Below are 117,415 nucleotides of genomic sequence, written 5' to 3'. Positions count from 1 at the left end.
GTCAAAACATAACAAGTCATGATCCTTAATCACCTATTACAATAAAATTATACAAATTTAAAATATCCCAACAAAATATATGTGATTCCTAACATCATCATGTGACCATAAAATTAAATCTAACTATCGTTGCTGGGTCGAATGATGTACCTGCAAATCTCCCGTGGGGGGAAAAATATAATAAAAACGAAGTGAGTATAAAACTTAGTGAGCTTAGTGAGTGGATAATAATTTTTGAAAAAATAAATTTACTTAAAAATAATTTAATCCTTCTCTAAACAATCTCATCAAAATATCATAAGACTTTAAATAATCTTATTTAATTTAAATCATGCACTGGAATAACAATATTACATAAATCTGCATAAAATCAATGAAATCATAATACTTATAATATCAAATACTGAATACCAAAAACTATCACCAAACAAGTACCCAAGGGAATAATCTCATCATATCCGGACCTCGACGGACAAGCAATTAGGGAACCATTATGCCCCGGAGCTACAACGGATAAACGGGAAAATGCCATCTCATATCTCATATATTTCACCATATCTGTGCATGCAAAATCTTGTCCCCAAAGGACAAGGCGCCCAAGCACACGGCCCAAATCCTCTGTGTGTACTCAGACGAGCCCCAAAGGCTTATATCTCATCTGTATTATCATATCTCATCTGTATCATCTGTATCTCAATATCTGTATCTCTGTAATCATCATACGCATGTATATGCCCCCCAAAGGCAAAAGTGCCCAAACACACGTCCCAAAGCCTCTATGTGTGTTCAAACGGGCCCAAAGTCCTCTCATCTCATATCATTTGTTTCACTGTATCTGGAGGGGAAGGGTACTGTCCAATGACTTTTGTAAACAACCTTTTATACACATGTACATAAACATATAATCACATCTGAAATCTCATTTTCTTTTCACTTAACATATCTCAAATCCACTCAATTCTATTATCATGCATTTACTCAAAAACGATAACAAAATCATTAATCAAGCTCATTCTTAATAATTAATAATAAATATCAGCACGTAAATAAAAATTCATTTTCTAGAAAATCATTAAATAGAAGCATCAAATACTTATTATCAAAACATGTTGTACTGTATTGTAAAATCATAATATACTATGAAAATAGGTTTGTATATTCCACTCATAGTGATGACGTTTGAACTCGGTATCGTCAACGTCTGCGGGTTGATTCTCGTTTGTGGATCCTCCTAATTCAAGGAAACAACATAATCATTCTCCGTAAATGTGAAATACAACTAATTTTATGCAATAAAGCTCGAAACGAATATCTATCCACAATAAACTATTCTCGTATGCATAAAATTACCAAAATACTCTTGCATGCCGACATTACCAAAATGCCCCGACGTTAATTTTTACTAAATTATCCATAAAATCTTAAATTACCAAGCTGCCCTCAATTCAGATCATAAAGATAACCACAATGTCAGAAATTATGAAATTACCCTCGGAGTGTAAAATTACCAAAATGCCCTTAACAATATAAATTACTGTATTACCCCCAAAATCTCAAATTACCTAACTGCCTAAGTCCAAAATTACTAAATTATCCACCGATTCTAAAAGTTACAAATTTATCCCTAAAGTTTGTGAAATTATCGAGTTGCGCCTGTCAACGGTGATCGGAGTTCAATTAACAGTGAAGGGAAGCTCAGGTCTGATAGTTCTGATCTCGGTGAGTCCAATGATGCTAGCATTGACCTTCCACGCACGGCGACGAAAGGGGATCGACCTTCCCAAGTCGCGAGCTTTCCAGTGGTCGTTCACGGCCAAAACGGCGTCCCTGGTAATTGTGGCTGGTCGGAAAATGATGAGGGTGGACTGAGGATCAAGATTTAGGTGGTGGTGCGGCCTAACTCCGGTGGAATCGACAGTGACAAAAAATGGTGGAGCCGCGATTCTTTCGAGCTAAATCACCGGCGTTCTAGCCGTTTTCTGGCGTCGAGGATGGCTGGAGTATAATGGCCGGCTTCGAAGCTTCAATTCGGTAGCCTGCTCAACCGGTGTGGTGGCCGGAATCACGAGATCCGACCGGGTCACGTTCGCGGGTCGGGTTGGGTTTACGGGTCAAAACCAGGTCAACTCTCTCTCTCTCTTTCTCTCTTGCACACCCCCTCTCTTTTGCTTTTTGGAAACTAGCTCCCCCTTTTCCATTTATAGAAACTAGCCTTTTTTTTCAAGCTTACTAGCAATTAAGCTAATTTCGGACCCGTGTTAAAATCAAATCCGACTACAGCCATTGAATCGTGTTCGAATTGTTTCAATTTTATGTCGTGACAAATTTAAATTTATTCAAAACACGATCCATTTATTAACTCGACCCAAATCCATTAATTCATATAAGAAATCGAGTCGCATCAAGTTTGCCCATAATAATTTATAACCAATCTAACGACTTTAAAATTAATACCGAAACAAAAAAACACATAATACACTTAATTAGAAAAAAAATTAAGGTGTATATGTTACAATGGGTCAACAGATTTCAAGATGATTTAAAACAGTCATGTAAATAACTAAAATTGAAACTATAATAGAGCTTTAAGCGGTCACATAAACAACAAAAATTGAAACCTATCACAAAGGTTCAAGTAGTCACATAAATCATTAATTTGAAATTTTTTAACTAGTTCTAGCAATTTCAAATTTAAAATATCTAACATACTTACTTTTTTTTTAATTAAAACAAAAATTCAATGCTTTCAATTAAAATAAAAAATTCAATGCAAAATTATATGAAAACAGCATCGTTCGTTACAAACAAATTCAATTTTACAACACTGAGTCCTCTAAACAAATGTAACAGTCATAAGTCTATTCATTAGTTAATACAAAACAAAATTTGATGCATATATAACGAAATCTATCTCTCTGGAACCCAATGCCTACTCCCTTCAAAAAGTTATAGCAAGTTTAAAGAGAACCCAATGCCTGCTCTTGCTCAAGAATCTACAGAATACATTAAGTTAAAAAAACATTTGTAAATGCAACCAATTTCCATGAATAACATCAATGATTTTGTATAGGATTAAGAATAAATCTTTAGAGCTTAGACTATGTATCCATGTAGTTCAGTACAATGATTTTGTTCTCTTATTTAACTTGATCCATACAGTTTATATTATCTAAAATTAAAAGCAACATTTTATTGTTGGAATTTTTAATCTAGTATTGTTGGATCCTTAATCCAATGTTGGGCTTATATGTGAATAATTATGTGTTGTAGACTATCATGTAAGGTTAAGCCCAATTAAAAGTGATCTATTAAGATTTTCGGTATTATGGGCTTTAATGTATCTAATAGGGTGTGAGCCTTTAATATGTAGAGACTTAATTGTATTCTAATTCTATGATAGGAAAAATTAGGAATACCTAAAGACAACAAGAAAAAGTTGTCTATATAAGTGGTTATGGTCCACAAGTCACACGTATCTTTCTATTCTTTCTGACATCCCATTATTAGAGAGAAAGTGTAGAAAAATTAAAGGATTCTCTAGGAGAACATGTTGATCTCGAAGGACAACCATACAACCCTAGAGATCAATTAGTGTTATGGATTTAAGTAAGTTTCTGCATAATTTGTTATTGATTCTTAATGATACAACAAAGATGTTCCTGGGTTATAAATAATGGTTTTCACCAAAGTATTCTTTAAGAAAACGTGTTGATTTGGATTCAGGTACGTTTCTGCATAATTTGTTATTGATTCTTGGTGATACTTTGGTGATGGTTTTCACCAAAGAATTCTTATTCTAACAAGTAGTATCAAAGCCTCTTCAAGTTGAATCATTAAGAATCAAATTTTCATTTTGACTAATGATTAAATCCTTTGTGTTCTCGAATTTAATAATACCAAAATTATTAAAATTATTGAGTTTGAGAACAAATTGAGGATTAAATATTTTTTATGCTCTTGAATTTAATAATTCTAAACTAAATTTAAGGCTGACTTATAGTTTTAAGAAAAATAAATTCTAAATTTAATTTTTTTAAATTGGTTAACAAAAAACAAAAGAGGGCTCGGTTTATTTAGGAATTAAGCGTCTGAATAACAAAAAAATAAAAAAGAGGGCTCGATTTATTCAGGAATTAAGCGTCAAAGGCAGGTGCTGCCACCACCGACAACATCGCCAGGCCGGCAATAGTAAGGTAGAGTTGCAGCCTTCAACCGCAGTAGAAAGTAAAAGTGATGGCCTAGGTCGCCGCATCAAGAAATTTTTGAAAAAAAAAAGGGACGGTGGTCATTCGTCAGTTGGAAAGGCACCAACTAAGCCGCGCCCTAAGCAAGAAATAGCAGCCATGGGTTTTCAAAATAGTGATGGTGAAAAATACATCTATGTGGGTGATGGCAAGAAGATTGAAGTTGAAGTAATTGGAAAATTTAAATTATTATTAACAATTGGATTTTATTTAGATCTTGATGAAACATTTGTCATTCAAAAGACGGAATTTGATTTCCATTTCCACTTTAGACAAATATGGTTATTCTTGTTCATTTAGAAATGAAAAATTCAGTTTGTTTCATGATTTAAAATTGGCTGGTTCCAGTTCTTTGTCAGGCGATGATCTTCTTTAAATGCTTGATATGAGAATTTTATTTAATGAATCCCCACAATTAAGTACACCAGGTTTAAAGAGAAAATTAACTAATGAGAATTTGGGTCATATTTTTAGACGGAGAATAGAGAGACTTGTGTCAGACGAAATTCTCGACTCCTTAGATTTCACAAATCTCAATATTTGTATTAACTGTATCAACCAGAAACAAACTAGTAAAAGGAGATTTGAAGGCAATAGGACTTTGGATGCCTTAGAACTCATACATACGAACATTTGTGGGCTATTTCTTGCAGCTGCTTGGAAAAACCAACAATACTTTATGACATTCATAAACAATTTTTCTAGATATAGCTATAAATATCTCCTCCATGAAAAGTCACAATCCTTGGATATGTTAAAAAATGTTAAGGCTAAAGTTGAGAACTAACTCGACAAAAGAATCAAAACCATCAGATCTGACTGTAGTGATGAATACTATGGTAGATTATGGCGGTTCAGGTGAACAACGTCTAAGTTCATTTTCTAAATTCCTAGAGGAATGTAGTATCATCCCGTAGTATATTATATGGAGTTCACCTACTATGAATGGTGTTGCTGAATGATTAAAAAGGATTCTTAAGAACATAGTGAAGAGTATAGTTTATAATTCTACCATACCAGAATCACTCTAGGGAGAAGTACCTAAGATTGTAGCATATGTCCTTAATATAGTTCCAACAAAGCGACTGTAAAAATCTCTTACGAGCTTTGGACGAAGAAGAAGTATAATCTAAAGTACTTGCATGTTTGGGGATGTCCAATTGCTGAAAGACTAAAAAGGATTCTTAAGAACATGGACAGGACTATGATTTATCATTCTACCTTACCAAAATCACTCTAGAGAGAAGTACCTACGACTGTAGCATATATCCTTAGTAAAGTTCCAATAAAACGACTGTCAAAATCCCTTACGAGCTTTGGACGGAGAAGAAGCCTAATTTAAAGCACTTACATGTTTGGGGATGTCCAGTTGAGGCAAGGCCTTATAGGTCTAATGAGAATAAACTGAATTCAAGGATAATGAGTTGATATTTTATTGGATACTCAAAACAATCCAGGGGATATAAGTTTTATGATCCCACGATTAAGTCGATTTTTGAGTCAGGAAATGCTTAATTATTTGAGAATGTCAAGTTTGAGATATGGCTAGGGACTCTATCTTTGAAGAGAAATATATTGATATTTCCATAGGTGTTATTGGCATTAATCAAGGTCTCATTCCTAACTTTGTTCAAGACATAATAGATCAAGACAATATTGGATAACCCTTCATACAAGAAGTTGTTCTAGAAGAACAAACTCTACCACCTAAAGAACCTCTGCTATTAAGGAGATCCACTAGAGAAAGGAAAAGTGCAGCGCCAGATGACTATATTGTATTTCTCCAAGAACAAGAGGTAGACATCGGTGTGATGGAAGATGATCCGATCAATTTTCATCAAATCATAGAATGTTCAAACTCTCAAAAGTAGATAAATGCCATGAATGAGGAGATAAAGTCCATGAAGGACAATGACGTATATGATCTTATTCTATTGCCAGAAGGTGGGAAATATATTGTTGCAAATGGATATTTAAAACCAAAAGGGATTTGAAAGGCAATGAAGAGAGGTAAAAGGCACCTCTTGTCACAAAAGACTTTACGCAGAAAAAAAGCATCGACTATAAAGTGACTTTCTCTCTAGTTTTTTCAAAAGACTCTTTCAAGATCAAAATGGTATTAATGGCACATTTTAATCTTGAGTTACATCTGATGGATGTTAAGACAACATTTTTCAATGGTGACATTGATGACACGATTTATAAAATGTAGCCAGAAAACTATGTCCGAGGACCTAAAGAATATAGTTTGCAAACTTAAAAAATCTATTTATGGGCTCAATGAAGCATCTCAACAAGGGTATTTCAAGTTTCATAAAATGATCATCTTATTCGATTTCAAGATGAATTTGATCGATGATTGTATATACCATAGGTTGTGTATGAGTAAGTACATTTTTCTGGTATTATATGTCAATGACATTTTACTTGCTAACAACTTTAAAAGCTTATTACACGACACTAAGAGATTTCTACCTAAGAATTTTGAGATGAAAGATCTAAGTGATGTCTCTTTTGTATTAGACATATAGAAACACCAAGATCGCTCCCGGAGTATTCTTGGATTATCAAAAAGAGTTAAGTCGAAACATTTCTCAAGAGATATGGCATGCAAGATTGCAAACCAGGTGATACCCTTGTAGCTAAGGGAGACAGGTTTAGTCTCAATCAATGCCCAAAAAATAACTTTGAGGTGAAAGAAATGCAGAAAATTCTTTATACGTCAGTAATTGGAAGTCTGATGTATGTTCGGGTTTGTATGCGTCCAGATATTACATACGTTACAGTGATGTTTGGTAGATATTTAAGTAATCCAAGAGTAAACCATTGGAAAGCAGCCAAACGAGTCTTACAGTACTTATAAAGGACAAAAGACTACATGCTCATATATCAGAGGTTAGATCAACTTGAGATCATTGGGTAAACTGACTTCGATTTCGTTGGATGCCAAGATAGTATGAAATCCACTTCATATTACATTTACCAACTAGCTTATGGTGATGTATCTTGAAGAGTGCTAAACAATCTCTTATAGCTTCTTCTACGATAGCAGTAGAGTTCATAACATGTTATGAGGCATCCAATCGCAGAATATAACTATAGAATTTTATCATAGGCTGCGTATAGTAGTTGGTGTTGATAGATCACTCAAATTATTCTGTGACAATAATTAAACAATACTGTATTCTAATAACAATAAGAGCTCTACGAAGTCCAAGTATATAGACATCAAGTTCCTAGTTGTTAACGAAAGAATTCAAAGTGCACACTTGTCTATTGACCACATCCGCACAAACTTTATGATTGCAGATCCGCTGACTAAAGGATTGCCACCCAAAATGTTTCATGCACATGTTACTCGTATAAGTGTCATGTCATTAAAAAATATCCAGTTTTAGTGATAGTTTATAATTTTAGATGCTCTTGTAATATAGACATTTTTCTGTTCTTTCAGTTTATGGATATTTGAGGTTATTTTCTGCAAAAATAAACTTTTGGTTAGGGGTGGGCAGTATATGGTACAATTTAGTTCTGGTCCGGAACCAAACCAAATTAAAACCAAATGGTTCTTAAGAAATATAATCAAATCCAAACCAAATTTTAAACTGAAATGAACCAAACTATTTTGTTTCGGTTCGATTCGATTTTAAAATTTAGTTCGATTTGGTTTGGTTTGGTTGTTTTTTCTCCCTTTAACTTAAATATCAATGAAAAATCCAAAAAAAAAAGATGAAACAAAAGTAAAAACATCACAAGAATGCAACGGGAAAGAAATTAAATGAACGAGAATAATCAAACCTCTATTAAACAAAGAATAATAGGCTTATTGGAAACCCCATTTTGGGGTTCAAAGAACCAATAGAACAAAGCTTTTTGATGAATTACTCTGTTTCTAGAAGCCATGACAAAAACTAGTTTTACAAAGCATGAAAGAAAGCAGGCAGTTGCCTTCATTTCCCATTAAAGTTATTGCACCTCAAATTCAATCTCACAACTCAAAAAACTTTTCTTTTAATTTACTAGAGTTTCTGCGTATAAAGACTAAGTGCTTGAATTTTACAGTCTTCCCAATTAACAACTACTGAATTTGTAGTTTTGCCAATCAAATATCAATTACAAATTACACAAATCAAAACTAACCAGTGCATGTTTAAATCAAACCAAACACATCATAACTTAATAAAAATCAAATCAAACCCGTATGCCTCAAATTAGCAACCAAATAAATCAAATCATTTTTTATTTAAAAAACAAAAATTAATCAAAGAATAAATGAGGTGAAATTGAATTGAATTAAATTAAAATAAAATTGAACTAGTTGCTGCTAACGATGAGTCAGTGAGTGAAATTGAACTCAACTCAATGTTGCTCACCTTTATTGGTATGACAGCAACAACGGAGAGAACCTGTAATGGGTTGTGAGATGAGCGGTGGCTAACGGTGAGAGTGAGACCATGAGTGATGAGTCTGTGACTGTGAAAGGTTGCGAGAAAGGGAGATTATTGTAAAGCTTGAGAGAGATGGCTTTTGCTGCCGTGCTAATCTAGGGTTAGATTTAGGAATTGAAACTAATTTTTCCTTTTATATTTTAAATTAAATAATTTTTTAATTGAAGCAAACCAATCGATTTGTTGGTTCGATTCCGTTTTGAGCCGAACTGAATGCAAACTAATCAGTTTGCTTATTTTCAAGCTATTTGGTTTTTGCCTTCTAAACCAAACCGAATTGAATCCAATGTACCAGTTCAATTCAATTAGGTTAAGCAAAAATCGAATCATATGCCCACCCCTAGTTTTGGTTTATTCATACTTTGATTTTGGTATAGTTTGATCTCACTAAAACTTAAGGTGGATTAGTTGGAAATAGGCATGTTAATATCATATTACATGAAATTTTCATGCTACACATCCACATCATGATCCATGCCATCCAGTTGTATCGGCATAGTGACTATTAATGGGTCACGATAGTTGTAACGAAGGCTGCTTTGATCATATATTGATATGATTGATGGACCAGATTGGTTATGGATACATTTAAGTAATGACAATAAGGTTGAGCTCATACGGTTATTTTTACAAAATATAATTATAAGGTTACACATATAGCCCAAGTGGGAGATTGTTGGATGTTTCAATCTAGCATTGTTGGATCCTTAATATAATGTTGGGCTTACATGTGAATAATTATGTGTTGCGGACTGTCATGTAAGATTAAGCCCAATTAAAAGTGATCTATTAAGATTTTTGGTATCATGAGCTTTAATGTATTTAATAAGATGTGGGCTTTTAATGTATAGAGATCTAATTGTATTCTAATTCTATTATGGGCCGAATTAGGAATACCAAATGACAAAAAAAATTATCTATATAAGTGGTTATGGTCCCCAAGTTGCACGTAACTTTCTATTTTTTTTTTATCCAATCATCAGAGAGAGAGCGTAGAGAAAACTAAAAGATTCTTTAAGAGAATGTGTTGATCTGGAAGGGTAACCACACAACCTTAGAAAATAATTCAATGTTATAGATTCAGGTACGCTTCCGCATAATTTGTTATTGATTCTTGTGATACAACATGAATGTTCCTGAGTTATAGGTTTTCACCAAAGTATTCTTGTTCTAACATTTAACACAACAAAATGTAATCATTAAATTCATAATAAGATTCACTTCATGTTCTAGTTTGCATACCATTATGTTTATTTGACAAATGTCTAGCAAACAAGTAGTTGAGAGCACACATATCAAGAAATCAACCACCAAAATATTCAAAATTAGACAAAACATAAAAGAAGAAATAATAAAAGTACAAACTTACATATAAGTTCAAAATTAGACAAAGCATTAAAGAAGAAATAATAAAAGTACAAACTTACATATAAGTTTAGGTCGTAATCAGCACTAGTAAATGTATTATGATAATGCATATTCGATGTGTTTGGAACCTATTAACATAGGACATATATTAAATAAATTGAAATGTAAACTTTTAGCTTAAAGATTACGTTAGTTAAAATACTTATACCTTGATCACTCACGGATGTACTCATCTCATCATCAAAATAGTCGAAACGGTGTTGTAAAAATGAATATGGTCCATCATTCTTGGCTTGCATATCACCTTCGAACTGGTCATAAATAGATTGAAACCCAACATATTTAGATTACAAGTTACCATATTTGGATTGAAAGTCATTTAATTTGGAGTTTAACTCGTCATGATTGGATTATAGAAGACTTAACTCACGTTGTAACATTTGATAACCGTGAATCCCATTTCAATGTGAGACAGACGAAGGTGATGGCCATCGATTGAGCATATCCATGGCCATCGATTCCCATCACTTGAGTTAATACTTGCTCTCTCAAAACTTCTCTTTGTTGCTCAACAGGTATTTTGGACATATGTTTATTAAATTGACCTAGCAAATTGATAATCTTAATACTTGCTCTCTTAAATTGTTTATTATGATTAGGGATGACAATTTAACCCGAACCCGGATCGGACCCGGATGAACCCGAAAAATCCTGTCCGGGTTCAACCCGTACCGGAACAAATTAAATCCGGAATCCGGATTGAATTTTACCAACCCGAACGTATCCGGGTCCGGTTCCGAGTTTGGGTGAACCCGTAAATCCGAAACCCGGACCCGGACATCTTTATTTAATATAAATTGAAAAAAAAAATTAGCCTTGCCCTAATTCACTGCCGCTGCCGCTGCCAAACATTTCCACTCTCTCCCTTCTCTTTCATCAAATCATCATCAAGCCAAACCATTTTCTCTTTGTTCAGCCCTTCTCTTCATCAAATCATCGTCGCCATTCACCATTGCTTCGCTACTTTGTTGTGTTCATGTTCATCATCATCAGAGGCGAAGAAGATCTATGAAGAAAGAATAAAAAATTAATTAAAGAATACAAAATAAAAAAACAAACAGCAAAGGAAGAAGAAAAAGAGATTAGAAGTGCAGCCGCAGCAAAGGAAGAAGAAAGCAAGGGTGGAGATGAGAACAATAGTTTGAACAGCATACATGATTTTAAAGACCAAAGCTCATTTCTCCCCTTTTCGGCTTTTCTTGGCTTAACCCCACAAAGCCCACTTTGTCATCATCATCGCCAAATTTGTTATCATTATGTTTGAAAATTGAATTTTGTATATGCTCTATTGCGGTATTGCCTTTGAATTTATTTTTAGTTATTTGATTTTGCATTATTTTCCATTGTTGTTGGTAATAGGTTAAAGATGTAAGGAGGAATTCATAGCAGAGGAGAGAGAAAATCGTTTCTCTTTAACAAGCATGCGGGTTCTAAACCCGGAATCCGGGAACCTGGATTTTTCCGGGTTGAACCCGGACCGGACCCGGAGTATAAATATCCGGGTTTATATCCGGGTCCAATATTTTTAAATTACCATCCGGGTCCGGAACCGGAAAGGCTAAACCCGGACCCGGACCCGGATTTTGCCATCCCTAATTATGATATGGACTCTTGCCATTTCCCTTTGAACGAGATACACTAGTAGAAAAATAACCTTCCCTAATACTATTTTGGTATTAGCAACTTGTTTTACTGACACCGAATTTAGTGTCATTGATCACCGTGCAACAAATTTACTGACAAATTTTTTGTGTCAACAATTCTACGTTACCTTAGAATTAAAGAAATATTGATTCCATAGCATCAAGTAATTGTAATTCCAAACAATTATGTAGATAGTGATTTTATGGTATGAAACAAGTTTTGATGCTCTAGTATCATTTATGTTCTGATTTAAGAATATTGGTATTTACCGATGCTATATTGATGTCAACAATTTTAAAAGTATTTAAAAAATAATAATAAAGTGGTCATTATTACAATTGTCAATAGGCTGGAATCAAAACCTAATAATAAGGAATTTTGAACAATGATTATGAAACACATGTTGGTATCAAAATCAAATCAACTCCATTTAACAATTGCCAATAGGCTCCATTCAATATTCAATATTTAACATTCAATATTGAATAACCAAATTGGTTCTATCCAATATTCAGTAACCATATTCATCAACCATAATTTCAATAGCAAAACAATACTAAAAACCACAGCTAGTTTCTAATTTAAGAAAACTACAACTTATTTGTCATTACAACAACCTAAGTAGCGGTGCCAAACAATAAAGGCAAATGGAATTGGCGTGCCACCACTATCATTCTCTATTATCTTTAATGGCTTGAATAGTAGTTGCAACAACAAGCAGCGCCAATACTCAATTCCAACAAAATCCATCCAACAAAGGTACATCCTGAAAGTAATAAAGGAACAACAAATGCATCACATCATCATTCCAAACAAAACCATATAGTCGCTTAAATATTAATTATAAAACAAGAACAAACAAGTGATATTTACCTATTTTAAATTCTTAAACTAGTGATCAAATTAGCCACATACGCAACTCACTCATCACGAACCTTTCAAATTTCTGCCTCTTACAGCCAATTTAAAAAAATCACTAAAAATTCAATAGAAGGGCTATTCATATAATACCAATTGCAAAAGAAAGGTTGATAAGTATATAATATAAATTGGAAAGAAACAATGCAAAGATCTCAGCCAATAGATACAGTTTTAATAATACATCCAGGATGATCAAGAAGATCGACTAAATTTCTGCATACCATAGCCAAATTCAAAAAATCATTAAAAACTCAATACCAAGGCTATTCATATGATACCAATTGCAAATGAAAGGTTGACAAGTATATAATGTGAATTGGAAAAACAATATGAAAAAAGCATTGTCAATAGATACAATTTTAGAAATATATCTAGCATGGTTAGAAAAGTAAATTAAATTCAACATCTTAAAACCAACTTCAAAAAATTATTAAAAGTTCACTACAAATGCTATAGATATGATACCAGTTGCAAAAGAAAGCTTAACCAATTTATAATTTGAAATAAAAATAAATTATAACAATTATTAATCTCTCATACATTTTGTCAAATACCTTATGGGCACAATTTTGTATCATCCTGTTTTGACAAATCTTGTTTCAAATTCTGCCCACACAATTACAATACCCAACAAAAGAAAAACAAGTAAATGTGAAATTTAATTGATTAATAATTACCTCCAAGTAACCACTAGGCATAACTTGCACTACACAGCGGCCAGACACAAGCTTCTCACAATTAACAATTGTTCGAGCACTATAAGTTTATCAGATAATGTCAATATAAATATCAATGACAACCCATACACTTTCTGCATGTTGATTCCAAAAATAAAAAAAATTTTAAATCTAAATGAATCATCACTTCTTCGGTCTCAATATTTCACAATGCTTCACATATGAAGGAATGAAGAAAGAAACGACAAATGGCCAATAAAATCATGATAACCTATTAAAAATTGCTGAAAATACCAACTAGAGTTTGAATATCAAAGCATTGGAGGCTTCCACATGATTCCCACTCATTTGCTTCAAACAGATTAGCAACCAACCAAACTAGACAGGTAAAAGAACACTGGATGAGTAACCAAAGCCAAAACTTCATTCAAAATGCTAAAGGGTGTGATAAGTGAATAATTAAAGAACAAAAAGCAAAATTCAATCAATTTAATATTGTCCATAATAGCAATTTTACCCATTAAAAACTGATCTTCAATCAAGTTTGTATTCACAAAAATTAAATCCAAACAATTAAAAAAAAAATTTCTAAAGTCTATTTCATATTTCATAAAATTACAAAAAAGGATTACATATGACTTTGAGAGGCAATTCCAATTGATTCACAGTTTTAGCATATAAGAATATAGATCACAAATTAAAATCCGAGACTACATGCATACAATTTTTTTTTCTTTTTCTTATTTAAAAAAACCAAACTCGCTAGCCAAAAGTGTAATATATGTGAATTTAAAATGAAAATGAGGCGGTTAAGGATTTTATAAGTAAAAGAATAAGCTGGAAACAGGTAAAAACATGCACGTGTGAGAGAGAGAGAGTGAAGGGAAGCTGCCAAACCGACGCAACTACAGACCCGGAAACCCGACCCAAACCGCGAACGTGACCTGGCCGTTTCTTCCGATTCCGGCCACCCCACCGATGAAGGTTGGTACCAATCTGAAGCTTAGAAGCCGTCCGTCGTTCCCCTACCATCCTCGCCGCCGAAAACCAACCAGAACGCCGGCGATCAAAGCTTGAAACCTGCGACTGTTTCACTTTGCTCCGCCAGGATTTTCGCCGGTTTTGGATGACACCGCCGGTTGGATTTTGTTCCTCACGACTCCCTCTTCCATTTCTGACCATCCATAGGCACTGAGAGTCACTGTTTTGTCGTCGGTCGATTGTTGGAATTCACGGCTACCGAGCTAGATTCCGGCATCGTTGCCGCGCGTTGGAGCTCACCACCGGTACCATTGAACTCAGCGTCATTGGAACTTTCAGATTTGAGCTTCCTAGCCAGCATTGACCAAACTCCGATGACCGTTGACCGGTAAGGCCATTTTGGTAATTTCACACTATGAGGGCAATTTTGTAATTTCTGATATTTTAGTAATTCCTAGAACTGAGGATTGGGTGTAATTACGATTCCGAAAGTAATTCGGTGATTTACGATTTCAGAATATTTTAATGATTTACGAATTCAAGGGCATTTTAGTAATTTTATGGACACGGGAGTTGTAAATTATGGATAGATATTCGTTTCGAGTTTAGTGCATAAAATTTAGTCATAATTCCGATTTACGGAAAATAATTATGTCGTTTCCTTGATTTAGGTGGATCCACGAGCGAGAACCGGTCCACGGACGTGAACGATAACCGAGCGTGAACACCGTCACAGTGAGTGGAATATACAAAACATATTTTCATAGTATATTCTGATTTTACCATACAGTACAACATGTTTTGATAATAAGTATTTAATGCTTCGATTTAATGATTTTCTAGAAAATTGATTTTTATCTACGTGTTAATATTTATTGTTATTAAGAATGAGTTTGATTAATGATTTTATTATCGTTTTTGAGTAAATGCATGATATTAGAATTGAGTGGATTTGAGATACGTTGAATAAAAAGAAAATGAGATTTCAGATGTGATTATATGTTTATGTACATGTGTATAAAATGTTGTTTGGAAAATCATTGGACATTATCCTTCTCCTCCAGATACAGAGATATAGATAATACGAGATGAATACAGAGATATAGATGAGATGAGATAAAGGCATTTGGGGCCCGTCTGAGTACACACAGAGGCTTTGGGCCGTGTGCTTGGGCGCTTTTGTCCTTTGGGAACTAGATTATGCATGCACAGATATGATGAGATATGAGATGGTATTTCCCTGTCTATCTGTGTAGCTCCGGGGCGTGACGGCACCCAGATAGTACGTAATTACCTGTCCGTTGAGGTCCGGATACGACAAGATTATTTCCCTGGGTACTTGTTTGGTGATGATTTTCATATTTGTGTATTCTATTTGATATTGTGATATGATTTCTATGGTTATTGGGCACGATATTATATATGTTTTTTATGGTTAGTAATCTGATTTAAATGCTAAATGATTTATTACTGGTTTCTCGCATATGGTTTGATGAAATCGTATTTGGAAATGATATGATTATTTCTTTTAAAGTAAAAATTAATTTTCAAAACTACAATCCACTCACTGATCTCACTGAGTTTTAAACTCACTCCGTTTTTTTTATATTTTCCCCCCTCACCAGGAGGTTGCAGGTACATCAGACCGACCCAGCGACTGTAAATATATTTTGAGTCTTGGCCACGTGATGGTGTTAGAAGATATAGATTTTTTTTTTGTTAGGACATCTTGGTTATCTCGTTCTTTTGGGATTATATAATTTTGTTATATTATTCTTTTGGGATTAAAAATAAACTGAGATATTAATATTAGTTATAATATTATCTTTTGAGACTCTGGAGATATAAAACTCAGCATTTTCGTTAAGGATGTTGATCACTGGAGTTTGTTGTATATTGAATTGTATTAGGAGTGTTATATTCATATTTGTAAATTGGGAGTATTATATATATAAAGGAGATTCTGCCGAATTTTCGACAGAATCTTTACTAATAGAATTATTATCAAGTCTGTTTTGATGAGACTAGATAGACTCGCCTAATGGGGGGATTCGGGACGGGTCGTTTCAAAAAGGAAAAAAAAGGTTAAAAAACAAAGATAGATAAGTGGATAGATAACGAGAAATGAGTAAATAAATTATTGCTTGGTTAGATCCCTAACAGTCATCATCTCATGGTAACGAATGAAAAGCAAAGATAAGGAGAGATGAACCTCGTATCTCCACCGGTGGGCCAGGGTCTTTGGGACCATCATGCGTGGGAGAGGATTTCACTTGGAGGAAGATGGCGGAGCATTGGTGGAGGTAGAGGCAGTAAAGGCGACAGGAGCCATCAACACCAAGAGCCAAAACCATGGATCTGAGCTGTTGGATAGCACGCCTTAAGCTAGCAAAGTTGTGGGTGCATATCTACTTCCAAAGGCGCTCGTCTTGCGCCATCTTATGCCATAGCTTGTTGAAGTAGATTGTCCGCACCAAGGTCCTGGCGTCCCTGTGTTTCAACACCTCAAACAGGAGGTTCTCGTCTAGATTTGTGAGGCCAATTTCTTTGACCTGCTCTTCCTCTTCTTATTCCTACTTCTCTTCTTGTTTGACTTTCTTCATCTTTTGGTTGTCTCTGGTGGTGACTAAAGAATCAAGATCCATACGCTTCATAAAGTAAAACTAGAGAGAAATAGGAAATGGAAAGTGTTGGTGAGGAGGAGGAGGATTTTATTTTTTTTGGAGACTGAGAGTTTTTGTTTTGTTAAAACTTGAAAGGCTGAGTGATTTGTTTTATTTCAATTTAGGGTATGTTGAAATGAGTGGGAAGGATTTGGAAGAGAGGGAAGATAAAGAGGGAAGAGTTTTGTTTCGTTGAAGGCCAAAACATTTTACCAAGTGTTGAATTTAAGATACCCTAATTTTAAGAATTAAACTATGCCGTTTAGAATAAGAAAAATTAAAATTAAAATTAAAAATATATATCTTAGTATCAATAAAGGTTCATGATACTGTAATATCAATAACCATTGGCACTAATATGTTAAAGGCACTAAAAATTGCTTAGGTGACTGATACTTTTTTATTTAGCATCAACAACTTAGTACAAGTGAAAGTCATTTTTCTGGTAGTGATATCGATTGCGACACTTCTTACAACGACAACAAATTCTTTCGAACAACATTCTTAAATATAAAGTCTAAAAAGCTCTTGACTAGGGATGGCAAAAGTCAGGTCCGGGTCCGAGTTTGGCCTTCCCTGTTCCGGACCCGCATACTAAAATGTTGTTCTGGATCCAGATTTAAATAGATTTATTGCCTACGGGTCCGGTACGGGTTCAATCCGAAAAAATCCAGGTTTCTGGATTGCGGCTTTTAAACTCGGATCACTTAATCAACTAAAAAATTAAAGAAACCAAATACGAATACAAATACAAATCCCAATTCGAGAAAACATTCACAAATACACAAATACAAATCCTAATTCTACTTTCAATGATTCAAAGCAATAAAACATTCACAAACACAAATCCATAACACATATATACAATCTAAACTGACGATTCACAGATTCAATATTTACGAACTTTAAGGATCCACATCTGGCGAAGCAACAAATGAAGGCTGATGATGATGAACACAGCGCCACAGCCGCGATTGCAATCGTGAAGGCGGACAAACGTCGACCAAAACCCATGAAATAGATAGACAAGAGGCAGCTGGTGATGACAAGTGAAGAAAGTGTGAAGATGAAGAAGATTAAGATGAAAGAGAGAGTTGAAGAGAGATGAAAAGAATGGCTTTTGGTTTGGACTTTGGTGGCTGCGGCTGTAGAAGTGGGAATTAGGGCATGGCTAATTTTTCTTTTCTATTTATATTATAAAAATAATTAAAAAATCATATTAAGATAAATATATCCGGGTCCGGGTTTTGAATTTCCGGGTTTACCCAAACCCGGAACCGGACCCGGATACATGCGGGTTGATGAAATCAATTCCGGATACCGGATTTATTTTATTCCGATGTAGGTTGAACCCGGTCCTAATTATCTGGGTTTGTCCGGGTCCGGGTTAAATTGCCATCCCTACTCTTGACACCATCATTATATGACTTGATTGCCTATTTGGCAAATAAATCCCACTCTTGTCCATGACTATCTCCTTTTAATGCACTATAAAATTACTTAAATAAGTTTTATTAGTTCTTTATTTCCATTGAGATATTTTCATGTATGCAGAGACTATGAATTTGTATATGAATTTGTATGTTACTAACAGTTGGCTATTAGCATCAGAGATCTCTATAAGCATAAAACTGGTTGAAATAATAATTGTAGCTAGTTTAAATGTTTAAAAATGGTAAATTCTAAATAACTGACTTAATTAATAAACTGTCCATATATATTAGGGTGCATAGTAACTTTTTAAAGTCTAGTACTCTGGTTTCTACGTGTTCTCTTTTCATACATTAGTAAATTATATATACAATAAATCAGGCCAACCAGTTGAAACATTTTCATTGCCCATTCACATATATATTGTTAACTAATTTATAGTGAGCAAACAAGCAAAAAGAACCAATAAACTAATACTGGAGACAGTATTCCATTCAAACTATACATGACAAGACTAAATAAGCAAAATCACAAGCTCAAAGCTGTGATAACAACTGTTCAGACAAAGCTATAAACAACTGCTGCAAACTTCTAGCATTTTCTTCCATACGTAGACAAAGTTCACAAGAATGCACAAAGAAACACCATATCAAAATCACCACAAAAATACAAATCAACCAATAACATTCATCCAACTCATTTCCTTCACTCTCGCTCAATTTATCCAATCTTCTCTTCGCATTTATAAAAGATAGATGCTCCTAAAAATTCCCATTCAAGAATGCACAAGTTTCTTTAATCTGAAGTGGCTGAAGTTTTCTTGCACGTCTGTGGAAATTTCGACAGCATCTCCCCATAGTTCTCCAAGTACAAGACAGAGATTTATAATTGTTTATGTGTTATGTTAAAATAATACATGACAGTCATTCATCTAGTATGTACCCAGAGAACATGAGTAGTAGCTACTAAAAGATCCTTTTTATATGGAATAAAACTTCTACTACTAGCTACTGTAGAAACCTCTGCATTCCTAGACTGTCTAAATCGAGGCAATTCAAGAATTATTAATAGACATATAATCCTAACTGACTTCCAAAAGATGACACTAATAAAACATATGTCTATTTGTTGAAAAGTCAAATATTTGGCTGCCAATTTCAAAACCAATTTCAAATAACACAAATTTGGTCGGCTTGACAATTTCAAAAGACAAAGTTAGGTTTTGAAAAGCTTGTACATGCAATTTGGTGATGTTGAAAATTGACTAAAGATGGCACCGACCCTTGACAATTTGGAAGGAGCTCAAGACTTTTGCTTTGAAAATGGCAAGCATGAATGGCAAGGCTCAGCTATAAATAGAGGAGTGATCATTCATTCTAAGCATCCCAATTTGAGAGAAGTAGAGAGCAATTGCAAGTGAGTTCTTTGAGAGAATTTGAGAGAGCTTTCACTTGAGTGTTCTAGTGAGGTTCCATTTGGGTATATTGGGGTTGTGGGTTTTGTGAGTTTTTCCCACTTTTGTAAATTCCCATTTGTTAGTAAAATTATCTTCCAGTTTTTGCCCGTGGACGTAGGCATTACGCCGAACCACGTAAATTATTGTGTCATATTTTCTTTGCATTTGTTTATCACTACATTTATATTTCTCCAGAAGTTGCAGTATTAGTAATTGCTCAACCCACGTTTCCGCAACACTATTAATAATTCTTAAAAGGGTTAAAACTTTCAATAGGTACATTGAAATAATAAAATTAAAATATGAAATTTAAACATAAACAATCATAAATCTCTATAATTTATTCCAAACAGCAACTGTAATCGAATGCTACATCATTTATAAATATTTTTTATTCATAAGAACCTACAAGTGAAGTTTAAGTTGTATTTATATATAAAAACACATATCGCAAGCTACCTACAAGTCAAGAGTAAAATGCCCAAGCAACCTCACTTTTTTCTCAGAAACAGAAATTTTCTACATATTCAACAGACAGACCAATTAATTAAATAATTATCAAACATTATAATATACATTCGGTAAGCATATAAGATAAACAGAAACAAGGTAGTTAACTAGCAAATAAAACTAAGACCGAAGCTCAACTAATCATTGCAGATGCTTTAGACATAAAACTAAAGTAAAGTTAGACAAGTAGCTATTAAACATTAAATTGACAGCTAAAATTATTCCGTATGGCAAATTGAACCGTTAAACATTGATCAAGCTTTTCGGAGGAAGTATAACAATATCTAAAACCTTATCAATACTGCATTTAATCAACAAATTAAGAAGTTAAAGAGTAAATTTACTTACAATTAAACAAAAATTGGGGATAAAGGAAATAAAAAAAGAGCTGTGAGGAAACAACTTGTCCTTCAAATCCTATGAATATGAATGGATTGCGAAAAAGCTTTGTCAATTAAATAAGTCATAAAAATAGAAATGAAGATAAAAATTCAAAGGAAGCATAATTAAAACCCTATCCATTTTAGGTCTTCAAATCCCTAATTATTATAATCGATTCGAACTCTTATTTGACATATTCAAATGATTCAAATTAGGACTTAAAGCATATTTAAATAAAAGTGAATATGTAATTACCAGATTCAATTTTGAAGTTGACAAAGATGATGCGAGCTGATAATCGGTGAAACGGTGAATTCGAAAGAAAATGAAATGGTTAATCAAGATAATGAATAATGGAATAAGTCATACCAAAACTAAAATGTTTTAAAAGTTTTTAAATTTTAAATCGCAATAAGCTTTTCAACTTTTGGCTTCCTTGGAAAGGGCTTAGGGTTAAGGCTTCGATGAGTGAGGGGTACCAAACTGAATTTTTATTTAATAGTACTTTTTGTGACTGGTTCTTGACCCGTCTCAAAAGCCACCATATGCTTTTAAGAAAATAACTTTGAGACGCGTAACAGTGACAAAGTTAGTGTCTTTCGTCACCTTCAATTTTGATGTCACACAGACAGTGGCATCCGAGATATTTTCTTGTAGTGAAACCGAGGTTTGCTAGGATATCGGCTACAACATTATTTTGCTGTAAGTGTGAGTAACCCAAAAATTCATTTGGAAATGCAGCAAGTGACAGTTTTACCACTATTGCGAATGGACCAACGGGAATGAAGGAAAGGCTTGACATGGACGGATCAAGATCCTCTTCTAATCTGAACACTCGTGATCTTTTATAGATCTTGTGCCACCTGTGTTTTAGTGTTAGTAGATAATTATGATTTAACTACTTTTTCTTTTTAATTTATTAACAACCAATCATATTAATAGAATTTGCTCAGATGAAGATCAAATTATGAGAGGATCCTGATCCGAGATGGATTGCTAGCACGGAATTTGACTCTAACCAAATATTGAACCCCTTTTAAAAGCATTTTTAATAACTATAATTAAAGCCATTACTTCAGTGAAGTAAGTTGCATTGTGCCATAATGGAGTACCAAAACCGCCAAGATTTTTCCTTGAAGAATCTTTGAAAATAGCCCCACAAGCAGCTACACCTTAGAGAGGCCATTCCAATTAGCTTTGATCCAGCCATGAAGAGGTGGCGTCCAAGTCAAAATAACAAATTTGGGAGCTTTACCAAGTGAACCATCAACTCTAAGTTAACAAAAAGTTCCATATCTCTGCCGAAATTGACAAATTCAAGGCAGAACTTCAAAAAATGTTGTAGCTAGGCTAAGCAATCCCTTTTGCACTTCCAAATTAAATAAAACACATGAACACAACAAACCAACCATAAGTTAAAATGTTGAGGACTGAACGGCTTATTCAAGATTGCACCTCAAAAATTCAAAATTGTGGAATTCGTATGCAAAGAGGTTTCAAACTTTTTGGCAAGCCACTGCCAAATAGAATTTGCAAATGAGCAATTAACAAACACCTGTTTAGCATCCTTAAGGTAAGAAAGACTTTCACTAAGACTGCAACATGAAACCAACGTAATTCTTATCGATTTCAGATTGTCCTTTGTGGGTAATTATTCATGATATGCCGCCACAAAATTAAAGCATGAAATTCTTCCAAAGATGAGAAAACCAAGAAGTCTTAGATTGGTGGGGTCAAAAACAGTTGTGGTAGTCTTGTAAGATAGATTAGCATCCCTACTCTTATGCCAAATCAAATATGGCTTCTATCTGAATTCTTGGAAGAATAGTAGCATCAATAGAGCTCTACAAATTTTAGTTGGTCTAACCACCGTTCAAACTAAAAATTAATTTGAATGCCATCATTAATTATCCAACGAACACCATTGTGAAAGGTTGGAAGGACAGTTTTGAAACCATAAGTTTATTCTTGGTTGATAGTACGACTAGGCAAAATCAAGTTTGGATCAACCCGATTACATTTCGGGTTGATCAGATTGGAAAAAAAATTTGTCCGAACTCAACACGAACATGTAACCCAATCCGATCCGCTCTAAACATATTCGGATCATATCAGATCGGGTCAAAAAAATTGTTAGCCTAAAGGGCTACACATAATGTAATTTTGATGATAACAAACATATGTCTTAAGTAATTTAATAAATATTGTATTTCACATTTTCACTAGTTTTTTAAGGATAATATTTATGCAAGTGAAATCAAGTTCAAGACACTCAATGGACAACGAAAAAATCAAGAATAAAAATTTAGAGCTCAATGGATAAATTATTGCGACAAATTCTTGTAAAGCCGGTATAATTTAATTGATGCATGATTTAGCATTTGAGAAGCTCAAAAGTTTATTTAAATAATTACTTTTCATAAACTAAAAAGTTTTATATTTGTAAGATAAAGTATTTAGTGGATTTGAGTAATTTGGACTAAAATGAAAAGTTTTGCAATCCTTGAATTTAATAAGTTTTATTTTAAATTCTGGAGTTGGACTTATTTACAAATATTTGAAACATTTTGGGCCATATTATAATTTATAAAAGTTTGAGGACCCAAATGTAATCCAAACATTGAAATCCAAAATTGGACAAAGAGTGAGCGGCTAACCGCCTGAGGGCTAGCAGCTAGCCGCTTGAGGAGAATCACATATTTTCAAATTTTAGACTAAATTGAAAGGATTTGAGAACTTTAAAATTTAGGGGTATTATATTAAATTTTAAAAATGACCTCTTTAAAAAATATTATTATACGTTGGGCCATATCATAATTTCAAAAAGCCTTGGCAATGACAAGCATTATTAAGAAATTCTGAAATTCGACTTGTTTGCAAAGTTTTATGACATTTGGGGCCATATTGTAATTACATAAAGTTTTGGGCAAAATATAATTTTGTGAACATTATTACTGTAGTAAATTTCAAATTTAACGGTAATATCACTGTTCTGGGCGACTAACCGGATAAATCAAGCGGCTAACCGCTTGGTTGCGGGAATTTACCTATAACGACTAGTTTTCGAGCTTTAACTATGAAAACTCAACTTCATCTTCAATTTTAAGTATCTAGCAAGCACAAACAAGTTTAAACAACATATTTTGAGCTTCCAATTCGCAAATCATCATGGATTAAATCTTCATATAGCTATTCTTTGTATATTCACTCTTAAAAAGAGTTTCATTGTTGTAATCTTTATTTTTTTCATCAAATTTGTGAGTGTATAAGTGTGAGAAACACTTGAGTGAAGAGATTAAGAGCTAATCTCTTGGTTGTAAAGGTTTATTGACACCTTGGAAGTCAATTGTAAAGAACGTGAAGCCTTGGGAGGTTTGGATAGTGAAATCCTCGAGCTTGGTTGGCTTGGAGGCGTGGACCGAACCACGTAAAAATTATTGTGTTTGCTCTCTCTTCTCTTACTCTTTTATTATTGTGCATTATTAAACTTATTGTTTTTAATTTGATTAGGGCAATATATTAAATTGTTGTGCGAATTGTTTAGTGTAAGTTTTAAAATCTCAATTCACCTCCGCTCTTAAGTTGCATAACTTGCATTTCATTTGGTATCAGAGCGAGGTGCCCTTGTGTAAACTTAACCATCTAGAGTTAAAGATCCATAGCAACCCAAATTAGCTCAACCTTTGTGGAAGGCCAATCCACCACTAGACCTCCATTCTTTGATGGTAATGACCACCCATATTGGAAAATTAGGATGAGAATTTATTTGCAAGCTTTAGATTATGAAATTTGAGAAGTTGTTTGTGATGGTCCATTTATGCCTATAACTAAAAATGAAGCGGGAGATGATATGCCAAAACCCTCAAGTCAATGGAGTGAATTAGAAAAGAAAAAGACGTCTTTAAACTCTAAGGCAATGAATGCTCTATTTTGTTCTTTAGATGAGAAAGAATTTCATAGAGTTTCTGGCTGTGAAAGTGCTTACGAAATTTAGAAGAAACTTGAAGTTGTATATGAGGGAAAAAAATCAAGTAAAGGAGTGTAAAATTAGTATATTCACTAGGCAATATGAGATGTTTCAAATGGAATCATATGAGAGTATTCATGATATGTACACTAGATTTACCGATATTGTGAATTCTCTTGAAACAATAGGAAAGACATTTAGTAATTGTGAAAAAGTAAAGAAAATTATTAGATCATTACCTAAAGAGTGGAGACCAAAGAGAACGACCATAGAAGAAGCAAAAAATCTTAATAGTTTATCTCTTGATGATCTTATTGGTTCACTTATTTCACATGAAGAAGATATAGTTAATGAAAGAATTGATGAAGATAAAAAGAAGAAGAGCTTTGCTTTTAAATCTTTTATAGTTGAAAGTGATGATGAGGGAAGTGACTTTGAAGATGAAGGCATTGAAATGATTGCTAGAAAGTTTAGAAGGATCTTCGAAAAACAAATCAAGAGAAGAAACTTTAAAGATTCATGAGAGAAAATCTTAAGGTGGAGAAAGGGGAAAATGAGGCAATTGTTTGTTTTGAATGCAAAAAGCGTGGCCATATAAGATCGTAGTGTCCACTTCTCAACAAACTCAAGAAGAAAGCCACGGTGGCTACTTGGGACGATAGTGATGAAAAATCGAGTGAAAAAGAAGATTCGCAAGAAGTGTCAAACCTAGCACTTATGGCAATAGGAGCTGATAAACTTGATCAGGTAAATGATATTCCTACTTATGATAAGTTAATTAACGAGAGAGTGTGAATAAACTTCTCAAATTAAGCTGATGGATTATGTTGAGACCTTATTTTTAATCCAATCTTGAAATTAAATTATCCCTTCATAATTAAATTAAGGGTAAAATGGTAATTTTGTTAAAGTACTTAAAAATACAAGATGGAGTGAGAATTACACAAAATGAAGCTCAAATTAGGGGAAAAGTCCCTTATTTATAGATCATAGCCATCGAATGAAAATAATTCAAACGCTCATAATTACGCCACGTGGCAGGCTCTAATTGGATAGTACACATCACCAAGGCTATGATTCGATAAATTGCATGTAATGTAAGCACGTTTTTTAATCCAACAATATGTTGTCACATCATTGGTCAACGTAAAAGTCAACTAGTATTGATTCAGGGTATTACATCATAAGCTCATTTTTCAGCCCAATAGAGTATTGCTACATCATCAGTCAATGCAATAAGATGCTGCCACATCATCAGTCAATGCCATCGAATGAAAATAATTCAAACGCTCATAATTACGCCACGTGGCAGGCTCTGATTGGATAGTACACATCACCAAGGCTATGATTCGATAAATTGCATGTAATGTAAGCACGTTTTTTAATCCAACAATATATTGTCACATCATTGGTCAACGTAAAAGTCAACTAGTATTGATTCAGGGTATTACATCATAAGCTCATTTTTCAGCCCAATAGAGTATTGCTACATCATCAGTCAATGCAATAAGATGCTGCCACATCATCAGTCAATGCCACGTCAGTTGGGACCCATCAAAATCTTACAATTATAATTTTACCTTATATGTCCTTCCTAAGGTCTTTAGTTATTCTAAGCTCAAATATGCTATTTGTTTTGCTGTCCGATTTATGGTTAATCATAAAATGACCAAAACATCCCTAAAATATATAAAATACTCAAATTATAACAGAACAAACAATTAATGTTTGAAGGACTTAAATACATAAAAGTAGAAATGTTAATGAGACTTGGAGTCACACACATAACGGCAACCAGCAGCACTTACCAAACAAGGCATGGGAGATAAAGACGTAGACATGCAGACAACACGGCAGCAAAGGAACCTTGACACGATCTGATGCAACCGCGCATAGAAGCAATATACTACCTATTACCACTTGATCCACCAGCCACCGCAGCCGCTATTGCACCGCAATCTGCTACTTTCCACCTCATGATGATATTTTATTATTTCATTAATACAATGCATGTATTTTTATAAATTTTTTATTTTTTGGGTTTAGGGTTTCTTTGTAACTTATAAATTAGTTGAAAATTTGATGATAGAAATATTATATTATAGGCCATAGTGAGGGGAAAAATTCAGATGAAGAAATGGAGAATGCTACAAGCCAGCAAGCAACATTTTTAAACTTTTATCTCTCAATAGCTGCATTGACTCGAACCTGATTTGACATGATCTTAATCCCAATTATATTTATTCTTAATTTGATCCAATCCGTACTCAACCTAATTTTTAATCCATTCTAATCCAATCTGAATGAGTTTGGGTCGAGTTCGGATGACTTTTTGCCAACCGATCAACCCAAAACCTGATTGGCTTGATCCTAACCCGATTTTCCCAACCTCTCCCCAAACTCTATCAATGAAGAAAACCAAAACCTTGATTCCCAATCACCATCGACGTTGTCTACCACACCAAAGTCAAACTTGCACATTTTTATTAATTACTTCCTTTTAGTTTCATATTTTTATATCTAACTATGATTTACGGTGTCGGTTTCTTGGTTGGATTTGTAATTTTTTATTCAAGTCAAAAACATCTTGAAGGTCTTTATTGAAGACCTGCTTGAACTATCATTTATTTTGTCCTGTGAATTCAATTTTTTTAGCCATCTTTCATAATCAAAACATGTTGATCTACTAATATGATATAGCCGCTTTTTCTTAATTTCATTTTGATAGAGACTATTTGGTTAAATCAAATTAATGTACGTTTATGCTATCCTTGTTAGAATCTTTCAATCAGATGAAGAATTTAACCTCAATTTGGCTCATGTTTATTTAATTTTTTGAAAGAGAAGTTCCTTACAAATACAAGAGAAAAGAGAGTGTAAAACACTTTATTTATTTATTTTTGTGGTATAAGTAGTGATATAGAATAAGAATAAAGAAAAAGAGAAGAATAAAGTTTAGTTTGCTAAGAAACTTGGATGTTGCTAAGTATTTTGTAGTTTTGCGTTGGTCTTTGCTAGCAATTGGCTTCACTTTGGAATATATGTTAACTATTATGTCATGAGTTTGGATTCTATGTTGGGAACTTAGAAGTATTTTAGATATTTTGATGGATATATTATAGGAGTAATAATATAGCCACAAAGTCTTGTACAAACTTATCTTATACAAACTAATGTGGCATGATAAAATTGGTTGAATTAAATATCTCTTTGCCCACATTATTTATTTTTATTATTTTATATTTTCATTCAACCAATGAATTAATGCCACATCAATTTGTACAAAATAAGTTTGTACAAGAGTTTGTAGTTGTATCATCACTCAAACTATAGAGATTTTGATAGATAATTTAGTCCACTAATTTAGTTCATCGGTAATTAATTGGTTGTGGATTTAGTAGTTTATTTTCTAAATTTTATAATTTAAATTTTAAATCCATGATACACACACACACACACACACACACACCCATGATCATTTCTGGAAGATTTATTTTGAGGATGAAAAGGCAATATCGCAACTGGAAGCCTGGAAATAGAATCTGAGAGGAATAACTTCATTCTGAAAAGATAATGGTAATATACATGTACCGCGTACGTCAATTCCTCCTCATGTTAGTTCCTGCTATTAAAATGTTAAAGGCATCAATTACATAGTCAGGTCTAGAAACAAATATTAAAACACTGGAATTAAAAAAATGAACCTTTTATTCCTTAATCAGAATAGGAGCTTCTGTTAAAGCTCTCTCTATTTTGTTTTCTTTGATTGTGGTACATAATCAGCACACTAACTATTGAAGCAAATGTCTCTATTAATAGTAAATAAGCTACAGCTTCTTAGGAGCTTCACTATGCTACGTTTCTATTGTTTTTAGGTGGTCATTTGATGAATCAACACCTATCCTTTATTTGCCACCTCATTTATAATTGACCAGGTGTCTATCATTTAGCCTAGAAATTTTGGCTTAGCATATAATGACTACACTTGCTTTGCTTTTCTGTTTTTAATTGTATGCATCAGATTTTAATAGCTCATATTAGGTTTTTTGCAAAATGACTAAAAATATTATGTTCGCTTAATTCGACTTAAACTTTATTATCTACTTTGGTTTAACATGAATTAACTTAAGCTTTTTAGTCTATTTTAGAAAATGTTGCAATGGCAATTTTGGTCTAGGTATTGGTTGTCCAAAGTTAGTATTTTATCTAGATAGATGGATAGATAGTGTTTGCCGTAGGTATCTAATCTTAGAAGGATAGACCAAATGATTTTGCACATCACAGTGAATTTCCTTTTTTTCCATTTTTCACTAGAACCTTATCTTTTAATACTTAATTTACTATATGGCACTTCTGCTTTTGCTCTTAATACTATAATCAAATTTAAATATTAGCAGGTAGTACAAGTTCAACTTCAATACATCAGTTTTGAAACTCAACATTTCAATTCTGTGATTTTTCCTCTCTGCCTCTCTTCTTTTCGGTTTTCTTTTGTTAGCAAGTAAACTAAACTTAGTTACCTATTTTATGGATTCATCCTATAGATTGTTATTTATTGCTATACTGAAGGCACATTTGATTCTCTTAATTGCGTTCAGATAGCTTTTTCTTCTTTTGAAAGGAAAAGGCAACCTGGAAACTTTCAGTTGCTGTTTTTATTGCTAGTTATGTAGAAACACAGTACCTGGAACTTTCAGGTGCTATTTTTATTGTTGTTCATGCAGAAACTGTTGAGTATGAACTATCAAATTAGTTTTATAATCAAGTGAGACAAGTCGGTTAAAGGCTTGCCAATACTATGACATGTCGGTTGAAGTCCTTAAAAAAGCTATATGACAAGGATATCGTGTCATCTGTGTGTGCGAGGAAGACATGTGATTCGCATATGATTCACTTAAACGAGACGACAGCTTGAGCTGCCATTTCATCACTTAGAATAAACAAGATGAAGACACGTGTCTTGGAGGCTGATCAGAAGTCAGTTAAGGCTGTTAACCAGCGCAGGAAGCTGCTGGTCTTTGTCACTGAACACAGGGGAAGCATGCTAGTGATTTTGAGAGTCCATTTACCTCTCTAGCATTGCTTGTATATATATAGCTTGGTTCCTTGGAGTAACGATGTGGTGTTAGCTGTAATCTTCTCTAAAAAGCTTGTACTCTGTAGACACTCATTCAGTAATACTTGGATTCACCCTTTCACAGTGGACGTAGGCTTCCATAGCCGAACCACTATAAGTTTCCTCTGTGTTGTTCTTTCTGTTCTTTGATTCTTACTTTGATTTGCTTTGGTTGTTTAGATTGTTTAAGCATTCAAAAATTGAGTACAGATCATCTAAAATTTTTAGATACAAGAACCTTTTTTGAGTGGATCTTGGTGAGCCATTATCAGTTCTTTACTGGTATTTGGCACAACAGAAACAAATCACCTGAAATTGTCCAGGTGCTGCTTAGTTGCTGTTATGCAGTAAAAATAAAACCTAGAACTTCTAGGTACTATTTAACTGTTGTTATGCAGCAAAAACAGTGCATGAAAGTTTTCAAGTGCTGTTTTATTGCTGTTTATGTAGAAAAACAGCACCTAACGACTTCCAGTGCGGTTTAGCTGCTATTTATGTAGAAGAACCTGTTGTTGATGTAGAAAAACAGCACTTGTAAGTTTATAGGTGATATTTTACTATTGTTTATGCAGAAAAACAGCACTTGAAAAGTTGCTGGTGCTCTTTAGTGAAAGGTTTTAGAGAATAATATAGATTTGGGAAAAATGGCTTGACCAGAATTCATTGAACAATATAATTACAATTTATACAGTTTACATGTTTGTATAGAAAAGGAAATAAATAACAGAAAGGGAAATAAATAATTCACCTATTGCTAGCTTTCTAGAATATTGTAACTATCCAAGAATAAAATATTTACAACCAAAAATAGATGATATACAATCAAGCAAAGGTTGACTACAATGATTCCTTAATATGCCCCCTCAAGATGGTGTCCCGTGGAAGGACGCCAATCTTGACTCGAAGTGCATCTAGCTGTTGACGAGGAAGTGGCTTAGTAAGTGCATCAGCTAACTGATCTGCAGAGGACACATGAGAGACTCGGATGTCACTATTCTTTACTTTTTCCCTTACGAAGTGAAAATCTATGGCAATATGTTTCATGCGAGAGTGAAAGACCGGGTTTGCACAAAGATACCTAGCCCCAATATTGTCACAATAAATAGTGGGTATGGTGGGCAAGTGAACCCCAAGTTCACTCAACAGAGATTGAAGCCATGTAATTTCAGCAGTGATAGAAGCAACTGAACGATATTCAGCTTCGATGGAGGATCTAGCAACAGAACATTGTTTCTTCAAACTCCAAAAGATGGCATTATGACCAAGAAAGACTGTGTGACCACTTGTGGAGGTTCGATCATCAGTGTTGCCTGCCCAATCTGCATCAGAAAAGCCATGAAGTAGCAAAGGGGAGTTACGATGTAGAAATAATCCATGATGAATAGTACCCCAAAGATATCGAAGTAGTTGTTTGACAGCAACCCAGTGTTGAGTGGTTGGGCAATGCATAAATTGAGATAACTTATTGACAGCAAAGGCAACATCTAGGCGAGTAAGAGATAAATATTGAAGGCCACCAACAATGGAGCGATATGCGTTTGCATCTGATAAGGAGACACCATCATGGAGACTTGGCATATGATTATGAGATATAGATGTATGGACAATGTTGGCATGCAACATGTCAGCCTTTTCCAGTAGATCATGTATATATTTATGCTGCGAGAGGAGAACACCCGATTTGGATGGAATTATTTCGACGTCAAGAAAGTATGTAGGGCACCAAGGTCTTTAATGGAAACTTTGGCAGCAAGTTGTTGTGTGAATTGGCTAAGAAGACGGTCGTCACTACCTGTGAGAATTAAGTCATCCACATACACTAAAAGATACATGGTGAGATGTAGGTGTTTATAAATAAATAAAGAGGGATCTGATAGAGAATTGACAAACCCACATGATAATAAGAATTATTGTAGTTCATGATACCAAGCACGGAGGGCCTGCTTAAGACCATAGAGAGCCTTCTTAAGATGGCACACATGGGTAGGATTGCTCTTATCAACAAAGCCCGGGGGTTGAGCCATATAGACATCTTCAAGTAAGTGTCCATGAAGAAATGCATTATTTTCATCTAGTTGTCTAAGAGACCATCCATTAGAGGGTGCAAGACTAAGAACAAGTCGAACAGTTGTTGGCTTGATAACAGGACTAAATGTCTCATGATAATCTATGTCAAGTCGTTGGTGAAAGCCTTTTGCAACGAGGAGAGCCTTGTAACGTTCTATGGAGCCATCAGAGTTGCGTTTGATACGAAACACCCACTTACAACCCACTAAATTTTGAGATGGGTGAAAATGAACAAGTGTCCAAGTCTCATTACGGAGAAGTGCATTAAACTCATCAGACATAGCTACTCGCCAGGCAGGGTGTTGAAGAGCTTCAGAGACTGAGGTTGGTTCAGTTGAGGAAGCGAATGTGTGGACAGTAGCAAGGCTTAGTTTGGTAAGTGGTTTATGGATATTGTTCTTTGCTCTAGTTTGCATGGGATGATTGTTGTGGATGGTGGTTGATGGTAGATAAGACGAAGGAGATGGTTTATGTAAGATTGGAGGAGTAGAGGCTGAAGGGGTTAAAAGAGGTTCAACAGAAGATGTACCTTGCAAGTTGTACAGGAGATGATGCTCATAAGTGGACACGTCATTGTCAGTCGGTAAAGATTCAGCTTGAGAAGAAGTAGAAAATGACAATTGTGAAGAAGAGTTTAATGAGTGGGGTTGAGAGCAGGGGTGAAGCTAAAGGGTGGCTTACCTGGGCTATAGCCTGGGTAAGATTTTTGGAAATAATATTTTAGTTAATTACATAAATTTCTTAATTTGCATGCTTGATTTGAATTTTTAAGGAAGACCTTGTAATTGAAGAAAGTCTTTCTAAACTGGATGAACTGTTGATTTATCTCAAACATGTTATAAATAGTTGGTAGCGTGCATGCCTGGTATGGATAGTAATTAAAAATATTTTAGCCCGCCCTAAAAAATGGTGTTAGCTTCGCCCCTGGTTAAGAGACTACTGGAGTTTGATTATTTGATTTATATATTGGCAAAAGGGAGATTTGGCAGGTAGTGAAAATTTGGGAGGTGAGAATTTATGGAAATTGGTGGATGTGATGCCGAAGGTTGATTTGCATGAGCAACAGATTCAGAAATTGGCAAATGTGGAGAAGATTGGATCCATTGGTGGAAAGTAATATCTGTTGGGCGTGAAAGGGGAAGAGATTGTTGAGAAAATGGAAAAATGGACTCAACAAATGTGACGGGACGGGAAACATATATTTTTTGTGAGGTTGGATCATAACACTGATATGCACTTTGGGTGGAGGAATAACCAAGAAAGACACAAGGGTGAGATCGAGAAGAAAGTTTGTGAGACCCATATGGTCGTAGCCACGGATAACAAAGGCAACCAAATACTTTTAATTTGGAGTAATTTGGTTGATGGCCAAATAATTTTTCAAAGGAAGTTTTCATAGAGACGGCAACTTTTGGCATACGGTTAATGAGGTATGTAGCAGTAGTAAATGCATGTGGCCAAAATGTGAGAGGCATATGGGCGTGATGAAGCAAAGTGAGTCCAGTTTCGACTATGTGGCGATGACGATGTTTAGAAAGGCCATTATGTTCTGGGGTGTGTGGTGGTGTGGTGAGGTGAGAGATGCCATTAGTAGCAAGAAAGGATTTTAAATAGGTGTATTCTCCTTTATTATCCGCGTAAAGTGTAATAATAGAATGGTTAAAGTACTTTTCTACTAATGCTTTAAAGCGAATAAAAATGTCATGGACATCAGATTTTTGTTTAAGAGTATATAGCTAAATATATCGAGTGAAATGGTCGACAAATATAACATAATATTTATAACCATCATAAGAAATAACCGGAGATGTCCACACATCAAAATATAATAATTCAAGAGGATGAGAGCTTGTAAGTGAGGAAGAAGAAAATGGTAACTTATGAGTTTTATTACAGTGACAAGAATTATAAGGAAAATCAAAGACAGTTGACGATGATGATAACGGTAAAGTTTGACTTGAAACTAAATTACGCAGAATATTAGAGGATGGGTGACCAAGGCGATAATGCCATTGATCAATGGGAACCTTGATGGATAAAAAGGCAAGTAAAGGCTTGGTTGCAGAGGACGGACGTGGCCACTCATAAACACCATTTCTAGTTGTTCCTTGCAGAAGTAGTGCCCTCGTGCGAAGATCCTTCACATAAAAGGAAGTTGGTAAGAATTCAACAGACACGTTATTATGAGAACAGAATTGAGAAACAGAAATTAAATTCTTTTTCATAGATGGAACACATAAAACATTATTTAAAGAAAAAGACTGAGAAGAAGATGGTAGGGTGGTGGAACCACTATGAGTAATAGGTAGACCGGTGCCATCTCCAATGTGCACACTTTCAGAGACCGGGTGTTCATAATGTAGTGACAGGTTATGAAGATCTGTTGTAACATGATGAGATGCACCAGAGTCTAAAATCCATTCGATGGCAGAGGGTGCAGGAGGAGTAGTCATGTAGGTTTGTGGGGCAGCAATATGGGCTTGAGGCTGAGTATTCGAAGACCAAAGAATGTGTCTAAAGGTTGGACAACGTTTTGTAGAGTGACCTTGTTGGCGACAAAGTTGACACTTACCAAGATAGGGACGAGGTTGAGTAGGAGGAAGTGGAGAAGGTGAAGGTGAGTGTGTGTGTGAAAAGAAGGGTGGACGATTATGTGAAAAGAGAGGTGGACGATAAGGTGGATTAAAAGGACGATTTTGGGGCTGGTTTTTAGGTGGATTGTGAAAGGGTTTTTGAGCTGGATTGGCAGAAGCGGGCATGTTGGAGAGATTAGCTTTCTTTCGTGCTTCATACTTTAGATGTGCTTCAAAATTGATGAGTTTCTCATGCAGTTCATCAAACGTAATAGGGTTGTCACGGACACGGATGGCTGAGCAGAGGTCTTTGTAATCTTCATCAAGGCCACCTAAGATTTTTAATATGAGATCCTCATTATCAATGGGAGCATTAAGCATAGCAAGTTCGTCAGCAATGGTTTTGGCATGTTGGAGGTAGTCAGTAATTGTCTGTGTGCCTTTGTGAATGAGACGAAGATCCTCTTTTAATTGTGTGAGACGTCCTCGTGAGGGTTTGGCATAGGTATTGGCTAGAATAGTCCATGCTTCTTGTGATGTTTTTGCAGAGGCAATAAATGGAACAAGATTGGGAGAAATAGACCCGGCAATGGCACTAAGAATTAATTGATCTTGCCGGATCTAAAGCGAATAATTTGGATTAGGCTTGTTGTCAGTTTCGGTAGTGATGGTTGGAGAGGGACAAGGTTTGGACCCATCAATGAATCCCATAAGATCATATCCTATAAGTATAGCATGAAATTGAAATCACCAAGATGTATAATTAGAGAAGGTAAGTTTGATGGATATTTGAGTGGTTGTGTTGATTGAAATAAGAGAGGAATTATTGTCAAGAGGATTGACGATGATTGGAGAGGTTTGGTTGGAAGAGGAAGTTGGCGAACTAGAAGTGTATGGAGTTTTTAAAGGATCGGCCATTGTGAAAGATAAAGAATTGAACTTGTGAATGTTCTATAGAGGCTCTGATACCATGAAAGGTTTTAGAGAATAATATAGATTTGGGAAAAATGGCTTGACCAGAATTCATTGAAAAATATAATTACAATTTATACAATTTACATGTTTGTATAGAAAAGGAAATAAATAATAGAAAGGGAAATAAATAATTCACCTATTGCTAGCTTTCTAGAATATTGTAACTATCCAAGAATAAAATATTTACAACCAAAAATAGATGATATACAATCAAGCAAAGGTTGACTACAATGATTCCTTAATATTTAGCTATTGTTATGCAGCGAGAGCAATTTCTGAAACTTTCCATGGATGTATTACTGCTGTTTTGTAATTAAAACTGCACATGAAAATTTTGGGTGCTGTTTTGTAATTATTACTTTCCATGGATGTAATTTTGCTGCTAAAAGTGCATATGAAAAATTTCAGGTGTTGTTTAGATGCTGTTTTGAATCTTCTTTAGTTCTTTTCTGTTATATTTATACTTGGCTGTTCCTTTTTCCTTTGGTAATAAACAGGCACAACCTTTGCAAGGTTATATCCAAAGATGCTATTAATTCTTTGGTTAAAATATAGGAATCTAAACTTTAGGCCTCAGTTTTTTTATTTTCCAATGTATAATGGATAGATATTGGGTGTCATATGGATGATGCAATTAAACGCTTTTTTATTGTCTCTATTTTAGAAAATATGTTGTCATTTATTACCAAATAGGTATTTTGTATTTTGAAACTACATAATTAATATATTCCTCACTTTATTTTATGGAAAAAGGAGTTACAACGGAGGAGAGATAGGTTTGGTTAGATGCGAGTGAGCTATATGTACATGGGAACTTGCTGTTAGATATGACACATGATAGATAAATTTGAAGTTAGTCTATAAAATTAATAATGATTTGGTATTTCAAATTTTGGAATTTTTTTAGTTTTGTTTATTAATATATATTAGTTTGGGCAATGGAGAATGAAATAATTATTAAAATATTATGTTTGATAAGTTAGAATTTAATACGTTAGAAAGTGATAGAAAATTAGAAGGAAAATGTAACTAATAGAGCCAAATGGTACCTGAAAAAATTTATGGGTGTTATTTTGTAGATAAAACAACACCTGGAATTTTCATGTGTTGTTTCCTATTTTTTTAATTTTTCTTTTCTATTTTTTTGTATTATGTACATACTAGTTCTTTTTTTTTTTTTTTACCTTCGATAATTAACAGATTTTTGCAAGACAACATCTGAGCGCGTTAATTCTTTGGTTACAAAGTAATAAACTTTAGGCTTGAAAATGGTGGAGTTATGGAAATTTTGATGTAGAAGCGAATTTGTATTATGTTGTAGGTTAGTGCATGTTAAAGTTTTTTGTGAAGCTATCTTTTGTATATGTGACATTTAAGTGAATTTAATCGGAAATTGCAATTGAAACAGAGGCTTGAAATGGTTCTTAAATTACAATTTTTTTTTAATCAATGAAAAGATGACCTTTATTGTCCAAAAAATGTCATTAAATTTAACTTATAATGACGGTTTTTACTAGAACTATCATTAAAGGTAGTCAATGAACATTATTGACTGTTATAATATAAAAACTGTGATGAAAATAAATAAATGATGACCGCTTTTACTAGAATTGTCATTAAAAATAATCATACTACTAATAATAAAATAACAGTTAAAACACAAAAACCCATTAAATCTCAACATTTAATAATGATTCTTAAACAAACAAATCATTAAAAATATTTTTTTCTTGAAATTGGATGGAAATTAATGACGGATTATTAAAAGAGCCATCGTTAAAAATTGAAAAAGATGACGGTTCATAATGGTCACAAAAAATAATCTCATTTCATTGTTACTATTTAAGATGTCTAAGATGATGGTTTTAAAACAGTTGTCCCTCTCTTCATTGTTATTCCACACCTAAGATGTGCCATGGAATATCAAACCCCCCTAATAACTTTCCCTCTCTTTTGATTGAGAGTAAACTTTCTCTGAAGCAATGAACATAAAACCACAAGCCTCGGAGTCCCAGATCCCTCATTTCTTGGGCATTAGGATCATATAAGAGTAGTTGTCCGTCACTAGATTCTAAGAATATTTCACCGTTCTTCCAAAGTCCAAGTGGATTGTACGCTTCTATAAAAGGTCCAATAGTAAATTGTTTGATCCAACACCTTTCTTTCAGCACCCACAATTGATAACACTTCTTGATCTCATCTAAAGCTATTAAAGAGAGTGAATTATCGTATAATCCAAGGGGCCCGTGAGTTAATTCAGGAGTGCATGGGCTTTCTATCTCTTGGATCACCTCGTCGCTCAAGTCAAAGGATATAATCACATGGTTTTCGCCTTCTTCTCGTGCTAACCAATAACAAACTCCGTTCCAGTATGTACTATCTATTCTACCACATACATAATCTCTTCCTAGTTTAAAGCCTCTAAAACCTCTCCAAGAATCAGTACTTAAGTTATAAACTGCTATATGTGAAAAATCATAATAAAAATCTATTTTTGTATCCAACAAGGTCAGTATCAAAACCAACTTGTAATCATTGCTCACAATATCTAGTCCGAATCCAGCACTAGAATTATGAATCGTTGTATGGGGCGGAAGAGAAGCTCTGCATTTTGGGAGCCGTCTGAGCTCTTGGGTTGCAAGGTTCCAAAGAGATATATATTTGTTACCGTTCATCAAACAAAATATACCTTCATAGGGGCCAACAAACCCTACAGGCATTATTGGAGGATTGTCAAGACGTTTTGTGGATAAGTCTATCAACTTCTCATCCAGGAAGAATGTAAAATAACTCATTTCCAAATTTCTATCATTCTCATCTTCGAATGTACAGTATACTAAGAGACGGGTGTTGTGATCTTTTCGTTGGTGCTTATGGATGAATCTAGGGCTTTTAGTTAAAATGTACCAAGATTTACAAACACTCCTATATCGTATTAGAGACTTCACCGGCAATCTTAATAACATTTCAATAATTGCATCAGCTGGCAAATCTGCATTGCTTTCCACCATTAATATATCTCTCTCCATTTAAGCTCATAATCAAATCGATGCTTTTCCTGCCATAATTATTTATCATATATTGTAAAACACCAATTTCATTTTGCTATCAATTTAAAGAATTAATTAATTTCAACATTTGACTCTGATGACAACAAAAGACTAAAGACTAAAGACTAATTATCGTATAATATGCGCTCGAAAAAAGTAAATCCGACATTTCTATTGCTTGCTTGCAACAAAATGTCCAACAATAAAATTGGTAATTTTTTGGGCATGAATTACCGTTTGTGCTAAAGATTATGGGATAAAGTTAAAAAAGAACATGACATATCTCCTTAATTGAAAAGGAACATGACATATTTAAGGGAAAAAAATAGTGTCAAAGCAGCAAGAAATAGAAACAACTTTCTACCTTACTCTAGTTGCATGGCTGGCGTCGACGAAAGCAAATTGTACAACGCTATCAACTTTTACAGAAATCAAATTAATACAGATCCTAGTGTGCTGGATCAAGCTTCCACCTCTGGGATGTTGGAGGTCAAGTTCAACAAAATTTTGATCTTGAGAGACCAATGATTATATAGAAGGGGAAATTGCGAAAAGCGCGGACAATCATGGATAGGCAATAACTCCGCAACTATGTTGTAATACCCCACACCCCATTTCTTTGACTTTTTCCCAGCCCTTTATAAAAAGATAAAAAAAAAGCTGACGGGGACAGAGAGGACAAAGAGAACCGGGTCGAACCCGACCTCCGAACGTGACCCGACCGGTTATCCCATTTCCGGCCACCACTCCAGCCAAGCTTAGTACCGATCGGAAGCTCTTGAGCCACTGGTTATCTGCATGTCGTCCTTGCCGCCGGAAAACGTTCGGAAAGCCACCGATCGAAGCCTTAAAGTTTCGCGGAATCGCCGCCTCGATTGGCTGCGATTTTGGCGGTTTTCGGTGACGCCGCCGCTTTGGTTTTGTTCCCCACCATCTCCTCTACTATTTCCGACCATCCACTGCCGTCGAAGATGTTGTTTTGCGCCGATCGGCCACTTGAGTATTCGCGGTTTCCGAGCTGGATTTCGGTGCCGTTGCCGCGCGTGGAAGGTCACCACCGCCACCATTGGACTCAGCGTGGCTTGCACTTTCCGTTCTGAGCTTCCCGTCGCCGTCGGTTGAATTCCGGTGACCGTTGACCGGCAAGCGTATTTCGGTAAATTTACAGTGTAAGGACAATTTTGTAATTTCATATTTTGTGGGTATTTTAGTAATTGTCAAAATTGTGGATAAAGTTGGTAATAGGGATGGCAATAGCGGGTTTGCCATTACCAAACCCAAATCCGCACAAAATTGAAATTATCAAACCCACCCGCAACCCGCAGCGGGTTTTAATTTTTTTAAAAAAATCCACCCGCAGCAGGTTTTAACAATTACCAAACCTGCAATGATATCCGGTGGATTTTTTGTGGATTTTCGTATTTAAAATCACAAATGTTTAATATATAAATTTATAATAATAACCTCAAATTTCATATAACATACTCAATTTTATATTTAAATAATGTAAATGAAAAATTAAAATTTCCACATCAATTCAACATAAATTCTCAAATTTAAGTATAAATTACACAAATCTATTTTAAAAACACAAACTAGTATCTAAAAATAATAATTACATTTCATATTATCATTTAAAACAAGCTCTAAGAGAATATATTCATTTCATTCACCACCATAAGCACCCATCCAACACAATGCCTATAATAATAATTAAAATTAATATTTTCAAATACTAATTCGAAGGGAAATGCCTTTAGTTTTCTTTAGGTTATGACTTTAGAATAGGAGATTGACCACATAAACACATACACAACTTTGAACCTTTGGCTATTTGGTAATTTGATTAATGACATTATTTTTTTTATACATTTATAGATTAAAATTAAATTAAAAATATTTAAAAAAAATATTGCGGGTTTGGTGGATATTCATGCGGGTATCCACCGGATATAAGGTTAATACCAAACCCACCCGCATCCATGTACGGGTTTTAATTTATAATACTAAACCCGCCCGCAACGGATAAAATTACCCACAACGGGCGGGTTTTGGCGGGTGGGTTTGGGCGAGTTTGCGGGTTTGCGAGTACAATTACCATCCCTAGTTGGTAATTTATGATTTTGACGTTAAGTTGGTAAATTATGATTTTAGGGGTGTTTTGGTTATTTTGAATTCAAGGGCATTTTAGTAATTTTAAGATATTTGAGGGTAATTTTATAATTTGAGGAATTAATGTGTATTTTGGTGATTTATGATTTAAATTGAGATTATTTGAGGTTAAGTATGGAATGTGATTATATCGAGGAATTTGAGAATATTGGATTTTATGATTATGATTTAATTTTATCTTATGAGAGTATTTTTATTGATTTTAGGCCGATGATATCTATACGCATTTGGTACTCGAGAATGTCAGAAAGTAAGTAAATTAAATTTTCAAACGAATCACAATAAACAACGTTATATGTTTGACATGTTTGGAAAGTCTATTTTGATATATACGGATATTGATTTATATGTTCTGCCCATGTGTTTACATGATGTGTTGATAGGATGTGTTGTTATGTGTTATGTGTGTATTTATGGACATGGGTATATGTATGTGTAGAATTTCATTGGCATGAGCATGAAAATGCATTATGTTTTCTATAAAACGAGAAAGTGAATTTTAGACAACCGAAATTTGAAGAAAGAAAGATTGTTTTACAATTTTGGCTTGGATGTTTGAATTCATTACTGGCTTAGGGGAGGACACTATGGATGTTATATTATTGTTATGAGATAAGTGGGCGAGGAACGTGTTGGCGAGAAACCCAAAGTGTATGGAAGTTATGAATATTAATAGAGTGTCCTACTAAGCAGTAATTGAATGAAGGTAGTTCAAGTGAGTGATTTGAAAGAGAATTGAAAGTTTGAGAATGATAGAATGAGATTTCAATGAATTGTTTACAATGTTTTCGAATATCATGGCATGTCATCTATTTGCGTTATATGTATGTATGTATGTATGTATTTTGGTATATGAAAAATTGGTTTGTTTATTGAATTTCATACTCATTATAATTTATTATGAGTCAGTTTTCATAAATTAGGATTGATTCATGATGAATGACGAGAAGAACATGAATTAAGGACGGTAGATAATTTGACATAAATTTTAAATTTTTCCGCTGTAATTTGTGTAATATATTTGTATTTTGAGGTTTAAATTTTTATGAATTGTAAAATGATTATTATTATTATTATTAAGTATAGATATTTGAACTCTAGTAAGATTCGCCCTCCACGGAATTCGCCCCGTAGAGGTCGGGGCAGGTGGTTACACATGTTGATTGCTAGAAGAAGCTATTAGCATCAGAATTTCCTTGCTGATAATTCGGTTTTTTTTTAATTAATATTTATTATTCTGATAACTATATTTTGTATTGATTAAATAGCTATTAATAGAGATATAAAAGGTTAACGGAAAGCATAATCTGGAAAAAAATTTACATGGGAGATGTTTATTTTCATTTTTTAAAATGAAGCCTAAACCCAACCTATGGCCCAGCCCGACCTAAAATGAAGTGTCCTAACTTTTATCAAACTAGGATCGGGCTTGGACTTTATCTAAGCCCAGCTATAATCTTTATTATTTATTTTTTTAATTTTTACATACTTTTTTAAAATAGGATCCACTTCTTCATTCTTTAATAATAATAATAATAATAATAATTTTATTATTATTATTATTATTATTATGTTGAATTTGATTGTAAAGAATTTAATAAATTATTTTTTATTTAGCTTTAACAACAATAAAACGTGTAACAATTAATCAAATTAACAAGAAAATGAATAAACTATGAAATACTAATTAATACGAAATAGAGACAAATGTTAGTGGAGACTGGAGAGAGTTGTGACCACGTTTTTTTGTGTGTGCTCTTTAACTTTTAAGTGTTACATTTTTTTTATATTAAAAATTAATTTAAGGGTCAAGCGTCAGTCAAGACTTTTTAACAAGTAAATAAATAAAATATGAAATACTAATTAATACGAAATAGAGACAAATGTTAGTGGAGACTGGAGAGAGTTGTGACCACGTTTTTTTGTGTGTGCTCTTTAACTTTTAAGTGTTACATTTTTTTTATATTAAAAATTAATTTAAGGGTCAAGCGTCAGTCAAGACTTTTTAACAAGTAAATAAATAAAATATGAAATACTAATTAATACGAAATAGAGACAAATGTTAGTGGAGACTGGAGAGAGTTGTGACCAAGGTTTTTTGTGTGTGCCCTGACCTAAATGTAAATTTCTACAGGCTTCAGATTTTCAAGTTCTTAAAAATAACAAATTAGTAACAAACAATAATTAACATAAAAAAAAGTTAGTAAGGCCATTATTTAATATAAATGGGATATTAAAAAAATGCATTTATAATTTTTTTGATCTTTTATTCTTTTGACATCAATGGGAATTATTAAATTACATTTTCATCTAATAAAACTTATAGATTAACTATAGAGAGTCAATTTAGGTTTTTTACAGTAACTTTTCATATATTGTATAGGGGTCCCAATTTTTTATTTTTTTTTCAAATCCTACATTGTCATGGCACCTTTTGGTCTTAATGTTCCTTTGCCCTTGGCCATGGCCATCTTAAACTAGAAAAAAATTTATGAAAAGATAAATGTCTTTGTTGACCTATACAATCATACAGTCTTTTGATTTTGATGATAACAAATCACGTGTCATGGGTAAAATAGAAAAATGCATATATTTCACAATCTTACTAGCTCTTGAAGGGCAAAAATCATTCATGTGAGTTCAAGTTCAAGGCACTCAATGGACAATGGCACAAAGCTCATCAAGTTAAGGACAAGCGTTAAGGGTTCTAACTAAAGTGATTTCTCTTGTTACATTTTTTTGTAAAGCTAGTATGATTAAACGTATACATGATTGAGCATTTAAAAGCTCAAATTACATTTCATGACATTTTAAATAAATCATTATTTTCATACTATAAAGGTTTTATACTTAAATGAAATGATTTTATGAAATTTGTTGTTTTCAATTTTATAGACTAAATTGAAATAGTTTTGAGAACTTTGAAATCAACAAGTATTGTTTGAAATTCTAGAAATGGACCTATTGGAAAAGTTATATAAAGTTTTTAGATTATAGTATAATTTCATAATGTTTTTGGTGTAAAATATAATTTTAAAAAGTTAGTAGTAAACCTTTTCACCGTAGCGACTTACTGTTTATGATTTTCTAGAATTGAAATAATAAAACTGCTAATTTCAAGCGGTAAATTGTTTGCGTAAAATTTTCAAATTTAAATATAGTCAAATAACAAACGGTGAACTATTTCATGGGAAATGGTAAATTGATTGTGCCCATAAAGTTTATAACAACTAGTTTCTCTCTTCAATGGCTAGTTTTCTTATCAAATTATAAAAAGCTAAATCAAATTGATTCCAAGAGAGTTCTTCAATCTCTATCAAGCTCAAGCTTGTTCATACAATTCATCTCGACCTTTCATTTGCTTATTCATAAACACTGATTCATTATTGACTATCATTTGTTCATATACTCTTGTGAGTGGTTTGATCTTTATAATCTTCATTTCAACATCAAAAATTGAGTGATTTAAGTGTTGGAAACACTTGGGAAAGAGAGGTGTGGAATCATCTTGAATTGTAATGGTTTATTGACACCTTAGAAGTCAATTATAAACATCTTGAAGCCTTAGGTTATAAGGCTTGGTTAGTGGAATTCTCAAGCTGGATTTGCTTGGAGCCATAGATGTAAGCGGGTTGCTGAACCACTTAAAAATATCGTGTTGGTTTCTCTATCCTTAATTCTTTAAATTTACTTATTGTTGAAATTATTATTATTATTGATGGTGGTAGTTATTGGTATTGAATTGTGGTGTTGTTTTTGAAGAATTTTCTAAAAACTCAATTACCCTCTTGGGTTGTCCAGCTAGAATTTCAGTCTTCATTTAAATTTAGTCCATTCCAAAGGGAAGTTTACGTTCTAGTCTCCTTAGATTGACAGGGTTTGTATTTTTTATACTTAAGTCTGTCGTTTATTCATTTTGGTCCTCATAAAACAAACATCATGCTTCCCCTGGCAGGAGGCATAAGACATGTAAAAGATCCAAAACACTCAAATTGTTGGAAGTTTATTTTAAACCTTTCTTTTTTTTTTTTTTTTTTTTATGAGAAACAATAATTTATTTGATATAGACAGCAAAATAAGTGTGTTGCATAATAAATGCTTTTAGTCATACTGCATCGGATTAAATCCTCTCCCTGTATATCTGTGGAAAACAACAATCAAAAGACTTGTAGTTAAAAAATAAATTAAATGGCGAATATTTATTTATCTGCTTCTATAAAGTTAGAAAAGTAAAATAGCAAGAACAATGATACACATCCTAAATTATATTTCGGATAGTAGCTCCCGCCAATGAGAACCTAATATTCCCTATCCATCTTCTTCAAGCAAATTTTTTTCCGTTCTTTCCTTCTGAGCTTGATACTTGCCGCAACAATAACAAGAATTTGGCTAAAACATTTGTCTACTTTGTTATTACCGGGTCCTGCTACTTTGCCACCATTGCAGGATATTCCCAAATTTGTCTTTTTGTGATCCAACCATTGGATCCAAAGTAAATTAAGTAGTATTTGCAAAAGTTGTTCAAAGGCAAGGATCTATCCAAAGTAAATTAAGTAATATTTGCAAAAGTTGTTCAAAGGCAAGGATGTATATACTTAGGTTATTAGCATTGCCATTCCTATAGATTCTCAAAAGGTCTGGACAAAACATAATTATTATATATCGAACTCTCTTTGAATCCCCTGTTAATCTTTTTCCTCTCTCTTCCCCCTTGAACCTGTAAGTAATCTTTGGACAGCATTTATTTTTCCTTCTGTCTTCATCGTTTATACCTTTCTAAAAAAAAACATTTTTATTTATTTGCCAAGTTGTTAAATTAGAGACCTGAACTACAAAATAAAGAGGAGTTTGTTATCCTCTGTTTTTATTTCTTTGGCTTCATTGTGACAACAAAATTGAGCTATTTATTGGTAGAACAACTATGCCTTGTCTTTTCATGTATATTTGGTAAAATTTATAGAGACTTATAATGAATTTATTAGTTATTGTCTAAAAATAATATAATCCATGTAAAGATTTCTAATAACTTCATTGATTTGATTTTCATGAACTAAAATGAGAAGAGAATATGTGTCTTCTTTTGCTCAAGAGATAGAAACATATAGAGCAAAGTTCTTCTAATTGGCCAAAACCTAAAAGACTTGTTGGTATTTGGTTAAGCTTCTTTTATATTTGGCCAAAAAATCATGGTTCAAGCTTTTAATGATCATGGTTCAAACTTGAGATGGGTAAGTTCTTTTAGTGCACTTGTTCCATCAACTATAATATAGTTTCAATTTTTCTTTTCAAGTTAATGATTGAAACTTTGAGATTGTAGTTGGGACATGGAAATGATTAGAGAGAATATGGCGAGTGAGAGAAAGAGAGATGAAAGTTGAATCTTAAGCCTCTTTACATAAAAAATAATAATAATAAGTAAATAATTTTTTTTTATAATTACTGACAAAACTTGATCATTAAATTAATTGATTGTGACAAATATTGGCCAAATTAAGCTGAGCATCTCTGAGAGGTCAATAGTGTAGCAAATCCAACTTGAAAACATTAAACCAAATTAACATATCGAGCAACAGATCAAACCCAATTGATTGATTTGGTTTATTGTCTTTGACAATTTAAAAATCTGAAATTATCTATGAAATTTTCTCAAAAAAAGAGAGAGAAGAAGAAAGAAATTGAAAAAAAAAGGTGAAAGAAAAGAAAAACAAACGTGGAGCAAGAGCAGGATTAACAAGAAGAAAAATAAAATAGTCTTAAAATTAGGGTTTGTATCTTAAAATTTTAAAACCTATAGTTTTTATTGTTAAGGTACAACTGTGCAGGATAGTTTTGTCCGTTATTTCTTAGTAATTTTTATCCTTCTAATTAAATTGTTTCTAGTATTATGATATACATCTTTTTGGACCTTAACACAAATTTGTAAATCCAAAATAAGTTTGCTCCGTTAGCAGCTGCTTAATTCTGAAATCATTTGAATAACATTGTTCATCAGATCCAATAAACAAAATCTGACATCCAAAATATGAAAGAGGGAAATGAATCCATAGAGAATTAGAGATATAATTTCAAATTCCACTGTTAGAACTATTAATGAAATCAAAATATTAGCAGAGAAAAAATTAAATCTAGTTGTAAGAGGGAAATCAGTTGCCTTCTTTCACGAGGGATCACGAAAACTAATGATAAGAGCGTATTAGATTAAATTTGGAAGAGTGCGTGTAACAGCAAAACAAAATATTATATCTTGCAATGTTTCTCGAAGTTCGAATATTAGATCTCCTCCAAGAGTTTGATAGAGTTGACTAATCACCGGAGTATTTTGAGAGGTTGAAGGGTGAAAAATCAATTTATACTCTATCTACTATACTTTTAAAAGAAATAATTAAAAAAAAATTCAAACATTTTTACCTCGCTTTGGTCTGTATCCTCGTATCTTCGGTTAATACTCCCACGAGGAATAAAAATTAATTAATTCACAACTCACTCTGTTTGATGTACACCCAAAACATGCCATGGAATGTCAAAGTCGAATACACCATCCCCTCCTTTTAATGGAATTAAACTCTCAGTATAAATATAAACTGAAAACCAACAGCATTCGAGTTCAAAATCCCTTAATTCCCCGGTACCAGGTTCATACAGGAGCAACTGTGAAGAGTTAGATTCAACAAAGAATGCGCCTTTCTTCCAAAACAGGAGTGGTTGGAAAATTCCTATAAAAGGTCCAACAGTTAATTGTTTAATCCAATTCTTCTTTCTCATCACCCATATTTTAAAACAGTGGTCTACATTATCTAAAATTAGTAGAGATAGAGACTGATAGTATATCCCAAGAGTCACATCTAATGATGATTCAAGTATGCAAGGCCCCTGTATCTCCTGGAACTTCTCGTCGGCCATGTTAAATGAAAGGATTACATAACTGTCGTTATCATTTTCCAATTTCAACAACCAGTAAAAAGCTCCATCGAAGTATGTGCGCTCAGATGATAATCGCATAGTGTAATCAATTGGCTTCAAATTTTTCCAGGAATTAGTACGTAGGGTATACACGGCAACAAGGGAGAATGCACATGAGGAATCTCTTTTTTCGTCCCACAAGGTTAATATTAAAACCACTTTGTAGTCCTTAGTTTTTGGATCCAATCCGAATCCAATTTTAGTACCAAAAACCCTCGTATATTGTGGAATGATAGCCCTATATTTCGGAAGAGTAATGGACTCTCGAGTTGCAATATTCCATAGAGTTATGCGATTGTTTAACCCTTCTATAAAAACAATACCACAATAAAGACCCTTAAACGATCCAAGTACGGGTTCTTGAGTTGAAAGATCTTGTAATGATAAATCTTCAAGTGTCTCATCCGGGAATAAACAAAAATACTCTTTCGGATGGCTATGCTCTTCTGTGTCATCCTCTTTCGCATATAGAACAATTAGACGGGTATTGACATCATTTTTAAGATGCATGGAAATAAAATTAGGGTCTTTTATTAAAGCATACCAAGATTTGCAAACGCACCTTAATCGTATAAGAGATTTCACAGGTAGCCTTGATAGAATTTCAATCGTTATGTCTTCAGGTGAATCATCATTGCCCAATAACACCATTTTCTCTTGTTTATATTAGGCTCTAAATCGAAAGAATCCCTTCCCAGCTGCCGCAAAATACTGTAAAACACGAGCGCTTCAATTTGCAATAGAATTGAAAATCAATTTTCACGGTATCTTGATCATGACAAATGAAATGGAAACGAGATTATATATATGGAACACCTTATCCATGAAACACCTACCGATTCACTTATAATGTAATGACAACGATATATATTTGACATTTCATTTGGAAACAATAATTCAATGTTATTTTTTCAGGAAATTTCCAGCAAGAAACAAATCGTTATGGCAATAGTGCACTTTTATAGGGAAAAATATAGTAATCTTCGCTGTGATCAAGCTAGCTCATAGACTTCTTTTTTTTTTTTTAATACCCTTTTGAAACGAGCTAATAGATTTTAGATGAATTGATATTCCAATTTACCTGAGACTCTACGCAATTGGAAAAGGCCTCCTCGTAATTCTAAGGGAGTTTTGATCTTGAAAGTCCATATACATATATGATGGCGTCGAAAAAGTAGCTTGAAGTAGGAAATTAAAAAAAAAAAAATCGTGGATGGGCAATAATGTCGTAACCAAGTTGACTGGTAGAGTGTTATTACGCACTCAAATCATACTGCCAGCTCATACTCCTTCCAGAATCTGTGAAGCTTTGCGTAGTAAGTCTGCTTGTACAGAAGTAACAGGTCACACCTTCGTCATATGCCAAGAATTATTCAAAGTAATGCTAGACTCATATATTTGGGAAATTTACACCAATAACCATAAAAATTTTGACTTTTTCTATCTTAACCCCCAAACAAACTTCTATCAACATTAGCCATAAAAAACCTTTGAGACCAAAATACCCTCTTTCTCATCTTGGGAAAGCGGGAATATACGCAACCAACTATTAGCACAATTACACAATGCTTTTATTTTTCTTTTTTCTTTTTTATTTTGGGTAGCGAGAGAACATTTACAACTTGACGCACATCCTGAATTCAACTAACATGCAGTCATACCTTGCAACACCTTTTCCTGGAGTCCCACCGCACCATGCAACCTCAGCAAAGCCTTTAATAATGTTTCCTTCAACTAGTTCGCCATGCACTTCAAGGTTCACAACCTTCGGGATTCCACTACCTTTGCATAATGAAGGCGCATAAAAAAGAACAATAGAGACTTTTAATAAGCATTCAGTAAACAATGAATTTTAAAAAATAAAATAAAATAATTTACCAATGTCTTCATGCTTTGGCCAATATGAAAGATATGCAATTTAATTCAACAAAAAGTGAAAGACATACCCCGTGAAACTGGAGAAGATATGGCAAAGATAGGAGGGTACTCAGTTTCTCCCAGCATAGGAGTACATTCCACTTTCAGAAATTTACCAATGTCTTCATGCTTTGGCCAATAAACCTGGTCATCATAAGGTGTCATCAACATAAGAGAAGAGAGAGGAAAAGCAATATTTTCCACCCAAAGTCCAAACAGCAAAGAAGATATAGCTAGAATCAGTTACCTCACTGGTGACACCAGAAATAGCAACAAAAATTGATAGTGGTCTCTCTCCTATGAACCACTGATATTTCAAACCTAATTGCAGATCAGTGCTCACAGTGCTATCTTAAACAAAAACAAAGTGACTGTGACAAGCATCTTGTTCGACTGGTTGATCTTTTTCATGATTTTCTGTTATCTGGGCAGGTTGATGGTTCATTTGAAAAGCTTCAAAACTCTAGGGCATTTGAAAGAGATGGAGAAACAAGTGTTTTTGTCCGGACTAGCAAAGCCATTGTGGACACCTTGGCTAAACATTGGACAACAACTAGAGGTGCTGAGATTTTGTCCATGGTGTCCAGTCAGCTCAAGGATAAGCAGCAGGAGCATGAAAAGTTTCTGCAGTTTCTAGCTTGGTGCGACAGGCACCTGTCGCACCAAGTTTCGTGCGACAGGTGCCTGTCGCTCTAAGTTTTGGTGCGACAGGTAGTCTGTCGTCAGATTCACTCATGACTCGCAGTTCTGAAACTCTCGATCAAGTTCAGAAGGGTAATTTGGGGAGAAAAGCGTGTGTTTGGCTAATGTTGATAGAAAAAAGTTGAGAGGATTAATTGTGAAAATAATAAAAGTTTTATGGTTATTTTTGTAAATTTCCCTTTATTTTTGCCCTATGAGGCAAGCTAATTATGCCAAGATTGAATTTATCCCTGATTGGCTCATGTGAGGTGATTCAGCTGTTTTTCCATCAATCAACTTTTTTCTTTATTTTTTTGCCAAGTGTCAACCGGGTATTGGCCCATTAATATCCTTCCAACTTTACCCCAACAATAATTATTTTTTAATCCCACCTAGTACATCCAATTTTTTTTCATTTTTAATTAAATTAGATTGAAGTAATCTTACAGTAGTTAATATAATTTCTCCGCCAATCAGAGGCAACGAAATTAATAAGGTTTATCAACATAAATGCTACTTTCACAAAAACAAAGCTACAAAACTTTGACATAATTGATAACAAGATTAAAACACCCTTTCCTTTAGACAATAATACTATACTTATTTAGTTAGATACAGTAATTATACCACAAGTAAGGAGTCACCAATCATTCTTACCATATGTCAGTGTTCACCTATCACATTACTTCACTTGAGATTTTATCCCAAATATATGGGGAAATTTACAAAAATAACCATAAAACTTTTATTATTTTCACAATTAATCCTCTCAACTTTTTTTCTATCAACATTAGCCAAACACACGCTTTTCTCCCCCAAATTACCCTTCTGAACTTGATCGAGAGTTTCGGAACTGCAAGTCGTGAGTGAATCTGACGACAGACTGCCTGTCGCACGAAGCTTAGTGCGACAGATTACCTGTCGCACCAAAACTTAGAGCGACAGGCACCTGTCGCATGAAACTTAGTGCGACAGGCGCCTGTCGCACGAAGCTTGGTGCGACAGGTGCCTGTCGCCTGTCGTACCAAGCTAGAAACTGCAGAAACTTTTCATGCTCCTGCTGTTTATCCTTGAGCTGACTAGACACCATGGACAAAATCTCAACACCTCTAGTTGTTGTCCAATGTTTAGCCAAGGTGTCCACAATGGCTTTGCTAGTCCGGACAAAAACACTTGTTTCTCCATCTCTTTCAAATGCCATAGAGTTTTGAAGCTTTTCAAATGAACCATCAACCTGCCCAGATAATAGAAAATCATGAAAAAGATCAACCAGTCGAACAAGATGCTTGTCACAGTCACTTTGTTTTTGTTCAAGACAGCACTGTGAGCACTGATCTGCAATTAGGTTTGAAATATCAGTGGTTCATAGGAGAGAGACCGCTTTTAATTTTTGTTGATATTTCTGGTGTCACCAGTGAGGTAACTGATTCTAGCTATATCTTCTTTGTTGTTTGGACTTTGGGTGGAAAATATTGCTTTTCCTCTCTCTTCTCTTATGTTGATGACACCTTATGATGACCAGGTTTATTGGCCAAAGCATGAAGACATCGGTAAATTTCTGAAAGTGGAATGTACTCCTATGCTGGGAGAAACTGAGTACCCTCCTATCTTTGCCATATCTTCTCCAGTTTCACGGGGTATGTCTTTCACTTTTTGTTGAATTAAATTGCATATCTTTCATATTGGCCAAAGCATGAAGACATTGGTAAATTATTTTATTTTATTTTTTAAAATTCATTGTTTACTGAATGCTTATTAAAAGTCTCTATTGTTCTTTTTTATGCGCCTTCATTATGCAAAGGTAGTGGAATCCCGAAGGTTGTGAACCTTGAAGTGCATGGCGAACTAGTTGAAGGAAACATTATTAAAGGCTTTGCTGAGGTTGCATGGTGCGGTGGGACTCCAGGAAAAGGTGTTGCAAGGTATGACTGCATGTTAGTTGAATTCAGGATGTGCGTCAAGTTGTAAATGTTCTCTCGCTACCCAAAATAAAAAAGAAAAAAGAAAAATAAAAGCATTGTGTAATTGTGCTGATAGTTGGTTGCGTATATTCCCGCTTTCTCAAGATGAGAAAGAGGGGTATTTTGGTCTCAAAGGCTTTTTTATGGCTAATGTTGATAGAAGTTTGTTTGGGGGGCTAAGATAGAAAAAGTCAAAATTTTTATGGTTATTGGTGTAAATTTCCCAAAAATAAAAGGAAATCAAGATATGTTGGTGCCATATGTGTTTCCTAAATATCAGCATCAATGAGGAAAAGTTCTTTGTCTTTTAACCTAAAAATAAGGAACTAATAAGAAATCAAACTTAAAAAGGTACCTCGTCAGCAGATGATGCCACAACATCTCTGTAACTACCTTCGTAAGGGCAGTAAGGCTGCCAGTCAACAACCGCTATGTGTACAAGAGTACAAATGATTAAGATCACTTTTTTTTAATATATTACAATCAGAGCGCTATTATTATTTACAATTCAAAATAAATCGGGACTCTCATAAATAATCATATTACAGTACAGTCTAAATATCAACCCTTACTTAAAGTTAGAAGGAGAATTTACCCTCACTATTAATATTAGAGAGAGATCGATTCTATTCCAATGTAGAGAGCCTACTAACCCCCATCATATAAAGTTAGGAAGGAGATTTTACCCTCACTATTAATATTAGAGAGAGATCGATTCTATTCCAATGTAGAGAGCCTACTAACCCCCATCATATAGGGGAGTCAAGTCTCAACGTTGATCATGCACTGAGACTTAAACCCATGCCTTCAAGGTTGTTGAGGGCATGGGTGTGCCAATGGGCTACGGGCCCATTGGCAATAAATATCACTTATAACTTGATTATAACTTGGTTAGCAATCTCATTTTAGTGGATCCAGCAAACAAAGAAGTGCCACATTGTAGAAAAATATGAAAATGCCCTTAAGGCATCGAACTTATATATACTCACCTAAAGGCACATAAGAAGGAGGCCTCTTGGTTTTTTTTCCTAACTCTCGAGACTTTTGAGCCGCTTCATCTTTTTGTTCTACCAATTTTATGGTTTCTTCCTCTATTTTTACACCTCCATGAAAGGTCTTCATCACATCACCTCTCAAAGGAGTTTTTCCCTTATTCTTATTGTGGAGACCTCTCTTATCTCTACTAAACTCATATTCTCCTTTATGTTATTACTCACCGTAAACAACCTTTAGTAGAATTTGTTCATATTGTAAAATGAATTATGTAATACTTTATTTATATAGGGGATTGGTGATGAGATGCTCCAATGGATATAGGCCAAAAGGTTGAACCACGTAAATTCTTTTGTGTTCTTTATTTTTATACTTATCTCTACTTATTAGGATGATTTTGGTGCCCAAATTTTATTTCACATATGGGCTCACTTGAGCTATCCCAGCTATTCTAAGAATCCTTGAGCTCACTTACTTCTTTCTTCTACACTTTCAAAGAAGAGAATTAGTACATGACCTATTCGAAGCTACCACGCTACCCTTTAACTCACTTTAACTCCTCATATCAACTCTCTAAATTAATTTTTATAAGCTTCTCTGAATTCTCTAAATTATCCCTTATATAATCACCAAAGTTCACCACTCAAATTACATCAATTGTACCATCAGCCCCAAGCATTAAAAAAACACACTTAAACCCAAACTCGGCATAAATTTGTCTCAAATATAAATTTATTTCTTTGAATCAGATTTGAGATGGATCTTATAAAAACTTCAAAATTGGTTCAAATTAGATTTTAGTGAAAATCCAATGAAAGTAATTATTTTTTTTATTAGAACCTGAGCTCCAGGTACGGCGAGATTTTTTCTTAAAGTCCAAGCCTTAAAATTTTTTTGCCAACCGCACAGTAACTATTACTTTTGGTTGGACTTGCATTAATTCTTCCTAATCAAAGAGATTATGACATGTACAAATAACAAAAATAAATCGAGGTCATTATGAACCTGACAAGAATAGGAGCCATTGTGACATATATATTTTCTAAGAATTAATTGCATTTTGAATGCACATATGGTAAAAATTAATTGAAATCATTAAATTATATAGGCTTGCAAAATGCAATTTAGCATCAATTAAAGAGGTAGATAATGTGATATTATATTATAAGATCATATGATGTAACATATACACCTTAATTTTTCCTAATTAAGTGTATTATGTGTTTTTCGTTTCGGTATTAATTTTAAAGTCGTCAGGTTGGTTACAAATTATTACGGACAAACTTGACGCGACTTGATTTCTTATCATGAATTAATGGATTTGAGTCGAGTTAATAAATGGATCGTGTTTTGAACAAATTTAAATTTGTCACGACATAAAATTGAGACAATTCGAACATGATTCAATGGCTGTGTAGTCGAATTTTATTTCAACACAGGTCCAGCATTAGCTTAATTGGTAGTAAGCTTTAAAAAAAAAGCTAATTTCTATAAATGGAATGGGGGGAGCTGGTTTCCAAAACGAGAAAGAGACGGGGTGCGTGCGCGAGAGAGAGAGAGAGAGAGAGTTGACCTGGTTTTCACTTGCGAACCTGACCCGACCCGCGAACGTGACCTGGTCGGATCTCATGATTCTGACCACCACACCGGTCGAGCAAGGTACCGAATTGAAGCTTGGAAGTCGGTCGTTATACTCCATCCATCCTCGTCGCTGAAAAACGGCCAGAATGCCGTCGATTTAGCTCGAAAGAACTGCGGGTTACCGGCGATTTAGCCCGAAAAGATTGCGACTCCACCCGTTTTAGTCGCCTTCGATTCCACAGGAGTTGGGCCGCACCACCACCGGGATCTTGTTCCTCAGCTCACCCTCATCATTTTTCGACCAACCCTGTCACCTAAAACGATCGGATTTCTATCGATCGGCCACTTGGAAGCTTCTTGTCGTCGTCGACTGAATCCTGGTCACCGTTGACGGTAGGGGCAATTCGATAATTTCACAAACTTTGGGGATAAGTTTGTAATTTCTGGAATTGATGGATAATTTAGTAATTTTGGACTAAAGCAGTTAGGTAATTTGAGATTTTGAGGGTAATTCGGTAATTTAAGTTATTAAGGTCATTTTAGTAATTTCGCACTTCGAGGGTAATTTCGTAATTTCTGACATTATGGTTATTTTTGTGATTTGAATTGAGGGTAGTTTGGTAATTGAAGATTTTGAGGATAACTTGGTAAAATAATGATGTTGGGGGCATTTTGGTAATTTTGACATGTAGGGGTATTTTGGTAATTTTATGCATACGGGAATAGTTTATTGCTGATAGATATTCGTTTCGAGAATTATTATGTAAAATTAGTTGTATTTCACATTTACGAAAAATGATTATGTCGTTTCCTTGAATTAAGAGGATTCACGAACGAGAATCAACCTGTAGATGTTGACGATACTGAGTTCGAACGTCATCACTATGAGTGGAATATATAAAACATATTTTCATAGTAGATGTTGATTCTACGATAGAGTACAGCATGTTTTGATAAATAAGTATTTGATGCTTCGATTTAATGATTTTCTAGAAATTGATTTTAATCTACGCGTTGATATTTATCATTGTTAAAAATGAGTTTGATTAATGCTTTTATTATCATTTTTTATTAAATGCATGATAGTAGAATTGACTGGATTTGAGATATGTTAAATAAAAAGGAAATGAGATTTCAGATGTGATTTCTGTACATTGTGTAAAAGGTTGTTGCAAAATATTGGACAGTACCCTTTTCTTCCAGATACAGTGATAATAATGATATGAGATGAGAGGTTGTTGGGGCCCGTCTGAACACACATAAAGGCTTTGGCCTTTGGGCCGTGTGTTTGGGCGATTTTGCCTTTTGGGAGCTTATGCATGCAGTATGATGATTACAGAGATACAGATGTTGAGATACAAATAGATATTGAGATTACAGATGAGACATATGATATAGATGAAATATGATGATACAAATGAGATATAGGCCTTTGAGGCCCATCTGAGTACACACAGAGGCTTTGGGTCGTGTGCTTGGGTGCCTTGTCCTTTGGGGACCAGATTATGCATGCACAGACATTGTTGTGCAAATTTTAATGTACTCGCAAGCGCACGAATCTATTGTAGTATAGACTAATGGTGACGAGTGTCGATCCCACGAGGAGGTGGATTTTAATTGTGTAGAATTAATTTTGTAAATGGGTGATTGGATTTATGGTGGAAATGATTTGGGATATGCTAAAACTTAAATTAAAATGGCGAGAATAAATTCTAAAATTGGTATTGAAATGGCGAGAATAAATTGAAGAGAATTATATTGAAATGACATACTTGGGTATCTGGATCCGTATCAACATGCATCATGGGCTAAATATTCCTTATTAATGCCAATTAAATCATGAGGGGGGAATCCACACCTCATGAACCACGCTCTAATCAATATGGTGCTAAGGGCTTATCGTGCCAAATAATAATAACCTTGTACTAGAGGACCGGTGAAACCAAGGCGGTACTAGACAAGATTAGTATTATTTATCGACGAGAAGTCAAAACATCCACAAAAACTAAAGGGGAAGAGAAAATAAATTTACCAAATTAAGCCCATGACACATGTTGAGACTTCACCTTCAACCCAAGCTTGAAAGAAAATTAGCTACTCATAATTGAACTAGGGGCAAAATGGGAATTTATTAAAATACGAAGAAAATACAAGATGGAGAGGGAATTACAGAAAACAGAGTCCAAAAATGGATTCAGAGATATCAAATTAGGGGGGAGAGGCCCCCTTTTTATAGATACACGGAGTAAATCATGGTCATCGGATTAAAAACAGTTTGGACGCTCAGGATTGCGCCACGTCATCAGTCAACAGTCCACGGTTTGACCACGCGGATGAACAGTCACATAGTTTGACCCGAATTTGAACAGTAACGCAGTTTGGTTGAAAATAATCCTGTGTGATGCATGCACCGTATGTGAGATTTTTCGTCCACTGATATGTTGCCACGTCACCATCAACAGTATATAAGAATTTTAGTCCAACAGGATCGTGACACCTCATCAGTCAATGCCACGTCATCGGTCCGTCTATGTGAACAGTGTCGTGAATAGTAACGTATACAGTACCGTACACGTGAATAGTACCGTACATGTGAACAGTGCCATTTTTCCTTTTATGCTCCTCCTAAGGTTTTCGACCGTCCTGAGTTCAAAAGTGATGTCCGTTTTGCCATCTGATTTCTCGTTTATTGTGAAATGACTATGATGCCCCTAAAATACATAAAATACTTAATTAAAATAAAACACATGTAATTAAATCACAAGAAGGTTAAATACATAAAAGTAAGGGTTGTTAGTAAGACTTGAAATGTAAAATGACGGTTTTCTTCTTTATAAATATGCATTTTCTAACACTCAACACACCCCCCAACCAGCTTATTGCTAGTCCCTAGCAAATGAAGCGAAAATAAAATTCAAATTCAAAATGATTTTTTTTAAAAAATTTAGAAACACTTGTGTTTATTCAATCAGATTAATGATAGCAATCAAATAAAAGTATAAGCATTATCTCCAGTCTAAAGTAACATCACACCCACATCAACCATCCACATGAATCAGCCCAGTAGACTTTGTTATAGCTACTTTCAAGAATGACATGTCAAACCCCAAAATCTCACTGGAAGTAGTGACACTCTCACAAAGAAATTAAACCCAATAAAAATAGTCACTCCAATGAATGGTAATTGAGAGAAAATAATGAAGAAGTGATATCACATGCTCTCACCAAGATGAAATAAATATGCCCTCAGCATCAAAATAATACGATCTCAAGTCAAATAAAAACTGTTAGTCAACCCAATTTATTTTTATTTTTTATATGCACCACTACATCTTTTTAGCCCATATAACTAGCTTCTACTTTAGATTATAGTTCCCTAAAATCAGAAAGGACTTTTATTAGGATGTAACGTAGGCTAGGGACATGGTTAACAAAGAAAGGAAATAAGGAAAACAAAGTGTATGTTTGAGAAAAATGCAGAGATTTTTTTTTTTTTCAAGTTGCAAGGTGGATTTCACCTATTATTGTTATTTTTATTCTTTTGAAACAACAACTTTTGTTTTGTTGTTTTTTTTTTTTGCTTTTTTTTTTTGTATAACTTCACTGAACAACATAATTATTTACATTTTCTCAAACATAAATAGGTGATGGAACTTATAAGATATCGGGTAATACTTCAAATCGGAGTGGGTCAAGATGATAAGTTGACAAAGAAAATGTTTTTTTTTTAAGGCTCAAAAGGGTTAACTATGGATATTTAATAAAAGGGATGGCTAGAAAGGCTCAAACGGATCAAAGATAGCCTTTCCATCGTCTTTTAGGGCTCTAAATAACCTTCCATATCTACTAGTTAGATGGGCCTCCAAATGTAGCAACACACTTTTTTTTTTTTATTAAGGGTTAACTCAAAAGAAATCTAGAGATCGTGTATACAATAATAAACTGTTAAGCTGTATAAAGAATGGGCAAAAGGGTTACTCTCCAAGAAAAATGATAGGCTCAAAAACTCACTTGGTACTTATTATGACATGTTTATTCCTTCAAGCAACTCATATATGTCTCCGACATCAACATGTAGAGTGGCAAACATAATGTAACATCACTTAAGACCAAAGGTAATACAAATACTAAAATTTAAAATTAATCATGTCACCCAATGTTAAAACAAATCACACAAATTTTTTTTTTTAAACAACATTCTACCCCCCAACCTATTCTAAACATGAAAGGAAAATATGCATGCAGAAATGTGAAAATGATGCATAAAAATTAATTAGAAAAGTTACACATAAAATGATAGAAAACGAAAATGATTTTTTATTTTTTTTAAAGAAGATGAGTTTCTAGAGGAACTACACTCCATATTCAGTCATCTTCGACTCAAAAGTTGGGAAATGAATATTTATAGAGGAGAAATTAAAAAGAAGAAAAATAAACATAAACACATAATAAAGAAAAAGAAAATGTCTGAATTTTTTTTTTTAATTTTTTTTTAAACGATGAAGATTCGTTTCTAGAGTCACTACACTCCATATTCAGCCATCTTCAACACAAAAAGTTAGCGACAGTTAGTTTCTACAACAAAAAATTAGTAAAAACTTAACCAAAATTCCACAATTGTCGACTATTCCCTCCCCCCAACCAGAACGAAACATTGTCCTCAATGTTTGAAATGAAAGAAGTAGAGTTTAGAAGACATCACCTGGGTGGTGCAACACAGAAGAAAATATTTACAGGCGGAGAGTTAAATCTAATTTGTACTTCTTACTGCTGCTACTGTTACCATCATTATTTGGACGTTCCAACACAAAGGTCCAGGGGTCTGGCTCCGGTCTATAAGCTTGTAACAGATCAAGTAGCTTATTAGCAGTGTGAGCACAAATAAAGAGTTTTTTCACATTAGCGAGAATGAAATAGTTTTTTATTGCATGGTTAAGAAATGCGATAAAGCCATCATAAAAGTTATTGACATTTAACAAACCGATGGGTTTCTGGTGGATGTGCAGATGGGCCCAAGATGCTAGTGTGATAAGTGCCTCTAGTGTTGCAAGATCTCCTGGAAGGAAAATAAAAGCATCAGCATGATTAAGCATTGCAATTATTCTTTCTTGCATACCTGAGACGACTAACTCTTCTCCAGTTGATGAGTCAGACGAACTGCCCAATGGTTTTAGGACTCTTGGGATGATGCCTAACACTTGACTTCCTCTGATAAAAGCTGCTTCTGAGACCATTTTTGATAACCCTCGGTTACCTCCTCCGTACACCAAGTGTAATTTTCTCTCTGCTATACTTCGACCAAGATCGATGGCTGCCTCAACGAACTCTTTATGTTTGCCATAGGTAAATCCAGAAAGCACACAAATGTTCTTGAATTGTCTATTTGGAGTAGCTGCCATTGGAATATTTCTCAAAAACAATTCGTGAGTGCTTGACAAAAAAAATCACATTTAAGAGTCTTGGTGACAGTGGGTCACAGTTGTGTATGAGGTAACATGTCAGTGTCAAATAACGCGTAAGCACGTGGCTTGCGAGTCAAAAAGGAAACAGTAAAAAAGGAAAAAGCAAACAGTAATAAGGAAAAAGAAAACAATAATAAAATTATTAAAGACAATAATGCAAACAATAAAACAACAATGAAGTGAAATAAAATAACAGTAAAGTAAAAAGGATATTTACAGGTAATTGCGACTGTGGCTCACATCTTCCTCTAGTTTTACGTCCAGAAACGGCTTGAACGCCCTCTATGGGTCGAGGATAGGCTTCCTATCCAGTTTTCTTATAAACTGGCAAACAGGGTCGTTTATAGTCAGATTCCCGAGACTATATCATGCATGCTCTTTCTGGAATAATGGCCATAACTGGAGAATCGCTCCTTGCACATATCCACTGGGATGCGTTTCAAGAGACAAAAGGATATCATCCAATGACTCCTTATTCAAGCCATCCCTAATGAATTGAATCTTATTTTCCCTGTTATCAGACATCATTCCTAAAGAACATGGGTTTTTATTGCAACTCATTCTGGCACACTTATGACAAGCAACAGAAATTCTTCGAGCTCGTCGTTTTCTTGCATAATTTCCTTTACCACAACCAGGCATGTATGCAATAAATTTTGGAGGTAACTCACCTGCCGATCGTACTTTAGCCTCGATTAATCAACGGATGTCAGCAGGTATGTTATTCCTCATGAGTAATCGCATGCGTTCGGACCAAGTTTTATAGATCGTAAGGAGGGCATTCTGAGGAAATGAAGGGAATCGCTTGTGAAGCTTCGCTAGAATCTCGTTTCTGTCCATACCTTCGCCTCAGAATATCAGTTATTATGGGAAACTGAAGTAACCGACTTGATTGTCACGGAGTACCGTTATCCGCCACTTCACCTGGGTAACAAACTAAAGCACACAAATAGAAAAACAAATTAAAACACACAATTAAAATCGTCCTCTTATTGAATTTACCTCAAGCTCCAACTGGATGTCGTAAACACTTCTCTCAATGTCTCTGAGTTGGCGTTCTAAACCCTCAACATAGGCTACTAACTCTGGTGGTTGTAGAGCCCAAATGCGTTGTGTTTTACAAAATTGAATCTGCCTTTTGAGATGAGTTTTGACACGTTGAAGTGGTTTAAGAATGTTCAGGAGGAACAGTCTAAGTATGAGACTCATGATTAAAAATGATAAGAGAAAACTTAATGGTAAAATAAACACACTTATGCAAAAACAATTTCAATTAGCAAAAGAATAATAATAAAAAGAAAGAAAGAAAAATCAAATCAACGAAAAGAAAAAAAAATCAATTCAAATTTGGTGGGTCACTCAAATTTATTTCGGTGTTTTCTTCATATGGTTGGTACTCTAGATATGGCTTTAATCTTTGACCATTAACTTTAAACGTGACACCGTTCTTTGGGTCCTTAATTTCAATTGCCCCATGTGGAAAAACAGTATGAACAATAAATGGGCCAGACCAACGAGAGCGTAACTTACCTGGGAATAGGTGCAAGCGAGAATTGAATAAAAGCACTTTCTGACCTGGAGTGAATGATTTTCTCATAATTTGCTTATCATGGAAGACTTTCATTCGTTGCTTGTAAATCTTGGCATTTTCGTATGCATCATTGCGAATTTCTTCAAGTTCTGCCAGCTGTAATCTTCTTTCTGAGCTGGCTTGCTGCATGTCAAAATTGAATTTCTTGATAGCCCAATATGCACGATGCTCGAGTTCCACAGGTAGGTGGCAAGCTTTTCCATACACTAGCCTGTAGGGTGACATCCCAATCAGGGTCTTGAAAGCCGTTCTGTATGCCCATAAGGCATCATCAAGTCTTAATGACCAATCTTTTCTGTCCGGCCTCACCGTCTTTTCTAATATGTGCTTTATTTCTCGATTGGATATCTCAACTTGGCCACTGGTTTGCGGATGATACGGAGTCGCCACTTTGTGTGTGATTGAATACTTTGTCAAAAGAGCTTTGAATGCTTTGTTACAAAAGTGGGCACCACCATCACTAATTATTGCTCGAGGGAATCCAAAGCGTGAGACAATATTACTTTTCAAAAATCCTATCACCACCTTGTGATCATTGGTTCTACATGGAATTGCTTCTACCCATTTCGATACGTAGTCAACAGCAACCAATATGTATTGATGGCCAAAAGACGGGGGAAAAGGTCCCATGAAGTCGATACCCCATACATCAAAAATCTCAACCACTAAAATTGGATTTAGTGGCATCATATTCCTTCGCGTAATGCTCCCCATTCGTTGACACCTATCACATGAAGAACAAAAAGTGTAAGCATCTCGAAATATAGTTGGCCAATAAAAACCACATTGTAAAACTTTAGTTGCTGTTTTCTTAGCATTGAATTGGCCTCCACAAGCTTGTTCATGGCAGAATGAAAGAATATTCTGAATTTCATTTTCTGGGACACATCGTCTAACAATTTGATCAGTACAATACTTGAACAAATACGGGTCATCCCAAAAGAAATTCTTTATCTCTGCAAAGAATTTAGCCTTGTCTTGCTTGGTCCAATGCTCTGGAAGTTTACCTATAACAAGATAATTAACTATATCAGCATACCAAGGTAATACTTCCACACTCATTAATTGTTCATCTGGAAATGACTCATTCAATATTAATAGCTCTGTAATTGTGTCAAAATGGAGACGAGGGAGGTGGTCCGCCACAACATTTTCTGTCCCTTTCTTATCTTTGAATTCCAAGTTAAATTCCTGCAAAAGTAACACCCAACGAATTAGTCTAGCTTTTGCATCTTTCTTTGTGAGAAGATATTTAAGAGCAGCATGATCTGTGAATATAATTATTTTACAACCAATGAGATAGGATCGAAATTTTTCTAATGCAAACACTACTGCTAGCATTTCTTTTTCAGTAGTTGAATAGTTCAACTGTGCATCATTCAATGTCATACTAGCATAGTAAATAACGTGGGGAATTCGATCAACTCTTTGTCCTAATACTGCTCCTACTGCATAATCAGATGCATCACACATGAGCTCAAATGGTAAGTTCTAGTTCGGGGGCTGAATGATGGGTGATGATGTCAACAAATGCTTTAATTTTTCAAACGCAACAAGACATGAATCATCAAAGAAAAAATGTACATCCTTAGCAAGTAGATTGCATAAGGGTCTAGAAACTTTGCTAAAATCTTTAATGAAACGTCTATAAAAACCAGCATGCCCAAGGAAAGATCTTACTTCTCTGACTGTTTTGGGTGAAAGAAGATTAGAAATGAGATCCACCTTGGCTTTGTCAACCTCAATACATTTGCTCGAAATGATGTGACCGAGAACAATACCTTGTTTTACCATAAAATGGCATTTTCCCAATTTAAGACCAAGTTCTTCTCGATACATCTCTGCAAAACTAGTGTTAAATGATGTAAACATTGATCAAACGAGTCACCAAAGACAGAAAAGTCATCCATAAAGACTTCAAGAAATCGTTCAACCATATCAGAAAAAATGCTTAGCATGCATCGTTGAAATGTAGCAGGTGCATTACATAATCCAAATGGCATCCTCCTATATGCAAAAGTGCCAAAAGGGCAAGTGAAATTAGTTTTCTCTTGATCTTTTGGTGCTATGGGAATCTGATTATATCCTGAGTAGCCATCTAGAAAGCAATAAAATTCATGGCCTGCTAATCTATCAAGCATTTGATCGATAAATGGTAAAGGAAAATGGTCTTTACGTGTGACAGAATTCAACTTTCTATAATCAATGCAAACACGCCATCCTGTAGTTACTCTAGTGGGTATTAATTCATTATCAGCATTGGTAACTACTATGACTCCTGACTTTTTGGGCACAACTTGTACAGGACTGACCCATGAACTATCAGAAATTGGGTAAATGATACCTGCATCTAATAGCTTAAGGACTTCTGTTCTAACAACTTCTTTCATATTAGGATTTAACCGACGTTGCATTTCCTTAGTAGATTTAGCATTTTCATCAAGGTGAATGTAATGCATGCAGTCTACTGGATTTATACCTTTTATGTCTGCTATGGTCCATCTTAATGCTCCTTTGTGCTCTTTTAAAACATCCAACAACTTACCTTTTTGTTCGTCATTTAGGGATGATGAGATGATTACCGGTAGAGTACTTTCTTCTCCCAAAAATGCATATTCCAGAGTGTTGGGTAATGGTTTGAGCTCGAGTTTCGGTGGTGATTCTGATGATGGGATGAGTTTCTTCTCTGATGGTGCTAGTTGCTCAACTCTTGACTTCCATTTATTAGTGTCCATAGATGGTGCTGAGTCAAGCAGGGCGTTGACCTCATCGACTGATCTGTCAATATCAAAATCCAAACCAAAGTGAGTTAAACATGTTTGTAAAGGATCATCACTAAGGTTTGAAACAAAAGTATCATCAACTAATGCTTCAATTAAATCCACATCAACAATTCCATCATCTACACTGTGAGGTTGTTTGGCAATATTGAAGATGTTTAGCTCCATAGTTATGTTGCCGAAAGACAACTGCATATTTCCAGTCCTACATTAAATGTGAGCATCCGCAGTTGCCAAGAAATGTCAGCCTAGAATAATGGGGATGTGCTTCCTCGAATCCTGTATTGGTTGAGTGTCAATTACAATGAAATCAACAGGAAAATAAAACTTGTCTACCTGGATAAGCACGTCCTCCACAATACCACGAGGTATTTTCGTGGACCGATCTGCAAGCTGTAACACCACTGGAGTCGGGTGTAATTCTCCCAGTCCAAGTTTCACAAATACTGAATAAGGCAACAAATTTACACTAGCTCCTAAATCCAACAAAGCATTCTCAATTGTGTGGTTCCCTATACTACATGAGATAGTGGGGGAGTCTGGGTCTTTGCATTTTAAAGGAATTTTATGTTGGAGTATAGAACTAACGTTTTCTGTTAAAAATGCCTTCTTTTGAACATGCATATTTCTCTTTTTAGTACAAAGGTCTTTAAGAAACTTGGCATAAGATGGAACTTATTTAATAGCATCAAGTTAAGGAATGTTAACACTTACCTGTTTGAAGATTTCGAGAATCTCACCTGTGGATTTTCCTTTCTTTCCTTTCGCTAACCTCTGAGGAAATGGAGCTTTAGGAACATATTCTCGTGGGTTGGTTTCTTCTTTTTCCTCCGGTGGTGAGTCCTCAACATTCACAGGTAAAATTTGATTTTCTTTTGTCACCGGCATCTCCACTTTGTTGTCGACTTCTTTTCCTTTTCGCAAGATCATTACTGCTTTGACTTCTCCATGCTGCTGTGGTGAACTGGTACTTGCTTCATGTACTCCTTTAGGATTAGGCACTGGTTGACTTGGAAATTTGCCTTTCTCAACAGTCATTGCCAAGGTCTGAACTGAAGAAGCAAGTTGTCCCACCATCTTCTCGAGGCTTGAAACTGATTGAGCTTGTGAGTTGAAGCCTGCTCTTAACTCATTTCGTAGTCCATCAATGGTGCGGTTCTGTTGCTCAATCGTAGAGTGAGTAAGATTCTTGAGATTTTGGAATGAATCCTCCCATGGTATGGGTTGAGAGTAGTTCTGGTTCTGATTGTATGGTCTAAATGGGGGCTGAGAGGCTTGAGGAATTTGAGAAATTTGTTGCATTGGTGGAGCTGGAGCTGCTGGTCCATTCTGTTGGAATCCTTGAGACCATGAAAAATTAAGGTGGTCTCTCCATCCAGGGTTATATGTGTTGGAGTATGGGTTGTAATTAGATGGTTTTCTTATTACACCTATGGCATTGACTTGATCTGAGTATGAGTCATGGTCATGTGGCTCTATTGATTTAGCAGTCGATAACGATGCTATTTGTCGAGCAAGACCTTCAACCATCTCCTTGACTTCTTTGATTCCCGAAGTTGACTCGCCAATTTGAATCTCATTTACTCCCTTAATCCTTCTAGTATTCCTGAGTGATCGACTCCGTTGTTAGGAATTATCCGCTTGTCGCTGGAAGAATTCCCAAATTTTTGATGCACTTTTTGACATTAGCTCTCCTCCACTTGTTGCCATTAACCATTCTTGCACATTCGGCAATAATCCCTCCAAAAAGTATTGGCATTGGTGCCATTTCTCGTACCCATGATGTGGACACTTCAAGAGTAGCCCATTGAATCGCTCCCATGTTTCGAAAAATTGCTCATCCTCTCTCTGGGTAAACTCCGAGATTTCCCTGCGAATAGTATTGGTTTTATGCACTGGAAAATATTTATTCAAAAATTTTGTAACCATTTGTTCCCATGATGCAATGCTATTAGCAGGCAATGTATTAAGCCATGAACGAGTTCTATCCTTTAAAGAAAATGGGAATAGTCTAAGTTTAACATCATCGTCTGAAAAATTTTTATATTTAAAAGTTTGACAAATGGCATGAAAATCATTCAGATGATTATATGGATCCTCATTTTCTAGGCCATAAAATGTGAGGAGACAATTTAGCACACTAGGTTTTAATTCGAAACTCCTAGCAGCTACATTTGGGTATCTTATGCATGATGTGCTCAAATTAGCTAAGGGACTGAAGTAGTCCTTAAATGGCCTCTCTTGTGGTTGCAAATCCATTTCAAATTTATTTTTAATGTGCTTTTGTGTGCGAAGTGTTTTTTCTAATTCAAGATCTATAAGTTCAAGATTAGGTAATAATGACCTACGACCATGCATGCAAAACAAATAAAATGAAAATAAAGATGGGAACAAAACAAATAAAAATAAATAAGAGGGAGAAATTACGATACTAACCTTATTGCGCTATTAAAACATTTCTATAAAAATACACAAAAACAAATACGTGAAATAAATTAACTAAAAATAAATTAATAAGATAAAAAAAAATTATAAAGAAAAATAAATTGAAAATTAAATTACAGAATTTTAAAGAAGAGAAAAAGAAAAGAAATACTAACCTTTAAATGTAGATTCACTTTTTTTTTCTTTTTCTTTTTTTTTAATAATAAAAAAAATACAAGAAAACAAATAAAAGAAATTATTCACAAAAATTAATTCTATGAATTAAAATTACTTACCTCCCCGGCAACGACGCCAAAAACTTGTTGTGCAAATTTTAATGTACTCGCAAGCGCACGAATCTATTGTAGTATAGACTAATGGTGACGAGTATCGATCCCACGAGGAGGTGGATTTTAATTGTGTAGAATTAATTTTGTAAATGGGTGATTGGATTTGTGGTGGAAATGATTTGGGATATGCTAAAACTTAAATTAAAATGGCGAGAATAAATTCTAAAATTGGTATTGAAATGGCGAGAATAAATTGAAGAGAATTATATTGAAATGACGTACTTGGATATCTGGATCCGTATCAACATGCATCATGGGCTAAATATTCCTTATTAATGCCAATTAAATCATGAGGGGGGAATCCACACCTCATGAACCACGCTCTAATCAATATGGTGCTAAGGGCTTATCATGCCAAATAATAATAACCTTGTACTAGAGGGCCGGTGAAACCAAAGCGGTACTAGACAAGATTAGTATTATTTGTCGACGAGAAGTCAAAACATCCACAAAAACTAGAGGGTAAGAGAAAATAAATTTACCAAATTAAGCCCATGACACATGTTGAGACTTCACCTTCAACCCAAGCTTGAAAGAAAATTAGCTACTCATAATTGAACTAGGGGCAAAATGGGAATTTATTAAAATACGAAGAAAATACAAGATGGAGAGGGAATTACAGAAAACAGAGTCCAAAAATGGATTCAGAGATATCAAATTAGGGGGGAGAGGCCCCCTTTTTATAGATACATGGAGTAAATCATGGCTATCAGATTAAAAATAGTTTGGACGCTCAGGATTACGCCACGTCATCAGTCAACAGTCCACGGTTTGACCACGCGGATGAACAGTAACACGGTTTGACCCGAATTTGAACAGTAACGCAGTTTGGTTGAAAATAATCCTGTGTGATGCATGCACCGTATGTGAGATTTTTCGTCCACTGATATGTTGCCACGTCACCATCAACAGTATATAAGAATTTTAGTCCAACAGGATCGTGACACCTCATCAGTCAATCCCACGTCATCGGTCCATCTATGTGAACAGTGTCGTGAACAGTAACGTATACAGTACCGTACACGTGAATAGTACCGTACATGTGAACAGTGCTATTTTTCCTTTTATGCTCCTCCTAAGGTTTTCGACCGTCCTGAGTTCAAAAGTGATGTCTGTTTTGCCATCTGATTTCTCGTTTATTGTGAAATGACTATGATGCCCCTAAAATACATAAAATACTTAATTAAAATAAAACACATGTAATTAAATCACAAGAAGGTTAAATACATAAAAGTAAGGGTTGTTAGTAAGACTTGAAATGTAAAATGACGGTTTTCTCCTTTATAAATATGCATTTTCTAACACTCAACAACAGACATGATGAGATATATGAGATATGAGATGGCATTTCCCCGTCTATCCGTTGTAGCTCTAAGGCATGATGGTTCCCTGATTGTCTGTCCGTCGAGGTCCGGATATGATGAGATTATTCCCCTGAGTACTTGTTTGGTGATAGTTTTCGGTATTCAGTATTCGATATTATCAATGTTATGATTTTATTGATTTTATGCAGATTTATGTAATATTGTTATTCCAGTGCATGATTTAAATTAAATAAGTTTATTTAAAGTCTTATGATATTTTGATGAGATTGTTTAGAGAAGAATTAAATCATTTTTAAGTAAATTTATTTTTTCAAAAATTATTATCCACTCACTGAGCTCACTGAGTTTTATATTCACTCCGTTTTTATTATATTCCCCCCCCCCCACACAGGAGATTCGCAGGTACATCAGTCGACCCAGCAACGATAGTTAGAGTTTGAAATTATGACCACGTAATGGTGTTAGGAATCATAGATGTTTTGTTGAGATATTTTGAATTGTATAATTTATTACTTATTTGTGATTAAGGATAAAATATTTGTATTCTTGACATTATATGTTTGAAGGATACTAGTATTTGATTGAGAAAGTTGGTTGTGGAGGTTGATTGATTATTGTATCATTTTTTGGAGTGTTAATTTTATAAATTACAGGTTTGGGGATGTCATAACTACATAGGAGACTCTGTCGAATTTTTAGTATAATTCTTAAATATTAGAATTATTATTAATTCGTTTAGGCGAGATTAGATAGACTCACTCTAAATATTCGGGGCGGGTCATTTCATATGATAATTATGGAGGTGGATATTTTCACGATACTATTTTTGTAAATCCACTCCACTTTTAGAAAATGATTACAATGTGTTCACAATATTCTTAAAAAATACAAATTAATAAAAAATTTGTACAGTTAATCAATTAAATCCTTCTATTAATTTTTTTCTTAAGTTCTTTGACCATCTTTAATTATAAATTTTAATATAAGTTTTATTTTACTCTTTTATTATTATGATATATAAAGACAAAATTACCCTCATAAACACATGAGTTATTTACATCTAATAATTTAGGTATTTAATTTTGTAATTTATAATCTAATATTTTTAAATAAAACCTAATTATTATTTCACTATCCTTATATGTAAATGACATAAATTTGACAGCCTAATAATTTACATGAGAAATGTGCCATAAAGATACTATGCTAGTTTAATTAAAAAATAATCATCATACTAACAAAGTAGTATTAGAAACAATGAATTTGGTACAAATTAAAAAATATTGAAGTTAAAGTAAATTCTTGACAATTTTACTTTATAAGGGTAAAATAGTCAATTTAAATTTATGTCAAAACAATCTTTATAATCAAATATAATAAAAAAATTTAAGTCACAAAAAAGTGAATTAAAGTTCTTCTTGATTTAAAAATTTCAAAAATAATATGCAACTTTTATAATTATTTTGTGAAAATGGGGTGGATTCACAAAAATCGTGGGGTGGAGATATCATCAATCACTCGATATTTATATATTGAATCTTATCATTTTTCATCAGGAGAATATCACTTTGGCCCTTTAGAACTTATTTTGCACTTACGTCCTTGATTTTAATATTTAGTTTGATGCAACTCTTGAGTGCTAGAAATTATTGCGACAAAGTTATTATACCGATCTTCTTGCCTCTATCTCACTGATTCATTGTTTTCCCATTTCTTCTTATATATGGCAGTAAGGATTGTTTTGACTAGCTATTTTAGTACAATAAGACTTGGCATCTATCAGACTATCACTATTGCATTTATTTTGTATGGCTTCATCAAAGGAAATGGTTTCTTTATCCATCTTGCCTTCAGCTGTCTTTTACATATGATTTTATAGCAAACACGTGTATGCTATAAGTAATGTATAGTTTGAATGTATCAAATACTTTTTTTTTTCTTAAATCAAACACCAATCCGTGGATCGTAAAAAGAAAACCAAAAGAAAAATGAGTAGAGGATCCATCGAAAGCTAAAGCCTCTTTTAAATTTTAATTTTAATTTTTGTCAATTGTTTGAAACTAAAATAATCGACATTTGGAAGCGGTAGATCTTGTTTTTTTCTAAAAAATTATCCAAAATATATTATAATCATATATTAATAATTAATACTCTAAGTATATTTTATTAAATAATACTAAGAATTTTAACAATTGAATCTCAATTAATTTGCTAGATCACATAAAGTTAGGCATTAATAACTTTGGTACACCTCGGGTTTTAAATTTACTTCACAAAGCAAACACCGGGGATGGGCTAAGCTTTGCCAAGCTCAGCCCAGCCTGCCCATTTGTTATCCCCGCATCTTCATTGTCATCATACTTCATGGTTGGGAATATCCTAATTTTCGTAACCATGAAAACAAGATATGAAAAATCAATCAAATACCTACACAAATATGCTTAAGGAAAAAGAACAAGTTATGCGGAAAAATCAATCAAATACCTACATAAATGTACTTAAGGAAAAAGAATAAGTTATGCAGAAAAATCAATCAAAACGTACATAAATATAATTAAGGAAAAAGAACAAGTTATGCAGAAAAATCAATCAAAACGTACAGAAATATACTTAAGGAATGAATGCTTACACTTAAAACTCAGTTGGACCGTGACATATTTCTCCCACATATAGTTGGACAAAACTACTTTGCAATCATTGTACCAAACACCTAATTTTGGTATTTTCTTTAGCAATTCTTATTGTTGTGTGTAAATAATAAAAACTACAAGTTTCAAAAATTTTATACAATAAGCCCAATTAAAATATAATAATTTCAAAATCCCAAAAAAATTATTTGGCATTTTCTTCAGCAATCCCTATTGTTTTCTATAAATAATAAAAACCATAAGTTTTAATAATTTTATATAATAAGCCCAATTAAAATATAATAATTGTCAAATTCTAAAAAATCTATTCTCTCTATCTCCTTCTCAATCAGTCTGTCCTACTTTAAATTTTAATTTATTCATTATCAAACATATAATTCTTCTAAAACATCAAAAAATAAAGAGTCTTCTAACTACATAAATTAAATTAATTTCTTGAACATAAAATCTCAGAAAAATAATACTTGCATTTTCTCAAAAGAAATATATTGTGTCTATGTTTTCTTCTTTACCACTGTAATAAAAAAACGAGTTATATATTACTTTCTACAATAAGATCTAATCAATTAGGGCCTACTGAATGTGGCCAAAGATGGTGGGATCGGTTTACTTTACTAAAATTTAATTTCAATGTGGTGTTTGGCATGAATAAGTAAACAAAAAATAATACAGCTTGGGCTACCAAATTATCATGTGATAATAATGTTTTTTTGCCTTTAGGAGACCCTAGAATAAATTTTTTAGACTAAATTTTTGTCTTATGTTAACAACACAAAATAAAAAGGTTACGTTAGAAGCCTTAAAACTTAGTTAATCTTAATTTTCTTCGAAAGGTATTCTCCCATAATCTATTAATTTAAGTTATTATTTGTTCTTTACAATTTTAAATTTAAATTTCATTCTTTATAATTTTAAATTTAAGTAATATAATAAATATTATATAATTTATTTGTTTTCACATTAAATAAATACATGATCAGCTTCATACATATGATAAGGTATAAGTAATTTTACATAATTTCAAATTTACATATAAAAATTTATTATTTTGAAAATATTATATATAAACTCTATAATGAAATTTAAATGACTATCCAAGCATTTATTTAATATTTATTTATTTTTCATTTTAATATTGTCAAAATTTATATAAGCCCTTGTCCAATCTTGTATTCACTAAACACAAGATAATATTATTATAATCCAATTGGTATTTTAAGTAAATGGGGGTGGAGAGTATTTTAGCAAGTTAAAATGACCCATCCATATTTTTAATATGTAAATATATTCATTTACTAAATTAGCTTTGACCCATATAATAAAATATTTTAACGGACTACTGTGTTAAAATTTTGAAACTTAATCTTTCCTTATTGTTTTAGTAAAGGCAATCCCTATCTTACATGCATGTAAGATACATCCCTCTCATATGAATAGTGCATGTGTGGGATCCACACTATATTCATGTGAGAGGAATGTATCTTACATGCATGTAAGATAGAAGGACCCGTAAGTAAATTGATGCAAAGTAGGAATCCATATTATACTAGGATATGTTTCCTTATTAACTAAGGTTTAGGACTTTTAATTTCCTTTCCAATTTAGAATTTTGTTACCTTTCCAATTTAGTGTTTTATTTTCCTTTTACTTCATGATTTAGGATAATTACTACTAATATAAATAGATATCTCATGTAGCCTTTGAAGGCACATTCGATTTCAATAATATTTTCAATTTTCAAATCTTTGCGTGTACCGAAATATTTTGAACAAGCTAAATTCATGTTGATTCAAAAGAATTCCACGAATTTATGAGTTAAGACTCGTTGATTCTACAGAATATCGAGAATTAATTAACTCAAATACTCACGCAGAAATTTAAAAATTAAAAATATTATGGAAATCGAATCTGGCTTCAAAGGCAACAATAGGGAGCTATTTATATTAGTAGTAATTATCTTAAATCATGAAGTAAAAGGAAAACAAAACTCTAAATTGGAAAGGAAATTAAAAGTCCTAAGTCTTAATTAATAAGGAAACATATCTTAGTATAATATGGATTCCTACTCTACATCATAAATAGAAGGGACTGCAATATTAATAACCAAATAATTACATCCATGCCGTGGAAATAACTTTGCAACTTTTAGATTGAATCTAATGATTAGATCACAAAAAGAAAAAAAAAGAAAAAAAAATGGTGTGTGAAACTACAGTTACATTTTAGTTGGACCCAATGCCAATGCAACCCTCCAATTTTTTTTCCTTAAAAGTCTTCGGTGGCCCTTACTTGTTATTCTATAATTAATGGTAAGTAAAAAAAGAACAAAAAGATTAAAAATTTTCTTGGTTGATTTGGGCGGTACTTTCTTATCTATGGTGCAGGTTTTTTTTTTTTTTTTTTTGAGAAGTGTGGTGCAGGGTGAGAGTCTTCTTAGTTTCTATAGGAATTTGTTTTCTTTAATTTTCTTTGTTGCTCTTTTCGGGCTTATTTTATGACAGGCTTTAATCATGAATTTTAATGAGTTTATATGTAAATTACCTTTTACTGTATATTCAAAAAAAAAATTGAATGAAGTGAAAGAGAGAGAAAATTTTAGAAGGCCTTGAAAAAGGAAAGAGAAAAAAAAAAGAATGAAAACTTTAAAATGGGAAAACAAGAAAAGAGAAAATTTAAGTGGTTATATTTTATGGAGGGTAAATTTTTCACTCTATGAGAATTCATCCAATTTTACCAAATTTGAGTGATAATGGGGGTATTAAAGATTGATCATAGCCATAACAGGGGAATTGGGTATTATCAGCAGTCATTCTTCTCAAGTACTAGAAGTCAAATTGGATGCGAGGTTACAGCCAAACCACAATTTTCCTTTTTCACTTTTTTTTTTTTTAAGTTTCACATATTGAATCATATCGAGTTTTATTACAAATCTCCATATCAAGGGACGTTTTATAAAATTATGCGAAGCCTTGTGTAAATTAGAATCTGAGTTAATCAGAAGCATATCGGTTCATTAAACATGATCATGGCGAAGATTACACTTCTGTATATTCATCATGGAAATGGCCTATGACATCACATGCAAGACAAGCAACAAAAATAGTCGCAAGCAACACAGGGTACGCAAGAGGTTCGATTTTTCTTCCCTACTTAGACTATGGTACAAATTTTATTTTATTTTTTTTAACTCCTAAGGAAAATCCGATACCGCAGAGATAATGATTGGATCAACTAAACATTTTCTTTTCCCCTCTTTGCGAATTTTTCAACAGGAAAAGAATTCATTTGAATTGAAGCCTAAATTGAGAAAGAGATGATGATGACAAGTGATGAACAGTTTCTAGAAGAGACAATAATAGAAATTCTGTCAAAACTGCCTGTGAAGTCTCTGTTACGATTTAGGTGCATTTGCAAATCGTGGTGCGCTTTATTCAATAGACATAACTTCATTTCAAAGCATCTAAATAATTATCACAATACTCGTCTAATTGTTCACTATATGGAGAAGTTCGACGGTCCGGATGAATCCAGCTATCCGCTATTCCTTTGTTCTTTATTCCCGGATGAAACTCTGACAAATTTATCGTTGCAAGCTATTGATAATCCAGTACGTGGAGAGCTTGGGGGTCCTTATAATGGCATATTTTGCATATTTGGAAATAATAATCGTATAACTCTCTGGAATCGCGCGACCAAAGAGTCAAGAGTTCTTCCAAAATGTACAACAGTCTTTCCAAAATATACCAGCATTTTTTGTAAATGTACTGGATTTGGATTGGATCCCATGAGCACTGACTACAAATTGGTTTTGATTTTCACCCTATGGAATGAAAAACTTGATTTGTTATACGAATTTTCACATGTTGCGGTATACTCGCTAAGCACCAACTCTTGGAGATATTGTGACTGCTTCAAATCAAATCATTATTATATGGATGGAGCGTTTGATAGCGTTTATTTGGACGGGGTTTGTTATTGGTTATCTGAATTCCGAGATAATGATCATAAAGTAATTCTTTCATTTCATCTGGGTAATGAGGTATTCGAAGAAATACAGGAGCCATATATTCCTGAATCAACGCCTACAATTCTTGGAATATATAATCACTCTCTCTGCCTACTACTATCGCATAATATTGAAAATTATTATGACATATGGGTGATGAAATATAAATGTTGGATCAAGCAATTATCTCTAGGACCACTTAATGGAGTCAGAACTCCACTTGGGTTTTGGAAAAAAGGAGCATTTTTTGTACATTCTACCAATGAACAGTTACTCTTATACGACCCTAATACACAAGAGATGAGGGATCTCGGTCGCAAAAGTTTTCACTTTTCAGTTCATATCTACAGAGAGAGTCTCATTAGAGTGAAGCAAGAGGATAATTTGTTGGATTTTGACATTCCGTGGCATCTCTTGGGTGTGTATCAAACCGATGCATCACCCCCATAGAAAATGATAACTTTTTTTATTTTGGTTGTTAGTTGGTGCTTGGTGCTTGGTGCTTTCGTATAAATTTATTCTATAGTTGATGTACTAATAGTTACAATCAGAAGTTTATTGGAACTTCTTTGTGGTAATGCAGATATTTAAGCTCTAAATTAATTACATCTACTCAAGAAATTTAAGGCGTGGCAGAAAATTCTCTGTTTGAAATCCATTTTGATATTACTGCCCGGCTATAGATGAAAACTGCTCTCTAAATCCATTTCGAGGTCTGAAGATTAAGGAAACAAAGAAAATGGCGCGTTAGAAAATTTTGACCATCAAAATGGTAAATCCGAACCAGAGCAAATTAATCGTGCCGTTCATACGCACACTATTTTTTTTTTTTTTCAATATATATGCAAACATGTTGCACAAAATTCACTCCCTTCTGTTGAAAATCACTAATTTTCAAACCGCTGGAGGGAATTTATGAGTGTTTCGATTTGGTTCTGTTCAAATCTTGGGCTTATGCCAAAGCAAGAAACGTATGTGTGTGTGTGTGTGTATTCCACGTTTTTATTACTCATTATGCAACATCAATATAAGAATTTCTAAGTATACTAATTTTTATGGGCTATCAGCTAGAGATTTTTTTTCTTATTAATTTTGATAAAGATTTGCTTTAGATTGAACTCTAATTTCCTTTGTTCTTTATTTAGTTCTGCATTCTAGATTGAATCATAATTTTGATTTGATTTTTCAATTTGAAATCATTAATTTTAAATATTTTCAATTAAATTTTACAAAATGATTTTGTAAGTGTTAATGTATTACTTGTTTTTCAGTTAAATTTGATAAAATTAATTTTAAATATTTTCAATTAAATTTGACAATTATTTTGTATTAACTGTATTATTAACTTTATTGCTACAAAAAAATAACTTTTATTTTAGTATTAACTTTATTGCTATAAAAAAATAACTTTTATTTTGTCAACAGACACGTATGCCCTATGATAGTTGGTTGAAATGGTAAAGGAAGTAATAGTATTGGGTAGAGTATTAAGGAAGCTAAAAAACCAGAATAAAATTTGACAAGGGAGTATGGGATTGTTTGGAATTATTTTTTAGAGATTCAAAAGTGATTTTGAAAAGACAAAAATTAATTTTGGTATTTAATAATTTTTTTAAAAATCACTTTTGGCAAGATTAGATCACGGAGAAAGCTATGGTGCAACGGTGATACGGTATCACCGTTGCACCCAGCTGTTGGATTCCACTGGATTCATTCATCCACGTGGATCCAACGGCTGGATGCAACGGTGATACCGTATCACCATTGCACCGTAGCCGGACCCTTAGATCACCTAATGCTACACTTATATTATAAAAAAAAAATTGTTTTACACTTATTACAATTCCATTTATATCCTTACATATATTATAAAAATTTAGAATTATCCTAATCCAAATAGAAAATAAAATCATGATATTTAAAAGGATCAATATTATTACCAATTACATTGAGATAAAAAAATATTTATTCATTATTATATTAACACAATAAAACAATACTATATATATATGTATGTATTGATGTATGTATGTATAAAAAAATTATTTAATATCATGTATATTTTAGTCATTTGTATTCTTACAACAATTTAACAGTAAAATTTACCAAATATATACGATTATTTTTGCAACTTGTAACAATTTTTTAAATAAATTTTACCAATCATATAACTTATTCATTTTACAGTTGATTATTTTTACAGCACAGTTTACAACGATTATTTTAAAAGATACAACAGTTACTAAACTTGTCCTAACTGGAAATAATCTAAAATACATAAGGGTAATGGTCATTCTCTCTTTAAGATAGTGTTGTAAGAGGTAATGTGACTTTTTAACGAACAAATTAACTAGCTTTCATTTGTAAGTGTATAAATAATAATTTATATACAAAAATACCGCATTAACCCTTGAACAATGCAATTCTTTTGTTATTAGTTGATTATGAGGGATGGAACAAGGAATTAAAATTTTATACTCCCCTTATAAAAACAAATTTTAGAGTGATGCTAACCCCAAGAGATATGATTGAATAGTTTTTTAAATATCTTTATTTGGGCTATGTACAATCTCCTATCTTTAAAAAAAATAAAATTAAAAGTGATTATTCTAAAGAAGGGCAAAACTATATTGCAACTGTGGTATGGTACCACAGTTGCTTTCAGCCATTAGATCCACAGTTACATTAACTGGATCTAATGACTGAAAGCAACTGTGGTACCATACTGCAGTTGCAACATAACTGGACCCTCTAAAGAAATAGTAAAATAAAATACACAATCTAACCAAGTATAACCAAGTAAAGATGTGACAGTTTTCCGAAGCTGTTGCTCACCCACAATTTATCCTTTAGCATTTCGTACCAGTACCATTTATCCTATGTCATCTATCAAATTTTAAGATCAACATCTTAATTGCACTTCAATTCTTTCATTGTTCTCAGAGGAGGCTTTTGCCAATTATGTTGAGTCTGGATCAATGTAGAATCTGGATATAGAAGATGTCGCAACTACGATTTAAATCGCCGGGAAGATGAGGGTATGATATTAATTGTCATTTTCCTTAACTTATTGCTTGAACTTTGATAACCTTTCCATTATCGATAAAAATAAATTCAAAGAAATATTAGAATACATTTGCACTAAAGATGATGATTGGAAATATAGCTAAAAAACCAGAATAAAATTTGATACTTCGCTTCTGTTATCATCAAAGAGTAAAGTTAATTCTCTTTTTTTTTTTAATATCAAATTGGAATCGATGTGTTTTACTGTAAATATAGTGCAAGTTATTGCAGCAAGCAAAGGATTCATTAGATTTAGAAACTAAATTGGATGATGCAATGGCGAAACGTAACGGAAATTTTCCGGAGGATGTTATGATTGAAGTTCTATCAAGATTGTCCGTGAAATCTTTATTAAGATTCAAGTGCGTGTGCAGCGAGTGGTGCTCTTTATTTGAAAATCCTAGTTTCATTTCCAAGCACCTAAGAAATGATAACAACGATCGTCTGTTTATCACTTATATGGTTACGGATGACGAAGATGATTACAGCTATCCAACAGATTCGTTTTGTTTGTTCCCTGATGGAACACTAACAGACATATCATTGGTAGATCTTGATTTTCAACAACCAATGCGCGAATTTCTTGGGGGTCCTTTTGATGGTATATTTTGTATACATGGACCAAAGAATGATCGATTAATTCTATGTAATTTGGCAACCAAAGAGTCCAGAACTCTTCCAAAACGTAGAGTTGTATTTCCTCGCTTTTGCAGCATTTCTGATACTATTATGGGATTTGGATTGGATATTATGAGTAATGACTACAAATTAGCTATGATACACACGTTGTGGGATGAAAAGAGACAGGAACTATACGAATTTGCGCATGTTGCCATATATAATCTTCGTACTAACTCTTGGAGAGATTTCAAGTCCTTCAAATCAGATCACTACGTTATGAGTTTTTGGTCTGGTAGCTTGTATTTGGACGGGGTTTGTTACTGGTTATCTAGATTCCGAAACAACGACCACGCAGTGATTCTTTCATTTCATCTGGGTAATGATGTATTTGAAGAAGTTCAGGAGCCGCACATTCCCGAATCAAAACCAACGATTCTTGGGATATATAATCATTCTCTCTGCGTACTTCTCTCACATAATATCGAGAACTATTATGACATATGGGTAATGAAAGATAAATGTTGGATCAAGCAATTGTCTATAGGACCTTTTGTTGGAGTGCAAAGGCCACTTGGGTTTTGGAAAAAAGGAGCATTTTTTGTAGTTTCTACCAGTGGACAGTTACTCTTATACGACCCCAATACACAAGAAATGAGAGATCTCAGAGTCACGTGTTTTGATGTTTCGGTTCATATCTACAAGGAGAGTCTAATTAGGCTCAAGGGAGGAGATAATTTGTTGGATTTTGACATTCCATGGCATGTCTTGGGAATTTATCAAACTAATTCCTGTTAACAATGATGTATTGCACTGTGATAAGACCCTTTGCACAAAATTTACCTTGAAGTGGATTAAGAATGGATATATTTTATAATGTTGCTGTTATGTTCAGCATTTTGCTCTTTGCTGTTTTTTGCCTCTTTTTCTTTTTATTCTATCTCTTATGATCGGAAGAAACTATTTAAAAAGAAAATGAGATGCCTATAATGAACACATACATACATATATATATATATTGTTAAATTATCTATCAATTAAGAGCACAACATACAACAAGAGAAAAAGAGAGAGAAAATAAGAGACACAATGTCTATAGAGAAATTTTATTCAATTACATGTATATCCAAAAAAGAAGTAAAGACCTCCTTTTATAGTGAACTAGTGATATAATAAAGTAGCAAATGATACCTAATAATTATAACAGATAATAATCCTCAAATTAGGAAGATAATTAGTTATAAGAAGGTTAAAGATTGTTTGTGGGAAAATTAAAAGTTACTTTGATGAATATCCACATAAATTATAATTGTTTCACATGATGTTCATCTTGAAGAATATGTCTCATTAAAGCTTTTGATAGTAACCATAAGAGTATAATAATTAGTTCATGCGTGATCAATTTATATGTCATTTATTGTAGTTTATGCTATTATGTATGGTTAGACAAATCATTAATGTCCAGCAAGAAGGCAAACTACCTAGAGAACGTTATATATATCCAAACGATAGTAGCATTGATATTTTTATTTGAAATTGGAATCGGTTTGATTTTTTTTAAAATTTGAATGGGTTTAAATAGAAATATATAAATTCATATGTTTGTTTGTTCTTTAATATCTAAATATAAATAGTATGTTATTTATTTTTATTAATAATCTTAAACATAATTATTTAATATTTATATCCTTGTAAATTAAAAAAAAGATTAAGTTTTATAACTTAGGAAATAAATATATAAAATAGAAATATTTTTTAGATATAATATTTATTTCACATTCAAACATTTTACATTAAAATAAAAAGGGAAATTATCACTGCACCACCTCTTTTTTGTCTTATGTTCATCCAACCACCAAAAAATTCTAACATATTCTCTGCACCACATTTTTTTTAAATTTGTATCAACTAACCAATTTTTAACTAACACCGTTAAATAATTTAAATGAAATAACAATTTTACCCCTAAATAAATTAAAAGACCATTTTATTTTACAAAAACTTTGAAAAATAAGAAAATTATAATTATAAAAATACCCCTAAATTTAATAAAAAAATAATTAGATATCGACTAATTAATTAAGTAGATGGGATCAACATTAAATTTTGAGGAATAAAATTTATAATTAATTTCGATTATTTGTTAATGTTTATAAGGTTGATTTTACCTGTTTCCCTAATCAGTTTTCTCTTGAATATTGCAACCGAAGTGATTCCAACTATTCCAGCTGACCACAAAAAAATTAAAATTAATTTTAACATTAGGAAAATGTATGCTGACTGAGAGTTGGAAAAGAGAAGAAAAATGTAAATAAGCAATTAGCATTTGATTATTTGCTTCTTTAACCACATCAAAAGTTGAAATTATGAGTGCTTTAAGTCGGTCAATTTAAAGTTCTTTAGCAATAATTTATTTTATTTTGTTTAATTATATTTTTATTTAGTAACAAATTAGCACGCACAAAAAAATTAAGAAAAAGTTGCAGAATTTGTAGGCTAGTATTTTTATACATATATAATTTATGCTTAGTATTCATTTTAATGAATGACAATATTCATTTTATTTTTTATTAAATTTAGGGGTATTTTTATAATTATAATTTTTTTATTTTTTAAAGTTTTTGTAAAATAAAATGGTCTTTTAATTTATTTAGGGGTAAAATTATCATTTCATTTAAATTATTTAACGGCGTTAGTTAAAAAGTGGCTAGTTGATACAAATTAAAAACAAAAAAGTGGTGCAGAGAATATGTTAGAATATTTTGGTGGTTGGATAAACATAAGGCAAAAAAGAGGTGGTGCAGTGATAATTTTCCAAATAAAAATTAAAAAATTATTTTTTATTCAGAAATAAACGTCAAAAAATTAAACATAAATTAAAAAAATAAATAAAATTTCATACTTTAATTTTAACAAATCAGCTACATGTGGCTGCCAACAATCACACATCAAGACCTGGTGTGGAGAAAAAACTTAATAATAATAAAAAGCTGAAAATAAAATCCCTTTCATGTGAATAGAATTTGCATAGGTTGGGGAATTGACTAGCGGAGTCTCCTTATTTGATCGTTAGAAATTAGTAACTTTATCAATGGGCTTTTAGTCTAGTAGGAGAATCCTTACACTTAGAATAATGAGTGCAAGGGTTCGAGCCTCCATAAAAGTATTTATAGGGCTTATTTACAATCCTTCCTCGATTATCAAATAATTGAGTGAAGCCAGTCTATTCCTCATGAAATGTGAGTAGAGTGGACAGCCCTCAAATATTTGAGAGGGTTTGAAGAATTTGGGCAGCGCTTCAGAGGAGTACATACCACGAAGAAGGTCCCCATTATAGAATCTATTTATAAATATTAATTGTAATACCTACAGTTCTTTATAACATTATTAAAAAAAAATGATTAACTTTGTTTCACTTCAGTACGAGTTTTGAGGTCAGAGTTGAAAAGTCAGAACAAGTTCTGTTTGAGTTTGTAATTGGGAATCACGAGCTATTGCTGCCTCAACAGTCAACACTTCGAAAATGGCGATTCTTTCTTGAAATTAATAAACAAATTGCTGGACCATTTCTGCATCTTTTCTCATTTTGAAATACCTCAATCACTTTGGTTGAACAATGAAATTAAAAAAAAAAATCATAGATGAAGTACAACAAGTTTTTGTCCTATGATACAAATATGCATTTTTAATGAAAAACTTTGAATATGTACTTTTTGACACATATATGAAAAACTTGGAATATTTCATACAAGTATCTATATATTTGTAAGTCATAGTTTTTTGTTTTCTCCACAAAATTTAATGAATATGAATGGCATATTTATTTTTCTTTTTTTTAACTTATGAATTAACATCTAAAATTATTAATATGACTATTAAATTCTAAGTTTTACCATTGCTCAAACTTGTATGACAAAACATTTCCAAATGAATAATTTGAAAAAGTATAAATCGAATAAAGGAAAAAAAAGACGCACAAACTTCCACTGTTTAATTAACCCTCGCTACTCAAAATTTTATGTGTAGGCTCCATTATGTTAGAAATAGACATGTGTATATTTGGATAAAAATAAGAGCATCAATGTACTGTAATTTCTTCATTAGCATCTAAATAAATAAAATTCACTAATATAAAAGTGTTTAGATTTTCATTTATAACAATGAGAGTTTAATTATCAAAATTAAAAATGGTGAGATGTAGTTATCTATTAGGGCAAGTTGTGAGAGTCGATTATTAAGGGTCATTTAAGTAATGTTATACCTTTTAGAATAATAATTATTAACTATACTGTAAATATAATCAGTTGTGTAGATAATTTATTAAATGTTTAGTAAAATTTATTTTTAAAAGTGCTATAAATTTAAAAAATAATCATATGTGTTTGGTAAATTTTACTATTAAACTTATATAATAATACAAATAGCTGAAGTAAAATAAATGTCGAGTAAAATTTATTTACACATTTGTAAATATGTATATATATAATTTTTTATTGTGTGTGTATATATATAAAATAATAATTGATAACTAAAAATATATTTTATTATTATTATTATTATTATTATTATTTTGCTATCTCACTATAATGGGCATTAATAATGTCTTTAAATTTTTTGATTTTATTCCCTAATTGAATAAGGATACTTTTGGATTTTTAATAATTTTGTGAGGTTATATATGAAATTGTATTAAGTATAAAATTAATTCTTAAAATTAGATTTTGAAAAGATATTCATTCCTTATTCTTTAAAATCTGCTATTTGATGGGATAATTTTGTCAAAATAATTTTTTTAAAAATTTTTTCAAACACTTAAATTAGTTTTTAAAAGTCATTTTTAAGTCTCTCAAAAGTAATTTTAAACATACTCGAAAATTAATTAAAAAAATGCATTTATATTTGATTCATTTTACATAAATAATATTTTTTATTAATAGCCTAATACTCAATTCCCTTTCCACTAATGTGAATATATTTGAGTCTTAAACTTCTTTACCACCTCAAAGAGTTACCAAATACTCTAAATTTATCAATTTCATATCTCAAAAAATTACACTTATTACTATGTTCATCATTCAACATACTAACGTCACCTCACTAATTGGGATGATCAACATTAAGATTATATTTAGAATCATGCCTTAAGCTGTTACATGAAGTGAGATTAGGGTTTATTTTGAATGCTCAGTGGATAAAGTAACAAAAAACAACAACCCAAGGGGAAGAAGAGGAAACACAACTTTATAATCATAAAAAAAAAAATATAGAAAGTTAATTTTAAAAAAATTTGTTAACTATTGCAATTAATTTAACTCCATACGAAGGCATATCAATTAACTTATGCAAACAGAGTAAATACTGCAAATTTATTAAAAGCTCGGGTTGTTTGTTCGATATTAACTATTTAAATGTTAATTGCGCTATAAGAAAGGAAAAACTTACACTTGTCATTGAAAATTGTTCCAACAAAATATACAAACGGCATATGATCAGAGACTATAACAGCTATGATCATGCTATTACTAACATCTTTTATTTTAATTTTTCCAGTAAATTAATTGAACCAATAAGAAAAATAAATTAATAAAAAAGAAAAACTAGCTTCTCCATTAAAAGAGAAAAAAAAAACCAGAAAAATTAAAATAAAAAAAGGAGGAGTTGAATCATCACCTCTCTTTCAAAAAAATAAAAAGTCTCTTTTGACCACCACCATCTCCTTCTCCAAAATTGATCTCTCTTTCTTCCCTTCTTCCTCCTCCTTTCCTTTCTCTGTCTCAGTATTCATGTATTCAATTATTATTACTATTTAATAAAATTGTGATGGGCTGTTGCTTCACCTCTCTAGATATTTCGATATCTCTTTAACTCCATCCAACAATATTGTAATTACAAAACATGGGTATCTGTCTCTCCACGACCAAAGTGAGTGGCTCTAACAGCGGCAGTAACAACAACAACGCTAATCATCATCGAAACGCAAATAAAGAAGAGGCAAAACGACGTCACAATCATCATGCAAGAAATGATACAACCCACAAACACCAACATCAACATCAAGAACGTGCTAAGAATTACCAGCAGCTCAAGGCCAAACAACACCAAAAGACCAATTCTAGAAGGCAAACTGGGGTGATCCCATGTGGCAAACGTACAGATTTTGGATATGATAAAGATTTTGATAGGAGATACACGATCGGGAAATTGCTTGGACATGGTCAATTTGGTTACACCTATGTTGCCACCGACAAGGCCAATGGAGATCGTGTTGCCGTTAAGAAAATTGAGAAGAATAAGGTACTTTTAGCTTATTTTTATGAATTGGGTTTCTCTTATTTGGTTGTTTTTGGGTTGACTCCATTAGATTTTTTTAGCTTTTATTTATTGATGGGAATTTTTCGATTGAATTAAAGATTGGATATTTTGTGGGTTTTGACTGGATGCTGAAGATCCTAATTCGGGTGGTTTCATTTCAGGACTTGAAGGTTGCTTTTGCTTTTCATAGTAGATTCTCCACTTCGTGCATCTGGGTTTTTATTTTTTTTTAGATATTTAATTTGCCTTTCCTTGAATATCAAGCCATAAACTCATGTTATTCTCAGTTGACCGACGTTCTTATAGTTGCTTACCTTGATTAAAAGGATTGTAATATTCTGCTCATTGCCAATGATGGGTCTGTTCTCTTTATTATTGCAATCCTGAACATATATGGCTGCGTCATTGAGGAACTGAAATTAACCTAGTAAGAAATTAACACTTCTAAAATGGATTAACGTTGGGCTTTTTGTTGCTTTGACTTTAGGTTTTGGTGAATAATTTCCATAAATTCAATTGTTCTAGGCCATTTGTTCCATAGAAATGATAAATTGTAAATCAGATTACTATGCCATCTATTTGAGGTAGGCCTGTTGGGGCGGATTATGTGGATTGACTATATAGCCTACAATGTCAGACTCCATTTCTGTTAATATGTGGCTTTGGTATTTTTTTTACCCTTACATTTCTCATGGATCCGTTTGTCAAAACTCAAAAGATATTTCTTTTCCTTTTGAGTTAGGTGATCTTTGGTTCAATGTTTGTGATTGTTATGCACACAGATAGAAATAATCATCTATAGTTAGATTCGGTGGTGCTGTAATTCATTTAGATGGGATTAGCACTGTTTGGTTTATTTATTTATTTATTTTTTACATTAAAGATAATATTTTGGAAACTTGTAAAACAAATCCTTGTCTCTGGTGGCAGATGATTCTTCCTATTGCTGTTGAGGATGTCAAGCGAGAGGTTAAGATATTGCAGGCCCTTGCAGGCCATGAGAATGTAGTTAAGTTTTACAATGCATTTGAGGATGATAACTATGTATATATAGCAATGGAGTAAGTTCAATATCTTCAAATCTTTGGAGTTCTTTTTGCATGACTATTTCATGGCTTATTGTCTGTGCAGTTTACATTATACCATTGCTTACTTCTCCTTGTTTGACTGTTCTATGGTTCATGCCTGAATCACAATCCTTTTCTTCATGTCTGATCTATATATTTGTCAGAAGCATTTTTATTTGGTCTGCAAATTACATCTTTGTTGCCCATTAGAGAACACGTGTTATTTTTGTCACTTTAATGATATTGTCTTTTACCAGGTTATGTGAGGGTGGTGAATTGCTGGATAGGATATTGGCCAAGTAAGAATACTAGTTCCTCAGAAAATAGAATTATCTTGGCTGTAATTTCTGCTCTTACTATATTTTTTTTTCCCTATAGGATGATTAGCATTACTCTTACTTCTGCTTGGTTTCTTGCAATCAGAAAGGACAGTCGTTACACTGAGAAAGACGCAGCGGTAGTTGTACGGCAGATGCTCAGAGTTGCAGCTGAGTGTCATTTACATGGTCTGGTGCATCGGGACATGAAACCAGAGGTATAATGATGAACTTCAGCATTTATTGAATGTAAGCATGCGATATCTTTGACTTATTGCTTGACTTGTTTCCTTTGAATTCTTTTACTGCCGGTAGAATTTTCTTTTCAAATCAGCCAAAGAGGATTCATCTCTGAAGGCTACTGACTTTGGTTTGTCAGACTTCATAAAACCAGGTGAGTAGAATTCCATCGTGGATGAATCTCTTCCTTGCAATAGAATTTTTCCTTTTGTTTGTATTGTGAGTCATGGAAAAGTCAATTGCAACTGTTGCATTACTTGTATTAAGTTTCAGTCAATGTTATTGCTATTTTTATTCGAAGTTCTTAAGCCCGCATATAATTCAAAAGGTTCAATAAAATGCAGGGAAGAAGTTTCAAGACATTGTTGGCAGTGCCTATTATGTTGCTCCGGAAGTATTGAAACGCAAGTCAGGACCCGAATCAGATGTCTGGAGTATTGGTGTAATTACCTACATTTTGCTCTGTGGAAGGCGTCCCTTTTGGGATAAGACTGAGGACGGTATATTTAAGGAGGTGCAGCACAACTCTCATTTCTGATACATGATTTTTTGAAAAAGTAGTGTCTATGATGACCTTTATTGGGTTTAGTTTAGAAATTGCATTCATTATGACTCTTTATATGGACCATATGCCTTACATGTTAGTAGTAGTTCTCTTTAGGACCTTTTTTTTCCTTCCTCTTCTGATATGCGGTTACTAACTTTTATCCCTATATCAGAAAGAACTGGATATCCTCTGCTGCTCATTTCTTTTTTCAACCTTTTCAACTCATTGATTTCTTCTTTCACCTATCCAATAATGAACCAGAAATGTATGCATATGTTCTTTTTGAAAATCTTACTCAAGATCTCTGTATATTTGAGATGTATTGGCATTTTTTTTTCTGTTATTATTTTTCATTTGCGGGTATATTTAAATGTCTTGTATTATCAGGTTTTGAGGAACAAGCCTGATTTTCGTCGCAAACCCTGGCCAAGCATAAGTAACAGTGCCAAAGATTTTGTGAAGAAGTTATTGGTGAAGGATCCTCGAGCAAGACTTACAGCTGCTCAAGCCCTATGTATGTGTATAATCTATATCCAACAATAATAAGCTTTCTATATGATTGTGTATAAGCCACAATATTTTAGTGTTTAAGAATTTACTGCCATGTCTGAAGAAGAGATTTTCTGCAGCAATCTTTTTCGTGCTATCAAGTTTTTGATTATTGTTTTAATTTGTTTCAACTTTTCAGCACACCCATGGGTTAGAGAAGGAGGAGATGCATCTGAGATCCCTATTGATATATCTGTTTTGAATAACATGAGGCAATTTGTGAAGTACAGTCGTTTGAAACAGTTTGCTCTAAGGGTAACACAATATTTTAAATATACTGCATTATTTAAAGTTAAAACAAACATAGTTTATTTCTTTAAATAAATTGATTCTTCTGCAGGCATTGGCTAGCACACTTGATGATGAGGAGCTTGCTGATCTTCGGGATCAATTTGATGCAATTGATGTGGACAAAAATGGTTCTATTAGTCTTGAAGAGATGAGACAGGTCCGCTAACGATATTGTATCCCTCTGTCAATGAATTATGTTCTCGTGTATATATTTTTTTATTTACTCTAACAAGGATGATTTGAATGCAGGCCCTTGCTAAAGATCTTCCTTGGAAGCTGAAGGAATCACGTGTTTTAGAGATTCTTCAAGCGGTGAACACTCCTTTCCTTGGCCTTTTCCTCCCGTGCCATGAAAAGGGAGAAAAATTTAGCTATCTACTTTTATTTCCTGTGGATATGGTTTACAATCTTTTATATTTAACTGTATAGTTGCTAATTTTCCTGATGCAGATTGACTGCAACACAGATGGGCTTGTGGATTTTAGTGAATTTGTTGCAGCTACCCTGCATGTGCATCAATTGGAGGAGCATGATTCTGAGAAGTGGCATTTACGGTCACAGGCTGCTTTTGAAAAATTTGACATTGATAGAGATGGGTTTATTACACCCGAGGAACTAAGAATGGTGAGTCTTATTTCTTATCGTTTTTGCTGTCCCCGTGCTGAATTACTGCCTTGTCCCAAAAGAAATAAAGGGAAATTCTAGAGGATTAACTGATACGATAAGATGAGAACTGAGATTACCCTTCTTTTTGCAGCACACAGGTTTAAAAGGCTCCATTGACCCACTTCTTGAGGAGGCAGATATTGACAAAGATGGTAGAATAAGTCTTTCGGAATTCCGTAGGCTTTTAAGAACTGCAAGCATTAGTTCTCGAAATGTGCCTCCTAGCCCATCTGGTCATCGGAATCCCAGGAAATTGTAGATTAGACTTAAAATATTTAAGATCAAGAGCAAGGAGAGGTTGGAGGAGAGAGGTGTTTTTTATTTATGTCAAGGTTGTACCCAAATCTAGACAAGATTGCATAGAGGAACCTATATATTGAAACTCAAGTGTCAATGTTGGGATTTCACAATCACATGGGATCTTGAATATGTTATGCATTAAGGGTCATGAAAGTAGAGTCACTATGCTCAGCATGGAAGGTGGGTTTGGGTATGATAGTCATGTCAGTGTACATTTAATTATTTTGGGGTTTCCGGGTTCCCTGAGTCGTGCCCTCAAATTGTAATGTGACTATAAATGATATATCCAAATTGTAATGTGACTATAAATGATATATTAATGAAAGACGCGTTTGGGGCAGCTGCGCTGCCACCGCGCAGCTACTCCCCATGCATATTCTAGGGAATATTCCCCTAGAATATGGCATGGGGAGCAGCGCAGCTGCCCCAAACGCCCTAGAAATATGGTGTACTAGAATTCATTTGTGCTTCATCTTCGTCTTGTTCACCATTTCCTTTTTATAATTGCATCAGTTATATTGTACATATTGCCCAAAAAGAGTTCCGCGTTCCTAGTATTTAGGCATAGCTGGCAAATGCTGGAAAGGAAGGTAGTGGTCAGATTCTCGTACAACTGTGGTAACAACTTTGTCCGAACCAGCTCCTCTTCCTCAAAGCTTGTCCACTCTTGTCGCAAAATTCTACCAACTTATGGGAGGGCCAAAAAATAAAGCAAGCGTAATCATGAAACACTATTATGAAAAGAGTTGGACTCTTGTCACCCCACCAAAATCCTCTTAAAACTTCTTTTTAAATTATGCTTCAGTTAATTTAAAAAAAAAAACTCTCTTTGGACTCTTAAAACATGTTATATTATCAACAAAAATATTGACCTAACTCATTATGATGAGAAAAATTGATGTTTTAAGTTTGTGTAAACTAGTTGTATAAATGAGACAACAAATAAATGAATTGGTTATGTAATTTTAAAAAGAAAAAATTATATATGTGCAGGTAAAGTAGATTGGAGATACCAACAAAGTGTTGGCTCCACTGGCAATAACTGGCAATAGAGTCCCCTTAAGTGGTTTGACTGGATTTGCTCCTCAGTTCGAGTCTTAGAGAAGTCGCCTTTGTTGCGAGAACATGTGCCTGCCGGTTCGAGCGGGAACTTCTAGTCTGAGTTGTGGTACATACTTAAAAGTGCCTCCCACAGTTGAGGCCCTCCCCAGATTATCTCGTGATTAAGACAAAAAAAACAAAAAAATAGATTGGAGACATTCAGAGAGAGATAAGTGGAATTAATTTATTTATATTTTTCTTTAAATCTATCTAGTTATAATAAAAATGGGGTTAGAGGATGCTAATAGCCATAGCCAACTCTTATGAAAGTTGCATTCGCATCGCCTTACGAATTTGACTAGTAGATCAATGCAGGCTTTTCATTCTCTTTTTCAACCATTCGGCTCCAAAGTCTTCTTAAGTAGCAGAAGAATGCTCTTGGGCTTTGAGTTTGACTATCAGTTGCGGTGACAGTCTGAAGACCGTCACAGTTTTGGTCACAGCCATGACCGTTGGCCTTTGACATGCGGAATGGTTGTCACGAGAACAACCTAAGCAAAGGTATCATGAGCTAATAGCGATGGATCCAAGTCGTTCCCTGTATTTTGTAAAAGCTCTCTTGGGAGACGGAGAGCGCATTTACATTGAGCTCTTCAGCGGAAATTGCACATATGTAAGAATGTCAAATCAGTATGTCCGGTGGTGAAATTGAGAAACAACACTAATTTGAGCATGATCACTGTACTCGGGACTAAATATTAGCTCATTTGTTCTTGCGAAAGTGAGCGTATAACATGGGGTAGAAAGAGTCCCGACAACTAGAGCATCAAAGTCGTGTCCGCTCATGCTTTTTTACAACTATAAGAGAATCCCACCCAAATTTTATTATTTTACTTTTATCCTCAATTAAAATATTATTACTATTTATCAAAAAAAATATTATTACTAAAAATGAGGACAACAACTTGTGCTTACCACAGCCACACCATTCTCTGCTGAGTCCCTTTTCTGTGTGGAGCTACTAACTTAACTAGTTGATTAATGAGTTTTTTAAAAATAGATTATAAAATTAATGAAATAAGATTATTAAATAAATAAATAATATTTTAAATATTTTAATATTTAAAAACAAATTTTAACTACTATTCTCAAAATTTAAAATTTAAATTTTTATTAATAAACACAAAATAATTTATTTAATCTTAAGAGTTCTACTTAACAAATAATCAATAATAATAACACTTATAATTATTGTAAGTCATTCCAAACAGTCGTAAGTTTAATATGATAATTTTAATAATTTTACCTGCGGAGCCGAGGTAATTCTGTCCAAGAAAAGTTTGCGAAACCGTTTCTGGCACCGTTTTTGCGTTGTGGAGCATCGCAGCCGGCAAAGTGGGAAACTGAAAGAGCCGGTGACCTTGCTCGTGGAATGTGTGGACACCGCTGAGCGATGAAGATAGTAACGTACAACGTAAACGGCCTGAGACAACGCGTCTCTCAGTTCGGCTCTCTCCGAAAGTTACTCGACTCTTTCGATGCCGACATCATTTGCTTCCAGGTACACAGTCATCCAATTCGCTTTTTATTTTCAATTTTGCACGAAAAAAATTGTTTAATTTCAATCTTTTACACAAAATAGGAAACAAAATTAAGAAGGCAGGAGTTAAAATCAGATTTAGTAATGGCCGATGGATACGAGTCGTTCTTTTCATGTACACGTACCTCTGATAAAGGCCGAACTGGCTACTCCGGTAAATTGTTTGTTAAATTTCCTCAACCAAATATGCTTTCACTTTCCTCTTTGATCCAGTTTCATTTTAAAAACTTATAATTTCTTCAGGTGTGGCGACATTTTGCCGCGTGAAATCACCATTTTCCAGCACCGAGGTGGCTCTGCCAGTGGCAGCTGAGGAGGGCTTCACTGGCCTTTTAGAAACTTCTGGAAGTAAAATTATGGAAGGTCTTGAAGACTTTTCAAAAGATGAGCTTCTTAAAATTGATAGTGAGGGACGGTGTGTTATTACAGATCATGGTCATTTTAGTAAGTTAAAAATATGCTACTTATTGTTAATGCAAAAGATTGTTTAAATTCTGTTTTACAATTTAGTGATCGAACTTATATTGCAATTGGTCAGTTCTATTCAATGTGTATGGGCCTCGAGCTGATAGTGAGGATACAGTTAGAATTCAATTTAAGCTTCAGTTCTTCCATGTATTACAGGTGCTTCTTATTCAATTGTTTATTAATTTTGTACTTCCTCCATACATACATACATATATATATATGTGTGTGTGTGTGTGTGTGTGTGTGTATGTATGTATGCATATTATTAATGAGCTGAGTATGTGAAATAATGAGCAAACATGGTAATTTCATATGAATGTTTGATATTGGTAGTATTTGATGTAGAAAAGATGGGAGTTTCTACTGTGTCAGGGGAGGAGGATTTTTGTTGTCGGCGATCTTAATATTGCTCCTGCTGCTATAGATCGCTGTGATGCAGGACCAGATTTTGCAAAGAACGAGTAAGTTGTTGGCTGGTTTTGATGCAGTGCTTGTTTCATATCCATCTGGCTGATTTTGGCACTGCCTAGCTCTTGTTTCCTATAAGTTTTTACAGTTTTACAAGTAATGGCCAGTGTTAAGTATAATTTAAACAAATTGTTTTGCAGGTTCAGAATATGGTTCAGATCTATGCTTGTGGAATCTGGTGGCTCTTTCTTTGATGTTTTCAGATCAAAACATCCTGAAAGGTTTAGAACTTCAACCTACTTTGGATTTCCTTTAATTGATGTTAAATGAATGTGTTAGGGAATCCAAATTCCATTGAATTTTGTTTTCGATTTGGCATTCAAACCTTTATAAGGCTCTTTTCCCCAATTATTTAAGCTTCAGGTAGGATTTTCTATCTTGTGAATAACCACGTATACTACCCATGCATGATTCTAATTTAGTTGTATGCTAGATTGTTATTTTCTTGCCTGGAAAAGATGGATGCTTTCATTGATCGAAATTTCATTTCATTTTCTGAATTCCTCTATATTACTGCCTTTTTAAAAAAATACTTTATATCCACCATGAGCATCACTACTGCTAATCATTGACTGATTCTATACTGTGACTTATTAGAAAAAAGATTTTATTTTCTCTTGACAAGGTTATGAATTTGAACACAGCTATTTAGTTTTCTACAGACAGGAGACTTTGTTTATATTTATTTAAGATTTGGGTTTTGTAGTAGCATGTAATATGCTTCCATCTCAATATCAATGTTCACTAATATTGCCAGAATGTTTTTTACTATTCTTGCACAGTGATATTGCTTTTCTTCCTTTCTCGTACTATTTTTCTACAGAAGAGAAGCATACACATGCTGGCCATCAAATACAGGTGCTGAACAATTTAATTATGGGACAAGAATTGACCATATTCTCTGTGCTGGACCATGTCTGCATCAAAAGCATGACCTGCAAAGCCATAACTTCGTAACTTGCCATGTTAATGAGTGTGACATATTGATAGACTATAAACGTTGGAAACCTGGAAATGCACCAAGGTAGCTAGATTTCATAGTAGATTAATGTACTGTACTTGGTCAGTGTGGTTTTTGCTATTTAAGTCAATAACTGAAGCTGTTTCCAGTTACAGGTGGAAGGGAGGGATGAGCACTAGATTAGAAGGTTCAGACCATGCCCCTGTTTATATGTGTTTAGGGGAAGTTCCTGAAATTCCCCAACATAGCACTCCATCATTAGCTTCTAGATATCTTCCTATAATTCGTGGTGTCCAGCAAACACTTGGTGAGATTTTCTCTTCCCTTTTTCCCTCTTTTTTCTTGAAATGTGTTAGTTTTCCTATGTATTTGTGTACTTGTGAATATATGCAACCATTGTTTGCAAGAAACTTAAGTTTCAGTTTTCCTTCTATGGGGAATTAAAGATAATTATAGAATTTTATTGGTTATCAATATAAATGTTCAACAATTTTGTAATGTTTTAATGTCTACTGAGTTGTGACCCAGGAAATCACTTGGCTTATAAGTAGGATAGGTCCCTCCGCCCAATAAGTTACCTATTGGGCTGGATACCTAGATATCTTAAGCTCAGCCCTTCAACAATGTCTAACTTTGCTAAAATTTGTGGGTGCTACTTGTGAAACCTCTTGGGGTGGTACAAGAGGTCTAGGGTTAAAACCCTGCTTACATGGGTTGGAAGGGGATTTAATGTCTAGTTATGCTTTTCCTGATTGTTCTGTAGGGCAAAAATATGTGTGTGTGTGTGTATAGACAAAGAAACTTCTTGGCTAAAATTTGATTAATCATATATTGAATGTTGGTTGTAAGTGATTGGGATCAGGCTTGAAATAAATAATGGCAACCCAACTTTTGATCCTTAGGTCCATCGAAATCTCTATTCATATGCGAGGGAATGAGTTGCTTCCTTTGACCTTCTTACCAAGGGAGAACCTTTAGGAAAATTTGTATCAATAATAAGAAGATCTAAACACATAACCAGCTTCTTGTTCTTTATTTTTTCTGCAAATTCACTTGGCCCTTGATTTTGTGCAGTGTCTGTGTTAATGAAAAGAGAAGTTGCTAAACAAGGGAAATCTTGCAAATTCTCTGGTTCACTTCCAGCTGAAAGTAACTCAACAGGGGACACAGAGGACTGCAGTGAGAATGTTGATAGATCACTCAACAACTATTGTGATTCTGGCATTCTCCAGGGTGTTTATTGTTCTTCTTCAAACCAAGAGTCCGAAGGAGAATTTACGAAAACAATTGAGAATTGTAGAGATAGTGCTAATGTGGCTTCTCATTCAACAATTACACAGGGGAGTAGTAACCATATTTCTCCATTTCATGTTGATAGAGCCAGGAAAAAAGCAAAAAAAAGTCAACTTGGCCAACTCTCTCTGAAGTCATTTTTTCATAAGAGGTCAAATGTTAGCCATGATGATAACAATTCTATTACTGATACTTCACTTAATGTTAATAATTCTGTTACCGATACTTCACTTAGTCAGGAAGAAGTCCCCGAGTCTCATCATCATTCCAACAAAATTCCTGTGACAGATTACAGCTGCAGTGTTCATGAGCTGCATGGAGTGAACTCAAGTGTGTGCTCACACGATCAGGATGAAAAAAAGGGCAAACGTTTTTTGGACAAAGAGAGAAATAATGTTGCTTTACTAGAATGGCGAAGGATACAACAACTCATGGAGACTAGTATACCTCTTTGCAAGGGGCACAAGGAACCTTGTGTTGCTCGAGTGGTAAAAAAACCAGGTCCAACATTTGGTCGCAGATTTTTTGTGTGTGCTCGAGCTGAGGTATTTCATGTTCTTAGCATCCATTCATAAACAAGTCTCTGCAGGATTTTTGTAAAGTCCCATTGTCTTAAACGAAGAAAGATAAATGCCTTGCTGGTGACTGAATTCTTTTCAGTGCATGACAACTAGCAGGAAAGAAAGTAGTATACATACAGTTCTCCCTATTTAGGTTCAGTTTTCAAATTAATTTTGACATGCTAGGTAATTTTCAACTATTAGTTATTCTAAAATATGGGCTCAGCTTGTAATGGTATAAGTCTTGGACTAGTAAGTACAAATGCTTGCTTCAAGTTTCCAAGGCGGCCCAATTTATGCAAAAGACAAGTCAATGTCCATATCTAAGACATTCTTTCTGACCTGCTTTAGCAGGATGGGAATTCATATGACTTTTGTGCTGTTTACCCTCATATTATCTGATGGTAGGATAGAATTATCTCAGTGGAGTTATGGTTCTATCAATAAGGACCACTTAGTGGTCCCCTATTAAAGCGCACAAAAGGGCAAGCTGCCATTTGTTGTGGCCCATATGCCAATGTATGTCTCTGATTGTTTGTGTTAGCTGTGAATTGTGATGAGCTTGTTGCTGCCTCATTTCTTTGTTCTAGCTGTCACCGCCCACATGCTATATGTAGTGAGCTCTTAGGAAGTTGGAGAACATATGAACTAATAGATTTCTTTCTCCTATCATGCAGGGACCTGCATCTAATCCTGAAGCAAACTGTGGTTACTTTAAATGGGCATTTTCGAAGTCGAAGCAAAAATAAAACTGGTGTCTTTTGTATGAAAAGTCTAATAAGATTACAAATGCCCATCCTTCTTTTCTCTTGAGCCTGGCCTTAATGGATGAGTCATTGTTGTGGCAACGTTTTGTAGATTACCTAGTTTCTCATTGGAGAAATTTGTAGTCATGTGCTGTTTCACCCTGGACCTATGGCACTTTGTAGTGTATCTTGACACGTATTAGGAATTGTAGTTAGTGTTAAGTATTTTCTGAAAATCATACTGTTCATGTTATTTGTGTTTTCGCGGCAACAAGGGAGGCCCAAAAGGGCATAAAGAGGGGCTTCTGTTTTACTTTAAAAATTACATTAATTTCTTATTTCTATTCGGTCCAGGACCGCAAAGAAATTGACCAAGGATATAAATGTCAGTGTAAATATCAGCGAACTCCAAGTTTAAAGATTTTCATTCATCGTGCGTGTATGTATTTATGTACACTTACATGAAATCATCGAATTCGTTATTTGTGTTTTCGCGGCAATAAGGGGAAGCCCGAAATGGCATGAAGAGGGGCCTCGGCCTTAAAAAATTACATCAATTTCTTATTTCTATTCGGTCGAGGACTGCAAAGAAATTGACCAAGGATAAAAATGTCAGTGTAAATATCAGCCAACTCCAAGTTTGAAGTTTGTTTTATTCATCGTGTGTGTATGTATATATGCACACTTACATGAAATCATCAAATTCAAATTGTCCATATCATCACCACTTCTTATTATACTAGCATTTCCTGATAGGACGATATGCCGTATTTAGCCTTTATCCTGAAACGATTTCTCGTACAAATTCAATATTTCAATGCACAACGACATAGGAATGGTTTTATTCATCATATTGATTGATGTAAAAAAGTCTTGGTTGGGGATATTTTCACCCTACCATTTGTATAATAACACTCCTTTTTAAAATATGTCCACTTAACAGTTAACACTAATTTTACCCTTAGCTAATTTTCTTCATTGCTTTATATCTTCTGTATTTATACCCATCATGTTTTTCAAGTTGGAAACAGAAAAATCAACGCAATGAAATTCCCCACCTGACCAAACTAAGCTTTAGAAAAACTTGATTATTCTGGTTATTCTAATTCTAATAATGCATGAATACGATGAGGTAGTTTAGATGCTAAGATGATGAAGTATTAGAGTTTGATTAATGACGAGAATCTGAAATTGCAAAGAAAGAGATTCCAATAAAATAAAAACCTGCAGCAAAGTGGATGGTATTAGATTGAATTAATTAAAAATAGTGATTCTTCAAATTCTTAAATCGTTTAATTGAGTTAAAAACTTAAAATTAAGGCTCCTAAGTGTTCTTCTCCTTCTCTGTGAGAAATTTTACAAAACATTTGAGGTTCCACGTTAGATGGTAGTTAATGTTGAAAAATGTTTAAAATAAAAATTTATGTTTCATCTTTTCAATATTCCTCTAATATTTTTTGAATTTTTTAAAAAAGAGACAAATCATTAATGTTGCTATTTCTATCTCTCATTTCATTATCTCATTCATATTCTTTTATTCCCTCCCCAATCTTCATCTCCATTCTAGTGGCTGCAACTTTTAAACCTCGGGCAGAAGAAGAAGATCTTTTTTTTTTCAGTGATGAAAATTATTTTATGTGGAATAGATATAAATTTACCCTTAGAGTATTGAGAGGACACTTTTGTTTTACTCACAAACTAATGTTAAACAATAATTCTTGTAGCATATTGGTCTATTAATGGCTACTCTTCTGTTCTTCTGTAATTAAAATTCCACAACTCTTGATTCTCTCATCACCATATCTTTGCGGTTCTTTTAACAATTTATTTGGCAATATTAAGGCATAATTTTAGTTTACTCTATATTTTGCAAAAACATCAGTAAAGTTACGCTGAAATTGTTCTTGCCAATTAAACATATGACAAATGTCTTTTCCGTGAAAATGTTAACAACACCTCAAACGGGTTTTATTTTATTTCATTTTCCAAGAAAATGTTAATTACTTTTTATTGAATACGAGAAATCCTAAATGTCTTCGGATTTTTTACTTTTATAGAAGAATAATGTCATCAGTATTCAGTGGATTTTATGGAAATTAAGATGGGCTTAATGGAAATTAAGATGTTATAGAGCTTACTATTTGATCTTGTGATAATTTTACGTCATTGTAAGATAAACAAGATTAATAAAATCCAAATGAATTAGTTAAAAAAAAGATTAAGCATGATTCATTAAAATTCATTAATTATATGAATAATAATAAGTTAACAAATTTAGAATGAATCCAATATAATCTTTCCAGCAGAAAAAAGACAATTGCGATGTCCGTTTAAAGAATAGCAGATATTGCAAAATCATCTTCCTCTTCATCCATCATAAAGAAATCTGCTGATTCAGTGGTAGTGACATCTTCATCATTAAAAAAAAAATGCTTTTTCTTCTTCTTCTTCTTCACGAGGTTTTAGCAATAGTAGTCAATAGAATAGAGATAAAGGTTAAAAAGAGAACAAAAGAATATGAATGGGATATTGAAGTGAGAGAGAAATACTAACATTAATTATTTGTCCCCCCTTTTTTGGAATTTAAAAATATTTGAGGGATTTTTATTTAAAAAATTTTCAACATCTATCACATGTGTCCACTTATCATTAGTTGGTGGTTTTATGTCAAATTGTGATATGGAACATAGATGCATTGTAGAATTTCTCTCATTTACGTGGGTCACCACATAAATTTCAATTAATGACATAATTGATTTTATGTTTAAAATTAAAAGAAATGCCATCGGTGGACGCTATTTTCATGAAGCAATTACCGAAAATTCAAACAAGAATTGAGGATGGGTAATAGCAGCGAAAAATTTATAAAATGAGTGCATTGCACTGATAGTGCGGTGGAACTATCATTACCCGAAAGTCTTGCAAATACCACTAAAATTTCATCTCGCAAAAATCAACACAACACTAAAGAATGTAATATAATCATCTAAAGTCCAAAGAGGAATATCATTCAAGCCTAGATGACAAGGCATCCGTCCATTGAGTAAACATCCGAAATCCGACTCCTCGTTAACGGTCAATAGTTGACACTAAATTTAGATTGAGCATTTACTTTCAAGAGCAAAATCCAGCTCCAGCCACATTTCTCGCACTTAAATTGGTCATGTCATTCCTCATTTAAAATTTTGCTGTCCACAATTAGAAGGTTTATGTCATCTCATGCATTTGGAAAATATGAATCCTCGTGTTCTAGTCAAGGGTCGGATCAGGTCGATGGAAATCACAATTTATTTGATGTAAATGAGACTCGCAGTCCTGGTGGAGATTACACTCAGTTAATATTCCGATCAATCCTGCATTTGCCATTATAGTAAGTTACGGTGTGCGATTTGATTTTCTTTCTGGGCATTTACTAGATTAATTTCATGTCACCTGTTGGTGAATTTATGTCTCAAATGATGTGGAACGTTATGCGAAATGACTGAAAATATTGAGGACTGATATATGTACCAAAACTGTGTTGTTTTGAATGAGCTTTTGTCTTGTTTCCCCAAACATTTCCCACAATTTTATGACGCTCAGTTATGATATGCCAAATAGGGAACAACATATCAGAATCATATTTTACGCATAAGGGTTTCAATATAAATTGATGATCATCATAAATGCCAAAGTGTGAAATGTATAGCAGACTGGAATTGAGAATATTTTGAAATTTGTTATTGCAGGGTAAAGATTGCAAATCCAGGGGAAGACAATCATGACAAGCAATGATGATTTTTCTGAAGATCTACTCATCGAAATTCTATCAAGACTACCCGTTAAATCTTTAATGCGATACAAATTTGTTTGTCGGTTTTGGTGCGCTTTAATTAAAAGCCCTAGATTTGTTTCCAGGCACATTATCAACTACAATGATGATAATACTCGTCTTGTTGTCGAAAAGGTTCCTGGTTATGATGAGGGACCTCCCTATGTCTTGTTCCATGATGAAACACTGGTAGATTTATCAAACGACGAACGATTTGAACCTCCAACAAGGCACGATCACGAACTTTTGGGTAATTGTAATGGCCTGTTTTGTTTACATGATAAAAACTCTAATCGCATATCTATATGGAACTTGGCAACTAGAGAATTTAGAGCTCTCCCAAAATGGAAAGGGGAAATCCCGCGCCATAAATGGGTTTATCAGCTTAATTTTGGTTTTGAATTAGATTCATCAAGTAATGACTACAAGATAATATTCATACTGAATTTGACCGATGATAACACACGCAAGGATTCTGTATCCACAGAAGTTATTTTGCACACGCTAAGCACAGATTCTTGGAGATATTTAAAAGCCAACGAGCTTAGTGACTATTCTTTTCTGGGAGGACAGCAGTCCGAGAACACATATTTGGACAGAATTTGTTACTGGATTGCATGGCGTTATAATAACTGCCAAGAGATCCTTTCATTTCACATGCGTGATGAGGCGTTCCATGTGATAAAATGTCCTGATAATTCTTATTTTCCAAATCCAATTCTTGGAGTATATGACAACTCTCTTCATTTCCTAGATTTCGATAGGTCTGAAAGTTGCTTTGAGAAATGGGTGATGAAAGAGGGGTCTTGGACAAAGCAATTATCCGTTGGACCTATTTTGGGAGTCTTGAGGGCACTTGAATTTTGGAAGAACGGTTCATTTTTTATAGAATCCAACACTAACCAACTTCTTTTATATGATCCAAATACACGAGCCCTGAGAGATGTTGGACTAGGAACTGATGGTTTATTCCTTCACAGGTACAAGGAAAGCCTAATTTCTACCGAGTGGGAAGATTGGGTAGTCGATTTTTTTGACATTCCGATTCCGTGGCAGATATTGGGTGTGTATCAAACAGATTTTGACTCAAGTTGAAACCTCCAAAAAGATCATGCAATTATTTTAGTAGATAAATCTTCTGTTACATGACGATGGTTAATTTGAATAAGAAAAAAAATAACATTTTGAATAAGAAATTTGTTGTTGGAATGATTTTTTGACGTTGAAATTTTGACATCAATAACTATGGCGATATAATGAAAACTGCAAAAAGAGTAACCTAAGTGATAAAAGTTGAAAATTAGGGGGTAAAATAACAATTTTTCTTTACTTTTTACTTATATGTATATATAAAATTAGAACATCACTAAAAAGTTCTTTAAATGAGAAACAATGAAGAGTCGTGTAAATAAAAAGAGCTTAAAAGACTTTTCAAATAAGATTATTCATCTTTCTCATTTGAATAATATTATTTGAAGAGTCTTTTGGAACATTAAGTTTAGTATTATATTATTTTTTATCTTATCACTCATGAAGAAAGAAAAGTGCAATACTTGCTTTTATTTTGATGAAGGAAAAAATTTGATTAAAGTAATATAAACTTATTTCTATTTGAAGAGTCTATTGGGAGAGAGTTTATTTTTTTTCATAAATATTTGAAGAAAAAAATTAAAATAGTCTTTTAGTGATATTCTAAGATATAGGACAACGAGTAGGCTGGTGTGGTTTTAATAAAGCGTATCTTAGGCTATTGCTAATGGATTTAAAAATTTATAGGTTGGTGCTAAACATAGTATAATTGTGTGGTTCTTGTTAGTTGTGTATGGTACATTCAATGTAACATAGCAAAATCCTTTTACATAAATATGATTAGTAACATAATAACATATTGGACAATATTATGGAAAAAAAATATTTTTGATATTACTAATATAGAAAGATTTTAGAACTATTAAAGTTTGTTAACCAAAGATCAAATTTAAAGATTTAAAACAAATATACTAAATAAAATAATATAAATTCAATAACTTATTTTAAGTATTATATAATAATTCATTAAAATAATTAAATTATACTTTTTTATCAATTGATATATAGTTTATAATTTATAAACACATTAATATAATTTTTTGTTCAACATTTATTATTTAAAACATTTCAGTTTTCATTTATAATTGAGTATTAAATAGAGTGCAAAGCAAATTTGTCAATTGTCAAAATTCATTTGAGAGTTTATAGCATTTAAAAGGAGAGTATGTGATTGATTGTGGCTCCTTCGAGACACTTAGACATCACTTGCAAAAGGAGACGGATTTCTGGATTTTGATGTTACACTTAATTAATACATCACTTGTATATTTGTTTTAAAAAATTACCATGTAATTAATAGTTATATTTAATATGTTATACATATTATATATGCATTAATTAAGAATAATATCAAATCTAGAATTTCTCCCAAAAAGAGTAATATCTAATTGATTGTCTTCTATTATATGCCATGGAATGTCGAAAGGATCGGATAACCTATCATCTTCCACCCTCTTGAGTCTGACTAAACTTTCCTTGTAGCAATAAGTTAGGATTGCTGTTCCAAGTGTTCCTCTAGTAAAGCGTCCAAGATCCCTCACTTCTTCTACAATCAGATCATATAAGAGTAGTGTGCCATTATCAGACTCCATTAGGACTGCATTGTTCTTCCAAATTCCACGCGGCGACATGACTCCTAAAAAAGGTCCAATTGCAAATTGTTGGATCCAATTCATATCGCTCATCAGCCATATGTCAATGTAGTGACTGCTTTTGTCGAAGTGTAGCAAACTGACAGAGTTATTAAATAGCCCTAGACTCTCGTGTGAAGAGTAAGGAATACGCGGCCTCTCTATCTCTCGGAACTCCTCATCGCTGATGTGAAATGAAAGCATTATATTTGAGTGGTCACCATCATCTCTTGATACCAACCAATAAAAAACTCCATTTAAGTTGGTGCTTTTGAAATGACTCTTGAAGTCATATGGAATCCACTCAACATTGCCTTTTGAAACTCTCCAAGAATCAGTAGTTGAAGTGTATATTGCAACAAGCGAATGCTCATAAGGGGCTTCAATTTGCTCATTCCACAATTCGCATATAAAGACTACCTTGTAGTCGCCACTTGTATGATCTAATCCAAATATAGCATTTTCGTATAGAAACGTTGCACAAGTTGGAAGAAAATTACTATAATTCGGAAGAGTTCTGCATTCTTTTGTTGCAGGGTTCCATAAAAATATTAGAGAATCATCGCACAAACAAAATATACCATCATAAGGACCCAAAAGCGTTCTAAGTATGGGCCTATGGATATTTTCATAGGATATATCTGCCAATGTTTTATCTTTAAACAAACAGGTTAGATTATCGTGTCCAGCATCATCGTAAACCTGATAGCTAATTATGAGATAAGCGTTGTCATCATTAAAATTTTCAAGGTGTTTGGAAATAAACTTAGGATTCTCGATTAAAGCATACCAAGATTTACAAACACATCTTAGTCGCATTAGAGATTTCACGGGCAATCTTGATAGAATTTCTAACCTCACATCTTCAGGCATAAGCATGGAGCTGTCGACATCGGTCAAGGCAGAGGACTGCCAATCAAAAATAACAAAATTAAGAATAATTTTTAAATATATGAATTAACACAGTAATTTAATGAATTGTCATAATACTTAAAGCTCACCAAAGTATTACGCCAAAAAAGAGAGAGAGAGAATTATTTCGTACCATATCTTGCTTGTGAAATGAGAACGGGAAAAAAAAATTTTGATCTAACTCTGGATACGATGGCATCCAATAAGTCGCAAAAAATGAGAAGGGAAAATGGAAATCACTGACGGGACAATTCTGTAACTAAGTGAAAAATCTTGTACTTTCCCCCCCAAAAAAAAAATGAAAAGTCTTGTGTTACACACTTCGGTGGTATATAACAAATTTTGAAAAAAAAAAAAAATTGAAGATCAATATCTAACCATAAACTGACCACATTTCTTGCAGTCAACATGGCAGCGAAGTCATTGCCCATCCGTGAATTTTCTTTCTGTTTCAAATCAATAATTTAGCTGGAATTTACTTTGAGAACTTCTAGAGTGGGCTTTTTGTCAGCAGTCAGTAGGCTTGGTTAAGTTAAAGGGTAATTATTTGATTCTTCAGTTAGGGGTAAAAAAAAAAAAAAAGGCACCTGATCAACTACATGATGACAATACCCTTAGGCTATAGTCAGCAAACTTTATTTAAAAAAAAAATGCGACTACAACATTCAAATAAATATTATAAAAAATGGCTATGACTATTTTAGTAGAGCATGAATCATAACCACACACGTAAAATGATAAACAGTCAGACCCATAAAACAATAACATACTTTTTCTGTTTTAGTACTGCCTTGGTTAACATCATGTTTCATGGTTCACCATTTACATTACACATTATTGATATATTTTTTCAACTTGTTTTTCTACTATATATGATATACTATACCACTTACAATTGCGATTGTGGAAGAAGAATACAACAAATCAAAACAATCAGAAATTAGATTATACTTGCTATATATTTACAATTTAATTCGTTCTGGCTAAATGAAAATGTCCATACATGGCTTATCGCTAATAAATTGCAATTTGAGGGACATAAAACTGAATTCTTAGGATGGACATAAATTGCAACTTCAGTACGGATGGGATTATTTTCACTCTCAAAATTATTTTTACATTCATCTTTTAACAAAAATTTATATTACTAAAATGTTCCTAATTGAATTTAGTATTACGACAACCTTATATATATTTTACAATTTAATTCGTTCTGGCTAAATGAAAATGTCCATACATGGCTTATCGCTAATAAATTGCAATTTGAGGGACATAAAACTGAATTCTTAGGATGGACATAAATTGCAACTTCAGTACGGATGGGATTATTTTCACTCTCAAAATTATTTTAACATTCATCTTTTAACAAAAATTTATATTACTAAAATGTTCCTAATTGAATTTACTATTACGACAACCTTATATCACCCATTTACTACATCCATATAATAAACGTTAATTTTGATTTCTCAATCTCATCAATTTAAGTAATCTTACTTTTTCAACAATTAATTTTCTTACATTGTGACAGATTCATCAAACCCTAATAAAAGTGACGTTGTAAACACATTTTTCTCAAATTTTCTACCCCATCTTGTTGATTTCATCAAATTTTAATCTTTATTTTCCTTGTTAGTTAGTGAATTTAAATCATGAAAGAATAATTTGTTTTGACATTTTTTTTGTCGAATTTTACATAATGGTCAATGCGTTCATTTGGTGGATTATTGAGATAAATAATTATTGTTTTCAATCAAACAACCGTTAATATTCATATGGAATGAGATGAAAAAAAAAATAGCTATTTCTTGAAAGAATTTCTACATTTATCATATAACAAGTTAGCAATCACCTGAAGTAAGTTGTTGGGCATAAAAACTATTTTTATGAATATAGAAAGAAAAAATTCATAACAACAGATATTTAGTTGAGGATAATTTTGGTATTTAATTTTAGAGTATGCTAAGTAAGAGTCAATTTGTTAAAAATTTATTAGTGTTTTGAATAAAGTGTATTTAGATTAAATACTAAAGCGCAAAGAACTCCACCGCTTGAGTAAGTTAAGAAGTGTGGTATCGTTTTGGTCTCTTGTTGTGTTTTATGTGGTGCATATTGTTGTGAAGAGGATGCTTTTCATGTCTTCTTTGAATGCTTACACTTTAAAGATGGCTTTTTCTCAGTTGGGTTCAACTACGGAGTGTTTCAAATATTTTTTCACGGAGTTTACGTTCTCAATTTTGTAATTTGCAGGTGGCTATGTTTATGTTTATCCTTGGTCAGATTTGGTTCAACAGGAATCAATCTCGCTTTGATGGTAATTATGCTCCAGCTATATCAGTTATTACCGCTTGCAAGGCTTATTTAATTAGGGTTGCCAAATTTGGTTGAGATTACGCTCGCTTCGGGAGTGAAAGAGATCTTCTTCTGGATTTGGGTGTTGGTATTATGCATTATCGAGCTCCTCATGTTCAAATTGTGAGTTCAATTCCCCCATCTCGAGATTGGATAAAATTTAATAGTGATGGCATGCTGAAAGGTTCTTCTCATGTTTCTGCTTGTGGGGCTGTGTCCAGAACCTGTGAGGGGGAAATTTTTGCATGGTATTTCTTTCCGTTACATGCTGAGACGGCTTTTGTTGCTGAGCTGATTGCTGTTATCTTGGCTATTGAGCATGCATTTGTTCGGGGTTGGACTATGTTGTGGATCGAATGTGCTTCTTCCTTAGCTTGTGCTTCATCGTTGTAATAAGTGGCTTCCGCCCCCTCGGTTTCTTATTCATCGATGGAATAATTGTATTGCTCTAATGGATCCCATGACGGTTCACTTTTCAGATGTCTTCAGGAAGGGTAAAGGTGTAGCTGATAATTTAGCCAATATGGGTGAGATTACCCTTTTCCTGTGTTTTTCTGCTACATTTTTATTTTATTTCAATCAAATGTCCTCACTCTGAGAAGGATTCATCCACAAGAAAAAGCCTTAGTACGAGTAGAAGCTCGACTTAAAACTAACTTAACAACATGTAATGAATTCGACTCTACCAATAGCGAAGATAAACCAATTTCAATATCGAATTGTAAGTTAAAGTGGAAGACCTCAGCATCACCAAAATCAACACTATCCACATAAGTATAGTAAATAATTATGATATTGGGAGAATTTATAACTTTTTAAAGTTGTAGCTTCATCTAGACAACAACACCGAAACAAGCAGTATCCAATTGAAATTTAATACTCTCCCATTATATGCCACGGAATGTCGAAAGAATCGGATAAACTATCTTCTTCCTCTCCCTTGAGTCTGATTAAACTTTCCTTGTAGCAATAAATTAGGATTGCGGCTCCAAGTTCTCCACTACTAAAGCGTCCAAGATCCCTCATTTCTTGGACAACGAGATCATACAAGAGCAGCTTCCCATTGATAGACTCCATTAAAACTGCATTGTTCTTCCAAAATCCACATGGCGACTTGACTCCTAAAAAAGGTCCAATTGCAAATTGTTGAATCCAATTCATTTCGTTCATCACCCAAATTTCAATATATTGATTGCTTTCATCTAAGTGTAGCAAAGCGATAGATCCATTAAGTGGTGCAAGACTCTCGAAAGGAGTATAAGGAATGCAAGGCCTCTGTATCTCTTGGAACTCCTCATCGCTGATGCGAAATAAAAGAATTAATTTCGAGTGGAAATCACCAGCTCTAGATACAAACCAATAAAAAACTCCATTCAAGTTGGCATTATTGTAATAACTCTCAAACACATAAGGAATCCACTTAATATTGCCTTTTGAAACTCTCCAAGAATCAGTACTTGAAGTGTAGACAGCAACATGCGCATGCTCATAAGCGTCTTGAATTTTCTCATTCCATAATTTGCATATAAAGACTACTTTGTAGTCACCACTCCCATCACATAATCCAAATATAGCATTTCTCTTTAAAAAAGTTGCAAAAGCTGGCAGGTTTTTTTTATAACTCGGAAGAGTTCTGCATTCTTTTGTTGCAGGGTTCCATAAAGTAATTAGACCACCATCGCATAAGCAAAATATACCATCATAAGGACCCAAAAGCTCTCTAGATATAGGTCTATGGATATTTTCATACGATAAATCTACTAATGTTTTATCTTTAAACAAACTGGTTACACTGTTTGGTCCATCATCATCATAAACTTGATAGCTAATCATGAGATGAGCGTTCTCATCATTAAAGTTTTCAAGGTGTTTGGAAATAAACTTAGGATTCTCGATTAAAGCATACCAAGATTTACAAACACATCTCAGTCGCATTAGAGATTTCACGGGCAATCTTGATAGAATTTCTAACCTCACATCTTCAGGCATAAGCATGGAGCTGGCGATATCGGTCAAGGCAGAGGACTGCCAATTAAAAAATAACAAAAAATTACGAAAATAGAATTTGACGATAATAAATATATGAACTAATATGAGCTGTCACTATAATGATTATCGATCACCAAAATATTGCAAGAGAGAAAAGAGAAAGTAATTTCGCACCATGTCTTGATTGTGAACAAATTGACAGATGCAAGGTTGCAGTAAAACATCAAGTTCCAGCTATAACAGGATTTGATCTCAACACTGAATATGACTGCATCCAACAAGTGCAGAAAATGAGAACGTGAAATCATTGAGGGGACAATTTTGTAAATAAGTGAATAGTCTCGTGTCACATACTTAATGGTATCTCAATAATTTTTTTTTTTTCTCAAAAGAATTCAAGGTCAAAATCTAACCATAAACTGACCACGTTTGTTGCAGGCAATGTGGCAGCGAAGTCATTGCCCATCCGTGCATTTATTCTTTCTGTTTGAGATCAACAACTTACCTGAAATTAACTTTTATCGTTTCCAGAGTAGGTGTTTCGTCAGTAATGTAGGGTGAGAAAAAAATATCAATTTACGCCTAAGGTTTCCATATCGGCCATCGTCATTGCTTAAGAGTTAATTTTGATAAATTTCGAAGCAAATTGGAGTCGAGAATATTATTAGAAAGATAATAGTGAAAAGCAATGACGATATTTCTGAAGATGTTATTGTTGAAATTCTGTCGCGGCTACCGGTGAAATCTTTACTGCGATACCGGTGCGCCTGTGGATTCTGGTATGCTTTAATTAAAAGCCCTCGTTTAATTTCCAGACATCTCAAGAACTACAATGATGACAATACTCGCCTCGCGGTTAACTATGTTAATGCTTCTGTCTATAATGAACCGACATATGTCTTGTTCCCTGATGAAACACTAACTAATTTATCATCACATGAAATACTTGAACCCCTATCAAACAACTGTCAAGAGCTTTTGGGTCCATATTATGGTGTATTTTGTTTTCATGATAAAAATCTATATCGCATGTTCTTGTGGAACGTGGCAACAAGAGAATTCAGAGCCCAAAATGTAAAAAAGTTCTCCCACATCCACAGAGATTCTTTACCTACCATTGTAGAATTGGATTTGAATTGAATTCATTAAGTAATGACTAAAAGATAGTTTTTTTACGCAGCTTGAAGCATCAATTCACATATGAATTTTCTGTGTGTACTTTGGTTACATTGTACACCTTAAGTGGTGATTGTTGGAGATATTTAAAAGCTTCAGAGCTTGATAATATAAGGTTTGGAAATACGTACGGGAACACATATTTGAACAAGGTATGTTATTGGTTGGTATGGCGCCAAGGTGGCAACCAAGTGATCCTATCATTTCACATGCGTGATTAGGTGTTTCAAGAGATGCAAATGCCTCACACTTCTTATTTAACGGATCCAATTCTTGGAGTATATGATGAATCTCTTTATTTGCTTGTTTTAGATATGCCCACAAGTTGTTTTGACATATGGGTGATGAACAAGGATAATATTTGGACAAAAGAATTAACCATTGGACCTATTTTAGAAGTGCGACGCCACTTGGATTTGGAAGAATGGTGCATTCTTTATAAAATCGAGTAGTAAGCAACTGCTCGTATATGATCCAAACACACAAGTTTTAATAAATCTTGGACTAAAGGCTAAAGGATAGGAGTTCATAGCCATAAGGAAAGTCTGGTTTCTGTCAAGTGGGATGATTGGGTAGTCGATTCTTTTGAAATTCCATGGCATATATTGGGTGTGTATCGATCGTATCCTGACTCGAGTTAAGAAGCCATATCTCTGCGACAAGTCAAACTCCAATTTTCTTTTGAATTCAGCACATCAATGAGCCAATAAACTCAATGGTGCCACGCAGATTGGATCCTACCGGACCACTTAATATATCCAAATGAGCCGAGTTGAGCCTTGACTAGTTGGGGCTTGATACAACCGGCAATTCTTAACATTATTGGATCTGGACCTGCACCTGCAGCCTGCTAATTCTCAGCTGAGAAACCTAGCCCGTGGGTTACGATATTGTTTTTCCTTTTACATTTGTCATTTCAATTTTCTGGAAACCTAATGTAACCGTAATAACATTATGATAATATTTAAGGTTTGAAATACAATTATTTATCACAAATATACAATAAACATGGGTGAGAGGCTAATACAATTATTAATCACAAATTCACAATAAATATGGGTGGGAGGATTTTTAATACACACAAAAACTTGCATATCCGCCTACTCAGTGAAATAAAATATCTATTGGTTCTAGAAATTAAATTTCTTGATTCCCACAGCAAAGCTTTGTGCAAAAGCTACTGCAAACCCACAACTACCGCAACAATTCCAACAAAATCATGCCTGAAACCGAAATAATTTGTAAAAAAATTATTAAATTGTTTCATCTGTCCTGTCCTGTATATCTCCAAACTGTGATGCAAAAAGTCCAAGTCCAAGATACCGGAGATGCCCAATAGTCCATCTGCACCATATTGGAATTCTCCGTTGTCAACAAACTGAAAAATGGGGGGACAAAAGTTAGTTGTTTTAGTTAGTATGCTTAAAGGAAACTTGGCATTTTAGTTTAATGGATAATGAGTAGCTGATGCCTACCGGTCTTGGGATGACGAACCCAGGAAAGAGGTTCCATATCGTATAAAATGAAGATGAAACAATAATTGCAATTTGGGGTTTTGCTGACAGAGCCTCGGCCATCATGCCATAGAAAGTGAAGTAAAAGAATATAAAGAGCATCAAGAGTAGATACCAAAAGAACATGGCAGCAGTCCATTCGAATCCAATCATAGCATAGACTAAAAACACCATATACAAGACCACAAGAGCTTGAGCATATTGTCACGGGGTGAGTATTTTGCGCAATGAACCTGTGCGGCACTTAGACAACTCTTTGTCGAAGGTTGCTAAGTAAGTCTTGAGCTTCTTGACTAGTTAAGTCTAGAGGTTTTTGAAGAGCTAGAGAGAAGAGAGCAATGGAGCCGAATAAGAGAAATTGCATTACTCACAAGAGAGATTACAAGAGAGCTTGCAAGTGTTTGAGTTGCTTGCTCTAAACTTGTTTCTCAAATGCTAAATGCCATACCCTATTTATAAGGAAGGCTTGGCATGCTTTACAATTCTAGAGAATTCTACGAAGTGGCCTAGAATTTTAGATATTTACATGTGCTGGAAATGTGTGGAGCATTCTAAATATTTACAAGCTCAAATGTGCTAGAGTTGCCTATAATTTTTCAGAATTGGGCCAAGCTAGCATTCTTGGCCTTATCTTGGGCTCTCTAGCTCGAAATTGTGGGCAATTGAGCTAGCAACTTGGGCGGTCCGCAACAATATGCATACATGATCTCAATCGTAACCTGGAATATAAGAGATGAAACTTTTTAATAAGGAATCTTAGAGAATTTTATTGCATTTCAATTATGAAACATGCGAAAAACTAGTTACTTGCGCAAGGCATATGGCATGGCTGAATACGTTCCCAAAGCACTTTCTCTATAGAAGATTGTCCATTCAACAGCAGCTACAAGTTGCAGAGATCCAGCATTTTGGACAAGAAGGAAGAGAACAGCAGTGTACATAGAAACCATTACATTAAACAGATGTTGTTGCTTTGTCCTATAATTCGAAATATCAAAATTAAGATTCAAAGGCAGATAAAACTATAAAGCTATGGATGAATTTTAAATCTAATGTTTCAATTTACCTATTGTATGTCACCTTTAGTGCCTATGAGCACTGTCCCAAACATCACAGCCATTGTGGATGTAAACAGAGGCCTAACAGCAGGGTGTATTACGCCAGTATGACCAACGTTGTTGAGCCTGTTTCCATGACCAAGCAAACAATTTCGTGCAAATCGATTGAGAGTACTGAGTAGCAAAACGGAGGGACTTTGAAACTGGAGCAGGCTTGCTTAATTCTGTTATTACCGCTTTGGCTCTCCTGAAATTTATGACATACAACAGCAACAGATTTAAGATAACAACCAAAGTGGTATATTCATTTTGATCTATCATGTATCCTAGTTATTCACCATAAACCTACTTGTACAGTTCTGAGTTTCTGTAAATATCTGAAAAATCTACCCCGAAAGCTCTTTCTTGGGATAAAGCTGTAACTTCCAATAACCAAGTTGCCAGATTGTATCCGTCTTTAATTTTGCTGACTCCAAAAATTTTCTTCATTAAAGAAATATACATCATTAGCTAGTTTCAATTTCTCATCATGCAGATGATTTGTGTGCCATGTTTGTGAATGTTTATGACATCGTACCTCGAAATAACTTATAAGATGGATGGAACTAGGACCCAGTGGCCCAACAGATATCTCTTGACCCACTTGCTTCAATAGAAAGAGCTGCAATACTAGGTTAAACACTTAATACTCATAAATTACGGGGAATTTAAAAGAAACATAGTTCCTTCAAAGTGGCATTAACATTTCTCACCTCATCAAAAGAATAAAAAATGTCAATGCTTGGCTGATGGATAGTGCAAACCACTGTTCTCCCCATGTCCACTGTGTTCCTAACCATTCTAATAACAGTAGTAGCAGCTCTTGCATCTAGCCCTGAAATGGGCTCATCCCTAGATATAATGGAAGGGTTTGCAACAAACTCTACCGCAACGGTAAGCCTTTTGCGCTGCTCTGTTGACAAACCATTTACCCCAAGTTAAACCAAACAGTGCTTGTCTAAATGGATTCAGTTCTACAAGCTCCATGCCTTCCTCAATAAACATGTACAAACAATAGGTGAAACTACAAATTAGTATATTCCATGCCAGATTCTACGATTCAAGCTACTTCTAGTATACTCAATTGGACGGACTTGTTGCAGCTCTCACAGAGACCTATGGAGAAAAAAAATTTGACTATTAAGTCCAAACACCATGAATTACAGTACCAAACTTTCTGGTTTCAGAATTGACTTCAGAGGTTAATCGAAGCCAGGCTCAGTAGGGCAAGGACTCATATAAAGTATCATGTGGGGAGTGGATGTCATTTTGCTCACAGTACCCTAAAATGCGAGCAAATGTTTCTTGTTTCTCAGGGTACCCAGAGACAGTGATGTTCCTAGTGAAATATCCTCCAGGTTTCCTACCAGCCAACACATCCATCAAAGTGGTTTTACCAGCACCACTAACACCATCAGAGCGGTAAGAACTAAGAACCCTGGCCTAAAAGCACCACTCAAACTGTTCAAATCACCAATCTGTCTTCAAGATTACCATGAAGTTTCATTTGCTGCAAAAATTCAATTATATAAATTATTCATTATATCTGAACTAAATTGCATTAAATTATATATTACAATATTTTGAACTTAATCTTACCTGAGGCATATCAACAGAGTAGACAATTTCATTTAAACTGATGTAATGTGGCTCAAATAGAAGAACCATTCCTCTTTTATTGTGATTATTAGCTTCAATTGCCGCTTCTGTCATGGGTAAGATCTTGAAAGAGGAGTCACTCATCCTAATTCCATCTCCTCCTTCTGGATGTCAATCAAGATAAGATTGGCATGTCAATTAGTATTTATCACTGGTAAGGCATAGCGCAAAATGTTACACATATGCATAAATAAATTTTATAAATGTGTTATGCCTTGTGATCCTTTCTGTCTTTCTTTCGAGTCGCAAAATTGTACAAGTTCAAACAATCTTGAGATTTAGGATTAATTAATTGTTTAATTTTAATAAAGCTGGTACTTGTAACTTGGTTGCCGACGTTTCATTTTCAGAGCTAGCTATAGCTAGCCTAGGTAGATACCTACTGCATTTCCTGTAAAGACAACACAAGTTGACAAAACACAACATTATTTTTTAAGGATTTTCCTAAATTACATTTGCTGTGTTGTGACTTACAACCCAACTAAAACATGCAAAAATAGAGTAATACTAAAGTTTATTTGACTGCATACGCGTTGTTCGTACCAGGTCGGGCCCTTGAAAAGGGAAGTGGTTTGAGAATGTGTGTATGTCGATGCTTAATTGCTTACCGACCTAATCATTTCGCATAAAAACCGTACGCGTGTGGAGGGGTCTTTAAGCTTTGATCTACCACTATATCTCGTACATATATTCCCATCGCTAGGGAAGGTGACAATATTAAAGCTGATCAAATGGTGCCCCATCTCCTTTTGATCCTTAGTTCTTTGAACTTGCTCAAATTTCATCAGAGGATATGTTAATAATGTTCATCGTGGGTTTGTATCATGATATCAACGTGGAAATTCAATGAGCCTGACGATTTTTATCGTGCGTTTGAGGAGTTCACCTCATGTTTCAACATAGCATTACACTAGCGCAGATTTTTTTTTTTTTGCCCTAAAGATAATTTAATTCACTTTCGTTTATGTGAACGAGATTCCAATCCAGACTTCTTGTTTTAAACTCGCTCAGCATTTAATGTTTCAGATTTATACTACAAAATCAATTCTTTAAACAGTATTCTCGTTTTCCCACTCAGGACCACCTCGTGGTTCAGATAAAAAAAAAACAGTATTCCTGTTTTATATTTTAATTTAAAATATTAATGAAAAAATATCGTGGAAAGGTAAATTGTAATTTTTTAACATACATAAAGTTGGCCACATAATTACTTAAAAGAATTTTTTAAAAAATCGAAACAAAAATAAAATAAAATTCTTCTGAGGCAGTAAAATAGCCAAAATGCAACTCTCAATCTTGGATAACTGCAGAAGCAAGCAAACCGACAAAGCCCACATCAGCTACCATAATATCTTCGAATTAAAATGACGCTATTGCCTGTAGTCAAGTTTTCAAATTACCAAAATTCTACTTTTTCCTTTATAATCTTTAATGAAGTAAGTGTATGGATAACTTGATACGCTCTTAATTCGTGAAACCGAGCAATATCAAAATTATCACTACTTCGAGCGAGTGTTTGCTCCAGAGGAAAGAACTGGAAGTTGAGAAATGAGAAAGAAGAAAAGAAGAAGAGTCAGAGAGAGGAAGAAAAGTGGTTCATTCATTTCATGCCTTTACAAAATGACAAAATCCAGCAATATATACCAGACAATCGAAAATAACCAATTTTGACAACGCAACAGAAAATGACAAAAAGGAATCCAAAACAAACGCAGCCAATCACAATACTTCCACGGATCATCCTAAACGACGTAGTCTCTTAGCCAGTCTGGAAGTTTCTTGTTTCGTTTGGGCCGTTGATTATCTTGCACTGGCTCATGGTGAACTTCCTCCCTGGGTTGATTGACTGTGGGTTCTCGGTTGAGCTCCTCCACTCGCGCCCCCTCTGATGGCTCCAATTTGATATATAAATTCGTATCATAACTACAATGATTATTCATGTCTACCATATAACTGAATGAATTTCTTGGAAGTTTCCTGCGTCTCCAGTTCTATGAGGAGAAGTATTTGTCTATTTGGAACAATCGTTTCAAACATCTACATTTTCTCTTAAATCCTTTCTTTCATCAACGTGTTAACATTTTATTGAACAATAGTTCAGGTGGGTTTACCCACTCTCTAGAAATAGTTATGATATTACTTAAATTTGTATAGCATCGTACAATTGTATATTCCATATAGAGGATGTATATGTGTCGCGTTTTACGGCTTCAATTACCATACCTGCCGTAACACATTTGCACTATTTTCTCTGTAAATTAACAAACATGGATGAAACTGAAATTCTTGGAAGTTTCATGGTGACTCCGATTCTACGAAGAAAACAACCGGGTGTCACTTACGATTATCCAATAAAAAGATGCCATCCACGAGTAAAGATTTTATTGCAAGCTATATTGCAATCTTGGCAACAGTTATAATATACCGAAGTTTGTATAGCATCGCTACTCCTCTTCCATATAAAGGGTAAAAAGCGTTAATTTATACTCGGTTCCCAGTAATCCAAAATAACCCATGGATCACGAACAAAATTTGTCCTGCTATTACCATAAATACACCACAAGGACTCTAAGCATTATCATAGCAATCATCATCGTGGTTTGTTTAATTTGTTTTTTATTGTTCAAAACCATTTACATATGTTTCAATCGATCAAACCAGTCACCCCATGGACAGCAGGAATGTCAAGATTGTCACCGTCATCGTGAAGACAAGCTTGCAGCAATCCCTGTATTCACCTACGGCGACGTAGCCACAGGGTTGCCTACTAATTCCTCTACCACTTTTGCGAATAAAGTCTGTGCAATATGCTTGGATGATTACGCGGACACAGATGTTGTTAGGATTTTGCCTCGGTGTCTGCACGTGTTCCATAAGGAGTGTATAGATAAGTGGCTCTGCGTCAAATCATTGCAGTGTCCAATTTGTAGGGATCCGACGATCGAGCAGAGCTTAGAGGCAAGCTGTGGCAATGATGCTCGTGTTGGTAATGCACTTCCACTATTGAGTATCCAGTGCGTTACTAATGCCAGGACTATTTCAATCCTGTAAAAATTTAAAAAAATAATAAATTTAATGTGCGGTTTATGCGAATTATGAGACCGCGGTTTTGTGTTCATCTGACATTACTGGGTGTGAAGGACAATGGTTGAGCGTGGTTTATTGTAATTGCGGCTTTTTCTTTTTTCGTTTACGTATCATAAACAGCTGCTTTATTATTGTTATTATTATTTGGAACAAGAAACAACTTTATTATTGTATAATTAATTTAGACTTCTCAATCCTCTCTCAGTTTACGTTTACCAATTCGACTGTAGCTCTATGTTTACGTTTACTAATTGAGATTGGTGATGATCAATGTTTAATTGACCTAACTTTAGGGCCCTTTTTCATAATAATTGCAGGTATTAAAGAATTCAAACCCAAACTAAATCCGGTCCAAAAGAAAATGAACCACTAACTTTTCTACAAAAGACAGAGATATTTATCTACAGTTTAAAATCTGTTCGTTGTTCTCTATTTTTATATACATCTTAATAATTTGTTATGAAGAGCTAAAATACAGCCAAACAAATGTCACCAAAAGGAAAAGTACCGATGCAACCCAAAAGTTTAGGAAAAGCAACAAACTTAAAAAAAAATAAAAAAAGGATACAAAAATCTCTAACATTTAGAAAATGACATTTACAATT

At 33.8% G+C, this 117,415-nt stretch overlaps 10 protein-coding genes, 2 long non-coding RNA genes, 2 other non-coding genes and 1 pseudogene across 23 annotated transcripts; 9 read left to right on the top strand and 6 right to left on the bottom strand.

Moving 5' to 3' along the window:
• Positions 1-34,737: 34,737 nt before the first annotated feature.
• LOC127899010 (small nucleolar RNA Z247) lies at positions 34,738-34,876 on the bottom strand. The gene has a single exon (XR_008050778.1). It is a non-coding gene; the product is annotated as a small nucleolar RNA Z247 (small nucleolar RNA).
• A 4,110-nt stretch (positions 34,877-38,986) lies between these two features.
• On the top strand, positions 38,987-41,057 carry LOC127903651 (uncharacterized). The gene is made up of 2 exons (XR_008056366.1): positions 38,987-39,701; positions 40,911-41,057. It is a non-coding gene; the product is annotated as an uncharacterized LOC127903651 (long non-coding RNA).
• Positions 41,058-47,184: 6,127 nt separating this feature from the next.
• LOC102627892 (putative F-box protein At1g32420) lies at positions 47,185-48,315 on the bottom strand. Its single transcript, XM_006467098.1, has one exon. It carries the CDS (start codon positions 48,313-48,315, stop codon positions 47,185-47,187), a length of 1,131 nt encoding a protein of 376 aa, XP_006467161.1.
• Positions 48,316-49,222: 907 nt separating this feature from the next.
• LOC102619045 (uncharacterized) lies at positions 49,223-50,456 on the bottom strand. Its single transcript, XR_008056734.1, has 3 exons — positions 49,829-50,456; positions 49,611-49,725; positions 49,223-49,446 (listed from the first exon to the last, which is right to left on the bottom strand). It is a non-coding gene; the product is annotated as an uncharacterized LOC102619045 (long non-coding RNA).
• Positions 50,457-51,281: 825 nt separating this feature from the next.
• LOC107176384 (187-kDa microtubule-associated protein AIR9-like) lies at positions 51,282-52,287 on the top strand. Its single transcript, XM_052445119.1, has 3 exons — positions 51,282-51,681; positions 51,785-51,899; positions 52,064-52,287. Exons 1-3 carry the CDS (start codon positions 51,484-51,486, stop codon positions 52,228-52,230), a joined length of 480 nt encoding a protein of 159 aa, XP_052301079.1. The 5' UTR covers positions 51,282-51,483; the 3' UTR covers positions 52,231-52,287.
• A 14,117-nt stretch (positions 52,288-66,404) lies between these two features.
• On the top strand, positions 66,405-66,508 carry LOC127898977 (small nucleolar RNA R71). The gene has a single exon (XR_008050745.1). It is a non-coding gene; the product is annotated as a small nucleolar RNA R71 (small nucleolar RNA).
• An 8,188-nt stretch (positions 66,509-74,696) lies between these two features.
• On the top strand, positions 74,697-75,833 carry LOC127903725 (F-box/kelch-repeat protein At3g06240-like). The gene has a single exon (XM_052444368.1). The coding sequence runs from the start codon at positions 74,697-74,699 to the stop codon at positions 75,831-75,833; it is 1,137 nt and encodes a 378-aa protein (XP_052300328.1).
• A 2,892-nt stretch (positions 75,834-78,725) lies between these two features.
• LOC102628477 (F-box/kelch-repeat protein At3g06240-like) lies at positions 78,726-79,865 on the top strand. The gene has a single exon (XM_006467100.1). The coding sequence runs from the start codon at positions 78,726-78,728 to the stop codon at positions 79,863-79,865; it is 1,140 nt and encodes a 379-aa protein (XP_006467163.1).
• A 4,832-nt stretch (positions 79,866-84,697) lies between these two features.
• LOC102620953 (calcium-dependent protein kinase 28-like) lies at positions 84,698-91,959 on the top strand. 6 transcript variants are annotated; one of them, XM_025098440.2, is made up of 13 exons: positions 84,698-85,361; positions 85,514-85,549; positions 86,310-86,440; positions 86,704-86,745; positions 86,825-86,981; positions 87,079-87,157; positions 87,348-87,517; positions 87,938-88,064; positions 88,239-88,354; positions 88,440-88,547; positions 88,640-88,702; positions 88,841-89,014; positions 89,148-91,959. In XM_025098440.2, the coding sequence occupies exons 1-13, from the start codon at positions 84,963-84,965 to the stop codon at positions 89,313-89,315; spliced, it is 1,770 nt and encodes a 589-aa protein (XP_024954208.1). In that variant the 5' UTR covers positions 84,698-84,962; the 3' UTR covers positions 89,316-91,959. The 6 variants fall into 6 exon arrangements, with proteins under 6 accessions (XP_024954208.1, XP_024954211.1, XP_006466951.1 ...); XM_025098443.2 differs by having other exon boundaries at positions 84,702-85,361; positions 86,870-86,981; XM_006466888.4 differs by lacking the exon at positions 85,514-85,549 and having other exon boundaries at positions 84,702-85,361.
• On the top strand, positions 91,809-96,748 carry LOC102619750 (DNA-(apurinic or apyrimidinic site) endonuclease 2). Of its 5 annotated transcripts, none has more exons than XM_052444325.1 (10): positions 91,809-91,958; positions 92,040-92,151; positions 92,241-92,441; positions 92,536-92,621; positions 92,838-92,926; positions 93,074-93,154; positions 93,757-93,957; positions 94,044-94,201; positions 94,969-95,732; positions 96,425-96,748. In XM_052444325.1, exons 1-10 carry the CDS (start codon positions 91,851-91,853, stop codon positions 96,494-96,496), a joined length of 1,872 nt encoding a protein of 623 aa, XP_052300285.1. In that variant the 5' UTR covers positions 91,809-91,850; the 3' UTR covers positions 96,497-96,748. The 5 variants fall into 5 exon arrangements, with proteins under 5 accessions (XP_052300285.1, XP_006466946.1, XP_006466945.1 ...); XM_006466883.4 differs by having other exon boundaries at positions 92,811-92,926; positions 94,050-94,201; XM_006466882.4 differs by having other exon boundaries at positions 92,811-92,926.
• A 3,505-nt stretch (positions 96,749-100,253) lies between these two features.
• On the top strand, positions 100,254-101,399 carry LOC102628777 (F-box/kelch-repeat protein At3g23880-like). Its single transcript, XM_006467101.1, has one exon. It carries the CDS (start codon positions 100,254-100,256, stop codon positions 101,397-101,399), a length of 1,146 nt encoding a protein of 381 aa, XP_006467164.1.
• Positions 101,400-102,727: 1,328 nt separating this feature from the next.
• LOC102629051 (F-box protein At3g22700-like) lies at positions 102,728-103,903 on the bottom strand. The gene has a single exon (XM_006467102.2). It carries the CDS (start codon positions 103,901-103,903, stop codon positions 102,728-102,730), a length of 1,176 nt encoding a protein of 391 aa, XP_006467165.2.
• A 3,258-nt stretch (positions 103,904-107,161) lies between these two features.
• On the bottom strand, positions 107,162-108,283 carry LOC102629338 (F-box protein CPR1-like). The gene has a single exon (XM_006467103.3). The coding sequence runs from the start codon at positions 108,281-108,283 to the stop codon at positions 107,162-107,164; it is 1,122 nt and encodes a 373-aa protein (XP_006467166.3).
• A 2,347-nt stretch (positions 108,284-110,630) lies between these two features.
• Positions 110,631-113,807, bottom strand: LOC102629622 (pleiotropic drug resistance protein 1-like; annotated as a pseudogene).
• A 2,183-nt stretch (positions 113,808-115,990) lies between these two features.
• Positions 115,991-116,774, top strand: LOC102629901 (E3 ubiquitin-protein ligase Os03g0188200-like). Its single transcript, XM_006467104.1, has 2 exons — positions 115,991-116,023; positions 116,385-116,774. The coding sequence occupies exons 1-2, from the start codon at positions 115,991-115,993 to the stop codon at positions 116,772-116,774; spliced, it is 423 nt and encodes a 140-aa protein (XP_006467167.1).
• The last annotated feature ends 641 nt before the right edge of the window (positions 116,775-117,415 follow it).

This window comes from Citrus sinensis, chromosome 7, assembly GCF_022201045.2.
Source record: "Citrus sinensis cultivar Valencia sweet orange chromosome 7, DVS_A1.0, whole genome shotgun sequence".
Taxonomy (NCBI): Eukaryota; Viridiplantae; Streptophyta; class Magnoliopsida; order Sapindales; family Rutaceae; genus Citrus; species Citrus sinensis.
Note: the sequence above shows the minus strand (reverse complement) of the source record. Positions and strands in the feature narration are given on the sequence as shown.

Excerpts from the sequence above, each read along its gene's own strand:
- LOC102629051 (XM_006467102.2), bottom strand. The coding sequence starts at position 103,903 with ATGCTTATGCCTGAAGATGTGAGGTTAGAAATTCTATCAAGATTGCCC.
- LOC102619750 (XM_006466882.4), top strand. The coding sequence starts at position 91,851 with ATGAAGATAGTAACGTACAACGTAAACGGCCTGAGACAACGCGTCTCT. Across the intron at positions 92,442-92,535 it reads TACAGATCATGGTCATTTTA|TTCTATTCAATGTGTATGGG; the intron begins GTAAGTTAAAAA and ends GCAATTGGTCAG. Across the intron at positions 92,622-92,810 it reads AGTTCTTCCATGTATTACAG|AAAAGATGGGAGTTTCTACT; the intron begins GTGCTTCTTATT and ends TATTTGATGTAG.
- LOC102620953 (XM_025098440.2), top strand. The coding sequence starts at position 84,963 with ATGGGTATCTGTCTCTCCACGACCAAAGTGAGTGGCTCTAACAGCGGC. Across the intron at positions 85,550-86,309 it reads TTTCATTTCAGGACTTGAAG|ATGATTCTTCCTATTGCTGT; the intron begins GTTGCTTTTGCT and ends CTCTGGTGGCAG. Across the intron at positions 88,065-88,238 it reads TACAGCTGCTCAAGCCCTAT|CACACCCATGGGTTAGAGAA; the intron begins GTATGTGTATAA and ends TCAACTTTTCAG.
- LOC127903725 (XM_052444368.1), top strand. The coding sequence starts at position 74,697 with ATGACAAGTGATGAACAGTTTCTAGAAGAGACAATAATAGAAATTCTG.
- LOC102629338 (XM_006467103.3), bottom strand. The coding sequence starts at position 108,283 with ATGCTTATGCCTGAAGATGTGAGGTTAGAAATTCTATCAAGATTGCCC.
- LOC102627892 (XM_006467098.1), bottom strand. The coding sequence starts at position 48,315 with ATGGTGTTATTGGGCAATGATGATTCACCTGAAGACATAACGATTGAA.
- LOC102629901 (XM_006467104.1), top strand. The coding sequence starts at position 115,991 with ATGGATGAAACTGAAATTCTTGGAAGTTTCATG. Across the intron at positions 116,024-116,384 it reads AAATTCTTGGAAGTTTCATG|TCACCCCATGGACAGCAGGA; the intron begins GTGACTCCGATT and ends CGATCAAACCAG.
- LOC102628777 (XM_006467101.1), top strand. The coding sequence starts at position 100,254 with ATGACAAGCAATGATGATTTTTCTGAAGATCTACTCATCGAAATTCTA.
- LOC107176384 (XM_052445119.1), top strand. The coding sequence starts at position 51,484 with ATGAACCATCAACCTGCCCAGATAATAGAAAATCATGAAAAAGATCAA. Across the intron at positions 51,682-51,784 it reads TTTCTGGTGTCACCAGTGAG|GTTTATTGGCCAAAGCATGA; the intron begins GTAACTGATTCT and ends TATGATGACCAG. Across the intron at positions 51,900-52,063 it reads ATCTTCTCCAGTTTCACGGG|GTAGTGGAATCCCGAAGGTT; the intron begins GTATGTCTTTCA and ends CATTATGCAAAG.
- LOC102628477 (XM_006467100.1), top strand. The coding sequence starts at position 78,726 with ATGGCGAAACGTAACGGAAATTTTCCGGAGGATGTTATGATTGAAGTT.